This window comes from Macaca thibetana, chromosome Y, assembly GCF_024542745.1.
Source record: "Macaca thibetana thibetana isolate TM-01 chromosome Y, ASM2454274v1, whole genome shotgun sequence".
Taxonomy (NCBI): Eukaryota; Metazoa; Chordata; class Mammalia; order Primates; family Cercopithecidae; genus Macaca; species Macaca thibetana.
The window spans coordinates 4,762,639-4,906,817 of NC_065599.1; the positions used below are offsets into that span (position 1 = coordinate 4,762,639).

At 40.2% G+C, this 144,179-nt stretch overlaps 1 pseudogene across 1 annotated transcript; it reads right to left on the reverse strand.

Moving 5' to 3' along the window:
* Positions 1-117,516: 117,516 nt before the first annotated feature.
* LOC126947219 (peroxiredoxin-2-like) lies at positions 117,517-118,823 on the reverse strand (annotated as a pseudogene). Its single transcript, XR_007722967.1, has 2 exons — positions 118,820-118,823; positions 117,517-118,459 (listed from the first exon to the last, which is right to left on the reverse strand). The product of XR_007722967.1 is annotated as a peroxiredoxin-2-like (transcript).
* Positions 118,824-144,179: the final 25,356 nt, after the last annotated feature.

A 144,179-nucleotide genomic window follows, 5' to 3' on the forward strand; every position in this document is an offset into this window, starting at 1 on the left:
GGTAGTACCATTCAGGACATAGGCATGGGAAAAGACTTCATGTCTAAAACACCAAAAGCAACGGCAGCAAAAGCCAAAATTGACAAATGGGATCTCATTAAACTAAAGAGCTTCTGCACAGCAAAAGAAACTCCCATCAGAGTGAACAGGCAACCTACAGAATGGGAGAAAATTTTTGCAATCTACTCATCTGACAAAGGGCTAATATCCAGAACCTACAAAGAACTCAAAAAAATTTACAAGAAAAATACAAACAACCCCATCAAAAAGTGGGCAAAGGATATGAACAGACATTTCTCAAAAGAAGACATTCATACAGCCAACAGACACATGAAAAAATGCTCATCATCACTGGCCATCAGAGAAATGCAAATCAAAACCACAATGAGATACCATCTCACACCAGTTAGAATGGCGATCATTAAAAAGTCAGGAAACAACAGGTGTCGGAGAGGATGTGGAGAAATAGGAACACTTTTACACTGTTGGTGGGATTGTAAACTAGTTCAACCATTATGGAAAACAGTATGGCGATTCCTCAAGGATCTAGAACTAGATGTACCATATGACCCAGCCATCCCATTACTGGGTATATACCCAAAGGATTATAAATTATGCTGCTATAAAGACACATGCACACATATGTTTATTGCAGCACTATTCACAATAGCAAAGACTTGGAATCAACCCAAATGTCCATCAGTGACAGACTGGATTAAGAAAATGTGGCACATATACACCATGGAATACTATGCAGCCATCAAAAAGGATGAGTTTGTGTCCTTTGTAGGGACATGGATGCAGCTGGAAACCATCATTCTTAGTAAACTATCATAAGAACAGAAAACCAAACACCGCATGTTCTCACTCATAGGTGGGAACTGAACAATGAGATCACTTGGATTCAGGAAGGGGAACATCACACACAGGGGCCTATCATGGGGAGGGGGCAGGGGGAGGGATTGCACTGGGAGTTATACCTGATGTAAATGACGAGTTGATGGGTGCAGCACACCAACATGGCACAAGTATACATATGTAACAAACCTGCACGTTATGCACATGTACCCTACAACTTAAAGTATAATAATAATAAATAAATTTAAAAAAAAGAAAAAAAGAAATGCCACATAACTTGTGTGCTAGGTCCAGCTCTGTGTCACAGTGTTTCTTGTGGGCAGTGTCCACGCAGGAGGGGACCGTAATATCACCTGAATTATGGGCCCAAAAGTGTGTCAAAATGCCTCCTGTTGACAGGGTCCAGGAAAGAGAGTCATGTCATTTAGATACAGTGTTTAGAAATGCTACAATTACCAAAGGAAGTAAGCAGGGTACAGGCGGGAGAGGAGAGTCATTTAACCTAGATGATGTGTTCAGTAATATGTTATAATCCACTCAAAGAAATTGTTAAAATAGCACAATAAAATCAAGTCACTTGACCAAATATTTGTCAAAATCTCACTTGTGGGCTATACCTAGGGAGAATTATTAAATCTCAATGGAGCTAGACAAATGTATGAGTCACGATTTCACTTGTGGAAAGGTTTAAGAATTACAGTCACCATCCTGCACAAGTCCTGGCTCCAGGCGTATGAGTTGTTATTAGGCTTTTCTTTGGGTCTCAGGTATATGGCACAATATCACCTGTGGCCAGAGATAAGGAAAGAAACTCACATTACCTACATAAGTGCAGGTCCAGTGAGATGTCACAATCCACATGGTGGGCAAAACCCTTTCAGAAGAGTCATCACTTGCATGCTGGTTTCAGCAATATATTAAAAACAGCCTCTCTGGGAAGGACTTTGGCAAGAGAAAAGACTCACTTCATCTAGGCAATTAGACAAGACATATGTCACAATGACCATTAACTGCAGTAACAAGGTTAAAGAGTGACCCAAGCTCCCTGTGGTCAGGGCACAATGAAAAATGAAGAAATGTCACCTAGGTGCTGAGCCAAGTCATATGTTACAATATTGGCAGAATCCCGCAAAAAATCACATTTCCTGGATTCAGTACACTCTTTGTCTCAATGCTCTTTAACAGTAGGGCCAAGACAGTAGAAGGGAGTCTCATAACTGACATGATGGACTTAAACATAAAGAAGTAATTTTCTTTGTAGGCAGTTTTCTGGCAGGTAAATCACATTACCTGGGTGATGGTCCCAGTGACATATAAAATTGCCCTTTGTAGGCAGAGCCAAAGATGATGTTATATATTGATTAGGGGCTTGTTCCACATATGGCACAATTTATTCTGTGGTCTGGACCTAGACAACTGCATCAAATTACTCATGTGCTGAACAGAGTTACCTGACCCAATCATGATTTCAGAAAGGTTCAGAAAAAAATTTCAGTTCACAAAAGTCCTAGCTTTGAGTACGAGAATTAACAATTTCTATGAGTTGGGTCAAAGTACAAGGGGAACAATCTCAGCAATGGGAAGATCCATGTGTCAGAGTCCCAATCCCACTTGAAGATTGTGTTCTAATAAGACAGACACAGCACCACAGTTCTGCTTAATCATGGTTCAAATGTAATCAAACATCTGTAGATCCAATTCATGTATAAGAGTAACAATTTCAAGCTTCTTGAAATTTCAAGCTCTTGGCGTACGTGTGTGAGATTTAGCACCTCATTGGTAGGATCTGTTTATGTGTGAGAATAACAATCATGTCATTTGGGTGTGCATCCAAGAGTCACAATAGCACCTGGTTTCTATGCCTCTTATGACACCCTTTGTACAACTCAGCCTTTATATGATATGCCTGAGTGGTATACTTTTCTGTGTATTCTTGCAGGTGGGTGATATAGAACTTTATCTATGGCCATAACACTGGTTATGAGAGCTGAAATACTTCCACAGGCTGGGAGTAGTTATGAGAGTTATTATTGTGTATATGAGCTGAATCCAAGTATATGTCACAATTTCACCTTTCGACAGAGACAAGACAGAAGAGTCCCATCATCTGGGTTCTGATCCAGGAATACATTTTAATCTCCATCATAGGCAGGAGCCAGTCAGAAGAGTCATATCATGTGGATACAGTCTCAAATAATATGTCATCCTGCCCACTGTATACAAGGTTGAAAAAATAGTGGATAGTCATATTGTCTTTGGACTGACCTCAGCAATATGTTATAATTTCCTCTCTTGTCAGAGTCCAGGACAAAGAGAAGAGTCTCATCACCTAGGTTTTGCACTCAGTGGTATGTCACAATGTCTTCAGTGAACAGGATTACAAAGGAGAAGAGATTCACATTACCTAGATGGTTTATCCATCAATATATCATAGTGTTCTCTGTGGACAAGACAATGGCAGGAAAGACACACCACCTAGCTAATAGGCCTAAAGACGTGATAATATCCTGTGTCATCAGGGTCCAAGCAGAAGGGTTACATTATTATTATTCTAACCTAGGGATATTTTACAATGCAACCATGAAAAAGAATTGTCAATAATGCCCTCTTTAGGACATGGCCTTAGAAAAAAAGTACCATCACCTTTGTGCATTATGTTGTTATCCAGGTAAGTAGTGCCAAAGTAGGAGAGCAACATCACTTAGATGATAGGCCAAGAGATTTGTCACAATGCCCTTTTTAGGACATGGTACCAGCAAAAAGTATTGTCACCTCTGTACCTGGTCCAGCCATATGTCACTATCACCTACTGAGTTCAGTGCCATTCTAATGAGGAGAGTCATGTTGCCTAAGTGGTTGACACAGTGGTATGTCCCAATGATTTCTGTTGGCATGGCTCAGGTAAAAATATAACATGACCTGGGTGCTGGCTCTAGTGATATGTCATGATACTTACTGACAGCAGGGCCTAGACAAGAGCATCACATCACCTAAAGGTTGGCCTAGATAGATATCACAATAACATGTGGGCTGAAACAAGTCTGGAGAGTAAAATCACACAGGTCCTTGGCAAAGATTTGTATCACAGTCTCACTGGCAGAAACTTCCCAGGATGAGATTTACAATATCACACATGTCACAAGTCTTCCTCAAGATAGGACACAGGCAAGAGAGTTATATAATTGACAGTTTTCATAAATTGACAGTTGGTGTCATATATGTGAGATGGTGACAGTACTTACTGTCAGCTGGGTGCATATATCAGACTCACAGTTTCACCTTTCTCTTGGGTTTTGCTATGAAATTCTCTGTACAAGCAAAAGTCTTTATTAAATACCCGAGGCTGTCATAATCTTCCTTGTCTTCTTTTGTACCAGAAATTGATATAACCACTCATCGATTCTAAAGCAAGTTATTGTCCGGAGCTGCACGCCCTGGCCATAGCGAATAATAATTAACAATTAAAACGCCTGAGCTCTATTCATTTCCACCTTCTACCTCCTCCCTATCTTTTCCTTTTTTCCCCTGTACTAATACCTCATTAAAGATGGCGCTCTTCCTGCTTCTTCTTCACTCACTTTTCCCGCGCCTGGGAAAATTGTTACTTAATAGCGCAAGCGCAACATGATGTCTGACCGGAGAAACCGAAACTAACCTGGCCACGCCTTCGGCAATGAGATCATTTCCGCCTTAGCCCAACCCCTTCCCCTCCAAGTGTATAGAAGGCAGTGCATTACGGCCATTAAACGAGACTTGATCAGAGCACTGTCTTGTCTCCATTTCTCGTGTCTATTGTTCCCCAAATTCCCACCCCCTCCTCCAGGGCCTGTTCTGACTATCCCGCGGGCCAGGATACATGGCGCCCGAACAGGGACAGGCTTGGAGGCATCATACTGGATTTGATTTTACTATTATAAAAGAGTTAAAGACTGCTGCCTCTCAGTATGGGGCTACTGCTCCATATACTCTTGCTATAGTGGAATCTGTAGCTGAGAATTGGCTCACTCCTACAGACTGGAATATCTTAGTTAGTGCAGTTCTTTCTGGGGGAGACCACTTAATTTGGAAGTCAGAGTTCTTTGAAAATTGTAGAGATACAGCTAAAAGAAATCAACAGGCAGGAAACGGTTGGGATTTTGATATGTTAACTGGTTCAGGTAATTATGCAGACACTCAGGCCCAAATGCAATATGACCCTGGACTGTTCTCACAAATCCAGGCTGCTGCTACAAAGGCCTGGAGAAAACTTCCCATTAAAGGAGATCCAGGGGCCTCCCTCACAGTGGTTAAACAAGGACCCGATGAGCCATTTTCAGACTTTGTGCATAGACTTATGACCACGGCAGGTAGAATCTTTGGAAATGCAGAAACGGGTGTAGATTATGTTAAACAGTTAGCTTATGAAAATGCTAACCCCGCCTGCCAAGCGGCAATCAGACCTTATCGAAAGAAAACAGATTTAACAGGATACGTTTGCCTTTGTTCAGATATTGGGCCCTCATATCAACAAGGCCTAACAATGGCCTCCGCTTTTAGCAGCCAAACAGTAAGAGACTTCCTCATTAACAAAGGTAAAGATAAAGGGGGATGTTTTAGATGCAGTAAAAGGGGTCACTTTGCAACAGATTGCTGTGAAAACCAAAATAAGAGTCCAGAAGCAAAAATCCCAGGCCTTTGCCCAAGGTGTAAAAGAGGAAGGCACTGGGCAAACGAATGTAAATCTAAAACTGACAGTCAAGGAAATCCTTTACCCCCCAGGCAGGGAAACAGGATGAGGGGCCAGCCTCAGGCCCCGAAACAAGCATATGGGGCAGTCAGCTTTGTTCCAGCCAGCAACAGCAATCCATTTCAAAACTTAGTAGAGCAACCCCAGGAAGTGCAGGATTGGACCTCAGTTCCACCTCCCACACAATACTAACACCTGAAATGGGACTGCAAACCTTAAATACCGGAATATATGGACCCTTACCACCTAACACTTTTGGGCTACTTTTAGGAAGAAGTAGTGTCACCATGAGAGGCTTACAAGTCCTCCCTGGAGTTATCGATAATGATTATGAAGGAGAAATTAAAATTATGGCCAGAGCCATTGATAGTATTATTACTGTCCCTCAAGGAGTTAGAATAGCTCAGTTACTCCTGCTACCTTCGGTTAAAACAGATAATAATATCCAACACTCTAATAGAAATATAAAAGGTTTCAGATCATCAGATATATATTGGGTGCAACCAATTACAAATCAAAAACCCTCTCTAACCTTATGGTTAGACGGGAAGGCATTCACTGGACTAATAGACACAGGGGCTGATGTAACTATCATTAAACAAGAAGATTGGCCCTCTCATTGGCCTACTACAGAAACTTTAACTCACTTGAGAGGAATTGGACAAAGCAGTAATCCTAAACAAAGTTCTAAATACCTAACATGGACAGATAAAGAAAACAATTCAGGCCTCATTAAGCCATTTGTCATCCCTTACCTACCTGTTATACCTCCTATCAACAATGCAAATCAGGCAATAGAACATATTATACGGCCACGTTACTAAAAACACAAACTGGAGGTATCAATGACGTACAAGTATTAGGATCCACTAATAAACTTGTACAATCTCCTTGTAACGGCCAAAAAGGAAAGCCTGTTTGTTGGAGCACTACCGCCCCCATTCACATTTCTGATGGAGGTGGCCCATTAGATATTGCAAGAATTAAAACCGTCCAGAAAAAATTAGAAGAAATTCATAAAGCTTCATATCCTGAACTTCAATATCACCCTTTAGCCCTGCCTGAGCTTAGAGATAATTTTAGGCTCGATGCTCAAACTTTTGATATCCTCAATGCTACTTACAATTTACTTCAAATGTCCAATACAAGCCTGGGCCACGATTGTTGGCTTTGCCTTAAAATGGGCCCCCCTATTCCTCTAGCCATACCTAACCTTTCATTGTCCTATGTCAATTACTCAAATGAATCCTTGGTAAATAATTCCTGTCCTATTACCACCCCCCCCCTTAGTTCAACCGATGACGTTTTCTAATTCCTCTTGCCTCTTTTCACCATCATATAATAACACTAAAGAAATTGATTTAGGCTATGTTGTGTTTGGCAACTGTACCTCCATAATCAATGCCACCAACCCTTTGTGTGCTATAAATGGCTCGGTTTTCATTTGTGGAAACAACATGGCATATACGTATCTACCTACAAATTGGACAGGGCTTTGTGTTCTGGTCACTCTTCTCCCCGACATTGATATCATCCCTGGAGATGAACCTATCCCCAACCCCGCTATTGAACATTTTATTTATAGACTGAAACGAGCCATACAATTTATTCCCTTGTTGGCTGGACTAGGAATCACCACTGCTTTTATTACAGGAGCCACAGGCCTAGGAGTCTCACTAACCCAATATACCAAATTATCCAATCAATTAATTTCAGATGTACAGACCTTATCTAGTACTATACAAGATTTACAAGACCAAGTAGACTCGTTAGCTGAAGTAGTTCTCCAGAATAGAAGAGGTCTAGATTTGTTAACGGCAGAACAGGGAGGGATATGTTTGGCTTTACAGGAAAAGTGCTGTTTTTACGCCAACAAATCCGGAATCGTCAGAGATAAGATAAAAACTTTGCAAGAAGAACTAGAAAAGTGCAGAAAAGGCCTGGCCGCCAATCCACTATGGACTGGACTCGATGGACTTCTCCCCTATCTCCTGCCATTTCTTGGTCCTTTACTCACTCTTCTACTCTTCCTCACTCTTGGGCCTATAATCCTTAATAAGCTTATGGCATTTGTCAGACAACAAATCGAGGCCTTCCAGGCCAAACCTATACAGGTCCATTATCATCGCCTTGAGATGACTGAATATGGTGAGTCTTATTTACCTTAATAAGACCACCTCCCCTGTGTGCTGAACTGGACAGTCAATGACAGGTAAGAGGACACTATCTCCATCGGAGCCTAAGACAGGAGGGCCGCCCTTGCTGCTGCCTTATCCCATGACGGGCCTAGAAGGTGGGGGTGAGTTGACCCAACCTAAGACAGGTGCAGTTCCCGAGGGGTTTTCTTATCATAAAAATATAAAAAGGGGGACCTGTCCGGAGCTGCATGCCCCGGCCATAGCGAATAATAATTAACGATTAAAACGCCTGAGCTCTATTCATTTCCACCTTCTACCTCCTCCCTATCTTTTCCTTTTTTCCCCTGTACTAATACCTCATTAAAGATGGCGCTCTTCCTGCTTCTTCACTCACTTTTCCCGCACCTGGGAAAATTGTTACTTAATAGCGCAAGCGCAACATGATGTCTGACCGGAGAAACCAAAACTAACCTGGCCACGCCTTCGGCAATGAGATCATTTCCGCCTTAGCCCAACCCCTTCCCCTCCAAGTGTATAGAAGGCAGTGCATTACCGCCATTAAACGAGACTTGATCAGAGCACTGTCTTGTCTCCATTTCTCATGTCTCTTGTTCCCCAAATTCCCACCCCCTCCTCCAGGGCCTGTTCTGACTATCCCACGGGCCGGGATAAGTTATGACACTCAGAATTATTCCTATCTATGGGGTCCACATGTGAAAGTCATTATCATGCCTGTAATTTGTGCATAGGTATATGTAACAATTTACTCTGTGGATTATGAAATAGGCATGACAGCCATGTACACTAAATGCTGAGCCAGAAATGTTCTGATATTCTCCTTGTGGATATATTCCTGGCAGCAAAGTTGCGTAACCTGGGGGTTAAACAGAGGTATATGGCACAATGCCCCTTGTGAGCAGTGTTCAGACAGAAGAAGAGATTCATATCACCTAAATGCAAGGCCCAGAGATATGTCACAATGTCTCATGTTGAAGGGACCAGGCAAGAGGGTCATATTATTTGGATGGCATGCTTAGAAATGCTGTAATACCCAGTGGAAGGAGGGTCCAGGCAGGAGAGGAGAGTAACATAACTAGATGATGGGTTCAAAGCCATGTTACAGTCCTTCCTGAGGATATTGTTAATACAGGATGGTCAAATCACCAAGGCACTCAGCTGAAGAATATGTCCAAATCTCATTTGTGGGCAACATTTAGGCAGGATCATTAAGTCACTCAAGAGATGGGAAATGGAATATGTCACAATAACACTGGTGAAAAGTTTCAGGAGTAGGAGTCACCATCTTGGATATGAACTGGCTTCAGGTTTAAGAGTCATGATTCATCCTCTTATTTGTTCTGGAGTATATGGCACTATATCCATGGGCAAGGAGCAAGCAGAAATGCCACATCACCTGTGAGGGTTCTGGTCCAGTGAGATGTCATAATCTTTCTTGTGGCCAGGACCCTGGAAGAAAAGGCATATTACCTGGATGCTGGTTTTAGTGATATATCAAAATTTATTCTGTGGGCAGGGCCTAAGAAGGTAAGGAGAATCACTTAACCCAGGCAACTGGCCTAGATACATGTCACAATGCAAAACCAAGGTATGAAAGTGATCTCACCTTAATGCTGGGTTTATCAATATGTCACAATCTTCTCTGTGGTTCGGGCAAGGCAAGAGAGTAGAAACATCACCTAGGTGCTGAGACAAGGGATATGTTACAAAGCTTTCTGTTGGTAGAACTCACATCGAAGTGTCACATTACCTAGGTACAGTACCCAGTTATATGTCACAATGCACCATAATTGCAGTGCAAAGGCAGTTGAAGTGAGTCACATAACTTATATAATGGACCTAGATATAAGACACAGTGCTTTCTATAGTCAGATATCAGGCAAATAATTCACATCACCTGAGTGCTAGTTCCAGTGATATGTAAGAGTGACATTTGTAGGCAGGTCCAGGCATGTTTACTTAGGTGTTTGGTCCACATATGTCACAATTTCAACTCAATTTATCACCTAAAAAGGATAGTGAAATTACTCAGGGGCTGGGCTAATTTTATGTCCCAGTCACACACCAGGAAATATTCAGGAGTAAGTTTCACAGTCACACACAAGTCCTGGCTTTGTGTATGTAAGTAAACACCACATGTGGGTTGGCTCAAAACAGAGAAGACACAATCTCAACAATGACATAATCCATGTATAAGATGGCAATCAATCCCACTTGATGACTGTATTCCAAGAGGAGAGTTCCAGTCTCACAGGTGTGTGGAATCATGCATCCCCAAACCACCTGTGAGTCAAATCTGTGTATGTCAGGAACAATTTCATACTTTGACTGCTCTTTTGGTGAGGTTTAGTACCTTATTTGCAGGCCCTGTTCTTGTGAGACAATGACAATTGTGTCAGCTGGGTGTGAATCAAATAACCCCAATAGCATTGGGTTATTGATTCCTGTTATAACACTTTTTATACCACCCACACTTTATATAATATACTGGAGTGTCATAATACTGTGTGAAACTTATGCCACTAGAAGACTCATTGCTTTACTTATGGCCATAAGACTGGCTATGAAAATCAAAATATCTCTCCTTTTTGGGTCCAGGTATCATAGTTATATCTGTGCATGGTGGCTGAACCCAGATATATGTCAAAATTTCACCTGTGGACAGAAACATGGCAGAAGAGTTTCGTCACCTGGATAGTGAGCTCAGGATGCATTATAATCTCCTTTGCAGGCAGGGCCAAGTCAGAAGAGTCACATCACCTGGTTACAGCCTCAAGTAATATGGTACTATGTTCAATGTGGATAGGGTTAAAGAAATAGAGGAGAGTCATACCACCTAGGTGCTGGACTCAGCAATATGTAATAATCTCCTGTTTTGGCAGACTCCAGAATAAAGAGAAAAGGTGCATTGCCTAGGTTTTGCACTCAGTGTTATGTCGCAGTTCTTTTAGTGGGCAGTACATAGGCAAGAGAGAGGAGTCACATTTCCTAGATGTTACCCCCCAGTGGTGTCGCAATGTTCTTTGAGGAAAAACACATAAGCAAAATAGACAAATCACCTAGCAGACAGGCTTAGATATATGTGATAATATCCCTATTTGGCAGGAACAAGGCAAAAGAGTCACATTATTACGGTTCTGACCCAATGGTATATTACAATGCACACTTGGGAAACAATTAAAACAGTTTTACACCCGGATACTATGCCCAGTGATATGACAGAATCTCCTCATCTTTTATGGTGACACCTTTAACTGTTAGCTTCATGTGGATATAGGTCACATTGTCATGTATGTGCTGGACCATTGTATGACACCCTCTAGAACATCCATGAGTTTTATACAACATGCATGAGATTCACAAACGATTCTGCAGTCCACATGCTCATATCGACTCTGAATCTTATATATTACCTTAAACCCAGGTATGACAGTCAACATCTCTCATTTATGCTTAGCTCAGGAGTTAGACTTATTTTTATGTCTGTGAGCTGGGTTTAAAATAAGTCATAATTGCACCTTTGGCAAAATCCACAAATGAGAGTCACAATTCCATGTTTGTACTGTTTTTACTTGTTAGACTCAGTATCTCAAAAATGGGCTTTGTAAATGAGGGATGGTGACAACTTTTACTTTCACCTGCATGTGTAATTGAGAGTCACAGTCTTCACTTTTTTCTGGGCCTTGTTAGGAAACTCTCTGTACCACTCAAAGAGTTTATACAACATTAATTATTGCTGTATACTTCTGTGAGCTTTGTACAAATATGCAACACAGGATTTTACCTATTGCCTTAAGCCTTGCGATGAGAGGCAAAATATCTTCTATTGTCTAAATCACAATATAAATTTGACCATCATACCTGTAAACTGAAGCAAGGCATATTTCATAATCCCATTTGTGGCCAAAAAATTACAAAACAGAGTAACGTCACTTAGGTGATGTGGCATGCAGCATGTCACAGTGCCTTCTTAAGGCAGAATATAGAAACAGGGTCACACTAACTGTGTGCTGGACCCAGCAATATGACACAATTTTACTTGTAAAACAACTTATCCAAGGGATGAAAACCAAAACACTTACAAAATGATCAGAAGACATGTCAAAATACTGTCTGTGGCTCTGGCACCAGCAGGACCGTAGCATCATTAGGGTGCTGGGCCCATCATTATGCAGTAACTCCCACATTTTTGAGGACTCTTGCAGAAGAGTAACATCATCTGAGTGCAATAGGTCAAAATTGCCTTTTGTGGGCATGGTTCAGAAAAAGAGAAAATAGTCACACACCCTAAATCCTGTTCTCAGAAATATGTCACAATCTCAGCATTTTAAAGGCTGAGGTAGGGGAAGAGAGTCATATCACTTAGGTCATGGGCTCAAACATATGTCCCAATGTCCCCAGGAGGCAGAACTCAAGCATCAGAGGAGAGTAGTGTCTCTTAGGTGCTTCTTTAGGTATACATCTCAACCTAACACATAGGTAGAAACCAGGCAGATGAGCCACATCACCTGGGTTCTGGGTCCTAAGATATGTCACAAGTCCCCTTTAGCACAGAACCAAGGTGAAAAAGTTATATCACCTAGGTGCAGGTTTCACCTTTATGTCACAGTGATCTATGTGTGTGAGGCCAAAGCATTCAGTCCCATCAACTAGTTGATAGGCCCAAGAGATAGGTCACAAAGTCCTCTGTGAAGCATAGTTCTGGCAAAAGAGTATCATCACCTGTATGCCTGGCCTAGAAATATGTCACTTTCCAGGTTGTCAGGTTCCAAGCAGGAGAGCCGATTAACCTAGGTGATAGGCACAGAGATACGTCACAATGCCCTACTTCACGCATGGCTCTGGCAAAAAAAACCCATAGCTGTAAGCCCAGCTTTACAATATGTCTCTATCTTTCCTTTGTGCAGGGCCCATTCCAGAGATTACAGTTACATTATCTATGAGGTGTACACAAAAATATGTCACAATAATTTTGATTGGCATGGGGCAGGCAAGAATGCAACATCAATGGTACGGTACATCCAGTGATATCTACAAACCTTGCTGAGAGAAGGGCCCAGGCAGGAAAGTCACATCTCCTTGAGGTTGGCCTAGGTAGATATCACAATTCCATATATGGGCTGGAACAACTCTGGAGAGTCAAATTACACTGGTGCTTGGCAAAGATTTATATCATAATCACACTATCAGTAAATTCGAAAGATAAGATTAACAATACCACAAATGTCCCTCTTTCACGTGTAACAGTTGACTTCATCCATAAGAGATTACAACAGGCCTTACTGTCAGGTGGGTGAGCATACACGACTCACAAATTCACCTGAGTTGAACCTTGCTTGGACTCTTTTCGTATAAATCAAAGACTTTGTAAAATATGTGTGAGTGTTGTAATCTTTTGTGATATTTGTAAAAGAAGGTGATTCAGGATCACCCTAAACTGAGTTATAAGAGTCAAAATATCCTCTATTGGCTGAGTCCACATATGATGGTCATTATTATTCCTGTGAGTCATGCCTAGGTTTTTGTTACAATTTCCTCTGTGAATCAGGCCAACCAGTCACATCACATAAATGCTGGGCAAGAAATATTCCACTATTATTTTTGCAGGTAGTGTCCTGTCCGAAATATCACATAATTTGTGTGCTAAATCCAGCTGTGTTGTGCAATGTTCATTTTGGGGAGTGTACAGGCAGGAGAGGGGAGTCATATGACCTAAAAGCTAGATCCAAACAAAAGTCAAAATGCCTCCTGTTGAGAGGGTCCTAACTTAGTCATGTCATTTCAATGCAGTGTTTAGAAATGCTACAATTACTAAAGGAACCAGGTACAGGTCAAAGAGGAGAGTCGTGTGCCCTAGCCTAGATAATGGGTCCAGAAATATGTGACTTTTCGGTCTCAGGACAGTTTTAGACAGTGTAGTCAAATCATCAAGGTGCTTGATGCAGATATTTGTCAAAATCTCATTTATGGGCTGTATCTAGGCAGAATTATTAAATCGCTGAGGAACTGGACTAAAGTATATGTCACAAATGCACTTGTGGAAAGGTTTAGGAATAAGACTCAACTGTGGGCTTTGTAAATGTAGGATGGTGGCAACTTTTAATTTCACCTGGGTGTGTAATCAAGAGTCCCAATTTGTACTTTTTGCTGGCCCCTGCTATGAAAATTTCTACCACAGAAGAGTTTATAAAATGTAAGTTAGCTGTGTAAGCTTCTGTCAGCTTGGCACAAATATGCAACCCAGGACCTTATCTATTGCCCCAAGCCTAACAGTGAAAGGTAAAATATTTTCTACTAGCTGAATCCCAATATAAGTTTGATTATCATGGCTGTGAACTGAAGCAGTGCTATAATCACACATATGTGCAAAACACTACACAGAAGTGTAACACCACTTAGAGGCTGTGCCAGGCAATATGTGCTGCTAATACCAAATGTGTTTTGACATATTTGGGCGCATTATGTAGGTGTTTTGTCTCTCATAACTTGGCTGGGTTTTTTCCACATGTGAAATTTTGTCATATTTCTGAGTCCAGCACCTAGTTAATGTGACCCAATTTCCTGTACCCTGCATACAGGGTGACATATTGTCTGGCACAGCATCTAAGTGGTGTTACACTAGATGAAGGATCAAGAAATATGCTACAATATCCCCTGAGGACATTTTAAGATACATCAGTCAAATCATCAAGGTGCCTGGCCAATGTATCTGTCAAAATCTCACTTGCTATACCTAGGCAGATTTATTAAATGACTCAGGAGTTGGACAAATGTACATGCCACAATTACACTTGTGGAAAGTCTGAAAACTAAGAGTTACCATCCTGCACAAGTCCTACGCTCCAGTCATATAAGTTGTTATTAGGCTTTTGTTTCGTTTTCTGTTATATGGCAGAATATTACCTGTCGCCAGAAAAAACACAAGAAAGTCCCATCACCTATGTGGGTCCGTGTCCAGTGAGATGTCACAATTCACCTTGTGGGCAGGAACCTCATGGAAGAGTCACATCACCTGGATTTCAGTGACATATCAAAACCCCCTCTCTGGGTAAAACATAAGTCACATGATATTTTTCATAGTGCCCTGGCAACAAAAAGAACATGGCAAGAGAGGAGACTCACTTCACCAAGGCAATTGGCCTAGATACATGTCACAGTATCTGTTCTGTCCAGTAACAAAGCTGTAGAGTGGCCTCACATAGGTGTTGGGCCCAGGAAATATGCCACAATGTCCCTGTTATCTAGGCCAAGGCAAAAGTGAAGAAACATCACCTAGGTACTGAGTCAAGTGATATGTTACAACGCTTCCTGTTGGCAGAACCCAAAAAACAAGAATCATGTCACCTGAACGCAGTACCCAGTTATTTGCCACAATGCCTTGTAAGTGCAGGGCCAAGGGAGTAGAAGTGAGTAACATCACTTACTTGATGGACCTAGATACAAAACAAAATTCCTTTTGTAGGAAGGTTTCAAACAGGTAACTCATATCACCTGGGTGATGGTCTCGGTGACATATGTAAAGTTTCCCTTTGAAGGCAGAGCCACGATGGATATTGTCTATTGCTTAGGTGCTTGTTCCACATATGGCACAATTACTTCTGTGATCTGGACCTAGAAAATGTGTCAAATATTCATTTGCTGGGCAAAGTTACCTGTGCCAATCACACTTTCAAATATGTCTGGAAATAAGTTTCACATCCCACACAAGTCCTGGTTTTGTGTTATGTGAGTCAATTATTTTATAAGTTGGGTCAAAATAGAGGAGTCAAAATCTCAACAATTGGTAAGATCAATGTATAAGAGCTGTAATCCCACTTGAACATTGCAGTTCTTGAGGGGAGTCACAGCACAATAGATATGCTGAATCCTGGCTCAAGTGTTCATGAACCACCAGTGGATCAGTCCATTATTTCAAACATCAACTGTTTTTTATGTGTGAGAGTTAGTACCTCATTCCTAAGCCCTGTTAATGTGTGAGAATGAAAATTGTGTTAGCTAGGTGTGCATAGAAGAGTCACATTCTCACCTGGTTGCTGGTCTTTGTTATGACACTCTTTGCACTATTAAGGTTTTGTACGAAATACCTGAGTATTATAATTTTTTATGACTTTTATACAAGTGAAAGACACAGGACTTTACCCATGGCTGCAAGACTGGCTGTGATAGTCAAAATATCTCTACTTGCTAGGTTCAGGTATAAGGGTTATTTTGTGAATGTATGCTTAACCCAGGTATATGTCACAATTTCACCTGTAAGCAGGGACAAGTCAAGAGAGTCAATTCATCTCAACGCTGAACCAGTTAATCTCATAACTGGTAATCTCATTTGCATGTTGGGCTTAGTCAGAAGAGTCACTTCTCCCCTTAAGTAGTAGGTCACAAAACCCACTATAGGCAAGGAAGAAAAAAAAGAGGAGAGTCACTCCACCTAGGTGCTGGACTCTACAATACATAATAGCCCTCTCTTGGTAGAGTCTAGAATATGAAGGAGAGTCATATCATGTAGGTTTTTTAATCAGCAGTATGTCAAAATTTATTTGCTGTGCAAGACCCAGTCAGGAGAGGAGAGTCACATTACCTAGATGTTAAGTGAAACAATATTGCACAATGTCTTCTGGGGGAAGGACACTGGCAGAAGAGAAAAATCATCTAGCTTATAGACCAACAGATATGTGATAATATCCGCTCTTGGCAGGGTCCAGACAGAAGAGTCACATTATTACGATTCTAGCACAGTGATATGTCAAAATGCACCCAAAGAAAGGAATTTAAGCCAAACACCTAAGTGCTAGGCCTATTAATACACCAAATCCCTTTGTCTTTAAGGGTAACCCTATAAACTCTGAGCTGGGTGTGTATATCAGAGTAACAATCTCACATGTTTCCTAGTTGTTGTATGACACTCTACAATATTCAAAAACATTGTACATCATGTATGAGAGTTGCAAGCCACTCTAAGGCCTACGTGTTCTTATGGATTCATGATCTTACATATTGCCCTAAACCCAGGTATAGTAGTCAGCATCTCTTATCTAGGCTAGGTTAGAAATGAGGCCAATTTTGCTTTTGGTGTTTTAGACATGAAGTCCTTACCCATGCCTATGTCCTGAATGGTATTACCTAGGTTTTCTTCTAGAGTTTTTATGGTATTAGGTCTAACATTTAAATCTTTAATCCATCTTGAATTAATTTTTGTAAAAGGAGTAAGGAAAGCATCCAGTTTCAGCTTTCTACTTATGGCTAGCCAATTTTCTCAGCATCATTTATTAAATAGGGAATACTTTCCCCTTTCTTGTTTTGCTGAGGTTTGTCAAAGATCAGAAGGCTGTAGATGTGTGGAATTATTTCTGAGGACTCTGTTCTGTTCCATTGGTCTATATCTCTGTTTTGGTACCAGTACCATGCTGTTTTGGTTACTGTAGCCTTGTAGTATAGTTTGAAGTCAGGTAGCGTGATGCCTCCAGCTTTGTCCTTTTGACTTAGGATTGTCTTGGAGATGCGGGCTCTTTTTTGGTTCCATATGAACTTTAAAGCAGTTTTTTCCAATTCTGTGAAGAAACTCATTGGTAGTTTGATGGGCATGGCATTGAATCTATAAATAACCTTGGGCAGTATGGCCATTTTCACGATATTGATTCTTCCTATCCATGAGCATGGTAAGTTCTTCCATTTGCATCCCAAGGATGAAGCCCACTTGATCACGGTGGATAAGCTTTTTGATGTGCTGCTGGATCCGGTTTTCCAGTATTTTATTGAGGATTTTTGCATTGATGTTCATCAGGGATATTGGTCTAAAATTCTCTTTTTTTGCTGTGTCTGCCAGGCTTTGGTATCAGGATGATGTTGGCCTCATAACATGAGTTAGGGAGGATTCCCTCTTTTTCTATTGATTGGAATAGTTTCAGAAGGAATGGTACCAGCTCCTCCTTGTACCTCTGGTAGAATTCAGCTGTGAATCCATCTGGGCCTGGACTTTTTTTGGTTGGTAGGCTATTAATTATTACCTCAATTTCAGGTCTATTCAGGAATTCAGCTTCTTCCTGGTTTAGTCTTGGGAGAGTGTAAGTGTCCAGGAAATTATCCATTTCTTCTAGATTTTCTAGTTTATTTGCATAGAGGTGTTTATGGTATTCTCTGATGGTAGTTTGTATTTCTGTGGGGTCGGTGGTGATATCCCCTTTATCATTTTTTATTGCGTCTATTCAATTCTTCTCTCTTTTCTTCTTTATTAGTCTTGCTAGCAGTCTATCAATTTTGTTGATGTTTTCAAAAAACAAACTCCTGGATTCATTGACTTTTTTGGAGGGTTTTTTGTGTCTCTATCTGCTTCAGTTCTGATCTTAGTTATTTCTTGCCTTCTGTTAGCTTTTGAATGTGTTTGCTCTTGCTTCTCTAGTTCTTTTAATTGTGATGTGAGAGTGTCAATTTTCGATTTTCCAGCTTTCTCTTGTGGGCATTTGGTGCTATAAATTTCCCTCTACACACTGCTTTAAATGTGTCCCAGAGATTCTGGTATGTTGTATCTTTCTTCTCATTGGTTTCAAAGAACATCTTTATTTCTGCCTTCATTTCGTTATGTACCCAGTAGTCATTCAGGAACAGGTTATTCAGTTTCCATGTACTTGAGCAGTTTTGATTGAGTTTCTTAGTCCTGAGTTCAAGTTTGATTGCACTGTGGTCTGAGAGACAGTTTGTTATAATTTCTGTTCTTATACATTTGCTGAGGAGTGCTTTACTTCCAATTATGTGGTCAATTTTGGAATACATGTGATGTGGTGCTGAGTAGAATGTATATTCTGCTGATTTGGGGTGGAGAGTTCTGTAGATATCTATTAGGTCTGCTTGCTGCAGAGATGAGTTCAATTCCTGGATATCCTTGTTAACTTTCTGTCTTGTTGATGTGTCTAATGTTGACAGTGGGGTGTTGAAGTCTCCCATTATTATTGTATGAGAGTCTAAGTCTCTTTGTAAGTCTCTAAGGACTTGCTTTATGAATCTGGGTGCTCCTGTATTGGGTGCATATATATTTAGGATAGTTAGCTCTTCCTGTTGAATTGATCCCTTTACCATTATGTAATGGCCTTCTTTGTCTCTTTTGATCTTTGATGGTTTAAAGTCTGTTTTATCAGAGACTAGTATTGCAACTCCTTCTTTTTTGTTGTTCTCCATTTGCTTGGTAGATCTTCCTCCATCCGTTTATTTTGAGTCTATGTATGTCTCTGCATGTGAGATGGGTCTCCTGAATACAGCAAACTGATGGGTCTTGACTCTTTACCCAGTTTGCCAGTCTGTGTCTTTTAATTGGAGCATTTAGTCCATTTACATTTAAGGTTAATATTGTTATGTGTGAACTTGATCCTGCCATTATGATATTAACTGGTTATTTTGCTCGTTAGCTGATGAAGTTTCTTCCTAGCCTCGATGGCCTTTACATTTTGGCATGTTTTTGCAGTGGCTGGTACTGGTTGTTCCTTTCCATGTTTAGTGCTTCCTTCACGGTCTCTTGTAAGGCAGGCCTGGTGGTGACAAAATCTCTAAGCATTTGCTTTTCTGTAAAGATAAGCTTAGTTTATGAACTAATGAAGCTTAGTTTGGCTGGATATGAAATTCTGGGTTTAAAATTCTTTTCTTTAAGAATGTTGAATATTGGCCCCCACTCTCTTCTGGCTTGGAGAGTTTCTGCTGAGAGATCTGCTGTTAGTCTGATAGGCTTCCCTTTATGGGTAACCCAACCTTTCTCTCTGGCTGCCCTTAAGATTTTTTCCTTCATTTCAAATTTGGTGAATCTGCCAATTATGGGTCTTGGAGTTGCTCTTCTCGAGGAGTATCTTTGTGGCATTCTCTGTATTTCCTGGATTTGAATGTTGGCCTGCCCTACTAGGTTGGGGAATTTCTCCTGGATGATATTCTGAAGAGTGTTTTCCAACTTGGTTCCATTTTCCTCCTCACTTTCAGGCATCCCAATCAGACGTAGATTTGGTCTTTTTACATAATCCCATATTTCTTGCAGGCTTTGTTCATTTCTTTTTCTTCTTTTTTCTTTAGGTTTCTCTTCTCGCTGCATTTCATTCATTTGATCCTCAATCGCTGATACTCTTTCTTCCAGTTGATCGAGTCGGTTACTGAAGCTTGTGCATTTGTCACGTATTTCTCATGTCATGGTTTTCATCTCTGTCAATTCGTTTATGGCCTTCTCTGCATTAATTATTCTAGTTATCAATTCTTCCACTCTTTTTTCAAGATTTTTAGTTTCTTTGCGCTGGGTATGTAATTCCTCCTTTAGTTCTGAGAAGTTTGATGGACTGGAGTCTTCTTCTCTCATCTCTCAAAGTCATTCTCCATCCAGCTTTGATCCGTTGCTGGCGATGAGCTGCGCTCCTTTGCCGGGGGAGATGCACTCTTATTTTTTGAATTTCCAGCTTTTCTGCCCTGCTTTTTCCCCATCTTTGTGGTTTTATCTGCCTCTGGTCTTTGATGATGGTGACATACTGATGGGGTTTTGGTGTGGGTGTCCTTCTTGTTTGTTAGTTTTCCTTCTAACAGTCAGGACCCTCAACTGTAGGTCTGTTGGAGATTGCTTGAGGTTCACTCCAGACGCCGTTTGCCTGGGTATCAGCAGCAGAGGCTGCAGAAGATAGAATATTGCTGAACAGTGAGTGTACCTGTTTGATTCTTGCTTTGGAAGCTTACTCTCAGGGGTGTTCTCCACCCTGTGAGGTGTAGGGTGTCAGTCTGCCCCTAGTGTGGGATGTCTCCCAGTTATGCTACTCAGGGATCAGAGACCCACTTGAGCAGACAGTCTGTCCATTTTCAGATCTCAGCCTCCATGTTGGGAGATCCACTGCTCTCTTCAAAGCTGTCAGACAGAGTCGTTTGCGTCTGCAGTTTCAGCTGCTGCTGTTGTTGTTGTTGTTGTTGTTGTTGTTGTTTAGCTCTGCCCTGTCCCCAGAGGTGGAGTCTACAGAGACAGGCAGGCCTCCTTGAGCTACTGTGAGCTCCACCCAGTTCGAGCTTCCCAGCTGCTTTGTTTATCTACTTAAGCCTCAGCAATGGCGGGCACCCCTCCTCCAGCCTCGCCTTGCCTCGAGATCGCAGACTGCTGTGCTAGCAGTGAGGGAGGCTCCATGGGCGTGGGACCCTCCTGGCCAGGTGTGGGATATTATCTCTTGATGTGCCCGTTTGCTAAGATCCTTGGTAGTGCGCAGTATTGGGGTGGAAGTTACCCCATTTTCCAGGTGTTGTGTGTCTCAGTTCCCCTGGCTAGGAAAAGGGATTCCCTTCCCCCTTGTGCTTCCCAGGTGAGGCCATGCCTCGCCCTGCTTCAGCTCTCGCTGGTCGAGCTGCAGCACCTGACCAGCACCGACTGTCCGGCACTCCCTGGTGAGATGAACCCAGGACCTCAGTTGAAAATGCAGAAATCACCCGTCTTCTGTGTCGCTCGCGCTGGGAGTTGGAGACTGGAGCTGTTCCTATTCGGCCATCTTGCTCTGCCCACCTATGAGTTAGTGTTGTAAAGCCCTGTGAGCTTGGTACAAATGTGCAATCCAGGACTTCATCTATTGCCTGAAGCCTAGCAATGAAAGGTAAAATATCTCCTATTGACTGAATCCTAATATAATTCCAATATAAGTTTGACCATCATGCCTGTGAACTGAAGTCAAAGTCCCATTTGTGGGCAAAAAAACTGGGCCAGAGGGTGATATCATTTAGGTGCTATGCCAAGCAACACATCACAATGCATTCTCTAGGTAGGGTATAGGAATTAGAGTCACATTAACTGGGTTCTGTACTCAGCAATATGACACAATTCATTATGTGGAAAAATAACAAAACAGCAAAAAATTAGAGCCGAAATACCTATATAATGGGCTCAGGACCTGTGAAAATATCTTCTGTGGCTCTAGCACAGTCATGAGTTTTACATTTTCAGGGTGCTGGACCCAGCAGTATGTCATAATATTCTCTACATATAGGACCCATGTAAAAGAGTAACATTATCTGGGTGCTAGGCCATGTCATTACTATGACTGTGAGCTGGCTCAAAAAATGGGTCATCATCCCACCTGTGGCCATATTCATTTATGAAAGTCACAATTCCAACTTTGAGGTGTACTCTCTTGTTAGACTCAGGATCTCAACAATGGGCTTTTAAATGTAGGATGGTAAAAACTTACTTTCACCTGAGTGTATAGTCAAGAATCATAATCTTAACTGTTTTCTGGGCACTATTAAGAAACTCTCTGTACCACCCAGGAAGTTTTATTACATGAGTTAGTGTTAAAAGGTACTGTGAGCTTTGTAGAAACATGCAGTGAATAACCTGACATTTTGACCTAAACCTAGTGGTGAAAGGAAAAATATCTCTTATTGGCTGAATCCCAACATAAGCTTCATCATCATACCTTTGGACTGAAGAAAGGCATAAGTCATAATTCCATTTGTTCACAGACCTATGCAGAATGTTAACAACACTGAGGTTCTTCGTCAAGCGACATGTCACGATGCCCTCAGTAAGCAGTGGCTAGGAAAGACGGTGACATTAATGAGGGGCTGGAGCCAGCCATATAATACAACCACATGTGGAAGAAATTCAACAAAGTAATAAAAGCCAAAACACCTAGAAATTGGACCAAAGATATGTGAAAAAACCTTTGTGGTCCTGGCACAAGCAGGAGACTCATGTCATTAGGGTTCTATGCCAAGCAATATGCCACATTTCCCTCTTTATGCATGACCTAGGCAGAATAACAACATCATCTGGGTACTGGGCCCTGAAATAAGGCAAAAGTTCTGTTCATGGGCATAGTTCAGTTACAAGACAAGAGTCACATTACCTAAGTGCTGAACCCATCAATATGTCACATTCTTACCAATGTAAAGTCCTTGACAAAAATGGAGTCACATCACTTAGGTCATGGGCTCAGAAATATGTCCAAATGTCACCAGTAGGCTGGGCTCACAGAAAAACCTAGGTGCTGCTTTATCTATAAGTCACTAATATGTGGGCAGAAACCAGGTTGAAGAGCCATATCACCTGGTCCTAGGTACTGAGATATTCACAAGTCACACTTAGAAAAAGACCCAGCCATGAGAGTTACATAAATTCAGTGCAAATTCCACCCTTATGTCACAATGCTTCATGTGGGCAGAGCCAAACAGTAAGTCACATCACCTAGGAGACAGACCCAGAGATAAGTCACAAAGCCTTTTTGAAAGTGTGACCCTAGCAAAGCGTTCCATCACCTTTGTGCCTGGCCTAACAGTATGTCACTGTTCAACTGGTCAAGTTTCAAGCAGAAGAGCCATATTACCTACATGGTAGGTCCTGTGATATGTTAAATTGCCCCTTTTGGGGCATGGCTCTGGCAAAAGAGCATCATTACCTGTGTGCCTGGCCCAGGAATATGCACTATTATGCCCTGTGTGCAAGGCCCATTAAAGAGAGGAGAGTTACATCTTCTAACTGAGGTACACAGTAATAGGTCACAATGATGTCTGCAAGCATGGCACAAGCAAGAATGTAACATTACTTGTATGCTGGATCCAGTGATGGTATAATTCTGAGTGGAGGGCCCAGGCAAAAGTCACATCACTTCAAGGTTGGCCCAGCTAAACATCAAAATCCCATATGTAGGCTGGAACCAGTCTGAAGGGTGAAATCACACAGGTGCTTGGCAAAAATTTATCTAACAGTCATGATGGAATAGAATTCTAGGGATTAGATTTACAATACCACCCATGTTCTGTTTTTATGTAGGACAGTTGACTTCATCCATCTGTAATGGTGAAAGCCATTACTTCCTGCTGGATGTTCATATGAGAATCACAATTTTCTCCATGTGCTAGGCCCTGTTATGACTCTCTCTATACAACACAAAGATGCTATGAAATACGTGTGAGTGTTGAAATCTCCTGTGACCTTTTCACCAGAAGGAGTTCCTCATCTCCCAAAACCTAGTTATAAGATTCAAAATATTTCTTATTGACTGGGTTCACATATGAGAGTCCTTGGCATGTCTTTTACATGTGTCTACATATATGGCACCATCCCATGTGTGGTAGTTATACAGGCAGTCAACCACATCACCTAAATCCTAAGCCAGAAATACTCCAATATTCTTTTTTTGGGAAGGCCTTTACAGAAATGTCACAGAACTTGGGTGCTACACTCAGTTCTATGGTATAATCCCACTTGTGGAGTGTCTCTAGGCAGTAGAGGAGAGTCATATCACCTAAATGATGGGCCCAGATATATATAACAATGCCTCCTATTTAAAAAGCCTAGAGAAGAGACTCATGTCATGTGGATGCAGTGTTTAGAAATATTACAGTCTTCACTGGAAGAAGGGTTAATGCAGAAAAGGAGTCACGTAACCTAGACATTGGGTCCAGAGATATGCTATGATCCCTTCTGAGAATGCTGTTAAGACGGGAAAGTAAAATTACAAAGGTTCTTGGCAAAGGTATAGGTCAAAATGTCACCTGTGGGCCATAACAAGGCAGGATTATTAAATCACTCAAGAGCTGGGCAAAGGTGTATATCACAATAACACCTGTGAAAAGGAGCAGGGATGACAGTTATGATCCTGCACATGTCCTGGCTCTGGGGACAAGCATCACCATTAGGGTTTTTATCTGGTCTCAGGTAAATGAAACATTATCACCTGTGGATGGGAGGAAAAAGGTAAGTTCCATCACCTGAGTGGATGCTGGTCCATTGAAATGTTTCAGTCATCCTTGTGGCTAGGACCCTTGTAGAAGAGTCACATCACCTGGATGCTGGTTTCAGTGATATATAAAATCCCCGCTGTGAGCAGAACTTAGGCAAGAGAGAAGACAAACTTCACCTCGGCAATTGGCCTGAATATACATCACAATGGCCCCTACGTGTAGGATCAAGGCAGGGGAGCAACCTCACTTTGGTTCTGTGTTCAGCAATATATCATAATCTCTCCAGTGACGAGGGTGCAGGCAAGAGAAAGTAAAAGTCACCTAGCTGCTGAGCCAAGTAATATGTTACGAAGTTTCCTATTGGCAGTAACTTCATCCCCCCAAAAAGAGTCATATCAGCTGGGTGCAGAACCCAGTTATGTGTCACAATCCACCAAAAGTGCAGTGCCAAGACAGTAGAAGGAAATAGTATCACTTGAGTAATTGACTTAAATAAAAGCTACAGTGCTCTTTATAGGCAGACTTCAGGCCAAGATTTCACATCAGCCAAGTGCTGGTCTCAGTGATATGTAAAAGTGCCCTCTGTTGCATTGCCAAAAAAGATGTTATTTCTGCTTAGGTGCTTGATGCACAGAAGTCACAATTTCAACTGTGCTCTGGGCCTAAAAAGGAGAGTCAGAACACTCAGATGCTATGTGAAGTCACACTTCTCAATCACACACTCAAAAATGTTCAGAAATAAGTTTCACAGTCCCACACAAGTCCTGGCTTCAGGTATGAGAGTCAACACCCCCTATAAGTAGAGTTGAAATACAGGTGTCACAATCTCAAAAATAGGAAAGATCTATATGTAAGAGCCTCAATCCCACTTGAAGATTGTGTTCCAGTAGCAAAGTCAAAGTACCACAGATTTGCTAAATCATAGTTGAAACATCACCAAACTACCTGTGGATCAGATTCATGTATAAAAGTAACAATTTCAAGCTTCGACTGCTTATGTTTGTGAGGCTTACTACCTAAATACGCTCTGTCCATGTTCGAAAATGAAAATTATGTCAGCTGTGTGTGCACCCGAGTCAAAATAGTACCTGGTTGCAGGCACCTGTTATGAAACACTTTGTAACACTCAGGCTTTAAATGCTATGCCTGAGTAGCATAATTTTCTGTGAATTCTTACAGGTGGGAGATCTAGGACTTTACCCATGGCCATAAGACTGCCTATGAGAGTCAAATGTCTCCCACTGACTAGGTCTAGATATGAGAGTTATTATTGTGCATATGAGCTGAATCCAGGTATATATCACAATTTCCCTCTTAGAAAGAGACATGACAGAAGAGTCACATTATCTGGGTGCTGAGCAAGGGATGCTTTATAATTTCCTTTTTAGTCAGGACCCAGTCAGAACAGTCATATCACCTGGGTACAGTCTCAAACAATATCATGATGACCACTAAACACTGGGTTGAAAAATAGAGGATTGTCATACCTGTAGGTGCTGGGCTCAGCACTATGTTATTATTTCCTAATTCGCAGAGTCCAAGACAATGAGGAGAGTCAGATCACCTAGGTTTTGCACTCAGTGGTATGTCACAATTTCTTCAGTGGCAGGAGTGGAGAGTCATGTTATGTAGATACTATACCTACAAATATGGCAGAGCACTGGCATGAGAGACACATCACCTAGCTGATAGGCCCAGAGATATGTAATAATATCCCCTGTTGACTGGGTCCAAGCAGGAGTTTCACATTATTAAGATTCTCACCCAGTGATAATGCACAATGCACCTATAGGCAAGAATTTAAGACAAAAGTCTCAACACCTGGTTACTAGGCCTAGTGATATGACACAATCTCCTCATCTTTTAGGGTGATACCTTTAACTTTCAGCGAGGCTTCAATATTAGAGTCACAGTCTCATGTGTACATTGGGCCAATGTATGATGCTTTGTACCTCTAAGGGCTTTATAAAACCTTTGTGAGAATTGCAAACCTCTCAGCGACATTCATGCTCATATGGACCTAAAATTTTACATATTGCCCTAAACCTGGGTTTGATAGTCAACATCTCTTTTATATGCAGGGTTAAAGGAGAAGACCCAATATTTTCCTACCTCCAGACAAATCCACATATAAATTCACAATTCCAGCTTTGTGCTGTACTTCCTTTGTGAGGTACTCAGTACCTCAACAGTGGGCATTGTTTATATAGGAGCGTGACAACTTTTAATTTCACCTCAGTGTGTAATCAATAGTCCAAATCTGAATTTTTTGTTGGGTTCTGTTATGAAACTTTTTAGCACCAATGAGTTTATACAACTTAATTTTGTAATCTTCTTTGATCTTCGTATAAATATGCAACCTAGGACTTACCTATTGCCCTAAACCTAAGGATGAGAGGCAAAATATCTTCTACTGGCTGAATTCCAGTATAATGTATAAATGTAATCATCATGTCTGTGAACTACATCAAATTACATGTCATATTCTCATTTGTAAGAAAAAAATGAACAGAAAAATAACACCAGTTACATGCTGTGCCAAGCAATATGCCTCAGTGCCTTCTCTAGACAGGTTATAGAAAACAGGGGTCACATTAACTGGGTGCTAGAGCCAGCAGTATGACACCATTTCACATGTGAAAAAGAAAAAAAACACAGAAAAGTTATGAGAACTAAAACGCCTACATAATGGACCCAAGATATGTCAAAATACCTTCAGCAACTCTAGCATAGACAAGAGATTGACATCATAATGGTGTTGGGTACAGTAGTAGGCATAATTTCATCTTTTTACAAAAACCAGGCAGAAGAGTGACATCATCTGGGTGTTGGACCCTGCAATAGGTAAAAGTTCCTTCTTTGCGGGGTGGGGGGTGGTAGGTGTGGGCGGTAGCATGGTTTAGGAAAAAGAGGAGAGTCACATATCCTGAGTGTTAGGCTCAGCACTGTATCAAAATCACCCTATTATGAGGCCCAGGCAGAAGAAGAGAGTCACATCACTTAGGCCATGGGCTCAGAGATATGTTGCAATGTCCCAGTAGGCAGAGTTCAGGCAAATGACATATGTCACAAGGCTATCTTAGGACAGCACCCAGGTAAGATTGTTGCATCACCTAGGTGCAGGTTCTCTGCTTATGCCACAATTCTCCATGTTTGTAGGGCCCAATTCGGGAGTCACTTCACTGAAGTGATAGGCACAGAGATATGCCATAATGATCTCTATAAGCATAGCTCTGTCAAAGAGTAACATCACCTGTGTGTCCTTCCTAGAAATATGTCATTCTAGGTAGGCAGTGCCCAAGCAGAAATATGTCACTCTAGGTTGGCAGTTCCCAAACAGTGCTACATAACATAGGTGATAGGCCCAGAGATATGTCACAATGCCCTTTTTTGGGCATCTCTCTGGAAAAACAATACCCTCACCTGTGTGCCTGGTCTTGCAATAAGTAACTATCCCTCCTTTGTGCAGGGCCCATTCCATAGAGGAGATTTTCATCACCTATGGGTGGAGACAGAAATATGTCACAATAATCATGAAGGGCATGGCACATGCAAAAATGTAACATCACCTAGGTGTTAGATCAAGTGATATTTTACAATCCTTACTGAGAGAAGGGCCCAGGCAAGAAAGTCACATAACCTCAAGGTTGGCCTAGATAGATATCACAATCCCATACTGAAGGAGGCCAGTCCCTCTATACATGTGGGTATTTCTGATCAGGTGGAATGAGAGACTGAGAAAAGAAATAAGACACAGAGACAAAGTACAGAGAAAGAAGAGGGGGCCCAGGGGACAGGTGCTCAGCATATTGAGGACCTGCACTGGCACCGGTCTCTGAGTTCCCTCAGTATTTATTGATCACTATTTTCACTATCTCCGCAAGGGGAATGTGGCAGGAGAACGGGTGACAGTGGAGAGAAGATCAACAAGAAAACATGTGAGCAAAAGTATCTGAGTCACAAATAATTTAAAGGGAAGGTACTATGCCTGGATGTGCACACGGGCCAGATTTATGCTTTTCTCTACCCAAACATTTCAGTGAGTAAAGAGTAACAAAGCAGCAATGCTGCCAACATGTCTCACCTCCTGGCACAGGGCTGTTTTTCTCCTATCTCAGAATAGAACAAATGTACAATCAGGTTTTATACCTAGACATTCAGTTTCCAGGGACAGGCAGGAGACAATCGCCTTCCTCCATCTCAAATGCAAGACGACTTCCTCTTTTAATAATCCTACTTAGCACAGCTACCCTTCAGAGGTGTCAAGCTGTGGGACAGTCAGGTTTTTCCCATCCCAAGAGGCCATATTTCAGAATATCACATGGGGAGGAACCTTGGACAATACCTGGATTTCCAGGGCAGAGATCCCTGTGGCTTTCTGCAGTGCATTGTGCCCCTGGTTTATCACGACTGGAGAATGGCAATGACTTTTACCAAGCACACTGACTGTAAATATATTGTTAACAAGGCACATCCTGCACAGTTGTAGTTCCCTTAAACCTTGATTCCATACAACTCCTGTTTTTAGGAGCTCAAGGTTAGGGCAAAGTTATAGATTAACAGCATCTCAGGGCAAAGCAATTGTTCAGGGTACAGATCAAAATGGAATTTCTTGTGTCTTCCTTTTCTACATAGACACAGAGTAACAGTCTGAGCTCTCTTTATTTTACCTACACATACATGGACTGGAACAAGTCTGGAGAGTGAAATTACACAGGTGCTTGGCAAAGATCTGTATCACAATCACACTGACTCTCTTTACTGTCGGCTAGGCGTGCCTGCAAGACTCACAATTTCTCCTGTGTGTTGAGCCCTGCTTTGACTCTATCTGCATAACACAAAGATGTTGTAAAATATGTGTGAGTGTTGTAATCTTTTGTGACCTTTGCAGAAGGTGATCCAAGACATCAAAAAACATCCCTAAACTTATTTATAAGGGTCAAAATATCTGTTGGCTGAGTCCACATAGGAGAGTCACTATTATTCTGTGAGCTGTGCCTAAGTATATGTTACAATTTTCTCTGTGGTTATGAAGCAGGCAGAACAGCCATATAGCCTAAATTCTTGGCCAGAAATATTCCAATATTCTATTGGTAGGCAGGATCCTGTCAGATATGGCACATAACCTGTGTGCTAGATACAGATCTGTGGCACAATGTCCCTTATCGGCAGTGTCGAGTCATAAGAGGAGAGCCTTGTAAGCTCAATGATAGACCCCAAAATATGTCACTATGCCTCCTCTTGACAGAGCCCAGGCAAGAGAGTCATATCATTTGGATGCAGTGTTTAGAAATGCTACAGTTACCAAAGAAAGCCATGTATAGTCAGGAGACAACAGTGATGCAACCTAGATGATGGGCTGAAATATATTACAATCACTCCTGTGGATATTGTTAAGATAACATGGTCAAATCAAGAAGATGCTTAGCCCAAAGGTTTGTCAAAATGTCATTTTGGTGCTATATCTATGCAGAATTATTAAATCACTAAGGAACTGGGCAAAGGTATATGTCACAATTACACTTTTAGGTAGGTTTAAGAATAAGAGTCACCATCCTGCACATGTCCTGGCTCCAGATACATGAGTTATTATTAGGCTTTTATTATGCTTTCTGGTATATGGCACAATATTACCCATGGCCAGAGAGAAGACAAGGAAGTCTCATCGGCTACATGGATGTGGATCCAGTGAGATGTCACAATCCACCTTGTGGGCAAGACCCTAGCAGAAGTGTCAAATCACCTGGATGCTGGTATCAGTGATATATCAAAATCTCTTCACTGGGCAGGATTTTTGCACAAGAGGACACTCATTTCACCTGGGCAATTGGGCTAGCTATGTGTCACAATGCTTCTTATGTGCATTACCAAGGCTGGAGTGTGACCTCAAAGTGGGGCTGGACACAGAAATATGTCATGATCTCCCTGTGGTCAGGGACCAGGAAAGAGTGAAGGAATACCACCTACATGCTGAGCTAAGTGATATGTTAAAATGTTCCTGTTGGAAGAACCCATAAAGGAGAATGACATCACCTGGGTGCAGTATCCAGTTATGTGTTAAAATGCACTGTAAGTGCAGGGCCAAGGCAGTAGAAGGGAGTCATATCAATTTGTGGTGGATGTAGATATAAAACACAATTCTTCTTGTAGGCAGGTTTTAGGCAGATAATTCACATCACCTGGGTGATGACCCCATTGATACATTAAAGTGCCCTTTTCAGGCAAGGCTAAGGAATGTATTATATGTTCCTTAGGTGCTTGTTCAACATATGGCACTATTTCATCTGTGGTCTGGGCCTAGAAAAGAGAGTCAGACTATTCATAGATTATTCATGTGCTGGACATAGTTACCTGTTCCAATCACACTCTCAGATATGTTCAGAAATAAGTTTCACATTCCACACATTCCCTGGTTTCCTGTATGTGAGTCAACACTTTCTATGAGGTAGATGTTAGTAGAAGAGTCACAATCGCAACAATGCTCGAGATTCATGTATATGATCCCCAATTCCACTTGAAGATTGTGTTCCAGTAGGGGAAACACAACACCACAGGTGTGCTGAATCATGATTCAAATGTTACCAAACCACCTGTGAATCAGATCTATGTATGAGATTAATTATTTAAACATTTGGCTGTTTTTTATATATGAGATTGGTATATCATTCCTAGGCCTTGTTCATGTGTGAGAATGACAATCATGTCAGCTAGGTGTGTGTTCAAAAGTCCCATTCTCACTTCATTGCTGGCCTCTGTTATGACACTCTTTGTACAATTAAGGCTTTATATGATATACTTGAGTGTTATAATCCTTCGTGAACTCTATATAATTGAAAAACCCAGGACTTTACATATGAACGTGAAACTTGCCATGAGAGTCAAATATCTCTACTGGCTGCATCCAGGTGTGAGAGTTATCATTCCGCATGAGTGCTTAACCCATATATATGTCAAAACTTGACCTGTGAGCAGGGACAAAAAAGGAAAGTCACATCACCTGGGTGTTGAGCCAGTTATACAGTATAGTCTTATTTGTAGGCTGGGCATAGTCAGAAGTGTCACATTACATCACCTTGGTGCTGAGTCAGTGATACACTATAATGTGTGACAGCACACATTGTAGTGATGTGACAGCATCAAAGATTAGGTCACCAAGCGCACTATTGACAGGAAAAAAAAAAAGAGGAACATCATTCTAACTAAGTGCTGGGCTCTACAAACTATAATAATCTTCTCTCTTGGCAGAGGCTAGAATATGAAGAAAAGCCACATCACATAGGTTTTGCAATGAGCAATATGTCAAAACTTCTTTGGTGAGCCAGATCCAGGCAGGAGAGGACAGTCACATGACCTAGATATTAAGTTAAACAATATTCTCCAATATCCTCTGGGGACAGAGAACATGCAGAAGAGACAAATCCCCCAACTTATAGGCCCAGAGATATATGATAATATCCCCTGCTGGTAGGGTCCTGACAGAAGAGTCACATTATAATGATATGAACCTAGTGATATGTCACAATGCACCCATGAGTATGAATTTATGCCAAAATGTCTCAACAGCTGGGTAGTAGGCCTACTAATACACAAAATTTCCTTGCCTTTGAGGGTGACATCATTAACTGTGAGCCGGGTGTGTATACGACAGTAACAATTTCATGTGTTTCCTGGACCACTGACTGACACTTTACAGTGTTTGAAGGCTTTATACAGTATGCATGAGAGTTTCAGATCATTCTGAGGCCTACATGCTTGTATGGATTCATGATCTACATACTGTCCTAAACCCAGGTATAATATTCAACATCTCTTCTGTAGTCTGGATTCAGAGATGAGACACTTTATTATGCCTATGAGCTGGATCCAGAAATGAGTCACCATCCCACCTATGGTCAGACCCACATATGCAAGTCACAATTCCAAATTTGTACTGTATTCACTTGTTAGACTCAAGACCTTAACAATGAACTTTGGACATGTGGAATAGTGACAACATTTACTTTTACCTGGGTGTGTAATTTAGAGTCCAAATCTGAATTTTTGCTAGTGCCTATCATGAAACTATCTGTATCCCACAAGGAGTTTATATATTATGATTTAGTGTTGTAAAGCTCTTTGAGTTTGGTACAAATATGCAACCCACAACCTCAATTATTGCCCTAGTCCTAGTGATAAAAGGCAAAGTATCTCCTATTGGCTAAATCTCAGTATAATTTAGACCATCATGCCTGTGAACTGAAGTATGGTAAATGTCATAGTCCCATTTGTGGGACAAAAACTAAGCAGGGTATAACATCACTTTGGTGCTGTGCCGAGCGTCATGTCACAATGCCATCTCTAGGCAGGATATAGGAATTAAAGTCACATTAAGTGGATAGTAGACTCAGAATATGACACAATCCCATATGTAGAAAAAGAGCAGCAAAAAAAAAAAAAAAATTCAAAGTCAAGACACCTACAGAATAAGATCAGTATGTGTCAAAATACCTTCTGTAGCTGCAAGTAATCATGATAGTCATATTTTTAGTGTGCTGGGACCAGCAATATGACATAATCCTCACTGTATGCAAAATCCAGGCAAAAAAAGTAACATTATATGCATACTGGGCCCTGCAATAGGCCAAAATTTCTGTTTGCATGGTTCAAGAGAAAAGGGAGTCAAAAAATCTGACTGCTGGGCTCAGCAATATGTTACAGTCCCCTCATTGTAAAGACCAGGCTGAAGAAAAGAGTCACTTCACTTAGGCCTTGGACTCAGAGATAGATCCTTCTATCCCAGTAGGCAGGGCATAGATTGAAAAGGAGAGTAATATCACCTAGGTGCTTTCCTAGTTATATGTCACAATCCAACATATGGGCAGAAATCAGGCAGAAGAGCCACATCACCTGGGTAGAGCCTCAAGTAATATGTCACCATGCCCAATTTAGACAGGTTTGATGAAAAAAAAAAAAAAATGACAATACCTGGGTGCTGGGCTCAGCAAAATGTAGAAATTCCCTGTTTTGGCAGAGTCCAGGAAAAATACGAGAGTCATGTCACCTAGGTTTTGCTCTCAGTTGTATGTCACAGTTTCTTTGATGGACAATTTCCAGTCAGGAGAGGAGAGTCACGTTACCTAGATGTTATATCTAGTGATATATCACAATGGTCCCCTGTGGACAATGCAATGGCAGGAGGGATGTATCAGCTAGCCAATAGGCCTGGTGGTGTGTGAAAATATTCCCTGTTTTCCAGGCCTAAGTAGAACAGTCCCATTATCATGATTCTGACCCAGTTATATGTAACAATGCCCTTTTGGAAAGCAATTTAAAGAAAAGATGTCTCAACACTGGGGTACGACGCCAAGTGATAAGACACAATCTCCTCATCCTTAAGGGTGACACAATTAATGGTTAGCTGGTTGTTTATATGACAGTCACAATCTCATGTGTGTGCTGACCCTTGTGTGACATTCTCTGCCACATCTGAGAACATTATAGAAAATGCATGAGAATTGAAAACCTCTCTGAGGCCTACATGTTTATATGAACTAACGGTCTTACATATTGCCCTAAACCAAGGTATGATACTCAACATCTCTCCTGTAGGCTGGCTTCAGAGATGAGACCATTTTAAAACCTGTAACCTGGGACAAGAAATGAGTCATCACCCTAACTGTGGCAAAATTAACTTTTGAAAGTCACAATTCCAACTTGGTTCTGTATTCACTTGTTAGACTTAGGACCTTAATAATGCTATTTGTAAATGTGAGAAGGAAACACCTTTTACTTTCATTTGAATGTGTGGTGGAGATTCACAATCTTAACATTTTGCTGGGATCTGTTATAAATATCCCTGTACCACTCAGGAAGTTTTTATGATATGAATCAGTGTTGTAAATTTCTCTGAGCTTTGTATAAATATGCAATGGAGGGCCTAACCTATTGATTCAAACCTAGCAGTGTGAGACAGAATATCTTCTATTGGCTGAATCCCAACATAAGCTAGATCATTATGCTTTGCACTGAATTAAGGCATATGTCATAATCCCATTTGTGGGCAAAAAACTAGGCAGAAGGTTAACATCACTTAGGTATTGTGCCAAGCAATATGTCACAACACCCTATCTACTCAGGGCCCAGGAAAGAAAGTCACATTAACTGGAGTCTGGAGCAGCAATATGATACAATAACACGTGGAAGAAAACTAGCAAAGTTATGAGGGGCAAAATACGTACAGAATGGGAAAAGGATTTTCAAAATACCTTCTGTGTCTCTGGCACAAGCAGGAGAGTCACATCATTAGGGGACTGGGTCAAGCAAAATGCCCTAATTCCCTCTTTATGCATGACCTAGTCAGAACAGTAACGTCATCTGGGTATTGGACCCTAAAATACAGCAAAAGTCTTATTTGTGGGGATTGTTCAGCAACAAGACAAAAGTTATATTACCTAAGTGAAGGGCTCATCAACATTTCACAATATTCTTATTATCACAGTGCAGACAGAGTAAGAGAGTCATATCACATAGTTATGGGCCCACAGATATGTCACAAGTAGGCAGGACTCAGGCAGAAAAAGAGTCATATCACCTAGGTGCTTCTTTAAGTATATGTCACACTTAAATATGTGGGAGAAAACAAGACTAAATACCACATCACCTGATCCTGGGTCCTGAGATATTCACCAGCCATCCTCAGAAACAGACCAAGTCAAGAGAGTTACATCACGTAGGTGCAGTTTCCACACATATGTCACAATGCTCCATGTGGGTAAGGCCAAGCAGGAAGTCACATCACCTAGGTGATAGGCATAGAGATGTGTCACAAAGCTTTCATTAAACCATGTCCCTGGCAAAAGAGTACCATTATCTTTGTGTCTGGCCTAGCAATATGTCACTCTTCAAGTGGGCAGATCCCAAACAGTAGAGCCATATTACCTGCACGATAGGTGCCACAATATATCAAAATGCCCTCTTTTGGGCATGACCCTGGGCAAAAAATTGTATCATCACCTGTGTGCCTGGCCTATGTATATGTGACTATCCTATCCTGTGTGCGGGGCCCATTCCAGAGAGGAGAGTTATGTCTTTAAAGTGATGGACACGGTAATATGTCACAATGATGTCTGTGTCATGGTGCAGACAAAAATGTTAATATCACCTGGTTACTGCATCCATTTATGTCACAACTCTTACTGAGAGGATGGCCCAGGCTGAAGAGTCAAACAACTTCAAGGTTGGCCCAGGGATAAATCAAAATTTTATATGTAGGCTTGAACCAATCTTAAGAATGAAATCGCACAGGTGCATGACAAAGATTTATGTCACAGTCCCTATGGAATCATATCCTAGGAATTAGATTTACAGTGCCACACATGTCCTTTTTCATGTAGAAGATTTGCCTTCATCCATCTGTGATGGTGAAAGTTCTTACTGTCAGTTGGGTTTGCATATGAGACTCACAGTTTTCTCTGTGTACTAGGCCCTGTTATGGCATTCTTTATACAACACAAGGGTGTTACAAAACAGGTGTGAGTGTTGTACTCTTCTGTGACATTTTACCAGGGAGAGATAATTGACATCACTTATGTTCCTAAACATAGTTATAAAAGTCAAAATTTCTCCTATTGGTTGAGTTCACATATGACAGTCACTATTATGGTTGTTAGTTGTGCCTAGGTATATGTTAAAATGCCCTTTTTGGTTATTAAACGGGCAGGAAAACCACACCACGTAAACCTTGAGTCAAAATTGTTTCAATATTCTCTTTGCAGGCAGGACTATAAGACAGAAGCCACAAAATTTGGTCCTAGGCCCTGGTCTATGGCATAATGCCCTTGCTGGAGAGTGTCCACACAGGAGACAAGAGTAATACCACCTAAATGATGAGCCCAGAGACACGTAACAATGTCTCCTGCTAAAAGGCCCCAGGCAAAAGAGTCATATCATTTAAATGCAGTGCTTAGAAATGCTACACTTTTCACTTGAAGCCGAGTTCAGGCAGGAGAGAAAAGTCAAATAACCTAGATGATGGGTTTAGAGGTTTGTTACGATCCCTTCTAAGGACAATGTTATGACAGGAAAGTCAAATCACCAAGGTTTTTGGCCAATGTATATATCAAACTGTGATCTCTGGGCTATAAATAGGCAGGATTATTAAATCACTCAGAAGCTGGGCAAAGGTATACGTCACAACAACACCTGTAGAAAGGTTCAGGAATGAGAGTCACCATCCTGCAAATGTTCTGGCTCCAGGCACAAAAGTTGTTATAGGATTTTTGTCTTCTCTCCAGTATATGGCACAATATCACCTGTGGGCAGGGAGAAGAAATGAAAGTCACCTCATCAGAGTGGGTGCTAGTCCAGTGAAATGTCATAATCTTCCCTGTGGGCAGGACTCTGGAACAAGAGTCACATCACCGGATGCTGATTTCAGTGATATATCTAAATTCCTTCTGTGGGCAAGGCTTAGGCAGGAGAAGAGAAAAACTGCATCTAGGCAATTGGCCTGGATATGTGTCACAATTGTCCCTATGTTCAGGACCATGCAGGAGAATGATTTCACATTGGTGCTGAGTTCAGAATTTGTTACAGTCTCTCTGGTGATCAGGGCTCAGGCAAGAGAGAAAAAAACATCACCTAGCTGCTGAACTAAGTGATATGTTACAAAGCTTCCTATTGGCAGAACTCCACACAAAATTGAGCCACATCACCTGGGTGCAGTACACTATAATGTGTCACTATGCACGATAAGTGCAAGACCAAGGCAGTAGGAGGAAATGACATCATTTACATGATAGAGTTAGATGAGAGTCATAATGCTCTGTGTAGCCATGTTTAGGCCAAGATTTTACATCAGCTGGGTGCTGGTCCCAGAGATATGTACAATTGTCCTCCTCATCTTTGAGAGTGAAACCTTTAGATTTTGGCTGACCATGTATAGTAGAGTCACAATCTCATGTTTGTGCTGGGCCAATGTATGAGACTCTCTAAAGCACCCTTGGGGATAATGAAATCTGCATGAGAGTTGCAAACCTCTCTGAAGCCCATATGTTCATATGGACTCAGAATCATATATATTATCCTAAACCTAGGTTTGGTAGTCAGTATCTCTCCTATAGGCAGCATTAAGGGGGAAGACCAATTATTAAGCCTGTGGGTTGTGTCCAGAAGTGAATCACTATTCCATCTGTGACTACATCCACATATAAAAGTCACAATTCATACTTTGTGCTGCATTACCTTGTTAGACTCGAGATCTCAATAGCAGATATTGTAAATGTGGGGTGATGATGACTTTTATTTTCAACTGGTTATGTAAATGAGTCATAATCTGAACTTTTTGCTGGACCCTGTTATGAAACTTTCTACCAACAAAGAGTTTATACAATATAACTTATTGTTGAAAGCTTCTATGAGCTTGGTACAAATATGCCACCCAGGACTTTACCGATTGCACTAAGCCTAACGATGAAAAGCAAAATATATTTTATTGGGTAAATCCCAACATAAAGTTCATCATCATGTCTGTGAAGTGAACCTAGGTATATGTCATAATCCCTTTTGTGAGCAAAAGCTAGGAAAGAGGGTAATATCACTTAGGTACTGTGCCGGGCAATACGTCACAATGCCCTCTCTAGGCAGTCCATATAGGAAATTGGGTCACATTAACTGAGTGCTGCACTCAGTGATAAGACACCATCCAATGTGTGCAAAAAAACCTAGGCAAATTATGAGAGCCAAAACACCTACCTAATGGGCACAATATGCGTCAAAATATTTGACTCCAGCAATGGAAGGGAGTCAAATTAAAAACATCCTGGGCCCAGAAATGTGCAATATGCCATAATTTTCTCTTTATACAGAACCCAAGCAGAAGAGTAACATCACCTGGGTGCCGGACCCTAAAATAGGTCAAAATTCATTTTTGTGGGCATGGTTTGGGAAAAAGAGGAGGGTCACATATCCTGAATGCTTCACTCAGCAATGAGTCAACATCCTTATTGTGAAGACTCAGGAAGAAAAAGAGAGTCATATTACTTCTGTCTTAGTTTCATATATGTATCCCAATATCCCCTCTAGGCAGATCACAGTCGGATTAGAAGAGTCATATCACTTAGGTGCTTGTCTAGGAATATGTCACAGGGTACCATAAGGACAGAAACCAAGCAGAAGAACCACATAATTTGGGTGCTGGGTCCTGAGATATGTCACAAGGCTTTCTTAGGACAGCACGCAGGCAAGAGGGTTACATCACCTCGGTGCAGGTTCCCTGCTTATGCCACAATGTTCCATGTGGGTAGGGCCCTAAAAAGGGATCACTTCACCTAGGTGATAGGTCTGGAGATTGTCACAATGTCCTCTATAATGCCTTTTGCCCAGGCAAAAGAAGACCTTCACCTGTGTGCTTGGCCGAGAAATATGTCAGCCTCCAGGTTGGCAGGGCCCAAGCAAGAGAGCAGCATAACCTAGATGATAGGCCCAGAGATATGTCACAATGCCCTTTTTGGGCATGGCTGTGGCAAACGGTACCTATGCCTTTGTGCCTGGCCTTGCGATATGTCACTATTCTTTCTTTGTGAAGAGACCATTCCAGAAATGAGAGTTACATCTCATTCCAGAAATGAGAGTTACATCTCAGAGGTGGACACAGGCATATGTCACAATAACTGTGGTGGGCGTGGTGTAGGCAAGAATGTAACATCACCTAGATGCAAGATCCAGTGATATATCACCCTTGCTTAGAGAAAGGCCCAGGCAGGAGAGTCACATGACCTTGAGGTTGGTCTAGGTAGATATCAAAATCCCATGTATGTGCTGGAATAAGCCTGGCTAGTCAAACTACACAGGTGCTTGGCAAAGACTGATATCACAATCACACTGTCCAACTATTCCAAATATGAGATTTACAATACCACACATGTCCTTTTTCAAGTATGACAGTTGACTTTATCCATGTGAGATGATAACAGGCCTTACTCTCAGCTGGATGTGCATACAAGACTTATATTTTACCTGCATTCTGAGACCTACTTTGACTCCTTCTGTATAACCCAAGGACTTTGTAAAATATGTAGGAGTATCATAATCTTTTGTGACCTTTGTGCAAGAAAGTAATTCAGGACATCATGCATGTCCCTAAACCTAGTCATAAGAGTCAAAATATCCTCTATTGGCTGAATCCACATATAAGAATCATTATCACTCCTGTTAGTCATGCCTAGGTGTATGTTACAATTCCCTCTGTGGTTATGAAGCAGGCAGAACAGTAACATCACCTAAATGCTGGGCTGAAAATATTCCAATATTCTCTTTGTAGGCAAAGTCTTTTCAGAAATGTCTCAAAACTTATGTGCTAGGTCTATCTCTGTGGCATGATGTCTTTGTTGGCAGTGACCAGGTAGGAGAGGAGAGTTGTATCACCTAAAAGCTGTGCTCACAAATATGTCACAACGCCTCCTGTTGAAGGGGTCCAGAAACCAGAAAAGACAATAATCTCATTTTGATGCAGTGTTTACCAATGCTACAATTACTAAAGGAAACTGAGGACAGGACAAAGAGTAGAGTCATGTAACCTAGAGTAATGGCATGAAATGTGTCCAGAAATATGTGACACTCCCCCTGAGGACATTGTCAAGATATCACAGTCAAATCATCAAGGTGTTTGGCACAGATATTTGCCAACATCTCATTTTGGGGCTATACCTAGACAGAGTTATTAAATCACTCAGAAGCTGGACAAAAGTATATGTCACAACTAAACTTGTGGAATGGTTTAAGAATAAGACTCATCATACTGCACATGTCCTGGCTCCAGACATATGAGTTGATATTAGCCTTTTGTTATGAAATTAAGTATAAAGCACAATATCACCCATGGCCAGAGAGAAGGTAAGAAAGTCACATCACCTATGTAGGTGGGGGTCCAGTGAGATGTCATAATCCTCCTCGCAGGCAGGGCCCTGGTAGAAGAGTTACATCACTTGGATGCTCACTTCAGTGACTTTTGAGAACCCCCAGTGTGGGCAGGACTTTGGCAAAAGAGGATATTCGTTTCACCTGGGTAGTTTTCCTGGATGTATGTCACAATGACCCTCATGTGCAGTACCCAAGTGGGAGAGTTACTTCACATTGGTGCTAGGCCCAGCAATGTGTCATAGTCTCCATTTGTTCAGAGCCCAGGCAAAAGCAAAGAAATATTACCTAGTTGGAAAACAAAGTAATATGTCACATAAATCCTGTTGGCAAAACCAAAATAGAAGAATCACATCACCTGGGAGCAGTACCCAGTTATGTATCCCAATGCACTGTAATTGCAGGGCCAAAGGAATAGAAGGGAGTCGCATCACTTACATGATGCACCTAGATATAAGACACAATTCTCTTTGTAGAAAGTTTTCAGGCAGATAATTTACAACATCTGGTTGATAGTCCCAGTGATATATAAAATTGCTCTTCATAGAAGGTAAGAAAGTCACATCACCTATGTAGGTGGGGTCCAGTGAGATGTCACAATCCTCCTTGCAGGCAGGGCCCTGGTAGAAGAGTTATATCACGTGGATGCTCACTTCAGTGACTTTTGAGAGGCACTAGCCTGTCCCTTGCAGACCTCTGACCCAGTGACAAATAAATACAGTACACTGACACACAGATAAAAGAGAGCCAAATTATTCATGTGCTGTGCAAAGTTACCTGTCCCAATAACACTCTCAGGAAGATTTAAAAATAAGTTTTGCATCTCATACATGTCCTGGTTTTGTGTATGTGAGTCAACACTTTCTATGAGTTGGGTCAAAGCAGAGGAGTCACAATTCAACAATGAGCCAGATACATATATAAGTGCCTATTCTTGCTTGAAGATTGTGTTTCAGTCTGTGAATCACAGCACCAGAGTGTACTGAATCATGGTTCAAATGTTACCAAACCACCTATAAATCAGATTCCTGTAGGAGAGTAATTATTGCAACCTTTGACTGCTTTTTTATGTGCGAGATTCAGTACCACATTAGCAGGCCCTGAACATGTGTGAGAATGACAATTGTGTCAGCTAGTTTTGCATATGAGAGTCACATTCTCACCTGGTTATTGGTCTCTGTTATGACACTCTTTGTACCATTAAGCCTTTACATGTTATGCCTGAGTGTTATAATCCTTTGTGAACTTTATACAAGTGAACAACCCAGGACCAATAGCTTCAAACTGGTTATGAGAGTCAAAATATGTCTTCTGGTGAGGTTGCACTCCTTTTGCGGAGGCACTAGACTGTCCCTTGCAGACCTCTGACCCAGTGACAAATAAATACAGTACACTGACACACAGATATTTTGCCAGTCCAGCTGAGGGTCCCAGGCCACTCACAAACTCTAAGGAGAGTCCTGTAAAGAATGACAAATTTGGCACTAAGCAACTTGTAATCCAGGCATTTGTTTAGTATAGAATTAACAACAGAAGCTTTGAGTAAACACACTTGTAGATAATTAATATGGTTAAGAGAGTAGTTCTACAAATGATTCATGTCAGGTACCACAGTCTAAAGAAAATACTATTAGGGGGCAATTTTCCTGGTCAAACTCCCTACCAGAGGGCCATCTTGTTCAAAGGCTAATTAGTGGGGGTAGAATAAACAGACTTAACTGGGGAAGCCTATATTGTCCGTAATTTTACCCTATGATCTAATATGCTAAGATAAGAACTGGCCACCTTAAGCCTGTTCAATTATTACTAGCTATGTAAATTTTCAGCCTTTCAAAAAGGTTTATGACTATTCCTTATAACGTTTCATAATATTGCTTCTTAATATTTCTGCCACCATCCTGACTGAAGCACAACATACAGCCTGGGTCCAGGTGTGAGATATTATTGTGCAGGAGAGCCTAACCCAGACATTTGTCACAGTTCCACCTATGAGCAGGAAGAAACCAAGAGAGTCACATCACCTGGATTCTTAGCTACTGATACAGTATAATCACATTTGTAGGTCTGGCCTAGTCTAAAGAGTCACATCACCTGGAAACAGATTGAAATAGTATGTCATCAAGTCCACTATTGACAGTAAAAGAGAAAAAGAGAAGAGTCACTCAACCCAGGTGCTGGGCTCTGCAATATATCATAATCTCCTCTCTTGACATAGTCTAGAATATTAAGGAGAGTCACATTACCTAGGTTTTGCAATCAGCAGTATGTTACAACTTATTTGGTGAGCAGAACCTAGACAGGAGAGGTGGGTAACATGATGTAGATGTTAAGCGAAATAATATTTTGCAGTGTGCTCTGGGGGCAGAACACAGGCAGGAGAGACAAATCACCAAACTTATCGGCCAGAAATATGTGATAATATTCTTTTTTGGCAGGGCCCAAGCAGAAGATTCACATTTTTTGATTCCAATACAGTGATATGTCACAGTGCACCCATGAGAAGAAATTTAAGCCAAAATGTCTCAACACCTGGGCACTATGCCTAGTAACATGACCAATCTCCTTGTCTTTGAGGGTGACACCATTAATTGTGAGTTGGCTGTGTTTATGAGAGTCACAATGTCACGTGTTTCCTGGGCCACTGTATGACCCTCTACAATATTTGAAGTCTTTACACAGCATGCATGAGAGTTGCAAAACACTCTGAGGCCTACATGCTGCTATGGACTCAGGATATTACATATTTTCCTAAACCAAGGAATGACAGTCAACATCTCTCCCATATGCTGGCTTCAGCAATGAGACTATTATGCCTGTGAGCTGGGTCCAGAATTGAGTCATGATCCCACCTGTAGCCAGATTCCTTGTGAAAGTTACAATTCCAATTTTGTACTGTTTTCACTTATTAGACTCAAGACCTGAACAGTGGGCCTTGTAAATATAGGATAGTCACAACTTTTACTTTCACCTCAATGTGTAGTTGAGATTCAGAATATTAACATTTTGATGGGCCCTGTTATGAAACTCTCTGTACCATGCAATAAGTGTTTATGATACTAGTTAGTGCTGTAAACTTCTGTGAGTTTTGTAAAAATATCCAATGAAAGGCCTTATCTATTGAAATAAACCTAGAGATGGGAGGGAAAAATATCTCCTATGGGCTGAATCCCAATATAAGTTTGATCATCATGACTTTGAACTGGAGTAAGGTATACATCATAATCCATTTTGGGGGGCAAAAGCTAGGCAGAAGGTTAACATCATTTAGTTGTTGTGCGAAGCAATGTATCACAATGCCTTCATTAGGCAACGGCTAGTGAAGAGAGCCACATTAACTGGGAAATGGAGCTCAGTAATATGATACAATCACACATGGAAGAAATCAAGCAAAGTGATGTGAGCCAAAACATACAGACTGAGCCAAAGATATTTCAATATACTTTCTGTGTGGCTCTGGCACAGGCAGGAGAGTCACATCTTTAGGGTGCTGGACCAAACAATATGCCATAATTCCCTATTTTATGCGCGACCTCAGCAGAAGAGTAACGTCGTCTGGGGGCTGAGCCCTAAAATATGGCAAAAGGCCTGTTTGTGGGCAGTATTCGGCAACAAGTTGAGAGTCACATTACCTAAGTGGTGGCCTTAATATGTCACAATATGTCAATTGTTCTGATACATTATAAATACCTAAACAATTTAGTAAGTGAGCAGAATCCAGGCTGAAGAGCCATATCATTTGGTCCTGGGTGCTGAGATATTCACAAGCCCTCCTTAGAAAAGGATGGAGTCAAAACAGTTACATCACCTAGGTGCAGGTTCCACACTTACGTCACAATGTTCCACGTGAGCAGGACCAAGCAGGAAGTCACATCACCTAGGTGATAGGCATGTAAATACGTCACAAAGCTTTCCTTAAACATGTTCCTGGCAAAAGAGTACCATCACCTTTGTATCTGGCCTAGCAATATTTCACTCTTCCAGTGGGCAGATCCCAAGCAGAAGAGACATATCATCACTGATAGGCCCTGTGGTGTTTCAAAATGCCCTCTTTTGGTCATGGTCCTGTCAAAAGTGTATCATCACCTGTTTTCTAGGCCTAGGAATATGTCACATGCTGCCCTGTGTTCAGGGATCATTACAGAGGAAAGACTTACATCTTTTAGGTGATGGACACAGTAATATGTCACAATGATCTCTGTGTCATAGTGCAGGCAAGAATGTAACATCACTTGGGTGCTGGACCCAGTGATGGCACAATTCTTACTGAGAAGAGGGTCCAGGCAGAAGAGTAACATCACTTCAAGCTTGGCGCAGGTAAATATCAAAATCCCATATGTAGGCTTGAACAAGTCTGTAGAGTGAAATCACACCGGTGATTGGCAAACATTTATATCACAGTATTGATGGAATAAAATTCTAGAGATTAGCTTTAGAATACCACATGTGTCCTGTTTTCATGTAGGACAGTTGCCTTCAACCATCTGTGATGGTGAAAATCCTTACTGTCAGCTGGGTCTGCATATGAGACTCACAATTTATTCTGTGTTCTATGCCCTATATGACTCTTTCTATACAACACAAGGGTGTCATAAAATATGTGTAACTGGTGTAATCTTCTGTGACTTTTTACCAGAAGATTCTACATCACTCATGTCCCTAAACCTGGCTATAAGAGCTAAAATTTCATCTGTTGGCTGAGACCACATATGAGAGTCATTATCATGCCTATTACTTGTGCCTAGGTAAATGTCACCATCCCCTCTTTGGTTATAAAACAGACAGAAAAAACACATCGCCTAAATTCGAAGCAAGAAGTATTCCAACATTCTCTTCGTCAGCAGGGCACTAATAGAAAAGTCACAAAACTTTGGTGCTAGTCCCAGCTCTATGGCATAATGTCTCTTATGTAGAGTGTCTAGGCAGGTGAGGAGAGTCATATCACCTAAATGATGGGTCCAGAGGTATGTCACAAAGCCTCCTGTTAAAATGGCCCAGACAAGAGAGTCAGGTGACTTAGATGCAGTGTTTAGAAATGCTACACTCTTCACTGGAAGGAGGTTCGGGCAAATGAGAAACATCACATTACCTAGATGACGGGTCCATAGAGATGTTATAATTTTCTGAGGACACTTATGACAGGGGAGTCAAATCACCGAGGTTCTAGGTCCAGGTATATGTCAATATGTCATCTGTGTGCTATAATTTGGCAGGGTTATTAAATCACTAAGGAACTGGACAAAGGTATATGTCATAATAATACCAGTGGAAATGTCCAGGGATGAGAGTCAGGATTCTGTACATCCTGGCTCCAGGTATAAGAATTGTTATTATTCCTTTGTTCTGGTCTCAGGTATATGGCACACTATCACCTGTGGTCAAGGAGAAGAAAGGAAAGTCACATCACCTGAGTGAGTGCAGGTCCAGTGAAATATTACAATTCTCCTTGTGGGCAGTACTCCTGGAAAAGAGTCACATCACCTGGATGCTGGTTTAAGTAATATATCAAAATCCACGCTATGAGCAGGGGTTAGGCACAGAAGAGACAACCTTCACCTAAACAATTGTCCTGGAAATATGTTACAATAGCCCCTATGTGCAGGACCAAGGCAGGAGAATGTCCTCACTTTGGTGCTAGGTTCAGCAACAGTTCACAATCTCTCTGGTGGTTAGAGCTCAGGCAAGAGAGAAGAAACATCACCTGGGTACTGAACCAAGTGTCATGTTACAAAGCTTCTTATTGGCAGAGCCCCACAAAAAATGAGTCATGTCCCTGAGTGCAGTACCCAGTTGTGTGTCACAATGCACCATAAGTGCAATGCCAAAGCAGAAGAAATAAGTCACATCACTTACGTGATGGACCTAGAATAAAGCCACAATGCTGTCTGTAGGCAGGGTTCAGGCCAAGATTTTATATCAGCTGCTTGCTGGTGTAAGTGACATGTAAAAGTGCCCTTTGTCATATTGGCGAAGGTGTTATATATTGCTTGCTGCACGTGTCACAATTTCAACTGTGCTCTAGGCCTAGAAAGGAGAGTCAAAACACTCAGATGCTGGACAAAGTCACACTTCTCATTCACACACTGAAAAATGTTCAGAAATCAGTTTCACAATCTCACACAAGTCCAAACTTTGGGTATGAGAGTAAAAATCTTATGTGATTGGGTGGAAGTAAAGTAGTCAAAATATCAACAATGGGCAAGACGCATGTATAAGAGCCCCAATCCCTCTTGAAGACTGTGTTCCAGGAGGAGAGTCAAATCACTAAAGATCTGCTGAACTATGGTTCAAACATGACCAAACCATCTGTGGATGTGATTCATACATGAGTGTAACAATTTCTACCTTCGCCTGCTTATGTGAGGGAGGTTTAGTATACCATTCATAGACTCTGTTTGTGTATAAGAATGACAACTGCCTCAGCTGGGCATGCATCCAAGAGTCACAATAGCATGTGTTTGCTGGTGCCTGTTATGACACCCTTTGTACCACTCAGGCTTTATATGATATGCCTGAGTAGGCTACTTTTCTGTGAATTCTTATAGGTGAGAGATTTGGACTTTACCCATGTCTTTAAGACAGGATATGAGAGTAAAAATATTTCCCGTGGCTATGTCCGTGTATGAGAGTTATTATTGTGCATGTGCACTGATTTCAGGTATATGCCACAATTTTTCTTTTGGACAGAGACAAAACAGAAGAGTCACATCATCTGCATACTGAGCCAGGGATACATTATAATCTTCTCTGAAGGAAGGAGCCAGTCATACCACCTGAGTACAATCTCAAATAATGTGTTATCTTGACCACTATATAAAGGGTTGAAAAAATAGTGGATAGTCACAGCCCCTATGTGCTGGGATCAGCAATATGATATAATTCCCTCTCTTGGCAGAGTATAGGACAAACATGAGAGTCACATCACCTAGGTTTTCCACTCAGGGGTATGTCACAATTTCATCAGTGGGCAGGATCCAGGCAGGAGAGGTGAGTCACATTAACTTCATGCTATATCTAGATGTCATAGTGTCCCCTGCGGGCAGGACACTGGCAGGAGACACACATCACTTAGCAAATAGGCCTAGAGATATGTGATAATATTTCCTGTTTACTGGGTACAAGTAGAAGAGTCACATTATTATGATTCTTGCCCAGTGATATTTCACAATCCACCTATGATAAATAATTTAAGCCACTAATCTCAACACCTAGGGTTACTAGGCATAGTGATATGACACAATCTCCTTATTCTTTAGGGTGACAGTTTTACTGGTATGTGTGTAAGTGTCACAATCTAATATGTGTTTTGGGTCATCTTATGACACACTCTACAACATCCAAGGGCTTTATGCAACATGCATGAGATTTGCAATCCATTCAGAGGTCTACATGCTCCTGTTGACTGACAATCTTACATATTGCTTTAAACCCAGTTATCATAGTCAACATCTCTCTAATAGGCTGGGCTCAGTCAGGAGACCCATTATTAAGCCTGTGATCTATGTCCGGAAATGAATCATCATCTCAACTGTAGCAAGACAAACATAAGAAAGTCACAATTCCATTTTGTACTTTATTTACTTGTTAGACTGAGGACTTCAACCATGGTCTTTGTAAATATGGGATGATGAAAACATTATCTCTCACCTTCATGGGTAATCAAGAGTCATAATCTTAACATTTTGTTGCACTATGTTATAAAATTCTGTGTACCAGCCAAAAAGCTTACAGAATATGAGTTAGTGTTGTAAACTTCTGTGAGCTTTATGGAAATATGCAACTCATAACTTTACCTATTGACCTAAGTGTAGCAATGAGAGGCAAAGTATCTACTATTGGTGGAATCCCAATATAAATTTGATCATTATACCTTTGAAATGAAGCAAGGTAACTTTTAAAATACTATTTGTAGAAAAGAGAAAAAAAACTTGAGTAGCATAATTTACATGCTCTGTCAAGCAACATGTCACAATGCCCTCTCTAGGCAGGGTCTATAAGTGAGGGTTACACATTGCTGGACCCAGCAATATGACACAATTCCAAATGTAGGGGGAAAAAACAAAAACAAACAAACAAACAAAAAAAAAACAGACAAATGATGAGACCAAAAACTCCTACTGAATGAGCCTATAATGTGTAAAAATATTTTATGTTGCTCTGACACAGGAAGGAGAGTCACATCATCACAGTGAGGGGCCCAGCAATATGCCATAATTATCTCTTTATGTAGGACCCAGGTGGAAAAGAAAGTTTATGTGACTGCTGGGCCCTGTAATATATCAAAAATATTTTTCTTGGGCATGGTTGGGGGAAAAAAGAAGAATCATAGCTCCTACGTATTGGGCTTAGCAATATGTCAAATCACCACATTTGTAAAGCTCAGGCAAAAGAAAAGATTCACATTCACATCACTTAAGACATAGGCTCAGATATATGGCCCAACGTCTCCCCTAGGTGTATAGCACATCTAACATGTGAGGTGAAAGCTGGTAAAAGAGCCACATTACCTCGATGCTGGCTCTTGAAATATATCACAAGGCTCCCTTAAGACAGCACCCATGCAAGAGCATTATAACAAATAGGTGCAGGTTGTAGCATTATGTCACAATGCTCCTTGTGGGCAGGGCTCAAAAAGATAGTCACATCACCTAGGTAATAGGCCACAGATATGTCACCATATCCTTCTTAAGACATGGCCCTGGCAAAATGGTACCATCACATGTTTGCCTCACTTAGTGATATGTCACTATCCAGGTAAGCAAGGCCCAAGCAGGAGAGTAACATCACCTAAGTGATAGTGCCAGAGATTTGTCACAATGTCCTCTTTAGAACATGGTCCTAGTAAAAGATTACTGTCATCTACGTGCCTGACCCAGCCATATGATACTAGCCCCCACTGTGTGCAGGGTCCATTGTCATGAGGAGAGTTATATCACCTAAGTTGTTGATATGTAACGATTTCTGTGGGAATGGCTCAGGCAAAAATGTAACATGACTTGGGTGGTGGACCTAGTGATATGTCATAACTCTTACAGAGAACAGGACCCAGGCATGAAAGTCACATTACCTAGAGTTTGGCCCAGGTAGAAATCATAATAACATCCTTAGGCTGGAACCTGTCGGGAGAGTTAAATCACGGGATGCTCGGCAAAGATTTTTATCAAAACGATACTGGGAGAAAATTCCTGAAATGAGATTTATATTACCACACATATCATGTTTTCATGTGTGACAGTTGGCTTCATATATTTCTGACAGTGACAGGCTTTACTGTCTTCTGGGTGTGCTTATGAGACTCACAATTTCACCGTTCTGCTGGATTCTATTATTACACTCTGTGCAAGCAAAAGTCTTTATAAAATGTCTGAGGCTGTTATAATCTTCTTTGACCTTTTTTACCAGAAAGAGATTTATTCTCCTCCCTCCCTCCCTCCCTCCCCTCCCCTCCTTCCTCTTCTTTCTTTCTTTCCTTCCTTCCTTCCTTCCTTCCTTCCTTCCTTCCTTCCTTCCTTCCTTCCTTCCTTCCTTCCTTCCTTCCTCCTTCCCTCCCTCCCTCTTTCTCTCTCTTTCCTCTCTTTCTCTCTTTCTTTCTTTCTTTTCACAGAGTCTTGCTTTGTCAGCCAGGCTAGAGTGAAGTGGTGCGATCTCTGCTCACTGCAACCTCCACCTCCCGGGTTCAAGCAATTCTTCTTCCTCAGCCTTCTGACTAATTTGAACTCCAGTCGTGTACCACCACACCCAGCTACTTTTTGTATTTTTAGTAGAGACAGTGTTTCACCATGTTGTTCAGCATGGGCTTGATCTTTTGACATCGTGATCTGCCCAACTCACCCTCTCAAAGTGCTAGGATTACAGGAGTGAGCCACCATGACTACCCAATTCACCTGTGTTTCTAAAGTCAGTTAGGAGAGGCCAAGTTACTGTTGTTTGTGGAGTCCACATCCAGGAGTCATTATACCTGTAAGTTGTGCCTAAATATTTCATAATTTACTCTGTGGTAATGAAACAGGCATGACAGCTAAGTCACCTAAATGCTGAATCAGAAATTTTCCTATATTTTGCTTGTGGACATGTTCCTGGCAGAAAATATGTGTAAACTGGGTGATATACCCAGATGTATGGCATAATGCCCCTTGTGGGCAATGTATAGACAGAAGAAGAGTCTCGTATCACCTAAATAATAGGCCCAGAGATATGTCACAATGTGTCCATTCAACGGACCAAGCAAGAGAGTTGTATCATTTGGATACAGTGCTTAGAAAAGTTATAATCCCCAATGGAAGCAGGGTCCAGGCAGGAGAGGAGAGCCAGGTAACTAGATGATGGATCCAGAAATACGTTACAATCGTTCTTTTAGATATTAAGAGAGGAGAGTCAAATCACCAAGGTGCTCACCTGAGGTATATTTCCCAATCTCATTTGTGGGCTACACCTAGGCAGGATCATTAAATCACTCAGGAGCTAGGCAAAGGTATATGTAACAATAACACTGGTTGAAAGTTCCAGGAATGGAAGTCACCATCTTATGTGTGACTTGGGTCCAGGTTTAAGAGTCATTTTTTTTTTTTTTTTTTTTTTTTTTTTTTTTTTTTTTTTTTTTTTTTTTTTTTTTTTTTTTTTTTTTTTTTTTTTTTTTTTTTTTTTTTTTTTTTTTTTTTTTTTTTTTTTTTTTTTTTTGTTTTTTTTTGTTTTTTTTTTTTTTTTTTTTTTTTTTTTTTTTTTTTTTTGTTTTTTTTTTTTTTTTTTTTTTTTTTTTTTTTTTTTTTTTTTTTTTTTTTTTTTTTTTTTTTTTTTTTTTTTTTTTTTTTTTTTTTTTTGTTTTTTTTTTTTTTTTTTTTTTTTTTTTTTTTTTTTTTTTTTTTTTTTTTTTTTTTTTTTTTTTTTTTTTTTTTTTTTTTGATTAGTCCTTTCGTCTGGCCTCAGGTATATGGCACAATATCCCCTTTAAGCAGAGAGCAAGCAGAAGCCCATATTACCTGGATGGGTGCTGGTCCAGTGAGATGTAGTAATCTTTCTTGTAAGCAGGACCTTGGAAGGAGAGTCACATCACCTGGATGCTGGTTTTAATGACATATCAAAATCCCCCATGTGGGCAGGGCTTAGGTAGTTGAGGAGACTCTCTTCACCTAGGCAATTGGCCTAGAAATATGTCACATTGGCCTTTATGTGCAAAACCAACGTATAAAATGACCTCCTCTTGGTGCTAGATTTAGCAATGTCGCAATCTGCTCTTTGGCAGGGTGATGCAAGAGAGGATAAACATCACATAGGTGCTGAGTTAAGTGATATGTTACAAAGCTTTCTGTTGGCAGAACCCAAAATGGAGAGTCACATCACCTGGTTGCAATGCACCATAAATGCAGGGCCAAGGCAGTAGAAGGGAGTCATATCACTTATATGATGAACATAGATATAAGCCATAATGCCTTTTATAGGCAGGGATAAGGCAAAGAATTCAGATCACATGGGTGCTGGTACCAGTAATATGTAAAATTACCCTTTGTATGCACACCCAGCCACCTATGCTTAGGTGTATGGTTGTCAAATTATTCAGGGGCTCGGCTAATTTTATGGCATAATCACATGCTAGGAAATATTTAGAAATAAGTTTCACAATCCAACACAAGTCCTGGATTTTTGTATGTGAGTCAACACCTCCTGTGAGTTGGGTCAAAGCAGAGGAGTCATGTCTCAACAATGGGCAAGATTCATGTATAAGATGTCCAATGACCCCACAAATAAAAACTTGAAGATTGTGTTCCAGTAGGGGAGTCACAGCCTCACAGGTGTGGTGGATCATGCATCAGCAAACTACCCATATAGGAGAGAAGCATTTTTCACCTTTGACTGCTTTCTTTGTGAAGGTTTAATACCTTATTCATAGGCCCTGTTCTTGTAAGAGAATGACCACTGGGTCAGCTGCGTGTGCATTCAAGAGTTACAATCGTATCTCGTTCCTGTTCCCTGTTACAACACTTTTTTTTTTTTTTTTTTTTTTAACTACTAAGGCTTTATATAATATGCTGGAGTGTCAAAATCCTCTGTGAACTTTATACCTTTAGGAGACCTAGTACTTTACTTGTCCATAAGACTGGCTGTAAGAGTCAAAATATCTCTCCTTTCTGGTTCTAGGTATGATAGTTATATTTGTACACATCAGCTGAACATGGTTATATGTTATAATTTAACCTGTGAACAGACACAAGGCAAGAGAGTCTCATCACCTGGATTCTGAGCTCAGGATATATTATAATCTCCTTCGGAGGCAGGGCCAAGTCAGAAAAGTCACATCACCTGGGTGCTGCATCAAATAATATGGCATTATATCCACTGTAGATGGTTTTGAAGAAAAACAGGAGAATCACACACATAGTGCTGGGCTCAACAATATGTAATAATTACCTCTTTTGGCTGACTCCAGAATAAGGAGGAGAGTTGCATTACTTAGGTTTTGTACTCAGCCATATTCACAATTCATTCAGTGGTCAGGACCCAGGCAGGAGACAAGCATCATATTTTCAGATGCTGCTTCAATAGATGTCATAATGTTCCTTGGGGGTAAAGCACAGGCAACATAAACAAATCACCTAGCTGATAGACTCAGAGATCTGTGATAATATGCATTGTTGGCAGGACCCAGGCAGAGGAGTCACATTATTATGATTCTGAACCAAAGATATATCGCAATACAAACATTGGAAACAATGTATGCAATAGTTTTAACACCTGGGTACTGGGACCAGCGATAAGCACAATCTCCTCATCTTTGAGAGTAACACCTTTAACTGTTAGCTTCGTGTGTATATGAGTCACAATGTCACATGTGTGCTAGGCCATCATATGAATGTCCGAGGACCTTATATGGCTTGCACGAGTTGGCAGGCAAACTATTCTGAAGCCCGCATGCTTATATGAAATCACAATCTTACATATTGCCTTAAACACAGGTATGATAGCCAACATCTCTCATTTAGACTGATGTCAGGAATGAGAGCCACTTTTATGCCTGTGAGCTTGGTCTAAAAGTGAGTCACAATTGCACCTGTGGCCAGATCTATATGTAAGAGCCACAATCTTTATCTTTATATTATTTTCACTTGTTAAACTCAGTACATCAACAGTGGGCTTTATTAATGTGGGATAGTGACAACTTTTATTTTCAGCTGGGTGTTTAATTGAGAGTCACAATCTTAACTTTTTGCTGGGCCATGTTATAAAACTCAGTATCACCCAAGTAGTTTATACAAGATGAATTAGTGTTGTAAACTTCAGTGAGCTTTATGCAAATTTACAGCCCAGAATTTTACCTATTGCGCTAAGCCTAGCAATGGGAGGCACAATATCTTCTATTGTCTGAATCCTAATATAAGTGACAATCATACCTGTAATATAAAGCAACTTATATGTCATAATCCTATTTGTGGGCAAAAAAATAGGAAAAAGAGTAACATCACATAGGTGATATGGCAATCGACATGTCACAATGCCCTCTCTAGGCAAAACCTAGGAAGGAGGGTCACGTTAACTGGGTGCTGGACCCATCAATATTATAGAATTCCACATGTGAAAAAACTTAGCCAAGGGATAAGAGGCAAAACACCTACAGAATAAGCTGAAAATAAGTCAAAATAGTCTCTATGGCTCTGTCACAGGCAGGACAGTAGCATCATCAGGGTGGTCAGTCCACCACTTGCAATAATTTTCTGTTTATTCAGGACTCTGGCAGAAAAGTAACATCATCTTGGTGCAATAGGTCAAAATTTCTTCGTGGTCATGGTTCAGAGAAAAGAGTAAAGTTACATGACGTAAATGCTGGGCGCAACAATACGTCATAATCCCACCATTTTAAAGGCCCTGGCAGAAGACAGTCAGAATACTTAGGTCATGGGCTCAGAGATGTATCCCAGTGTCCCCAGTAGGCAAGGCTCATGCAGTCAAGGAGATTCACATCACCTAGGTGTGCCTGGAGGAATGTGTTACAATGTAACATATGGTGAGAAAACAGACAGGAGAGTCACATCACTTGAGTTCTGCATTCTAAGGTATTTCACAAGGCTCTCTTAGGACAGCAGACAGACAAAGGAGTTACATCACCTACATGCAGGTTCTCTGCTTATGCCACAATGCTCCATGTGGGTGGTGCCCAAGGAGGAAGTTACTTCACCTAGGTGTTAGGGCCAGAGATATGCCACAAGGTCCTCTGTGAAGCATAGCCCTGACAAAAGAGTACCATCACCTTTGTGCCTAGCTTAGAAATATGTCACACTCCAAGCTGTTAGTGACCAAGCAGGAGAGCCACATAACCCGAGATACATCAAAATCCTCTCCTTTGGGCATGGCTTTGGCAAAAGAGTAGCCTCATCTGTGTTCTTGACCTTGAATGATGTCACCATCTTTTCTTTGTGCAGTGCCCATTTCAGAGAGGAGAGTTACATCACCTATGATGTGGACACAGAAATATGTCACAATAATTTTGGTGGGCATGGTGCAGGCAAGAATGTAACGTAACATATCATAGGTGCTAGATCCAGTGATATGCCACAATTCTTACTGTTAAAAGGGTCCAGGCAGGAGAATCATATCACCTCAAAGCAGGCCTAGGTAGCTATCACAACCCCATATACAGACTGGAAGCAATCTGGAGAGTCAAATGACACAAGTTGTGGCAAAAATCCATAAAACATTCATGCTGTCATAAAATTCTAAAGATGAGATTTAGAATACTACACACATCCTGTTTTCATGTGTGACAGTTGGCATCATCCAGGTGAGATGATAACAGTTCTTATTGTTAGTCCTTACTGTTAGTGCATAGACGGCTTACAGTTTTACCTATGTGATGAGCCCTGCTTTGACTCTGTATAACCCAAAGACTTAGTAAAATATGTGTGAGTGTTGTAAATTTTTGTGATGTTTGTACAAGAAGGTGATGCAGGACATCATGCATGTCTCTAAATGAAGTTGTAAGACTCAAAATATCCCCAATTGGCTGAGAACACATATGAGAGTCATTATCATTCCTGTGACCTGTGTCTAAATATATGTTAAAATACTCTGTGGTTATGAAGCAGAAAGAATGGCCACATCACCTAAATGCTGGGCCAGAAATATTCCAATATTCTCTTTGTAGTAAGTATCCTGTCAGAAATGTCACATATCTTGTGTGTTATGTCCAGTTCTGTGGCACAGTGTCCCCTGAGGGTGGTGTCCAGGGAGAAGAGAAGAGTCATATCACCTAAATGATGGGCTCCAAAATATGTCACAATGCCTCCTGTTGGCAAAGCCAACACGGAAGGGATTAATATCATTTGGATGCAGTGTTAAGAAAACCTACAATTACCAAAAGAAGCAGGGTACAGGCAGAAGAGGAGAGTCATGTAACCTAAATAAGAGATACAGAAATATGTTACAATTCCCCTGAGGACATTTTTAAGATAGCACAGTCAAATCACCAAGGTACTTGGCTCAGGTATTTGTCAAAATCTCATCTGTGGGTTATACCTAGGCAGAATTATTAAATCACTCAGGAGCTGGGCCAAGGTATGTTATAGTTAGACTTGTGGAAAGGTTTAAGAATAAACATGAGGATTTGTTATTTTCTCAGGTACATGGCACAATATCACCTGTGACCAGAGAGAAGGCAAGAAAGTCACATCAAGTATGTGAGTGCAGGTCCAGTAAAGTGTCACAGAACACTATGTGGGCAGGACCCTGGCAGAACAGTCACATCACCTGGATGTGCTTTCAGTGACATATCAAAATCCACTATGTGGGCAAGACTTTAGCAAGAGAGGAGACTCATTTAGCCTAGGCAATTGGCCCAGATACATGTCACAATGACACTTATGTGCAGTAGCATAACTGGAGAGTGACCTCAGCTTAGTGCTGGGTGCAGCAATATGTCACAATGGTGCAGTACCCCGTTATGTGTCACATTCCACTGTAAGTGCAGGGCCAAGGCAGTAGAAGAGATTCACATCACTTACATGATGTACCTAGATTTAAGACACAATTCTCCTTGTAGGCAGTTTTCAGGCAGATAATTTACATCACCTGGGTGATTGTCCTACAGATATATAAAAGTGTCCTTTGCAGTGGGAGCTCTGGAAGCTATTATATATTGATGAGGTACTTGTTTCACATATGGCACAATTTAATCTGTGGTCTGGGACTAGAAAAGAGAGTCAGATTATTCATTTGCTGGGTGAAGTTACCTTTCCCTTTAATACTCTCAGAAAGATTTGGAAATAAGTTTCACATCCTACATAAGTCTTTCTTTTGTGTATGTGATTCAATTTTTTTCTGTGCGTTGGTTTGAAGTAGAGAAGTCACCATCTCAACAATGAGCAAGATCTATCTATGAGGCCCCAATCCTGCTTGAAGATGGTTTTCCAGTAGGGGAGTCACAGCAGTACAGGTGTGTTGAATTATCATTCATATGTTACCAAACCACCTGTGAATCAGATCCATATATGACAGTAATTATTTCCAACTTTGACTGCTTTTTATGTGTGAGATTTGATACTTCATTCCTAGGCCCTGTTCATGTGTGAGAATGTCAATCATGTCAGTGAGGTATGCATACAAGGGTCATATTATCACCTCGTTGCTGTTTTCTGTTATTACACTCTGTATCACTAAGGCTTTATATGATATCTCTGAGTGTTAAAATTCTTCATGAAATTTATACAAGTGAAAAACCCAGAACTTTAACAATGGCTATGAGACTGGCTGTGAGAGTCAGGTATCTCTATTGGATGGGTCTAGGCATGAGAGTTATTATTGTGCATGCTTTTTTCTTGTGAGCAGAAGAAAGCCAGGAGAGTCAGATCACCTTAATGCTGAACCAGTTATATTGTATAATCTTATTTGTAGGCTGGGGCTAATCAGAATAGTCACATCACATAATCTGGCTGCTGAGCCAGTGATACAGTATATACTCATTTTTTGTCTAGGCTAGTCAGAGGAGTCACATCACCTGGGTACAGCCTCAAATAGTATGTCACCAAGTCCACTATAGACAGGAAAGAAGAAAAAGAGGAGTGTTCCACCAACTAGGTGCTGAGCTCTGTGATATGTAATAATCCCTTCTCTTGGAACAGTCTAGAATATGAAGGAGAGCCACATCACCTAGGTTTTGCGGTATCAGCGGTATGTCACAAATTATATGGTGAGCAGGGCCCAGGCAAGAGAGGATAATCACATTTTCTAAATATTAAGTACAACTATATTTCACAATGTCCTCTGACAGGGCACAAATAGGAGAGACAAATCACCTAGCTTATAGGCCCAGAGATATGTGATAATATTCCCTGTTGGCAGGGCCCAGACAGAAGAGTCGCATTATTATGATTCTAACCCAGCGATATGTCACTGTGAATCTATGGGAAGAAATTAAGCCAAAAAGTCTCAACACCTGAGTACTAGGCCTAGTAATAGGCCAGAACTCCTTGTCTTTCAGAGTGACATGATTCACTGTGAGCTGGATGTGAAAATGAGAATCACAATCTCACATGTTTCCTGGATCTTCGTATGACACTCTTACAACGTTCAAATACTTTATGCAGCATTCATGAGAGTTGCAAACCACTCTGAGGCCTACATGCTTGTATGGATTCAGAATCTTACATACTGTCCTAAACGCAGATATAATAGTCAACACATCTTCTGTAGGCTGGGTTCAGGGATAAGACCCATTATTTTGCCTGTGAGATGGATCCAGAAATGATGGGCTTTGTACATGTGGGATGGTGACAACATTTGCCTTCACCTTGGTGTCTAATGGAGAGTCTCAATCTAAGCTTTTGTGGATCTTTCATAAAAGTCTCCGTACAACCCAAGAAGTGTATTCATTATGAGTTAGTGTTGTAAAGTTTTTGAGTTTGATACAAATATGAAATCCAGGACCTCATCTATTGCCCTAAACTTAGTGACAAAAGACAAATGATCTCCTCTTGGCTGAATCCAGGATACATTTGACCATCAAGGCTGTGAACTGAAGTAAGGTATATGACATAGTCCCATTTTGGGCAAACAACTAGGCAGGATGATAATGTTATTTAGGTGCTGTGACAAGCATCATGTCATAATATCCTCTTTAAGAAGGGTATAGAAATTAGAGTCATAGTAACTGGGTGTTGGACCCTGCAAGATGACAAAATCCTATACGTGGAAAAAAAACAATCTAGAAGTGTGAGCCAAAATGCCAACAGAATGGGCCCAGGATATGTCAAAATACCTTCTGCAGCTTTGGGATAGACATGAGAATCACATTATTTATTAAGGTGCTGTGCCCAGCAATATGCCATAATTGCATATGCAGAACCCAAGCAAAAGAGTAACATTATCTTCATGTTTAGCCCGCAACAGCTTAAAATTTTTGTTTGTCTGATAAACTGAGTGCTGGGGTCAGCAATATGTCACAATATTCCCATTGTAAAGGCCAGGCAGGAGAAGAGAGACACTTCACTTAGGTCACGGGCTCAGAAATATATCCTACTGTCTTCTGTGCACAGGGCTCAGGTAGAGAAGGAGAATCGTATCACCTATATGCTTCTCTAGTTCTACATCACAATTTAACATGTGGGCCGAAACCAGGAAGAGCCACATCACCTGAGTACAGCCTCAAGTAACATGTCACCATGCCCAATGTCGAGATGTTCAAAAAAAAAAAAAAAAAAAAAAAAGGAATTGCACAACGTGCTTGCTGGCCTCAATAATATGTAATAAGTTCGTCTTTTGGCAGAGTCCACAACAAAGAGGAGAGCCATGTAACCTAGAATTTACATTTAGTGTTATGTCACAATATCTTCAGTGAACAGGATCCCTGCAGGCCAGGAGAGTCACATGACCTTGATGCTATATCTAGTGATATATCACAGTGTCCCCCTGTGAGCAGGGCACTGGCAGGAGAGAAATGTTACCTAGCCAATAGGCCCAGAGATAGGTGAAAATATTTGCTGTTTGCAGGGCCAAGACAGAAGAGTCACATGATCATGGTTCTGATCCAGTGATATGCAGCAATGCCCTCATGGAAAGGAATTTAAACCAAAAACTCTCAACACTGGTATACTAGGCCAAGGGATAGGACATAATCTCCTCATCTTTAAGCATGACACCATTAACTGTTATCTAATTGTGTATATGACAGTCACAACCTCCCAAGTGTGCTTGCCATTGTATGATACCCTCTACCACATCTGAAATCCTTAAACAACGTGCATGAGAGTTGCAAAACTTTCTGAAGCCTACATGCTTATATGGTCTCATAATCTTATGTTTTGCCATAAACCGAGGTATGTCAGGCAACATGTCATCTAAAAGCTGTCATTAGAGTTGAGACCATTATTATGCCTGTGAGCTGGGTGCAGAAATGTTTCACCATCTCACCTGTAGTCAGATTCACTTATGAGAGTCAAAATTCGAACTTTGGATTTTATCAACTTGTTCAATTCAGGACCTCAAAAATAAGCTATGTAATGTAAGATATTAGTCAGGGTTGTAAAAGTCTGTGATCTTTGAACAATATGAAATGGAGGACCTTAACTATTGACCTAAACCTAAGGGTGAGAGGCCAAACATCTCCTATCAGTTTAATCCCACAATAAGCTAGATCATCATACCTTTTAATTGAAGCAAGGTGTATGTCATAATCCCATTCATGTGCAAAAAAACTAGGCAGAAGGTTAACATCAGTTACATGCTGTGCCAAGCAATATATCACAATGCCCTCACTAGACAGGGCCTAAGAAGTGAGGTCACATTGACTGGAGGCTGGAACCTATAATATGACACAAAACACATGAAAGAAACCCAGCAAACTTATTAGTGCCAAAACACCTACAGAATGAACCAAAGGTATGTCAAAATACCTTCTGTGGCCCTGGCACAGACAGCAGAGTCACACACATCCTTAGGGTGCTGGGCCAAGCAATATGCCACAGTTCCCTCTTTATTCATTACCTAGGCAGAAGAGTATTATTATCTGAGCGTTGGGTCCTTAAATAGAGCAAGAGTCTTGTTACTGGGCACTCTTTAGCAAGAAGGTGTGAGTCACATGACCTAAGTACTGGGTTTCTCAATATGTCACAATTCTCTCATTGTAAAAACTCAGAAGAAGTGAGTCAAATTACCTAGGTCATGGGCTCAAAGATATAACACAATGTCTTTAGTAGGCAGGGCTTAGTCAAAAAAAGTGAGTCATATTACGTAGGTTCTTCTTTAGGTATGGGTCACAATTTAATACATGGGAAGAAACCAGGCTGAAGTGTGACATCACTGATCCTGGGTCCTGAGATATCCACAAGTTCCCCTTAGAAAAGGATACAGAGAGATCAAGACCATCCTGGCTAATATGGTGAAACCCCGTCTCTACTAAAAATACAAAAAACTAGCCGGGCGAGGTGGTGGGCGCCTGTAGTCCCAGCTACTCGGGAGGCTGAGGCAGGAGAATGGCGTAAACCCGGGAGGCGGAGCTTGCAGTGAGCTGAGATCCGGCCACTGCACTCCAGCCTGGGCGACAAAGCGAGACTCCGTCTCAAAAAAAAAAAAAAAAAAAAAAAAAAAAAAGAAAAGAAAAGGATACAGACAAGAGAGTTACATCACCTAGAAGCAGGTTTCACCCTTATGATAAAATGCTCCATGTAGGCATCCCATGAAGGAATTCACATCACCTAGGTGATAGGACCAGAGAGATGTCACATAACCTTCCTGAAAGCATGGCCCTGGCAAAAGAGTACTATCACCTTTGTGCCTGATCTAGCAATCTGTCACCATTCAAGTGGGCAGGTTATAAGCAGAAGAGCCATATCACCTATGTAACAAACCTTGTACTATATCATAATCCTGTCTTTTATACATGGCTCTGGCAAAAAAAAAAAAAAATGTATAATTACCTGTGTGCCTAGTCTATGAATATGACTCTCTCCTGCTCTGTGTGCAGGGCCCATTCCAGAGAGGAAAGTTACATCACCTCAGTGATGGGCAACATAATATATCACAAGGATGTCTGGTGGTATGGGGCAGGCAAGAATGTAATGTCAACTAAGTACTGGGTCCAATGCTGTCACAATTCTTACTGAGAGAAGGGCACAGGCAGAAGAGTCACAAGACTTCCTTGTTGGTCGAGGTAAATATCAAAATCCCATATGTGGACTGGAACCAGTCTGAAGAGTGAAATCACAAAAGTGCAAGGAAAGGTTTTATATAACAGTCACGATAAAATTCTAGGGATGAGAGTTACAATATCACATGTGTCTTGTTTTCATGTAGAACGGTAGTTGTCATTCCTCTGTGATGGCAGAAGTCCTTATAGTCAGCTAGGTATTTATAAAAGACTCACAATTTGCTTTTATGCCAGGCCCTGTTATGACACTCTCTGTACTACTTAAAGGTGTAACAAAGAATGTATGAATGTTGTAATCTTCTGTGACTAGTTAACAGTGGGAGATGTTTCACATCACTTATATCTCTAAACCTAGTCGTAAAAGTCAAAATTTCTCTTATCGTCTGTGTCCACATATGAGAGTCATAAACAGGCAGGATGACACATCAACTAAATCCTAAGCCACGAATATTCCAATATTCTCTTTGTAGGCAAAGCCCTAACAGAGAAGTCACAGAACTTGGGTGCTATGCTCAGATATATGGCAGAATGTCCCTTGTGGAGAGTGTCCAGACAGGAGAGCAGAGTCATATCACCTAGATGACGGGTCCAGAGACATATCACAATACCTCCAGGCAAAAGAGTCATATCATTTGGTTATAGTGCTTATAAATGCTACACTCTTCGTTTTAATCACGGTTCAGTCAGAAAAGTCACAAACCCTAGATGATAGGTCCACAGATATATTATGTTTCCTTCAGAGGACATGGTTAAGACAAAAGTCAAATCACCAAGGTTATGGCCTAGTTATATGTAAAAATGTCATATCTTGGCTATAAATAGACAGGATTAGTAAATCACTCAGGAAATGGGTAAAAGCAAATGTCACAATAACACTTATGGAAAGGTTCAGGGTTGAGAGTCACAATCCTGCTCATGTCATGGTACCTGGTACAAGAGTCATTATTAGGTCTTTTATCTGCTCTTGAGTATATGGCACAATATTACCTGTGGGGAAGGAGAAGAAAGGAAAGAAAAGTCATATCATTTAAGTCGATACACATCCAGTGAAATGTCACAATTCTCCTTGTGGGTGGGACTCTTGGAGAAGTCAATCACCTAGATTCTGGTTTAAGTGATATATCTAAATCCTCCCTGTTGGTAGTAGGGTTTAGGCAGGAGAGGAGACAAACTACACATAGGTAATTGGCCTTAATATATGTCACGATGGCTCTTGCCAAAGTCATAGTCAAAATCTCTCTGGTGGTCAGGCCCAAGGCAAGATAGAAGGAACATCACCTATGGACTGAGCCAAGTGATATGTTACATAGCTTTTTATTGGCACAACTCTCTTCAAAAAAGTCTCTCATCACCTGACTGCAGTACCAAGTTATATATCACAATACTCCATAAGTGCAGGGCCATGATGGACCTAGAAAAAGCCATAATGCTCTTTGTAGGTAGGACTTAGTCCAAGATTTCACATCAGCTGGTTGCTGGTACCAGTGATATATAAAAGTGCCCCTAGTTGCATTGTCAAAAAGTTGTTATACATTGCTTAGGTCCTGGTGCACGTATGCCACAATTTCTAGGCTATGGGCCTAGAAAGGGGAGTCAAAATACTCAGATGCTGAAGAAAGTCAAACTTCACAATCACACACTCAAAAATGTTCAGAAATAAATTCTATAGTCCCACACAACTTCTGGCTTCTGATATGATAGTCAACACTTCCTATGGGTTGGGTCGAAGTAAAGGAGTCATAATCTCAACAATGGGCAAGATGCATGTGTAAGGGCCCCGATCACATTCAAGGCTGTGTTCCAGTAGGACAGCCAAAGAACCACAGGTCTGAAGAAACATAGTTTAAATGTCACCAAACCATTTGTGGATCAGATTCATATATGACAGTAACAATTTCAAGCTTTGACTGCTTATGTGTGTGAGATTTTGTAACTCATTCACAGGCTCTGTTCATGTGTGAAAATGACAACCATGTCAGCTGGATATGCATAACACCTGGTTGTTGGTGGCTGTTATGACATCCTTTGTACCATGCAAGCTTTATATGATACACCTGAGTAGGATACTTTTGTCTGAATTCCTATTCGGGGAGATCTAGGACTTTATTCATGGCCATAACATGGCTATGAGAGTCAAAATGTCTCCCTTGGCTGGGTCCACGCATGAGAGTTATTATTGTGCATATCAGCTGAATCCAGGTATATGTTAGAATTTCATCTTTGTACAGAGACAAGATAGAAAAGTCATATCATCTGTGGCCTGAGTCAGAAATAGTTTACATCTTCTGTTTAGGCAGGATCCAGTCAGAAGAATAACATAGTCTTGGTACGGTTTCAAATATGTCATCTTGATCACTGTATGCAGGGTTGAAAAAACAGTGGATAGTCCCATTCCCTAGGTGCTGGGCTCAGCAATATGTTGTAATTCCCTCTCAGTCAGAATCCAGCACAAAGAGGAGAGTCAAACCACATATGTTTTGCACTCAGTGGTATGTCACAATTTCTTCAGTAGGTGAGATCCAGGCAGGAGAGGAAAGTTACATTATCTAGATGCTATATCCAGTGAAATGTCAGTGTCCCCTGTCAGAGGACACTGTGAGAGGAGAGACACATCAACTAGCTGATAGGCCCACAGATGTGTGATAATATCGCCTGTTGGCTGGATCCATACAGAAGAGTAACGCTTTTATGATTATAACCCAGCAATATTTCACAATGCACATATGGGAAAGAGTCTAAGCCAAGAGTCTCAACACTGGGATGTTAGGCTTTGTGATATGACACAATCACTTCATCTTTTAGGTGACACCTTTAACTGTTAGTTTGGTATATATATACGAGTCACTAACTCATGTGTGTTCTAAGTCAGCTTATCAGACACTCTACAACATCTGAAGGCTTTATGCAAAATACCTTAGAGTTACAAACCACTCGGAAGCCTACATGCTCGTTTGACTCAAAACATACATATTGATATAAAACTCTGTTTTGATAATCAACAGCTCTCTTATGGGCTGGGTTCATACAGGAAATTCATTATTATGCCTCTGATATGAGTCCAGAAATGAGTCACCATCTGATCTGTTGCAAGATCTACATATGAAAGTCACAATCCCATCTGTGTACTTTATTTACTTATTAGAATCAGAACTTCAACAGTGGGCTTTGTAAATATGGGATGCTAAAATCTTTTTCTTTCACCTGCATTTATAATCAAGGGTCATAACTTTAATCTTTTGCTAGTGCTGTGTACCACCCAAGTTTATAGAATATGAGTTAGTGTTGTAAACTTCTGTTATCTTAGTATAAATATGCAACTCATAACTGTAACTATTGCCCTAAGCATAGCAATGAGAGGCAAAAATCTACTATTGGTGGAATGCCAATTATATCTGGTCATCATGCCACTGAGTTGAAGCAATGTAAATATTATAATCTCATTTGTAAAAAAAAAAACTTAGTGGAAGGGTAGCACAACTTAGGTGCTGTGGCAAGCAATATGTGACAGTACCCTCTCTAGGCAAGGTCTAGAAATAAGGGTTACATTAACTGGGCACTGGAGTGCTGGACCCAGCAATACAACACAATCCACAATGTGGAAAAACAAACCCAAACAAATGAAGGGAGCAAAAACACCTACAGAATGGGAAATATATATATATATATGGGCACTGGTTATGTCATTCTCCCTCTCTTTTTTTTTTTCTTTAAACCTGTCTACATTGTGCATGGTGACTTATTACTTGAGGCTGTTCCTAGGTGGTATGCCCTTCTGTCTGGTTTCTACCCACATGTAAGATTGTGACATAAAACTAGGGAAGTACATCAACAATATATCTCTCTTTTTGATCTGGGCTTTGCCTACTGGGGACACTAGAGTATATCTCTGAGTCTACGACCTAAGTGAAGTGACCCTCTTCTTCAGCCTGGTTTTACATTTCACTGTATATCTACCCATAAAGCTGATTATTTTCATAAATCAGTTAAAAGTCAAGTTAAAATAAAATAAAAAAAATAAAATAATTAGCCAAGCTAGGTGACTCATGCCTACAATCCAAGCACTTTGCAATGCTGAGAGTGGTAAGTCACTTGAGGTCTGTAGATTGAAACCAGCCTGGCGAATATGGTGAAACATCATCTCTACTAATAATTAAAAAAAAAAAAAGTTGCAAATACTGAGATTGCACCACTGCACTGCAGCCTGGGCAATATTTTTCCTTTTTCAATAACAAAAAGACGCACAAATGGTCAAGACATGCATAGGTGGAGATGAGTGGGTGTGGAGCCTGTTTGGGAAAGAAGGAAGACGAGTCAGTGCCCTGAATTATGTGTGGAGTATCCATTGGGACACACATAAAGAGGTAGTCATGGCCTCAGCCCAGCTATACTGAGGCTTGTACGGGGCTTCTGGAAGTAGCAGAAATGGCCAGTGACTCTGAATGCTAGATGGGCCTGTAACAATAACAGGTCTGCCCTGAGATCTCAGCAGTCCTTCTAGGAGGCACTGACTATACCCTAGATGGGAGACGCTTGGGGTAGAGTGGCTACTAGAGAGCCATGGCAAACGCGAGTCTTGACCACCATGGTTAGGTCAGTTTCAAATAGCTCATCTCTTCTATTTAACAAAACAAGAAATAAAGTAAAAAAGAAAGAAAGAAAACAAAAAAAAATTAAGAATAAATTTAAAGTAATTAAAACAGTAATAGTAAATAAACTAAAATAAAATAGAGAAAATAAAGAAAAATGTAATTAAGATAAGGAAAATAAAAAGAAGATGATAAATATAAAATTAAGAGAAATAAACAGAAATAAAATAATTAGCAATATAATAAAATAAGACAATTTTAAAAATTAGGAGAGAATATAAAAATAAAAAATAGGGAAAGAATATGAAGGCACATGAGTGAAAATAAATTTTAAAAAATAAAAAGAAATTAATAAAGTGTTACAAACAAGATACAAATTGGAGAAAATTTGAAATGATGAGAATTTAATAAGAAAAATAAAATAAAAAATAAAAATAAATTTAAATTATTAGGCAGGCATTATCTGGGACAAGTAGTCTTATTTTTCAGCCTTCAGGTTGTTTTAGATTTGAAGGCAGGGTTTCACCCGAGACCCTTGGCTGTTCCCTAACTCTGTTATTTCCCCCTCTAAAGAAGTACATCTAACTGTCATTAGAATAAGGATAAGGATGAAGACAAAAACCACTTTTAAGTGCCTCATGCTGGCTGGGGCCTTTGGTTTGAAAAAATGGCAGTCAGAACTCCCTAAGAGACCTGTCTAAGTGTCCCCAGTTATAAGGGCCATTGTCCAAAGCTATGATTGTGCGACTGGAGTTTTGTCTCACCTGAAGGTGAGAAGAATCAAACTGGGTTATTTTAAAACATGTATTAAAATGAAACAAGAGGAAGAGAGCAAGGACAGCTCACAAATTCCAAGGTCTTTTACCAATTGGCATAGGGAAAGAGAGATCAAAAGCCCAATTGGAACACAAAAAGTTTATCCTTACCCTTTTGCCAGCATGTCAGTCTTCTGGGTTCTGAGTTCATTTCTCCTGAATCCAGTCCTCAGTCAACCAGTCTAAGGTTTGGGAAATTAATTCTTCAAAGTATGAAGGATACAGCTGAGAAGAATATTCCACAGTATTGAGACCAGATTACCTATCTCTTAATATAATGCAGTTAAGAAGAATTGAAAAAATTAAACATTTTGTTTTCAAAGGAGTGCAAAGGGTTCAGGATGTATTCAAAAAAATTATAAACTGAAGATAAATGGCTACTTATCTAGAAAGAGAGAGAGGAGTAGGTGTCTCTGGTTTCTTTCTCTTCCTAGCAAACACCAAGGGTATGTTGAGAGATAGGAGAAAGAATGTTCTCTTTCCTCTTTCAATCTTTGTATCCTTGAGTCTCATAATTGTTACAGGCTGCCACTCCTGGGTGTCAGGGCTGTTTTCATCCATGTTAACAGTGAGACCTGGGGAGAGGGTCTCCTAAAAGCCTATCTGATCTTACCTACATATGCCCTATCTCCCCTGCTGTCAGTAGTTCTGTAGTTCACTCTACCTCATTTATGACAAGGATGCTGGCATAATCTTCATCCATGAAATAGGAGGGTTGGTATCATCAGCTGGAATTAGTCATGTCCACCTCACAGCTTTTTACCCTCCATTATCATCAACCTCTGAATTTCTCACATCTAGTAGTCTTTCCTAGAGCTTCAACTTGAAGCTTGAAATGGAGGTTGGGACAAAAATGTGTCTCAGTGGAGTACATGGAATCATGTCTTCATAGGTTTTTTTACATTGGCATTGATGAAAATGTGTTCAATGAGAAATTTCAGATAACACTTTCTAATGTGAAGCCCATTCATGGGTTTGTACCATTAAGTACTTATGAGTTTGGTGATTCTCCACTCTCATGGTCCCAAGATAAACTTGGAGCTGCTGGGCCTGTCAGAAAGTATCATTCTTTACTTATCACAGATAAACCTGCACAAGGACTGTGTAGATGGAGTATGAGTCTCGTTTTTCCAAGGGGCTTTTATTGGCTCTGCAAGTTGAGCTTGACTCCTTAAAGGGAAGAAAACTCTTTCAGTCAAGGCTTTGGTAAAACAACCAGTTTCTACAACTGTGTCCTGCTGCAAAAGAAAATGGATTATTATTGCTGTGATGCTAGAAGCTATATTGCCATAAGTTTAGAAGACTCACAACTATTTTTCAAATTCTGGGGAAGTCAGGCAGAGAGAAGCAAACATATCCCATATTTTGTTCACAGGAGTACACCTTACTTAAATGTTAAAGGCTGTAAAGAGCTCAAAATAAGTTTCCTTGATTCTGGTAAATAATAAAAGAAGCAGTAATATTTCAAACAAAAGCTAGAAAAATCACCTCAGTTTTCTATTAGTCTGGTCCATTCAGTTAACTCTTGTTTAATTTTATATTCATGAACATTTTAGCACTTCATGAGTGCTGTACATTTTTTCTTGTATTACAGTGTCACAAGCTCCAAAGTTATCAGAAGCCTGAAACTGAGAACATCTGTCAAAGATCTATAGCTAATTAAAAAACACTTTATGGCCATTTTCATGATATTGATTCTTCCTATCCATGAGCATGGTATGTTCTTCCATTTGTTTGTGTCCTCTTTCATTTCACTGAGCAGTGGTTTGTAGTTCTCTTTGAAGAGTTCCTTTACATCCCTTGTAAGTTGGATTCCTAGGTATTGTATTCTCTTTGAAGCTGTTGAGAACGGGAGTTCATTCATGATTTGGCTTTCTGTTTGTCTGTTACTGGTGTATAAGAATGCTTGTGATTTTTGCACATTGATTTTGTATCCTGAGACTTTGCAGAAGTTGCCTATTAGCTTAAGGAGATTTTGGGCTGAGATGATGGGGTTTTCTAAATATACAGTCACGTCATCCGCAACAGGGACAATTTGACTACTTCTTTTCCTAACTGAATACGCTTTATTTCTTTCTCTTGCCTGATTTCCCTAGCCAGAACTTCCAACACTATGTTGAATAGCAGTGGTGAGAGAGGGCATCCCTGTCTTGTGCCAGTTTTCAAAGGGAATGCTTCTAGTTTTTGCTCATTCAGTATGATATTGGCTGTAGGTTTGTCATAAATAGCTCTTATTATTTTGAGATACGTTCCATCAATACCAAATTTATTGAGCGTTTTTAGCATGAAGGGCTGTTGAATTTTGTCAAAGGCCTTTTCTGCATCTTTTGAGATAATCATGTGATTTTCTTTGGTTCTGTTTATATGCTAGATTACGTATATTGATTTGCATATGTTGAACCAGCCTTGCCTATCAGGGATGAAATCCACTTGATCATGGTAGATAAGATTTTTGATGTGTTGCTGGATTTGGCTTGCCAATATTTTTTTGAGGATTTTTGCATCGATGTTCATCAGGGATATTGGTCCACAATTCTCCATTTTTGTTTTGTCTCTGCCAGGCTTTGATATCAGGATGACGCTGGCCTCATAAAATGAGTTAAGGAGGATCCCCTCTTTTTCTATTGATTGGAATAGTTTCAGAAGAAATGGTACCAACTCCTGCTTGCACCTCTGGTAGAATTCAGCTGTGAATTCATCTGGTCCTGGCATTTTTTTGGTTGGTAGGCTATTAATAATTGCCTCAACCTCAGAGCCTGCTATTGGTCTCTTCAGGGATTCAACTTCTTGGTTTAGTCTAGGGAGAGTGTAAGTGTCCAGGAAATTATTCCATTTCTTCTAGGTTTTCTAGTTTATTTGCATAGATGGTAGTTTGTATTTCTGTTGGTAGTTTGTATTCTCTCATGGTAGTTTGTATTTCTGTGGGGTTGGTGGTGATATCCCCTTTATCATTTTTATTGCATCTTTTGATTCTTCTCTCTTTTATTCTTTATTAGTCTTGTTAGCGGTCTATCATTTTTGCTGATCTTTTCAAAAAACCAGCTCCTGAAATCATTGATTTTTTTGGAGCGATATAGACCAATGCAACAGAACAGAGCCCTCAGAAATAATACCACACATCTACAACCATCTGCTCTTTGACAAACCTGACAAAAACAAGAAATGGGGAAAGGATTCCCTATTTAATAAATGGTGCTGGGAAAATTGGCTAGCCATAAGTAGAAAGCTGAAACTGGATCCTTTCCTTACTCCTTATATGAAAATTAATTCAAGATGGATTAGAGACTTAACTGTTAGATCTAAAACCATACAAACCCTAGAAGAAAACCTAGGTAATACCATTCAGGACACAGGCATGGGCAAGGACTTCATGTCTAAAACCAAAAGCAATGGCAACAAAAGCTAAAGTTAACAAACGGGATACAATTAAACTAAAGAGCTTCTGCACAGCAAAAGAAACTACCATCAGAGTGAACAGGCAAACTGCAGAATGGCAGAAAATGTTTACAATCTACTCATCTGACAAAGGGCTAATATCCAGAACCTACAAAGAACTCAAACAAATTTACAAGAAAAAAACAAATAACCCCATCAAAAAGTAGGCAAAGGATATGAACAGACACTTCTCAAAAGAAGACATTCATACAGCCAACAGACACGTGAAAAAATGCTCATCATCACTCGCCATCAGAGAGATGCAAATCAAAATCACAATGAGATACCATCTCACACCAGTTAGAGTGGCAATCATTAAAAAGCCAGGAAACAACAGGTGCTGGAGAGGATGTTGAGAAATAGGAATACTTTTATACTGTTGGTGGAACTGTAAACTAGTTCAATCATTGTGGAAAACAGTGTGGTGATTCCTCAAAGATCTGGAACTAGAAATACCGTTTGACCCAGCCATCCCATTACTGGGTATATACCCAAAGGATTATGAATTATGCTGCTATAAAGGCACATGCACACATGTTTATTGCAGCACTATTCACAATAGCACAGACTTGGAATCAACCCAAATGTCCATCAGTGACAGACTGGATTAAGAAAATGGGACACATATACACCATGGAATACTAGCAGCCATAAAAAAGGATGAGTTCGTGTCCTTTGTAGGGACATGGATATAGCTGGAAACCATCATTCTCAGCAAACTATCGCAAGAACAGAAAACCAAACACCACATGTTCTTACTCACAAGTGGGAATTGAACAATGAGATCACTTGGACACAGGAAGGGGAATATCGCACACTGGGGTCTATTGTGGGGAGGAGGGAGGGGTGAGGGATAGCATTAGGAGATACACCTAATGTAAATGATGAGTTAATGGGTGCAGCACAACAACATGGCACATGTATACATATGTAACAAACCTGCACGTTGTGCACATGTACCCTAGAACTTAAAGTATAACAATAAAGCAAAACCACTTTTTATATATATATATATATATATATATATAAAAACAAGACAACATTTGTTTGTGTATAACAGAATGTCCAGGGTAGTTATAGTCAGAAATATGATTTACAAAAATTTCAGTTTATTCTGTCGTTTATAACATCTTAACATAATAATAACTGTGGTTGATAGCATATTTTTGAGACATTAAAATTTTAGAAATCCCATATAATTTTGGAACATTTTTAGCATTATTCACCAAAATATCATCTATAGAATATTGAACACCACTTTGGCAATTCCATGTAACTAAACATGTTACATAGTCCTGTTTACCTCTCTCATGAATACTCCTGGGCTCTCTTTAGCATCCAAAAACCACAAGTTAGGAAAGACACTTTTGTAAGTAACATTTGATTTTGAGAAGGATGTTACATGTTAGAAGTTTAAAACACTAGATATTATGAAATAAAATTCCAGATTACCATAAATTACTTATTTAACCAGAATGAAGACTTAGAAATGTAAAAAGCAAAAATCTTTCATAAATGCTTTACAAATTTTGCAAAAGAACAGATATGTGCCTTAAGAGTACCATGTTGTGCTTTTATTTTAATGCTCAATTTACAAAACAAAGATGTAATACCTTTTTGAATTTAATTATTGTTCACATAGAGAATTCCTTTGGCAATATTTATTTTTACAATACTTCAACTTGTTTGAACTTTTAGCTTTAGCTTTATCTTATGTAATTCTAAACTGTTGCTTGACCCTAGGCAGGAATTTATACTTTCATGCCTTATAGTCTTTTATTAAAAACACATTTTACCGTTCTTACACACCTCCTATGTAAATCTACTTCCAGTGGTTTCAATTAGATATTATAATAGTAATTTCTAGCAATTTTAACAGTTTTAAACAAGGTAAATTGTTTTAATTAAGTCTAAGGTGCAGCCAAGGGTTTGACTTTTTTCAACATAATTATGGGTGTGGTTAATTCCATTTGTCTTCAAGCCTTACCAGTTGTGAAGCAAAGTTAAACTGTCCTCAAAATACAAAAAGCAGTTTATACTCTTGAAACGTTTAGCAAACCTAGTATCTGACTTGCATAATTTAGCCCACCTACTCATATGTTGATGACATTTGTGTTTTACTGATAACCTTTAAAGCTGTTTTTATTTCTCAAATACATTTATTGGAACTCTTTTTTATAGACATTAGACACACAACCCTTATATAACTACACAGATAGGCAGAAGAAAACCTAGTAGCCATAAGATTTTTTGTTTGCCTATTTCCTGATTAAATTACTGCAGTCACATGCATGCATTAGAGTCACAAGACAAAATAAATAAAAAGAACTCAGTTGGCAAAAACTTTTACCGGCAAAACAAGATCCTAGGAGAGAAAAACACACAGGTCTTTTATATATGCCTATAATTCAGATATCCAATTTTAATTAAATTGAGCACACTTTAAGAAAATCCTTTTACATTTTTTATTAACTGACTCTAGCAGCCCCAAGCAGCCAGTATTTCTGGCTTTCCAACTTTACTAAAAGTAATTTACCAGGTGGACAGAAAAAATATATATAAGTCCATTTGTGAAGGAAAAGACAATCTGCAAGTGGCAAAAGTTACTTGCTGATATGAAACCAGCAGAGACTCACTTCTTAAGCCGGGATTAAGCTTGGGCCATTGTAAAACCTACCATTGTAAAATGAAACATCACCACGTGGTTACAGATCATACTCCTAGAAACATAAAACAAGTTGCAGGCCTGCAACAAAATTTCATAACAAACATAACAATGGCATACAAAGCACACCAGATTGGCCACAGCTCAAGACCAACCTCACAAATATCCTGTCACAATTAATACTCTACAAAGAATATAAGAAGTGATCTTTGGGGTCATAGCCCAGCAAAACCTTATCTAAGAAGGAAAAGTGCCTATTTTTTAAAAGTAAACTGCTGACAGGGTGAATAAAGAAAAAAAAAGTCTTAAGTGTAGGGCAGGAAAGAAAATGTTCATTCTTATTTAATAGGGTTCCTTCAACTGAGTGAAAAACTTAATTGCTCTTGGATGAGTCTGGATCTCTTGGACATTGAAGGGGAAGACACCATAAATTCCTAGTATTTTACATCCCAGAAGAGATGGGGGTTAGAAGCTGACATTTACCTGTCATCCCACATGTGCTTTGGGCTATTATGGTGGGGTGATGCAGTTTCCTCTATCCTTGGGATAAGCCCAAGGATGAAAAGGCTTGTACAAGCAAAAGAGAAAAAAAATGATTTGTGTCTTACCTTTCCTCAAACCTCACATGTAGACACTGAAATGTTGTAGAACTTTTTTCTTACTTCAGAAAAAACTATGACATAGTCACATGTCCAGGAAGGAATAGGCTAATGGACACACTGAAGCATGAGGGGTAAAGCTTACTGGGCAAAATGGAAACAGAAAAAAAAAAAAAAATACTGTCAGCAAAGTGAGAGGGAATCCTGTTAATGGGTCCTCACCTCACAAATTGATAAACACCAGCTCTACACATAACAGATAGTGTTGTACACATGAAGAACCCAGGCTCCTCACTTGCGAAAAAAATGTGAGTTTATATGGTTTCACCTTCTTTTCCCAGTGTACAGGTGGGTATTATTTAGAGAGCCACAGTCAGGAAATGGTCAGCTTAATCCAAAATCAGCATTTTAGTTTTTCAGCCTCCCAACTGTTTTAGAATTGAAGGTGGAGTTTTGCGTAGGACCACTGAGAGTCTCCTCTATCTATCATTCAAAATGTTAAAAGATCCCTTGGCCATTTTCTGTATATGTCACTCAAAATGAGAAAGGAACAGTCTCACTAACAAATAGGTTGAAGAACACTGAATATCCAAATGATAAAAAAATGTTCTGATAAGGTTCATTACCACAACAATGAACTGAAAATGAAGTAAGACTTATTATTTTACAGCTGTTGAGAATAACTTTTTCTTGAAATTCTTTTTCAAATGTCTTATTCTTGGCATGTAAAAATGCTCCTACTACTTATTGTAGGTTAATTTGGTAGTCTGCCACTTTACTAAATTTCTTTATTTTCAAGTTTTTTAATGTAGTATTTAAATTTTGCTATATAAACAGTTGTGTGATCTGCAGAGAAAACCAAACTTTCTCTCTTTTTATTTGGATGTATTTTATTTATTTCTCCTGCATAAATGATCTGGCTGGGACTTTCTGTACTCTATTGAATAAAAGTGGTAAAAGTAGATACCATTGTCTTGTTCTAGATCTTAAATAAAAAGCTTTCTTCTTTCCTGTTCAGTGTGATATCAGCTACTGATTTTTCAAATGTTGCCTTAACTGTTTTGAGGTAAATACTATCTATACCTAATTTGTTCAGTTGTTTTAATCACAAAGGTATGCTGAAATTTTCTAAATACTTTTACTCCACCTAGAATAAAAATAAAGTGCCTACCCATAAACTTAATTAAAAAGATAAACCCTCTCTACACTATAACTTATAAAACATTGATAGAAACTAAATAAAAAGTGAAAAATTTTAGAGATTTTTTGTTACTGAGTTTTAAAAAATATTGTTAAAATGGTTATGCTACTCGATGTAATCTACAGATTCAGTGCAAAGTATATAAAAATACCAATGCTTTTTCTTCACAGAAATGGAAAAAAACAGGCCTAGAATTTATAGGAAACAAAAAAACTCCCTAAATAGCCAAAGGAATTTTGTGAAAAAAATAAAGCTGAAAGCATCAAACTAACTGACTTTAAAATATGTAGCAAAGATTAAACAAGCAAAAAAGCATGATACTGGCATGGAAAATAGACACATAGACCAAAGTATGCAGTGATTCCAGTAATAAATTCATAAACCGGTTGTCAAGTAATTTTTAAATTGTTTAGAACACACATTTAAGAAAATATAATAATTTCAATGAATGGTGCTAGGAAAATTGATTAACTGAAAACAAATAGGTGCCTACCTGTTACCATATTAAAATAGGTTACATAAAAATAATAAAAGATTTAAACATAAAACTGATACCTATAAAACTATTTGAATAAAACATGGAGAAATTATTTACCAAATAGAAGAGGGAAAAATGTTTAAATAAGACCTCAAAAACACAGGCAACAAAAGCAAAAGCAGGCAAGTGAAATCACCAGAATCTAAAAAATATTTACATAGCAAAAATAAATTAGCAGAGTAAAGGGACAACTTACAGTGTAGAAGAATATATTTGCAAAATATACATATGACAAGGGAAAAAGACACAGAATATATAACAAACTTAACAGCCAAAATAACACACAATTTAATAATAGACAGGAGACTTTAAGTGACATTTCTCCAAAGAAGACACAAATGGCCAAGTACTTGCAAAAATGCTCAATGTTATTAACAGAAAACCACAAATCAAAGCCACAGTAAGATACCAAGCCACTCCAGTTAAAATGACTATAATTAGAAATGATACATGCCTGGTCCTTTCAACAGAAGCCACTGCGACATACTCAGGGTCTATGATTTAGGTTATATGGTTCTCCTCTTCAGCCTGGACACTGCCCACAAGAGTGCCATAGAGCTGGGCATAGCCCCAAAGTTACCTGACTTTTCTGTCATTAACTTGCCTACAAGGAGAATATTGGAACATTTCTGCCTCAGCGTTTAGGTTGTATAGCTGTTATGCCTTTTTCGTTACCACAGAGTAAATTTTGGCATATAACTACTCACAGCTCACAGGCATGATGATGACTCTGATAGTGGACCCTGCAAATAGGAGTAATTTTGACTCTTGTAACTTGCTTTAGAAACATGAGTAATGTCTTTAATCTCTTTCTGGTAAAAAGTTCTCAGAAAATTTTAACAGCCTCAGATATTTTATGAAGCCCCTGACTTGTACAGAGTGGCATAACGGAAGCCAGCAGAAAGGTAAAATTGTGATTGATTCTCATATGCACACTCAGCTGACAATAAGGACTTTCACATCTCATATACATATGAAGCCACCTGTCACTTATGAAAACAGAGTGGCATGTGTGTTATTGTAAATATATTTATCTGAAATATTCTGTCATTATGATTGTTATATAAAAATTTGCCAAGCATCTGTATGATTTGACTCTCGAGACTGGTTGCAGCCCATACATGGGATTGTGATCTCTACCTGGGCCAACCGCTAGTCGATATGATTCTCTGCCTGAGCCCTTGTCTCAGTAAGGATTGTAATATATCACTAGATCTAACACACAGGGGATGTTACATTCTTGCCAGGCCATGCCTACAGACATCATTGTGACATTTCCACTGTGTCTACCACTTAGGTGAAGTAACTCTTCTTTCTGGAATAGGCCCTGATCACAGGGGGCCCTGAAAACAAGGGACATATTTCAAGGCCAGGCACACACAAGATGGGGCTCTTTTGCATGGGCCATGTTTCAAAAAGGACATGGTGACATATCTCTGGGCCCATTACCTAGGTTTTGTGACTCAGTTCTTGAGCCTCACCCACATGGAGCACTGTGACATTAAAGTTAAACCTGCACAAATAAGATGTACCACTTTTACCTCATTCTTGTCCTAAAGGAGACTTGCGACTTATGTCAGGACCCGGCAGTCGGGTGATGTGTCTGTTTTGTCTGGTTTCTGCCCTTGTGTTAAATTGTGACATATACCTAAAGAAACACCTAGGTGATACAACTCTCCTCTTCTGCCTATTGGGGAAATTGTGAAATATCTCTGAGCCCATGACCTAACCGATATGACTCTCTTCCACTACCGGAGCCTTTAAAATGGTGGGATTGTGACATATTGCTGAGACCAGCATTTAGGCCATGTGACTCTATTCTTTGCTCGGAGCCATGCCTACAAAGGGAAATTTTGACCTCTAGCTCTCAGATGAAGTTACTCTTCTGCCAGATTCCTGAATAAAAAGGGAATTCTTGCATAATGGTGGGCCCAGCACCCTGATAATGCAACTCTCCTACCTATGCCAAAATCACAGAAGGTATCTTCACATGTTTTTGGCCCATTCTGTAGGTGTTTTGACTGTCATTGCTTGGCTAAATTTTTTCACATGTGAAATTTTTCTTTTTTTCTGGGTCCAGCACCAGGTTATTGTGACCCTTCTTTCTAGGTTCTGCTTAGAGAAGGCATTGTGACGTGTTGTTTGCTACATCACTATTGTGGGAAACCACTCCCAGTGTTTCAACATAGGTTCTTTCTGTTTTCCATAAGTGTTGACTGTCTGAGAAATAACGAAAGACAGTATAAAGAGAGGAATTTTACAGCTGGGCTGCTGGGGGTGACATCATATATCAGTAGGACTGTGTTGCCCGACCAGCAAGATTTTATTAAGAGTTTCAAAAAGGGAGGGGTGTAAGAATAAGGAGTAGGTACAAAGATTATATGCTTCAAAGAACAAAAAGCAGAACCACTTACAAGGGTCTAACAAAGATCACATGCTTTTGAGGGAACAGGGCAAAGGGTAAAAGCAGAACCACTGATACGGATCCAAAAAAGATCACAGGGCAAAGAGCAAAAGCAGAACCACTGATAAGGGTCTATGTTCAGTGGTGCATGTATTGTCTTGATAAACATCTTAAACAACGGAAAACACGGTTTGAGAGCAGAGTATTGCTCTGGCAACAAATTTACCAGAGCGCAGTTTTCCCAACTCTAGTAAGTCTAAGCGTTCTGCAGGAGACCAGGGCTTATCTCAGTCCTTATCTCAGTCCTTATCTCAACTGCACAAGACAGACATTCCCAGAGCAGCCATTTATAGACCTCCCCCCAGCAACACATTTCTTTCCTAGGGTATTAATATTAATATTCCTTGCTAGGAAAAGAATTTAGTGATACCTTTCCTACTTACACATCCATTTATGACTCTCTGAAAGAAGAAAAATATGACTCTTTTTGCCTGACCCCGCAGGCAGTCAGACCTTATGGTTGTAACTTCCTTTGTTCTGTAAAAATCGCTGTTATTCTATTCTTTTTCAAGTTGCACTTATTTCATATTGTTCAAATACACATGTTTTACAATCAGTTTGTATAGTTGATACAATTATCACAGTGGTCCTGAGGCAACATACATTCTCAGTTTATGCAGACAAGAGGATTCAGGAATTAAAATAAAGACAAGCATAAGAAATTATAAAAGTATAATTTCAGAACTGACAAATGTCCATACTAAGATGAAGTCTTCACAATTTATATTCCTCTGCTGTGGTCCTTCCATTTGGGATCCCTGACTTCCGTAACACATCACCTAAGTGATGTTACACTTTTGCCCATTTTTTTGTCCACAAATTGGATGATGACATATACCTTACTGCAGTTCCTGGCAGGATAGTCAAACTTATTTTGGGATTCAGTCAATTTTGCCTCTCTTCACTAGGCTTAGGGCAGTAGGTAAAATCCTGGGTTTCATATTTGTACAAAGCTCACAGAAGTTTACAACACTAATTCATATTGAAAAAACCATTTGGGTAGTACAGAAAGCTTCATAAAAAGGCCCCCAAAAAGTTAAGATTGTGACTCTCATTTACACACCCAGGTGAAAGGTAAAGTTGGTCACCATTCCACATTTTCAAAGCCCATTGTTGAGATACTAAGTCTAACAAGTAAGAACAGTACAAAGATGGAATTGCAACCCTTATATGTGGCTCTGGCTACAGTTGTGATCAAGATTCATTTTTTGGACCAGGCTCATAAGCATAAAAATGGGTCTAATTCCAAAACTTAGCCTAAATGAGATGTTGACTATCATACCTGGGTTTAAGGCAATATATAAGATAGTGAGTACATAATGGTACATGGGCCTCAGAGTAGATTTCATCTCTCATGCATGCCATATAAAGCCATCAGAAGTTGTAGAGTGTGTCATATGATGACTAGCACACACATAGCCTTGTGACTCTCATATATACATCAAGCTAACAGGTAAAGGTGTCACCCTCAAAGATGAGATTATGTCATATAAATGGGTCTAAACCCAGGTGTTAAAACTTTTACTTAAATTGTTTCCCCTGTGTGCATTGTGACATAGTGTTGGGTAAGAATCATAATAATGTAACTCTTCTGCTTGGACTGTGCCAACAAATGATATTATGATGTATCTCTAAGTCTATCAGCACAGTGATTTGTCTGTTTGTCTATTTTGCCTGTTCTTTGCTCCCAAGGAACTTTGTGACATCACTGGACATATTCTCCAGGAAATGCAACTCTCTACTACTGCTTGAGTCCTGCCCACAAATGAAATTATGAAATCCTGCTCCTAGTGCAAAACCTAGAGAATGCAGCTGTGCTCTTTATTCTAGAGTCTGCCAAAAAAACAAAGGTAATTAACACATATTGTTGAGCCTAGGACCTAGGTGGTGTGACTATTTTCTTTTTCTTCAACCCTGTCTACATGAGGACATGTTTGTATATTACTTGAGGCTCTACCTGTTTAATGTGACAGCTCTGACTTGATCATGGCTACAAAGAAAATTGTAATGTATCTTAAGCTGAAAATTCAGGTGATGAGACTATGCTGTCTTGTTTCTGCCCACAGGTGAAATTGTGTCATATACCTGGATTCAGCTTGCATACACAAATATAACTATAACTGGACTCAGAAAGGAGAGATATTTTGACTCTCATAGCCAGTCTTATGGCCACAAGAGAAGTAATATGTCTCCTAGTTGTATATATTTCACCTCACGCATGTAATATAAAGCCTGAGAGGGACAAAGTGTGGCCTAAAAGAAAACAGAAACTAGGTGAGATTGTGACTCTTAGATGCATGCCCAGCTGACCCAATTGTTATACTCTCACAAGAACAGGGCTTACAAAGACGGTAATAAATCTCAGACAAAAGAGCAGTTGAAGGGTGAAATTGTTCCTCACATACAGGAATCTGACTCATTGTTGGTTTGGTGGTGCATGATTCAGCATACCTGTGAGGCTGTGACTTCCCTATTGGAACACAATCTTCAAGTGGGATTGGGGATCTTATACACGGATCTTGCCCGTTGTTGAGACTCTGACTCCTCTGATTCGACCCAACTCACAAGATGTGTTGACTAAAATACACGAAGTCAGGACTTGTGTAGGACTTTGAAACTAATTTTTGAATATTTCTTAGTGTGTGATTAGGACATAAAAGCTAGTCTAGCTCCTGAATAACTTTACTCTCCTTTCAGGGAATGACCACAGATAAAATTGTGAGATACATGGACCATATACTTAAGCAAAGTTGCCTGGGCCTGCCCTCAAAGGGCACTTTTACGTATCACTGGGACTAGCACCAGGAGATATGAATTGTTTGACTAAAGCCTGTGAAGCCTGTGTATAAAAATCATTGTGGCTTATGTCTAGGTCCATCATATAAGTAATGTGGCTGCCTTCTGCTGCCTTGGCCCTCCACTTACAGTGCATTGTGACACATAACTCAGTACCGCACCCAGGTGATATGACTCTGAGCCTTGGGTTCTGACAATAGGAAGCTTTATAACATGTCACTTGACTCAGCACCTAGGTGATGTTGCTTGTCTTTTGCCTCACACTAAACACAGAGGAGATTCTGATATATTGCTAAATCCAGCATCAAGAGGAGATCACTTTCATGCCTTGCTCTTGCACATAGCAGCCATTGTGATATATATCTAGATCAACTGCTTAGGTGAAATGAGTCTCCTCACCTTCCTATACCCTGCCCACAGGGGGAATTTTGATGTCACTAAAACCAGCATCCAGGTGATGTGACTCTTCTTTCAGAGTCCTGCCCATAAGACAGATTGTGACATTTCACTGGACCAGTACCCACCCCAGTGATGTGACCTTCCTGTTTATGCTCACAGGTCGTATTGTGCCATATATCTGAGAAAAGATAAGAGGACTAATCATGACTCTTAAACCTGGAGTCAGTATATATGCATGATGGTGATTCCCATTCCTGGAACTTTCCACCTGTTTTTGTGACATATACCTTTGCCCAGCTTCCTGAGTGATTTAATAACTTTGCTTAGGTGTAGCCCACACATAAGATTTGTACATTTACCTAAGCTGAGCACATGGTGGTTAGACTCTCCTGTCTTAGCAATACCCTCAGGAAGGATTTAACATGTCTCTGGATCCATTATCAAGGTTACCAGGCTTTCCTCTCCTGCCTAAACCCTGGATCCAGGTGTATGAGTTGATATTAGGCTTTTATTATGGTCTTAAGTATATGACATAATATCACCTGTGGCCAAAAAGTCACATCACCTACTTGGGTATGAGTCCAGTAAGATGTCACAATCCACCTTATGGGCAGAAACCTAGCAAATTTGTTACATCACCTGGATGATGGCTTCACTGACATATCAAAACCTCCTCTGTGGGAATGCCTTTGACAGAAAAGAAGATTCACTTCATCTAGGCAATAGGCCTAGATATATGTCACAATGAAGTTTATGTGCTGTAGCAAGGCTAGAGAGTGATTTCACATAGGTGCTGAACCCAACAATATGTCGCAATCTCTCTGTGGTCAGGGCCCAAGCAAAAGCAAAAAAAAAAAAAAAAAAAAAAAAAAAAAAAAAAATCACCTTGTTGCTGACCCAAGTGATATGCTACAATCCTTCCTGTTGGTAGAACCCAAAAAGTAGAATCACATCACCCGGGTAAATTGCCCAGTAACGTATCACAATGCACTGTCAGTGCAGGGTCTAGGCACATAACTTATGTGATGGAAGGGAGTCACATAACTTATGTGATGGAACTAGATATAAGACACAATTCTTTTTGTAGGTCGTTTTCAGGTGAATTATTCACATCACCTGGGCAATGATTCCAGTGATACATAAAAGTGCCCTTTGTAGGCAGAGCCAAGGAAGGTGTTATATATTGCTTAGCTGCTTGTCCCACAGATGGCACAATTTCATCTGTGGTCTGGACCTAGAAAAGACAATCAAATAATTCATGTGCTGGGCAAAGGTACCTGTCTTAATTATACTTTCAGCAATATTTGGAAATAAGTTTCACATCCCACACAAGTCCTGGTTTTACATATGTGAGTCAACTCTTTCTATGAGTTGGGTCAAAGTATTGGAGTCACAGTCTCAACAATGGGCAAGATTTATGTATAAGAGCTCCAGTCCCACTTGAAGGTTGTGTTTCTGTAGGGAAGTTACAGCAAAACAGGTGTGCTGAATCATGGTTTAAATATTACCAAAGCACCTGTGAATCTGATCCATGTAAGAGGGTAATTATTTAAATCTTCATTTTTTTATATGTGAGATACAGTACTTTATTTCTAGGCCCTGTTCAAGTTTGAGAATGACAATCATGTCAGCTAGGTGTCCATGCAAGAATCACATTCTCACCTGGTTGCTGGTCTCTGTTATGACACTCTTTGTACCATTAAGGGTTTATGTGATAGACCTGAGGGCTATAATCCATCGTGAACCTTATACAAGTGAAAAACCCAGAACTTTACCCACAGCCATGAGATTGGCTATGAGAGTCAGAAAGTCTCTACTGGCTGGGTCTAAGTATGACAGTTATTATTGCACATGTGTGTTTATACCAGACATATGTCCCAATTTCACCTGTGAGCAGCGACAAGGCAGGAGAGTCACATCACCTGGGTGCCGAGCCAGTGATACACTATAATCTCATTTGCAGGGTGATCTTACAAGTGTCACATCACTTGCGTACAGCCTCGAAGAGTATGTTGCCAAGCCCATGATAGACAGGGAAGAAGAAAAAGGGTACAGTCACTCTACCAAGGTGCTGCACTCTTCATTATGCAATAATCCTCTCTCAACAGAGCTTAGAATATGAAGAAGAGTCACATCATTTAGGTTTTGCAATCAGCAGAATGCCATAATTTGTTTTGTCAGCAGGACCCAGGCAGGAGAGGAGAGTCACACGACATAGATGTTAAGTAAAATGATGTTTCACAATATCCTCTGGGGGCAGAGGCAGGAGAGACAAATTATCTAGCTCATGAGACAAAAGATATGTGATAATATTCCCTGTTGGCAGGGTCCATGCAGACAAGTCACATTATTATGATTCTAACCTGGCGATATGTCCTAGTGCATCCACATGTAGGAATTTATGCTAAAAAGTTTCAACCCCTTGGTAGTAGGCCTACATCTCCTGGATGAGGCAACCATTCCCAAAGATTCCTCACACAACCACCCCAACTTCTCACCCTCCATAACTATCTAACTCTCTATGCTATTAAAATTCATCATGACCACCACCCCATCGTACTCAAATACTCATTGAGCCAAAATCAACTCTCTTAATAATTCTAATAATAAAGCGCTTCAATTGTCAAAAGTTGACCTTTGTGTTTCAGGATATGCCTTAACACCAATAGCCACAGTATAACCCAAAACAACCATCATATCATCTAAGTAAATTAAAGAGAGTATTGACCCCAATAAAGAGACTAAAAATCCTAAAACCAAGGGAACACTTAATAAAAATAAATCATATTCCATTAGTCTCACATGGACTATAACCATGACTAATGATACAAAAAGCTGTATGTTGTACTTCAGCTGTAAGAACACTAATGACTAATATTTGCAAAACACATCTGCTAATAAAATTATTAACTACTCATTCATTGATCTTTTCACACCACGTATCATTTCTATATGATGAAACTTCAGTTCACTTCTTGGTGGCTGCCTAATTTTCCAATTCCTCACAGGATTATTTTTGATCCTGCACTATACTTCAGACACCTCAACTGCATTTTCTTCAGTCACCCTTATCAGCTGAGATGAAAAATACAGCTGAATGGTTCACAATTTTTAGGCAATGGCCCTTCAATATTTTTCATCTGCCTCTTCTTACATGTTGGGCGAGGCTTATACCACAAATCATCTCTATTCCTAGAAACCTGAAATACTGGCATTATCCTCTTATTCACCACTATAGCATTGGCATTCATAGACTACATGCTCCCATGAGGCCATATATCATTCTGAGATGCTACAGTAATTACAAATCTACTATCAGCCATACAATACATACTAGAACTGACCTTGTACAATGAATCTGAGGCAGATTCTCAGTTGACAAAGCCACCCACTCTCACATAAGCTTTTGCCTTCCATTTCATCTTACTTTTCATCACTACAGCTCTAGCAACATTCACCTTTTATTCTTGCATGAAAGAGGACCTAACACCCCTTTGGGGGTTCATCAGACCTGAAGAATATCACGTTCTATCCTTACTATAAAACCAAAGATATCTAGGTTTAATTTTTCTTCTCCTTCTAACAAATTTAGTACTGTTTTCACCTGAATTCCTGAGCAACCCAGATAATTAGAGTTCAGCCAAACCTCCTTAATACCCCACCCCACATTAAGCAATAGTTGTACTTTTTATTTGCACACCCAATCTTACTATCTATCCCTAACAAACTAGGAAGTAAACCTGCCCTCATATTCTCCATTCTCATTCTAGAAGTTATTCCTGTACCTCACAAGTCTAAACAACAAAGCATAATATGCCAGCCATTAAATCAATGCATATTCTGAGTCCTAGTGGCTGACCTGTTCACACTCATGTGAATTGGAAGGCAGCCTGTCAAATATCCTTTAATAACTTTTGGACAGACAGTATCTATCATTACTTCTCTACCATCCTCACCCTTATACTGCTTACTACCCTAATTGAAAATAAATTACTTAAATTAAAATTCTCTTGTAGTATAATTCAATACTCTGGTCTTCTAAACCAGAAACAGAGAATCCCCTCCCCAAGACAACTCAAGGAAAAAGCATTCCTGTGTCACCCTCAACACCCAAAGCTGAAATTCAGATTAAACTACCCTTAATTTTTTTCACAGCACACGCTTTAACTACTATATCAGTATTAATCAACTAGCACTAATACATTAATGCTTTTATGTACTTTATGCATTACTGCTAGCCCTCATGAATAATATATAGTACTATAATTATTTATTCGTACTTTAATATATATGATTACATTACAAATCTAGCCCACATACATATAAGCATGTATTAGCCTTCCCTTAATCAACTATGATACATCTACTATTATTGACTATACAATACAATTCTAATTCATATAAATATTGACCCATACTAGATATCCTTCATATTACATAGTACATACATTCCTTCATCAGACATAACACATTTCTGTCAACAAATCTCTTGTCAACACAAATATCCCCTACCAAATTCTGGTCTCTTAATCCACCAACTTCCATGAAATCATCATCTTGTTCAAGAGTACTACACTTCTCATTCTGGGCCCATAATAAAACTAAGATTGCCCACATGTTCCCCTTAAATAAGACATCTCAATGAACTAAAGGCTACCACCATATTAACCAATAACAGGAGCACTGTCATGCATTTGGTATTTTTAACTTTGGAGGATGCTGTCACTCACCATTAAGGAAGGCATGGTACCCTCCGAATCAACTGTAGATGAACTCAGATTTAGTTCCTCCAAATCAATTGTAGAAACTGAGTTTTTATTGAATATTCTGGACTGGCATAGTTGCCATAGCTGTTATTTAATACATGCTTAAAATACATAATAATTAATCAATAGACACATATGCTCATGCAGGTATGTTCACTTTCAAGAACTATTTCTTATTAAATACACAAACTCCTTCCCCCTCATCACTGACTTTACCATCAACCAATGTAAATTTATTCTTGCCAAATTCCAAAAACAAGAGACTAAAATGCAACACAATTAGATCTCAAAAATCATATTTTAACCATGAATACCCCAACAGCTACCCCTCAATTGATGTAATTTTCCTGAAAATCTTAAAAACCCCCATATCAAGACTCCATTTTATATAAGGAACACAATAACTAAACTCCCACCCTAATACTATTATAATACCTTCAGCACATCTCTCTAAAATTTCCACACCATGTATTATGCCCTAAATCAATTATATTCTATGTAACCTTCTCAACTGAATCTCTGACAATTCAACTTTAAAGACTCTGAATTCTCAGAACTATAAAGGACTATTTATATTTACTTCTTTCCTTCTAATATTCTAATTTTAGACTTAAGTATTTATAGAGTTAATATAGCTTAATTTTTCAAAGCAATGCACTGAAAATGTCTAGATAGGTCTGCACAATCCTATAAACAAATAGATTTAGTCCTGGCCTTTCTATTAGATCTTAGTAAGATTACGTAAGCATTCCTGGCCTGTTGAAAATGCCTTTTAGATCATCCTGATCAAAAGGAGTAAGTATCAAGCATGCGTAAATGCAGCTCAAAACACTTTGCTCAATCATAGTCTCGCAGGAAACAGCAGTGATAAATATTTAGTAATGGATGAATATTTAACTAAGCTACATACCCAGATATCTAGGGTTGGTCAATTTTGTGCCAGCCACCATGACCATATGATTAACCCAAGCTAATGGAACTCTGTGCATTAATTGTTTAAGGTCTGCCCTTAGTAAAGATAAATTCCATCTAAATTGTAAAACAAACAAACAAAACACCTTCAGGTGAAATAAAATACACTGTGAAGGTGGTTTTAATATCCTGAAGACACAATAGCCAAGATCCAAACTTGGATTAGATAACACACTATGCTCAGCTCCAAACTCTAATAGTTACATTAACAAAACCATTCACTAGAATAGTACAAGCAACAGCTTAAAATTTAAAGGACGTGGCGGTTATTTATATTTCTCAAAAGGAGTTTGTTTTATAATCAATAAACCCTGATATACCTCACCACCTCTTGGCCACAACTTATATACTCCCATCTTTAGCAAACCCTAGAAAGGTTATAGAGTAATCATAAATATACACACAAAAATGTTAGGTCAAGGTGTAGCTCATGAGGTGGCAAGAAATGGACGAATTTTCTATATCAAGAAAACCTCACAACAACTTTTATGAAATCTAAGGGCTCAAGGAGGATTTAGCAGTAAACCAAGAAAAGAGTTCTTGGTTGAATAAGGCCATGAAGCATGCACATACCACCCATCACCTTCTCAAATATTATTCTAGAAATTACTATTACTGAATACTCTCTATACACATATGGGAGGAGATACATCATAAAATGGTAAGCATACTGAAAAGTGAGTTTAGATAAATCAAAGTGTAGCTTAACCCAAAGCATCTGGCTTACACCCAGAAGATTTCATCACAACCTGATTACTTTGAGCCCATTATAGCCCCAAACTTCCCTAAAAATATTATCAAACCATCTTAATCATATCATTTACCTTATACAAAAGTATAGGTGATATAAATTTTTACCCTAGCACAATAGACATAGTACCAAAAGGAAAAGATGAAAAAAATGAACAAGGCATTACAAAGCAAAGACAAACCCTTATACGTTCTGAATAATACTAGAAATAACGTTACATACAGAACCATAGCCAAGTCCCCTGAAACCAGACAAGCTATTCAATAACAACTAAAAAAGTGCACCCAACTATGTGGCAAAAGAGTAGGAAGATTCATGGGTAGCGGTGACAAGCCTATTGAGCCTGGTGATAGCTGGTTATCTCAGACAGAATCTTAGTTCAACATTAAACTTATCCACAGAATTACTTAATCTCCCTGTAAGTTTAAGTCTTCTTCTACATAGGGACAGCTGTTTAGACCTTAGGAAACAACCATCCTACATAGAGTAAAAAAATATTACAACGACAGTTGACCCCAAAGCAGCAACCAATTAAGAAAACATTCAGGGACCCACACCAAGATGGCCAAATAGAAAGAGCTCCAGCCTCCAGCTCCCAGCATGAGCAACACAGAATATGGGTGATTTCTGCATTTCCAAGTGAGATACTGGGTTCATCTCACTGGGATGTGTAGGACAGTCAGTGCAGGACAGTGGGTGTAGCCCAAGGAGTGAGAGCCAAACAGGGTGAGGCATTGCCTCACCCAGGAAATGCAAGGAGGAAGGGAATTCCCTTTCCTAGCCAAGGGAAACCTGACACACAACACTTGGAAAATTGGGTCACTCCCAACCTAATTCTGTGCTTTACAAAGGGTCTTAGAAAACAGCACACCAGGAGATTATAACCCACACCTAGCTCAGAGGGTCCCATGCCCAAGGATCCTCCCTCATTGCTAGCACAGCAGTCTGAGATGTAACTGCAAGGCAACAGCGAGGGTGGGGGAGGGGTGCCCGCCATTGCAGAGACTTAAGTAGGTAAACAAAGTGGCCAGGAAACTTGAACTGGGTGGAGTCCACCGCAGTTCAAGGAGGCCTGGCTGTCACTATAGATTCCACATCTGGGGACGGGGCATAACCAAACAAAAGGCAGCAGAAACCTCTGCAGATGTAAATGTCCCTGTCTGACAGCTTTGAAGAGAGTAGTCTTTTTGCCAGCATGGAGTTTGAGATCTGAGAACAGACAGACTGTCTGATCAAGTGTGTCCCTGACCTCCGAGTAGCCTAAGTGGGAGACAACCCCCACTAGGGGTAGACTGACATCTCACATTTCACATAGCCAGGTATACCTCTGAGACAAAAGTTCCAGAGGAACGATCAGACAGCAACATTGGCTATTCAGCAATATTCACTCTTCTGCAGCCTCCACTGCTGATACCCAGGAAAAGAAGGTCTGGAGGGGACCTCCAGAAAACTCCAATAGACCTGCAACTGAGGGTCCTGACTGTTAGAAGGAAAAATAACAAAGAGAAAGGACAACCACACCAAAACCCCATCAGTACATCACCATCATCAAAGACCAAAGGTAGATAAAACCACAAACATTGGGAAGAAACAGTACAGAAAAGCTGGAGATTCTAAAAATCAGAGTGCTTCTCCCCCTCCAAAGGAACACAGCTCCTCACCAGCAACAGAACAAAGCTGGATGGAGAATGAGAACGATTTTGACAAATTTAGAGAAGACGACATCAGAAAATCAAAATTCTCTGAGCTAAAGATGGTGACTTTTATTCTTAAACCTTTCCACAAGTGTAATTTTCACATATACCTTTGCCCAGCTCCTGAGTAATTTAATAATTCTGCCTAGGTATAGCCCACAAACGAATTTTGACAAATACCTGGGCCAAGCACCTTGGTGATTTCACTGTGCTATCTTAATGATGTTCTCAAGGGAAGTGTAACATATTTATGAACAAGTCATCTAGGTTACATGACTCTCGTTTAATGCCTACATGCTGCTTTCTTTGGTAATTTAAGCATTTCTAGGTCCTGCATCCAAATGATGTTACTCTCTTTCCTGGACCCTGTCAACAGGAGGCATTGCAATGTATGTTTGGGCTCATCATTTAGATGATATGTCTCTCCTCTCCTGCCTAGACACTGCCCACAAGGGAGATTGTGCCACAGAGCTGGACCTAGCACACAAGTTATGTGACATTTCTGACAGGACCCTGCCAACAGAGAATACTGGAATATTTCTGGCCCAGCATTTAGGTGATGTGGCTCCAGTGCCTGTTTCATAACCACAGAAGGAATTGTAACATACACCTAGCTATGGCTCACAGGCATGATGACTCTCATATGTGGACTCAGCCGATAGAAGATATTTTGACTCTTATAAGTAGGTTTAGGGAAAGTATGATGTCCAGGATCCCCTTCTAGTGAAAAGGTCAAAGAAGATTACGACACGCACACATTATTTACAAAGGGCTCAGCACATGAGCAAAATCGTGAGCCTTCTACGTAAACCAAGCTAACAGGAGTCTCTTCCTCTCACATGGATGAAACCAACTGTCATACATAAAAACAGGGTATGTATGATATTCTAAATCTCATCTTTTGAGATTTCTGATGGTGTGATTCTGGTATAAATCTTTGCCAAGCACCTGTATAATTTGATACCTCAGTTTTATTCCAGCCCATATATGGGATTATGATACCTAGCTAGGCCAACTTCAAGGTGATGTGACTTACATACCTGGATCCTTCTCTCAGTACATGTTGTGACATATCACTAAATCTAGCAACCAGCTGATGTTACATTCTTGCCTGCACCATGCCCATCAAAATTATTGTGACATATTTCTGTATCCACCTCATAGGTGATATAACTCTCCTCTCTGGAATGGACCATACACAAATAAATAATAGTGACATATTGCTAGGCCAGGCACACAGGTGAGAGTACCCTTAGGCCAGAGCCATATCCAAAAGAGGGCATTGTGACATATGTCTGGGCCTATCTCCTATGTAATGTGGCTCTCAGACTCTGCTTGGGCCCTGCCAACCTGTAGAATGACATATTTTTAGGTAAGGAACACAGGTGATGGTACTCTTTTGCCAGGGCAACGCGTCATACTGGACATTATGACATATTTCTAGGTCTTTCACCTTGGTGAAGTGACTCCCTGTATGGGCCCGACTCACATGGAGCATTGTGGCATAAGCAGAGAGCCTGTACCTAGGTGATGTAACTCTTTTGGCTGGGTGCTGTCCTAAAGGAGCCTTGAGACATATCTCAGGACCCAGGACTCGAGTGATTTCCCTCTTCTAACTGGTTTCTGTCCACATGTTACATTGCAAAATATTCCTAGGGAGGCACCTAGGTGAAATGACTCTCCTCATCTGCCTGAGCTTTGCCTACTTGGAACACTGGGACATATCTCTGAGCCCATGACCTAAGTGATGAGATTCTTTTTTCCTGTCTGGGCCTTTAAAATGGGATTGGGAAATATTACTGAGCCCAGCATTTAGGTCATGTGACTGTACTCTTTTTTATAAACCATGGCCACAATGGGAAATTTTGACATATTTCACTCAGATGATGTTACTCTTCTGCCAGAGTCTTGAATTAAAAGGGAATTATTGCATACTGGTAGGCCCAGCAACCTGATAGTGCTACTGTTTTGCCTGTGCCAGAGTCACACAGAGTATTTTCACATATCCTTGTCCCTTTGTGTAGGTCTTTTGGCTCTCATCCCTTTGCTAAGATTTTCCATATGTGGAATTATGTCATATTGCTGGGTCTAGCACCCAGTTAATGTGACCTGTGTTTCTAGATTCTGCATAGAGAGGGCATTGTGACATGTTGCATGCCAGATCACCTAAGTGATGTTATTTTTTCTAATTTTTTTGTCTACAAATGGGATTATGACATATACCTTGATTCAGTTCACAGGCATGATGGCCAGATTTATATTGGGATTCATTCAATAGATGATATTTTGCCTCTCATCACTAGGCTTAAGGCAATAGGTAAAATCTTACGTTACATTCTTGTACAAATCTCATAGAAGTTTAAAACACTAACTCATATTATACAAACTTTTTGGGTGGTACAGAGTGTTTCATAATGAGGCCCAGCAAAAATTTAAGATTATGACTCCCAATAACACACCCAGGTGAAAGTAAAACTTGTCACATCACACATTTACAAAGCCCACTGTTGAGGTACTGAATGTAACAAATGAAAAGAGTACAAAGAAGGAATTCTGACTCTCATATGTGGATTTGGCCACTGGTCAAACTCATGTATAGAGCCAGCACTCAGACATAAAAATGGGTCTTATTCCTCAAGTCAGCCTAAATGTGAGATGTCAACTCTCACAGGTGGGTTTAAGGCAATATATAACAGTGAGTCCATATGAGCATGTGGGCCTCACAGTAGTGTGCAACTATCATGCTTGCCATAAAAATTCCTCAGATATTGTAAAGGGTGTCATACAATGCCCCAGAACACATGTGATATTGTGATTCTCATATAAACACCAAGTTAACTGTTACTGGTGTCACCCTCAAAGATGAGGAGATTGTGGTATATGACTGGACCTAGTACCTAGGTGTTAAACTTTTGCTTAAATTGTTTTTCATGTGTGCATTGTGACTATTGTTGTGTCAAAATCATAATAATGTGACTCATGCCCGGGACCTGCCAACAAGGGATATTATCACACATCTATGAGCCCATCAGCTAGACGATTTGTCTATTTTGCCCAAAAGTAACATTGTGACATCGGTGGACATAGCATCTAAGGAATGTGACTCCCCTCTGCTGCCTAGGTCCCACCCACCAAACTAATTGCGACATAATGCTGAGTGTAAAACCTAGTTAACAAAATTCTCCATTTTATTATGGGGTCTGCCAAAAAAGGAGATTATTACATATTGCTGATCCCAGCACCCATGTGGTGTAACTCTCCCCCTTTTTCTTCAAAACCTGTCTCCAGGGAACATGGTATCATGTTACTTGAGGCTGTACCCAGGTGATATGACACTTCTGACTTGGCCCTGACTGCAAAGAAGATTATAATGTATCGTGAGCTCAGAACCAAGGGGATGAGCTGCTCCTGCTTTGTTTCTGCCCACAGGTGAAATTGTGACATATACCTGGGTTCAACTCACATGCACTTATATAACTATCATAACTGGACCCAGGAGGGAGGAATATTTTGACTCTCAGAGTCAGTCTTATGGCAATAAGTAAAGTAATCAGTCTCATAATTGTATGAATTTCACAGAGTATTATGACACTTAGGCATATCATACAAGGCCTGAGTGATACAAAGTGTGTCATAAGAGGGAACAACAACAAGGTCCAATTGTGACTCTTGGATGCACACTCAGCTGACCCCATTTTTATTCTCTCACAAGAACAGGTACAAATAAGGTACTAAATCTCACACAGAGGTACACTCTAAAGGACAGGCACAGTGACTAATGCCTATAATTCCAGCACTTTTTGATATAAATATATGGAAGCCCCATGTGATTTCACTTTTCAGACTGGATCTAGTCTATGTATGGGATTTTGATATCTATCTGGGTCAACCTTGAAATAATGTGACTCTTCTGCCTGCATCATGTTTAGTAAGAATGGTGACATCACTGGATCCAGCACCCAGGTGATGTTACATTACTGCCTACACCATGCCCACAGACATCCTTGTGAAATATCACTGTGTCCATCACTTAGAAGACGTAACTCTCCTCTTTGGAATGGATCCTACATACAAGGCAGAACAGAGATATATTTCCAGGCCAGGCACACAGGTGATGAGACTCTTTTGCAAGGGCCATGCTCAAAAAAGGGCATTTTGACACATCATAGAACCTATCATGTATTTGATATGGCTCTTCTGCTTGGGACCTGCCCACTTGAATAGTGACATATTGCTAGGCCAGGCACAAAGATGATGGTAGTCTTTTGTAAGGGCCATGCTTTAAGGAGGGCTTTGTAACATATATCTGGGCCTATCATCTAGTAGATGTGACTTCCTACTTGGTTCTGCCCACATGGATCATTGTGACATAAGCGTGAGTGTACTTCTCTAAGGGTGACATGAGAATATCTCAGAACCCAGGACCAAGTGATTTGGCTTTTCTACCTGGGTGTGTCAATATATTAAATTGCAACATATATTTAAAGAAGCACCTAAGTGATATGACTCTCTTTTCTACCTGAGCCATGCCTACTGGTTACATTGGGCCATATTTCTGAGACCATGAACTAAGGTGAAATGACTTCTTCTTTCTGGGTCTTTACAATGGGAATATTGTGACATATTGATGAATCCAGCAATTAGGTAATATGACTCATGTCTACCTTGCTTCAGTTCATAACAAAATGATCAAACTTACGTTGGGTTTCAGTCAAGAGGAGATATTTTTCCTCTCACTACTAGGATTATGTCAATAGTTAAGGTTCTTCATTGCAAATTTGTGGAAAGTTCACAGAAGTTTACAACACTAACTCACATCATGCAAACTTTTTGAGTGGTACAGAGTTTAATAACAAGACCCAGTAAAATGTTAAGACTCTGATTCTAACAAGGCCCACTTTGAGGTCCTGAGTTTCGCAACTGAATAAAGTACAGAGCTGGAATTGTGACTTTCAGAAGTGAATTTGGCCACAGTTGTGATAGTGACCCATTTCTGGACCCAGCTCTTAGGAATAATAATGTTCTTATCCCTGAAGTCAGCCTGTAGGAGAGATGTTGACTGTCACACCTGGGTGTAGGGCAACAAGTAAGATCATGAATCCATATAAGCATGCAGTCCTCAGAGTTTTGCAACTCTTGTGTACGTTGTATAAAATTCTCAGATGTAGTAGGCAGTGTCACACAGTGGGCAGCACACATGTGAGATTGTGATGCTCATATACACAACTATCTAACCATTAATGATGTCACCCTTAAAGATGAGAAGATTGTGCTTATCCCTTGGCCTAGTACCCCCATGTTGAGTCTTTTTAGTTAAAATTCCTTTCCATAAGAGCATTATGGGTCAAAATCATGATAATGTGTGTCTTCTCCCTGGGCCCTGGAAATAGGGGATATTTTCACATGTCTCCATTGTAACATACCATTGAGTGCAAAACCTAGGTGACCTGACCCTTCTTTTTGTCTTGAATTCTGCCAAGAGAGAGAATTATTAAATATTACTGAGCCCAGCAATGAGGTAATGTAATTCTCTCTCTCTCTCTTTTTTAACCCGGCTACATTGGGCCTGGTGGTATATTACTTGAGGCTGTACCCAGATGACATAACTAGGGAAGCACCTAGGTGACATGGATCTCATCTTCTGTCTTGTACCTGCCTACAGATGATGCTGGGATATATCTCTGAGCCCATGGCATACGTGAAATGGCTCTATTCCTCTAACTGGTCTATACACTGGGGGAATTGTGACGTATTTCTGAGCCCAGAACTCAGGTTATTTGACTCTTATTTTTTTTTTCAAACCATGTCCACAAACAGAAATTTTGACCTAATGCAGAGCCCATCACCCAGATAATGACACTATTTTGCCTGGGTCCAGCATATAGAGAGAATTATGGCATATTGCTGGGCCCAGCATCCTGACAATGTGACTTTCACATCTGTGTCGGAGCCACAAAAGGTATTTTGACAGATAGTGGGCCAATTATGTAGGTGTTTTGCTTCTCATCCCTTGCTGGTTTTTTTTTTTTTTTTTCCACATGTTGGATGGATCATATTACTGAGTCTAGCATCCATTTAATGTGACTCTAATTCCTATACTTTGCCTAGAGTAGGTATTGTGACCTGTTGTTTAGCACAGCTCCTAAATGATGTTACCCTCCTACCTAGTTTTTTGACCACAAATGTAAATATGACATATACCTTACTTCAGCTCACAGGCATAATTATCAAACTTGTAGGGAAATTTAGCCAATAGATGATATGTTGCCTTTCATTGCTAGCCTTAGTGGAAGATAACATCCTGAGTTGCATATTTGTACCAAGCTCACAAAACTTTACAATGCAAACTCACAATGTATAAACTCCTTGGGTTGTACAGAGAGTTTCCTGACAGGCAGCAGCAAAATATTTTAATTGGGCATCTCGATTACACTTCCAGGTGAACACAAATGTTCTCCCCATCCCACATGTCCTAAGCACACTGTTCAAGTTCTGAGTCTAACAAGTGAATAAAGTACAAAGTTGGAATTGTTATATTCATATGTGGATCTGGCCACAGATGGGATTATGACATACTTCTGAATACAGCTCACAAGCATAATAATGAGTACTATTCCTGAATAGAGCCTACAGAAGAGATGTTGACTACTATGCCTGAGTTTAGGGCAATATCTGAGATTGTGAATCCATATGAGCCTGTAGGTCTCAGAGTGGTTTGCAACTCTCATGCATGCTGTATAAAGCCTTCAAATGCTGTGTAGTGTCATACAATGGCCCAGGAAATATGTGAGATTGTGACTCTCATATACACACCAAACTCACAGTTAGTGGTGTCACCCTCAGAGACAAGAAGATTTGTCATACTCCTAGGCCTAATACCCAGGTGTTGAGAATTTTTGGCTTAAATTCCTTCCTATGGGTACATTGTGATATATCATAATAATGATACTCATAGAGTCATAATAATGTGACTCTTCTGCCAGGACCCTGCCAACAGGGGATATTATCACTTATCTCTGATGAGTTAAGTAATGTATCTCTCCTGCCTGTGCCCTGCCCTCAGAAAGGGAAGAAGAAGTCACAATTTCCTTAGTTAGTAGGACCCAGGCAGGAGACGACAGTCACATTACCTAAGTGTTAAGTGAGATATTTTTTGACATGTCGATTATTGAAAAATCTAGGTGATGTGAGTCTCCTTCATGTTCCAGACTCAGCCAAAAGAGGGGCTTATTACATATTTCAGTGCCCAGTAAATAGGTTGAGTGACTTTTCTCTCTTTCTTCTTCCCTTTCTATAGTAGGCTTCGTGACATACTATTTGAAGCTGAACCCAGGTGATGTGACTTCCTGCTAGACCCAGATTCAGTATTAGACAATAGTGTATCACTGGCTCAGCACCCAGGTAACGTGCTTCTCCTGCCTTGGCCCTGCTCACAGGTGAGCTTGTGATATATACCTGGTTTAAGAAAATGTGCACAATAATAGCTCTCAAACCTGCACCCAGCCAGCAGATACATTTTTCTGTCACAGTCACTCACACTACCATGGGTAAAGTCCTGTGTTTTCCACTTAAAGTTCACAAATGATTATAACACTCAGATGTATTATAAGAAGCACTGATGATACAAAGAGTGTCATAACATATACCAGCAATGAGGTGAAAATGGGACTCCTGTATGCACACCTAGCTGACATGATTGTCATTCTCACAAATGAACATGGCCTAGGAATGAGGTATGAAATCTCACATGTATAAACCAGTCAAAGGTTGAAATAATTACTCTCTTACATGGATCAGATTCACAGGTGGTTTGGTAACATTTGAATCATAATTCAGCACACCTGTGGCACTGTAACTCCTCTATGGGCACACAATCTTCCCATTGTACTGGGGCTCTTGTACATGGATCTTGCTCATTATTGAGATTGTGACTCCTCTACTTCAACCCAACTCATAGAAAGGGTTGACTCACATTAACAAACCAGGATTACCATAGAATGTGAAACTTATTTTTGAATCCTCCTGAGAGTGTGTTTGGGCCAAGTAACTTTGCAGGACATAAATAATTTGACTGTCTTTCGTAGGCCCAGACCACAGATGAAATTGTGTCATATGAAGAACAAGCACCTAAGCAACATATAACACTTTCCTTGGCTCTGACTATAAAGGGCATTTTTATATATCACTGGGACAATCACCCAGGTGATGTGAATTATCAGCCTTAAACCTGCCTACAAAGAGAATTGTGTCTTATATCTAGGTCAGTCACATAAGTGATGTGACTCCCTTCTAGTTCTTTGGCCCTGCACTACAGTGCATTTTGATATGTAACTGTCCACTTCACTGGGTTATGTGATTCTCTATTTTGGATTTTGTCAACAGGAAGCATTGTAGCATATCACTTGGATTAGCACTTATTTTTATTTTATTTTATTTTATTATTTTTTGCTTTTGCCTGTGCCTTGACCACAGGGAAATTGTGATATGTTGCTGGGCTTAGCAACAATGTGAGGTCATTTTCCAGCCTTGCTATTGCACAAAAGTGTCATTGTGACATATATGTAGGCCAATTGCCATAGTGAAATGAACCTCCTTTGTTTTCAGAGTCCTGTTACACGGGGAGTTTTTACATAAGTGAAACCAGCATTCAGGTTATGTGACTCTTCTGCCACGGTCCTGCACACTAGGAAGATTGTGTCATTTCTCTCGACCTGCAAACACTACGGTGATGTGACTGTCTCTCCTTCTCTCTGTATGCAGGTGTTATTGTGCTACATGATGGAGACCATAACGTGAGCCAAATAACAATTTATATGCCTGAAGCCAGGGTATATGTAGGATTTTGACTCATTCTGAAATTTTTCCATAAGTGTAATTGTGATATATACCTTTGCATAGATCCTGAGTGATTTAATAATTCTGTCTCAGTATAACCCACAAATGAGGTTTTGTCAAATGTCTAGGCCAAGCACCTTGGTGATTTGACTGTGCTATCTTAACAATGTCCTTGGGAAGAATTGTAATGTATATCTGGGCCAATCATCTAGGTTACATGACATTCCTAACCTGTTTGTACCTTGTTTCTTTTGGTAATTGTAGCATTTCTAAAAACTTCATCCAAATGGTATGACTTTCTTGCCTGGGCTTTACCAACAGGAGTATTGTGAAATATTTTTGGGTCCATCATTTAGGTAATATGACTGTCCTCCTCTGCCTGGACACTGCTCACAAGGGACACTGTACAACAGAGCTGGAGCTAGCACACAAGTTATGTGACATTTTTTAAAAGACCCTACCTACAAAGATAATATAGAAATATTTCTGTTCCAGCATTTAGGTAATGTGGCTGTTCTACCTGCTTCATAATAACAGAGGACATTGTGACATATTCCTAGGCATGGCTGACAGGAATGATAATGATAATGAGTCTCATATGGGAATTCAGCCAATAAAGGATATTTTGATTCTTATAACTAGGATTATAGAGTCACATCTTGTGACCTTGTTCAAAGGTCACAAAAGATTTCAATGCTGACACTTATTTTACAAAGTCTTTGGGTTATAAAGACAGAGTCAAAGCAGGGCTCAGCACACAGATGAAATTTTGAGTCTTTTATGCAAACCCAGATGACAGTGAAGACTGTCATGATCTCACATGGATGAAGCCAACTGTCACACATGAAAACAGAATATATGGGTGTTGCAAATTTCGTGTGTGAAATTTTCTGACAGTGTGATTGTGATTTAATCTTTGTGAAGCACCTTTGTAATTTGACTCTTCAGACTTGTTCCAAACCATATGTGGGATTGTGATATTTACCTAGACCAACCTCGAAGTGATGTGACTCTCCTGCCTGGGCCCCTCTCTCAGTAAGGATTGTGATATACCGTTAGATCTAGAATCCAGGTGATCTTACATTCTTGCCTGCACCATGCCCAACAAAATTATTGTGAAATATTTTCGTGTCCACTTCATAGGAGCTATAACTCTCTTCTCTGGAATGGACCTTGCACAAAGGTAGGATAGTGACATAATGCAAGGCCAGGAAAAGAGGTGAGGGTATTTTTTTCTCAGAGCCACGACCAATGGAGGGCATTGTGACATATATCTTGGCCTATCACCTAGGTTATGTGGCTCTCCTGTTTTTGCTCTGCCAACCTGGAGACTGACATATTTCTAGGCCAGGAACACAGGTGATGATACTCTCTTGCCAGGGCTATGCTTCATAGTGGACATTGTAATAGATCTCTGGGCCTATCACCTAGGCAAAGTGACTCCCTCTTTGGGCCCAACACACAGGGAGCATTGTGGCATAAGCAGAGAACCTGCACCTTTGTGGTGTAATTCTATTGCCTGGGTGCTGTTCTAAGAGAGCCTTGTGACATATCTCAGGACCCAGCACCCAAGTGATGTGGCTCTTTTTCCTGATTTCTGCCCACATGTTACATTGTGATATATTCCTAGGGAAGCCCCTAGGTGATATGACTCTCCTCATCTGCCTGTGCCCTGCCTACTGGAGACATTGAGACATACCCATGAGCCCATGGCCTACGCCTTTGAAACAGTGGGATTTTGACTATTGCTGAGCCCAGCTTAGGTCATGTAGCTCTACTCTTTTTTCTGAATTATTCCCACAAAGGAAAATTTTGATCTATTTCACCCAGATGATGTTTCTCTTCTGCCAGGTCCTCAATGAAGAGGGAATTATTGCATACTGGTAGGCCCAGCACCCTGATGATGCACTGTAATGCCAAAGCCACAGAGTATTTTGACATATCTTCAGCCTATTCTGTAGGTGTTTGGCTCTCATTCCTTGGCTAAATTTTTCCACATGTGGAATTGTGCCATAATAATCAGTCCAGCACCCAGTTAATATAACCGTCCTTCCTAGGTTTTACCAAGAAAGAGCATTGTGACATGTTGTTTGCCACATCGCCTAATATTTTATTCTTTGGTTTTTTTTGTTTGTTTGTTTGTTTTTGGGGTTTTTTTGCCCACAAATGTGAAAAAAATGTGCATGTGAACTTGCTTCAGTTCACATGCATGATGGTCAAACATATTTAAATTCAGCCAATAGAAGGTATTTTGCCTCTCATCATTAGGCTAATGTAATAAGTAAAATCCTGGGTTGCATTTTTGTACAAGGCTCACAGAAATTTACAACGTGAATTCTTATTCTCCAAACTGCTTGGATGGTATAGAGAGTTTCATAACAAGACCCCACAAAAAGTTGTAATTGTCACTCTCAATTACACACCCAGTTAAAAGTAAAAGCTGTCACCATTACACTTTTACAAAGCTCAGTGTTGCAGTACTGAGTTTAACAAGGGGAAACAGTAAAAATATGATATTTTAACTCTCATATGTGGATCTGGCCACAGGTGAAATTGTGACTCATTTTTGAAGATTATCATGCATCCTGAGGTCATGGGCGTAGGGTGGCTGACTCATGTAATCCCAGCACTTTGGGAGGCTGAGGCAGGCAGATCACCAAGTCAAAAGATTGAGACTGTTCTGACTAATACAGTGAAACTCCATCTCTACTAAAAATAAAAATAAAAAAATTAGTCAAGCACGCTGGCAGGGGGCTATAATTTGAGCTACTTGGGAGGCTGAGGCAGGGGGATCAGTTACACCTGGGAGGTGGAGGTTGCAGTGAGCTGAGATTGCACCATGGTGCTACTTTACTCCAGCCTGAGTGACAGATTGAGATTCCATCTCAAAACTACATATAAGCATGTGAGTCACAGAGTAGTTTGCCACTCTCATGCACAACGTATAAAGCTCTCAATGCTGTAAAGGGTTTCATACAATGCCCCAGTACACACATGATATTGTGACTTATATACATACTAAGCTCACAGTTAAAATTGTTACCTTCAAAGATTAAGAGATTCTGTCATATCACTGGGCCAACAATCAGGGTGTTAAAACTTTCACTTAAATTGTTTTCCATCTGTGCTTTGTTACATATTTTTGGGTCAGAATTATAATAATGTGACCCTTCTGCCTGGGTCCTGCCAACAAGGGATATTATAACATATCTTTGAGCCTATTAGCTAGGTGATTTGTCTATTTTGCCTGTGTTTTGCCTCCAAGGGACATTGTGACATCTATGGAAGTAGCATCTAGAAAGTGTGACTCTCTTCTCTGGCCTAGGTCTTGCCAACTAAAGAAACTGTGACATACCACTGAGTGCAAAACCTAGGTAATGAAACTCTCTTCTTTATTATGGAGTCAGCCAAGAGAGGGGGTTATTTCATATTGCTAAACCCAGCACCTAGATGATGTGACTCTCCTGTTTTTATAGACTTTCCTGTCTATAGTGGACATAGTGCCATATTACTTGAAGCTGTACCCAAATGATGTTACTCTTCTGCCTTGGCCCTGCCTCCTAGGAAGTTTATAATGTATCCTGAGCACAGAAACCAAGTGACAATACTCTCCTGCCTTGTTTCTTCCCTCAGGTGAAATTGAGTACACTAGAGACATGTGACCCTTAGTGCTTGACTCATGCAGTCTTCAGAGCAATTTCAAAATCATAGTTTGTGGAGGTCAAAAAGGGGCTGGTACAAATGAGAAGCTGCTGGTGAAATAATTGGAGGCAGAAGAGAATGAGACGTGCTTGGAAAAGTGCACACGCTGCTTAGGTGCAGCAGAACTGTGTGGCTAGTTCTCCTTGTGCCATGGAATTAACAGTCATTACCTTTATACTGTGTTTGTTCAGTATTAAGTCTCTGATGTTGAACACAATATGAGAACTTGTTAAAGACTTTTCCACATTGTTACCACTTGTAAAGCTTCTCTCTAGTGTGAATTACCTTTTGTCTAATGAGATGTGAGAACAAGCTCAATGCTTTGCCACATTCTTCGTATTTGTAGGGTTTCTCTCTAGTGTGAATTGTCTAATGATTAGTAACATCTGAGAAGCACTTAAAAGTTTTGTCCCATTGTTCACATTCGTAAGGTTTCTTTTCCATATAAATTTTCTCGCAGTTAACAAGGATGGAGAAGTGGGTAAAGGCAGTCCAACATTCTTCACAGGTATATGGTTTCTTTCCATTATGAATTATTTTATGTTTATTAAGGGTTATTATTTTATGTTTACACAAAAGCTTTTTCATATTCAATACATTTGTAGGGTTTCTCTCCAGTATGAATTATCTTACATTTAGCAAGTTCTGAGAACCACCTATAGGCTTTGTTACATTCTTCACATGTGTAGGATTTGTCTCCAGTATGATTTCTCTTTGTTTAATAAGAGTTGAGGAGCAGATAAAAGTTTTGCCACATTCTTTACATTTGTCATGTATCTCTCCAGTATGAGCCCTCTTATGTTCAGTAACATTGGAGATCTTTTTAAAGACTTTGCCATATTATCCTCTTCTGGAGCATCTCTCTGCAGTATGATTTCACTTCTGTGTAGGAATATCTGAGAACAACTTACAATCTTTTCCACATTCTTCACATTTGTAACATTTTTCTCTGCTAGAAAAATATTTATGTTCAGTAAAGATTGAGCACAACTCAAAAACTTTGTCACATTTAATTCATTGACAGATTTTGCTGTGGGTAGTTGGCAAACACTGATGACGGTCATTACAACTGCCTTGCTGCCCCTTACAATTACCCATACTTTGGCAGTCTTTTTTTTTATTGTAAACTCTTAAGGTCACAGCTTCCATATTTTCTCAGATTCACTTTTGCTTTTTGAAATGAATCTTTTATGTCTTGCTCCAGCAAAATCTCTGCAGAAAAATGAAAAGAGCCAGCTGAAAACAAACAAACAAACAAACAAAAAACAAAATTCCTCCCTCATTAGATGTAGGTGAATACACTTTACAAATATATTATATAAGACATACTAACAAGCTGATAATAAAATACCACAGGCTCTAATTCCTTTATAGCCATATAAACTTAACAGAAATATACTGACCAAAATGTCATTGTGAGAAATCTAAGAATCAGTTAAGTATTTCCCATTCTTAATCCTATTATGACTATAAGTATATACTCCCAACTCCTGCCTTACCTCTCCAAAAATCAGTAAAATAGTGTCACCTGTTTAAATGCTTTTGGGTTTTGTGACCTTACCAATGACTAATTTCTATGTCCCACAACAGTGTTGAAAAGAAAGGTGGTGCACTTTGACACTTTTGGCAACTAAAACCAAATGTAAATGACTGTTAAAAGAGAAGAAAGATGTCATTATCATTGACAGACAATGGAAATAGCAACTGACTACAGGACCTTAATAAGAAATGTGAAAAATGTCCTGGAGCTGTGACTCATGCCTGTAATCCCAGCAGTTTAGGAAGCTGAGGCCAGCAAATCACATGACGTCAGAAATTCAAGACCAGCCAAGTCAATGTGGTGAAATCCCTTCTCTAATAAAAATATGAAAATGACCAGGTATGGTGGTAGTCGCCTGTAATCCCACCTACTCAGGAGGCTGAGGCAGAAGAATTGCTTGAAGCCAGGAAGTGAAGTTTGCAGTAAGCCAAGATTGCACCATTGCACTCTAAGTTTGGCAACAAGAGTAAAATGGCAACCCAAGATAGATAGATAGATAGATAGATAGATAGATAGATAGATAGATAGATAGATAGACAGATAGATAGACAGACAGATAGATAGATAGATAAGAAAAATTTTAAAAAAGAAAAAACATGGGGAAACTTTTTTAACTAAAAAACACACAAGCACAGAGAAAATATTCATTGAATAAGCTTGAGAGAATCCAAGAATCTCTAGCCTAAAAATGGAAACATTTTTTAAGATAAAAGTCACTTTGGAAAGATTTTGACATTTGGCTTTTTATTATACAAATTGCAACACAAGATTATAACATACAGAAAACATCAAGATAATGTGACTAAGTCAAAAATAGAAATAAATATTCAGGAATCAATTACTAAAGAATGAAGATGGAAAAATTACCTGAGACAATTAGATTTAAATTCTAGATCTATTTTTTAAAAGAAAAAATTAAATTACCCTAAACAAACAAAATTATCATCTCAGTGATGCTCAGTGAATGAAATGGCAATAAAGACAGCAAAATAAAAGAACAAAAATGAAAACAACCAAAAAATGTAAAGTACGCAAAGAAATAAAAATTTTGGCATTTAAGTACCAAAAGCTAATATGCCCTTCAACATCAGTAAAAAATATAAGAAAATCAAGCATCTTAGAAAATTTTAACTAAGTTTAGCAAAAAGAGATTTCTAACAAGACAAAACATAACCAATGTTTTGAAAGTCACAGACACGAAGAGAAGTTGGAATGCAGGAAGCAAAAAGAGATATTCTATTTATATGCATGCTTCTGTAGTCATACCAGTAAATTTATGAACATAAATCTTTCAGGCAACAAGAGAGAAGAATGACATAGTCAAAGCATGGGGGAAAAAAAGTCTAAGCAAGAATACTATATCCAGCAATAGTATCCTTAAAAAAAAATTAACTACATTATGATCTATATCAACATCTAACTATGTCATGGCTTCAAGAGACTCACTTCAGAGCTAATAAAAAAATAAACTGAAAATGCCAGGATGAAAAAAATATTCCATGCAAGTGTTAACCAAATGAGAGGAGGAGAGGTAACAATTTATTAAATTGATAACTGTTATATATGATAAAATTTACTTTTAGTCAAATTTTACAAGAGACAATGTTGTATATTCAATTATAATAAAAGGGTTCATTCACTGGGAACCTATAAACATATGACAATTTTCACAAACACATGAAGCAAACATTGACAGAGTTGATGCAAACAGAGACAACAATATAATAACGGATGCAAACATCAATATCTCACTTTAAGTAAAAAATAAACAAGACAGAATCTCAATAAGGAAACAAAATAATTGAATGCACTATACAATAATTACACTTAATAAATGTATACAGAAAATAGAACACACATTATTTTCCATAGATCATAAAACATTTTCCTACAAGGACTACCTGTGATACCACCAAAGAAGTCTTAACAATTTTTTAGTTGAAATTTTACAATTATTTACAACTCGAATGGAATGAAGCTAGAAATCAGTAAAAGAAGAAAAGCTGAACGGTTCAAAAAATATAAATATTGAAAAAACAAATTTTGTTCTTTTTTAATTTCTTTTATGATAGAGTATCACTCTGTCACTAGGCTGGAGTGCAGTGGCATAATCTCAGTTCACTGCAACGTCCAGTTTCTGGGGACAAAGGATTCTTTTGCTTCAGCCTCCCAAGTAGCTGGAACTACAAGGACCCACAACCATGCCCAGCTAATTTTTTGCGTTTTAGTAGAGATGGAGTTTTACCATTTTGCCCAGAATTGTCTCAATCTCCTGATTTCTGTACGCACCGTCCTCGGACTCCCAAAGTGCTGGGATTGCAGGCATGAGCCACCATGCTCAGCAAACAACACACTTTTGAGTAAGTTTTTTCAGGGGTTGGAAGACATAATGTTGTGAAGATGTCCATGCTGCTTAAAGTGACCCAATGTTCAACACACCTCTTTTTAATTTTAATTATGTTTTTCAAAAATAGAAAAAAAAAGTAGTAAAATCTCAAGGGACTACAAAAAGCCTGACAATCTTGAAAAAGAAGAAAAATATTGGGAGCCTTACACTTAACAATTTTTGAACACACACAAAAACCTACAGTAACCAAAGCACTTTGGTAATGGTGTAAAGGTAGAACACCAAAGTAATGAAACAGAATGTAGCACAGAAATAAACCTTTGAATGGAGAAGAAAGACATACCATCTAGGTTTTGCAATCAATCATATGTCACAATTCCTTTGGTAGCAGTACCCAGGCAGGGGAGGAGAATTACATTACCTAGATGCTAGTTTCAGCGATATTTCAAAATGTCCTGAGGGGGCAGGGCACAGGCTGGAGAGACACACCATCTAGCTAATAGTCCCAGAGATAGGTGATAATGTCTCCTGTAGACAGGGCCCAACCAGAAGAGTCACATTATTATTATTCTGACCCAGTGATATGTAACAATGCACCCATGGAAAAAAATTTGAACCACAGTCTCACAACACCTGGATAATAGGCCCAATGACATGACACAATCTCATGATTTTTGAGATTAAAACCTTTAACTTTTAGATGAGGTTGTATATTAGAGTCAAAATCTCACATGTGAGCTGGGTCAGCGTATGACACTCTCTACAATATCTGCGGACTTTATAAAACCTGCAGGAAGAGGCAGTGTGTGGTGACTCACACCTGTAATCCCAGCACTTTGGGAGGCTGAGTCAGGTAGATCATGTGGTCAGGAGTTCAACACCCACCTGGGTAAAATCCAGTCTCTACTAAAAATAACAAAAATTAGCCAGGCACGGTGGCAGGCACCTGGAATTCCAGCTACTTGGTAGGCTGAGACAAAAGAATCACATGAACTTACAGGGCGGAGTTTGCAGTGAGCTGAGAATCCGCCACTGTACTCCAGCCTGGGTGACAGAGTGTGACTCCATCTCAAGAAAAAAAAAAAAAAGGAAAAAATAAGGAAAGAAAGAAAGAAAGAAAGAGAGAGAGAGAGAGAGAGAGAGAGAGAAAGAAAGACAGAAAGAAAGACAGAAAGAAAGAAAGAAAGAAAGAAAGAAAGAAAGAAAGAAAGAAAGAAAAAGAAAGAAAGAAAGAAAGAAAGAAAGAAAGAAAGAAAGAAAGAAAGAAAGAAAGAAAGAAAGAAAGAAAGAAAGAAAGAGAAAGAGAGAGAGAGGGAGGGAGGGAGGGAGGGAGGGAAGGAAGGAAGGAAGGAAGGAAGGAAGGAAGGAAGGAAGGAAGGAAGGAAGGAAGAAAGAAAGAAAGAAAGAAAGAAAGAAAGAAAGAAAGAAAGAAAGAAAGAAAGAGAAAGAAAAGAAAGAAAGAAGAAAGGAAGGAAGGAAGGAAGGAAAGAAAGAAAGAAAGAGAGAAAGAAAGAAAGAAGAAAGAAAGAAGGAAAGAAAGAAAGAGAAAGAAAGAAAGAGAAAGAAAGAAAGAGAAAGAAAGAGAAAGAGGGAGGGAGGGAGGGAGGGAGGAAAACCTACATGAAGATTGTAAACCTCTCTGCGGCCTACGTGCTCATATGGACTCACAATCTTACATATTGTCCTAAACGCAGGTTCGATAGTCAACATCTCTCCTATAGGCAGGGTTAAGGGAGAAGACCCATTATTTTGTCTGTGGGTTGGGTCCAGAAATGAGTCATCATTCCACCTTTGGCCAACTCAACATATAAAAGTCACAACTCCAACTCTGCTGTATTTCCTTGTTACACTCAGGACTTCAAAAGTGGGCATTGTAAATGTGGGATGGTGAAAACTTGTAATTTCATCTGGGTGTATAACTGAAAGTCCTGATCTAAACTTTTTGTGGGGTCCTGTTACGAGACTCCCTACCAACAAAGAGTTTATACAATATAAGTTAGTGTTGTAAGCTTCCATCAGCTTGGAACAAACGTGCAGCCCAGTTTACCTATTGCCCTAAGCTTTGCAATGAGAGACAAATTCCTATTGGCTGAATCCAAATATAAGTTTGATCATCATGCCTGTGAACAGAAGCAAGGTATATATCATAATCCCATTTGTGGGCATAAAACTAGGTAGGAGGGTAACATCACTTAGATGCTGTGTCACAATGCCTTGTGATGCTATGTCACATGTGTCACATGTGATGCTGCGCAACAATTCCTTCTCTAGGCAGGGTATAGGAAATTGGGTCACATTAATTGGGTGTTAGACCCAGCGATAAGACACCATCCCACATGTAGAAAAAACCCAGCCAAGTTATGAGAGCCAAAACATCTATATAGCGGGCCCAAGATATGTCAAAACAAACAAACAAACAAACAAAAAACAAGCAAAAACAACAACAAAAAAAACCTTCGGTGGCTCCAGTACAGGCAGGAGAGGCACATCATAAAGGTGTTGGACCCATCAATATGCAATACGCCGTAAATTTCTCTTTTTACAGAACCCATGCAAAAGAGTAAAATCATCTAGGTTCTGGGCCATGCAAAAAGTCAAAATTAGTTATTTCATGGATCAGAAAAAAGAGGTCAGTAACCTGTCTGGAGTGCTGGGCTCAGCAATGTGCCAAAATCCTCCTATTGTGAAGACCCATGTAGACAGTGAGCATCACATCACTTAGGTCATGGGTTCAGAGCTATGTCCCAATGTCTCCAGTAGGCGAGGCTCAGGCAGATGAGAAGAGTCGCATCACCTAGGTGCTTCCCTAGAAATATGTCACAATGTAACACAGGGGCAGAAACCAAGTAGAAGAGCCACATGACTTGGGTGCTGGGTACTGAGGCATGTCACAAGACTATCTTAGGACAGCACCCAGCAAAAAGAGTTACATCATCTAGATTTAGGTTTTCTGCTTATTCCACAATGCTTTATTTTGGCAGGGCCCAAGAAGGGAGTCACTGCACCTAGGTAATAAACCCCAATATATTTCACAATGTCCTCTATGAAGCATAGCCCTGGCAAAAGAGTACCAGCAACTATGTGCCTGGTCTAGAAATATGTTATTCCACATTGGTAAGGCCCAAGCAGGAGAACCATATAACCCAGGTGATAGGCCCCGTTATAAGTCACGATGTCCTCCTTTGAACATGGCTCTGACTAAATAGCAACTGTGTGCCTGGCCTTGCAATTTGTCACTATCCTCCCTTTGTGCATGGCTCATCCCAGAGAGCACAATTTTATCACCTACGAGGGGTACACAGAAATATGACACAATAATTAGGGTGGGCATGGTGCCTGAAAGAATATAACATCACTTGGGTTGTAAATTCAGTTGTATGTCATAATCCTTACTTAGAGAAGGGCCCAGGAAGGAGAATCACATCACCATGAGGTTGGCCTAGCTAGATATCACAATCCCATATTTGGGCTGGAGTAAGTCTGGAGAGTCAAATTACAAAGGTGGTTGGCAAAGATTTACATCACAATCACAGTGATAAATAATTGCAAAGGTGAGATTTACAATACCACATATCCTTTTTTCATATGTGATATTTGGCTTTATCCATGTGAGATGTTGACAGTCTTTACTGTCAGTTGGGTGTGCATACAAGACTCACAATTTCACCTGTGTTCTGAGCCCTGCTTTGACTCTGTCTCTATAAGCCAAAGACTTTGAAAATATGTGTGAATGTTGCAATCTTTTGTGACATTTGTATAACAATGTTATTCAGCACATCATGCATGTACCTAAACTTGGTTATAAGAGTCAAAATAACCTGTATTAGCTGAATCCCATATGACAGTCATTATCATTCATGTGATCCATGCCTAGGGACATATTACAATTCTCTGTATGACTATGCAGCAGGCAGAACAGCCATATTACCTAAATGCTGGGCCATGATTATTCCAATATTCTCTTTGTAGGCAAGGTTTTGTCAGAAATGTCATAAAACTTGTGTGCTAGTTCCAGCTCTGTGGCACAGTGTCCTTTGTGGAAACTGTCAGAGCAGGAAAGTAGAGTCATTTCACCTAAATGATGTGCCCAAAAATATGTCAAAATACCTCCTGTAAACAGGACTCAAGCAGGAGTCATATTATTTGGATGCAGTATTTAGAAATGCTATAATTAACAAAGGAAGCAGAATACAGGCAGTAGAGGAGAGTCATGTAACCTAGACAATGTGTCTGGAAATATTTCACAATCCCCCCTAAGGATTGTAATAGCATAGTCAAATCAGCAAAGTCCTTGGCCCAGGTATTTGTCAAAATCTCATTTGTGGGATATACCTGGCAAATTATTAAATCATTCTGGAGCTGGGCAAAGGTATATGTCACAATTATACTTGTGGAGAGGTTTAGAAATAAGAGTCATTATCTTGCACATGTTCTGGCTCCAAGTATATGAGTTGTTATTAGGCTTTTGTTATGGTCTCAGATATATGGTACAATATCACCTGTGGAAACAGAGAAGGCAAAAAAGTCACATCACCTATATGAGTGTGGGTCCTGTGAGATGTCACAATACCCCTTGTGGGAAGGCCCTTGTGGAAAAGTCACATCACCTGGGTACTGGTTTCAATGACATATCAAAAATCCCTCTGTAGGCAGGAAACTGGAAAAAGAGGAGACTCACTTCACCTAGGCAACTGGCCTAGATATATATCATACTGTCTGTTCTGTGCAGTACCAAAGCTGGAGAGTGACCACACATTGGTGCTGGACCCAACAATATGTCACAATCCCCCTGTAATTAAGGCACAGACTAAAAGGAAAAAAAAAAAAAAAAAAAAAAAAAAAAAAAAAAAAAAAAAACAAAACAAAAAAACATAGCTTAGGTGTTGTGCCAAGTGATATGTTACAATGCTTTCTGTTGGTAGAACCCAAGAAGGAGAATTACTTCCCCAGGGTGCAGTACCCAGTTACATACCACAAGGCACTGTAAGTGTTGGGCCAAGGCAGTATAAGGTTGTCACATAACTTACATGATGGACCTTTGTATAGGACACAATTCTCTTTGGAGGCAGGTTTCATGCAAACAATTCACCTCACCTGGGTGATGGTCCCAGGGATATATAAAAATGCTATTTTGTAGGCATAGCCAAGGAAGGTATTATACATGACTTAGGTGCTTGTTCCACATTTGGCACAATTTCATCTGTGACCTGGTTTTGGAAGAGACAGTCAAATTATTCATATGTTGGGCAAATTTACCTGTCCCAATCACACTCTCAGAAACATTCATAAGTAAGTTTTTTTTTTATCCCACATGAATCCTGGTTTCTTGTATTTGAGTTAACTCTTTCTATGAGTTGTTTGAAATAGAGAAGTCACAATCCCAACCATGGGCAAGATCTATGTATAGGAGCCTAAATCCTACTTGAATATAATGTTCCAGTAGGAGAGTCACGGCATTACAAGTGTGCTGAATCATGTTTCAAATGTTACCAAACCCCCTGTAAATTAGATCCATTTATGACACTGATTATTTCAACCTTCTACTGCTTTTTATATGTGAGATTTAGTACCACACTCCTAGGCCCTGTTTATGTGGGAGAATGACAATTGTGCCACCTAGGTGTGCATACAAGAGTCACATTCTTACCTAGTTGTTGTTCTCAGTTATGACACTCTTTGTACCAATAAGGCTTTACATGATATACCAGAGTGTTATAATCCTTTATGAACTTTTTGCAAGTGAAAAACCCAGGGCCTTACCCATGGCAATGAGACTGGCTATATCTCTACTAGCTGGGTCCAGGAAAGAAAGTTATTGTTGCCCATGTGTGCTTAACCCAGCTATATGTCACAATTTCACCTGTGAACTGGGACAAGGCAGGAGAGTCACATAACCTGGGTGATGAGCCAGTGACACAATATAATCTCATTTGTAGGCTGGGCCTAGTCAGAAGGGTTAAATCACCTAGATGTTGGGCTTTGCTATATGTAATAATTCCCTGTCTTGGCACAGTGTAGGATATGAAGGAGGGTCACATCACTTGGGTTTTGTAATCAGTGGTATGTCACCACAAGACCCAGCCAGGAGAGGAGAGTCACATGACCTAGATGTTTGGTCAAAGGATATTTCACCATGTACTCTGGGGGTGGATACAGGCAGGAGAGACAAATCACCTGTCTCATAGGCTCAGAGACACGTGATAAAATCCCCTCTTTGTAGGGGCCAGGCAGAAGTAACATGATTATTATTCTGACCCTGTGGTATGACAAAATGTACCCATGGGAAATAAAAAAAAAAAAAAAAAATTTAACACCTGGGTACTAGACCTAGTAATAGGACAAATCTTTTGTCTTCGTGGGTGACACCATTAAATTGAGCTGTGCATGCATATGAGAGTCACAATATCATGTGTTTTGGGTCTATTATATGACACTCTACAACATTTGAAGTCTTTATACAGCATGCATCAGGGTTGTGAAACACTCTGAAGCCTACATGCTCACAGGGATTCATGATCTCACATATTGCCCTAATCCTAGGTATAATAGTAAATACATTTTCTGTAGGCTGGTTTTAGGTATGAGACCCATTATTATGCCTATAAGCAGGACACAGAAATAAGTCACCATCCCACCTGTGGCCAAATCCACATATGAAGGTCAAAATTCCAACTTGGTACTGTATTCTCTTGTTAGACTCAGGACATTAACAATGGGCTTTGGACATTTGGGATGGTGACAACATTTGCTTTCACCTGGGAATGTAATTGAGAGTCCCATTCTGAACTTTTTGCTGGTCCTTGTCATGAAACTCTCTTTCTACTCAAAGAACTTATACATTATGAGTTAGTGTTGTAAAGTTCTGTGAGCTTTCTACAAATGTGCAACCAAGGACCTTCCCTATTGCCTTATGCCTAGTGATGAAAGGAAAAATATCTCCTATTGGCCAAATCCATGTATAAGTTTGACCATTACACCTGCGAACTGAAATAAAGAATATGTCATAGTCCCATTTGTGGGCAAAAAACCAGGCAAGAGGGTAACATTACTTAGGTGCTGTGTCAAGCAACATGTTCCAATGCCCTCTCTAGGCAGCGTATAGGAATTAGAGTCACATGGACTCAGCAATATGTCCCAGTCTCAAATGTGGAAAAATATCCAGGTCGGGCATGGTGCCTCACACCTGTAATCCCAACACTTTCGGAGGCTGAAGCAGGCAAATCATGAAGAAAAGAGTTCTAGATCAGCCTGACCAACATAATGAAATCCTGTCTCTACTAAAAATACAAAAATTAGCCAAGCATAGTGGCACTTGCCTGTAATCCCAGCTACCCAGGAGGCTGAGGCAGGAAAATAGCTTGATCCTAGGAGGTGGAGGTTGCACTGAGCCAAGATCATGCCATTTCACTCCAGAGCTCCATCCTGGGTGACAGAGCAAGACTCCATCCACCCCCATCCCCCAACCCCTCCAAAAAAAAAATCCAAGTTATAAGAGACAGAACGCCTACATAATGGGCCCAGGAGAGGTCAGAATACCTTCTGTGGCTCTGGGACAAGCATGAGAGTCACATTATTGGAGTTCTGGGAACAGAAATATACCATAATTCTCTCTATATGCAGGATCCAGCAAAAGATTAACATCATCTGTGTGCTGGGGCCCTGCAATATGTCAAAATTTTTTGTGTGTTCACGGTAAAAAAAAAAAAAAAAAAAAAAAAAAAAAAAAAAAAAGAAGTAGGGTAAAATAGCCTGAGGTCTGGACTCAACAATATGGCACAATCTTCTGATGTAAAAACCAGGGAGAAGAAGCAGTCACTTTATTTAGATCATAGGCTCAGAGATATTTCCCTGTGCCCCCAATAGGCAGGGCCCAGACAGAAAAGGAGAGTCATATCACCTTGGTGCTTTCCTAGTTATATGTCACAATCTAACTTGTGGGCAGAAACTACACAAAAGAGACACATCACTTGCCTACAGCCTCAAATAATATGTCATCGTCCTCAATTTAGATAGTTTTGAAGAATAAAAAGAGAATCACACCCACTGGGTACTAGGCTCAGAAATATGGAATAATGCCTTGCCTTGGCAGAGTTTAGGAAAAAGAGGGGAGTCATGTCACCAAGGTTTTACACTCAGCAACATGTCATTATTTCTTCAGTCAGCAGGATCCAGGCAGGAGGGGAGAGTCACATTACATAGATGCTATGTATCATGATAGGCCAGTGGGCAGGACACTGGCAAGGAGACATATCACCTAGTCAGTAGGCCCAGAGATATCAAAAAATATTCCCTGATTACAAGGTCCTGGCAGAAGAATCACATTATCATGATTCTAAACCAGTGATATGAAACAAAGCCCTTATTGAAAGGAATTTAAACCAAAATGTCTCAACACCTGGGTACTTAGTCAATGGATATGACACAATCTTCTCATTTTTAAGGGTGAAAATATTAACTGTTAGCTAGTTGTGTATATGTCACATATATACTGGCCATTGGATGGCACTCTCTACAACATCAGGGAACTTTGTTCAACATGCATCAGAGTTGCTAAATTTTCTGAGGTCTACACGCTTACATGGACTCATGATCTTATGTATTGCCATAAACCCAGCCATGACAGTAAACAGCTTTCCTATAAGCTGGACTCAGGAATGGGACCACCATTATGCCTGTAAGCTGGGGCCAAAAATGAATCACCATCCCATAAATGGCCACATTCACTTATGAAAGTCACAATTCCAACTTTCTGCTCTATTTACTTGTTAGACTGAGGACCTCAACAATGGACTTTGTAAATGTAGAATGGCCACAAGTTTTACTTTCATGAGAGTGTGTCATCAAGAGGTAAAATATTAACTTTTTGCTGGACCTTACTATGAAACTCTCTGTACCACACAAGTTTTTCTGGTATGAGTTAGTATTGTAAATTTCAATGAGTTCTGCACAAATATGCAATGAGGGACCTTAACTACTGACCTAAACATATTTGCTAGATGCAAGATATCTCCTATTGGTTGAATCCTAATATATGCTTGATCATCTTGTCTTTGAACTGAAGCAAAATATATGTTCTAATCGCATTGGTGGGCAAGAAAACTACGCAAAAAGTTAGAATCACTTAGGTGCTGTGCTATGCAATATGTGTCACAATGCCCTCTCTGGACAGGGCCTAGAAAAGAGGGTCATGTTAACTGGGGATTGGAGCCACCAATGTGGTACAATCTCATGTGGAAGAAACCCAGAAAAGTGAAGACAGTCAAAACACCTATAGAATGGGCCAATGGTATGTCAAAATACCTTCGGCGGCTCTGGCAGAAACAGGAGAATTACATCCTCGGGGTGCTGGTCTAAGCAATATACTAAAATTATCCATTTATGCATGACCTAGGCAGAAGAGTGACATAATCTGGGTGCTGGGCCCTGAAGTACAGGAAAAGTCCTGCTTGTGGGCAGTGTTCAGTAACAAGATGAAAGTCACATTACCTAAGTGCTGGACTCATCAATATGTCACAATATTCCCATTATAAAAGCACAGACAGAGGAAGAGAGTCACATCACTTAGGGCATGGGCTCAGAGATATGGCACGGTGTCACTAGTATGCTGAGCTCAAGCAGAAAAACAGAGTCATATCACCTACATGATAGGCCCTATGATATATCAAAATGTTCTTTTTTGGGCATGGCCCTGGCAAAATAGTATCATCAACTGTGTGCCTGGTGTAGGAATGTGTCACCATCTGGCCCTGTGTGCAGGGCTCATTCCAGAGAGGAGAGTTACGTCTCCTAGGTGATGGATACAGTAATACATCATAGTGATATTTTTGGGCATGGTGCAGACAAGAATGTAAAGTCACCTGGGAACTGGATCCAGTGATGTCACCATTTTTACTGAGCATGATCCAGGCAGAAGAGTCACGTCACTTTAAGATTGGCTCAGATAGATATCAAAATCCCATATGTAGGCTGGAACCAGTGTGAAGAGTAAAATCACACAGGTACTTGACAAAGATTTATATCACAGTCAAAATGGAATAAAATTCTAGGGATTAGATTTACAATACCACACATGTCCTGTTTTCATGGAGGACATTTGCCTCCCCCCATCTGTAATAGTGAAAGTCCTTACTGCCAGCTTGGTGTGCACTGGAGACTCACAATACCTTTTGTATGGTAGTCCCTGTTATGACACTCTCTATACAACCCAAGGGTGTTATAAAATATATGTGACTTTTGTAATCTTCTGTGACCTTTTACCAAAGAAGATCCTGGAAATCACTCATGTACATGAATCTAGTTAGATGAATCAAAATTTCTCCTGTTGGCTTAGTCCACATGTAAGAGTCATTATTATGCCTGTTAGCTGTGCCTAGGTATGCGTCATCATCCCCTTTGTGGTTATCAAACAGGCACAGCAACCATGTCACCTAAATCCTAAGACAGAAATATTCCAATATTCCCTTTGAAGGCAAGACCCTCACAGAAAAGTAACAAATATTGGGTGCTAAACCCAGCTCTATGACATAATGCCTCTAGGAGAGGACAGTCATACCACCTAAACGATGGGCACAGTAATATGTCACAATACCTACTGTTGAAAACATTAGGCAACACTTGGATGCAGTGCTTAAAAATGCTACACTCTTCACTGGAAGCAGGGTTCAGGCAGGAGAGGAGAGTCATATAACTTAGACAATGGGTCTAGAAATATATTACAGTTTCTTCTGAGGATACTGTTAAGACATGAGAGTCGAATCACCAAGGTTCTTATCTCAGATATATGTCAAAATGTCATCCATGGGTGATAACTAGGCAGGATTATAAAATCACTCAGGAGCTAGGCAAAGGTATGTCACAATAACACCTGTGGAAAAGTTTAGGGATGAGAGTCACCATCCTACACGTGTCCTGGCTCCAGCTACACAAGTCATTGTTAGACTTTTCATCTAGTCTCAGGTATATGGCACAACATCACCTGTGGGCAGGGAAAAGAAAGGAAAGTCACATCACCTGAGTGGGATCTGGTCCAGTGAAATGTCACAATCCTTCTTGTGGGTTGTATTCTGCAAGAAGAATTGCATTACATAAATGTTGGTTTCAGTGACATTTCAGTGACATGCCCCGCTGTGGGCAGGGCTTAGGCAGGATAGGAGACAAACTTCACCTAGGCAATTGGCCTGGATATATATCACAATTTCCCCTGTGGGCAGGACCATGCAGGAGAGGGACAAGACTTGGTGCTGGGTTCATCAATATTTCACAATCTCTCTGGTGGTCAGGGCCCAGGCAAAAGAGAACAAACCTCTCCTAGATGCTGAGACAAGTAATGTGTCACAAAGCTTCTTATTGGCAAAACCGCTCCCCCCAAAATAGTCACATCACCTGAGTGTAGTACCCCGTGATGTGTCACAATGCACCATAAGTGCAGGGCAAGTTCCACCTCCCAGGTTCATGCCATTCTCCTGCCTCAGCCTCCTGAGTAGCTGGGACCAGAGGTGGCGGCCACAATGCCCGGCTAAGTTTTTTGTTTTTTCAGTGGACACAGGATTTCACCGTGTTACCCAGGATGGTTTCGATCTTCTGTCCTCATGATCCAAATGCCTCAGACTCCCAAAGTGATGGGATTACAAGTGTGAGTCACCATACCTGGCCACATTATTATGATCCTAGCTCAGCGATATTTTACAATGCACCCATGGGAAAGAATTTAAGCCAAAATCTGTCAACACCAGGGTACTAGGCTTAGTGATATGATACAATCTTCTCACCATTTAGTGTAACATCTTTAACAGTTAGCTTGGTGTGTATATAAGGGTCACAATCTCACATGTGTTTTGGGCCATTGTATGGTACACTCTACCACAGCCTGAGACTTTATGCAATATACATGAGAGTTGCAAATCTCTCTGAGGCCTACATGCTTTTATTGACTCACAATCTTACATATTGCCCTAAACTCGGTTATGATAACCAATATCACTTTTTTTTTTTTTTTTTTTTTTTTTTTTTTTTTTTTTTTTTTTACACCTGTCCCTAATACTTTATTGGTCACCTCTAGGCCTGTGTGCAGCTAGGTGGGCTGGGGGGAGGGCATCACTATTCAGCTCCTAGGTGGAGGCATGAGAAGGCCTTGGCCTAGCCCTCCAGGGTCCCAGACTGTAGGGTTTGGAGGGGCAGGTCTGGCCTTTCCTGGGTCAGCACAGGGCACCCAGGTGGGGGCACAGGTGGACACCCAGCACAGGCACCTAGGTAGGGGCACAAGCTTACTATCCGTTGGCTAGCCTAATTGTGTTTGGAGAAATATTCCTTGCTGTCATCCACGTTGGGCTTAATCGTGTCACTGCCAGGCTTCCAGCCAGCGGGACAAACTTCTCCATGCTCCTCTGTGTACTGGAAGGCCTGGACCAGCCGCAGAGCCTCATCCACGGAGCGTCCCACAGGCAAATTATTAACAGTGATCTGGCGAAGGACACCCTTGCCATCGATGATAATTAGGCCCCTGTAGGCAGTGCCTTCATCTGTTTTCAGCACGCCGTAATCCTCAGACAAGCGCCTGGTCACGTCAGCAAGCAGGGTGATGTTCAGGGGGCCCAAGCCTCCTTCCTTCCGGGGGGTGTTGATCCAAGCCAGGTGGGTGAACTGAGAGTCCACCGAGACGCCCAGCACTTCGCAGCCCAGCTTGCGGAAGTCCTCGGCACGGTTGCTGAACGCGATGATCTCCGTGGGGCACACAAAAGTGAAGTCCAGAAAAAGAGGACCACGTACTTCCCTTTGTAGTCCGACAGCTTCACCTCTTTGAAGGCGCCGTCAACCACGGCTGCGGCCTTGAAGTCAGGGGCTGGCTTTCCGATGCGCGCGTTAACCGGAGGCCAAAGCTGCAGTGGGCAAGGGCTAGACGCACGGACGATCACACGCGTGGACCCGCGTTCTCAGCGCCCACCAATATCACTCTTGTAGGCTGGGTTCAGACAGGAAACCTATTATTATGCCTGTAATCTGAGTCCAGAAATGATTCACTATCTCACCTACAAGATCCACATATGAAACTCACAACTCCATCTTTGTACTATATTCACTTGTTGGAATCAGGACTTCCACACTGCGCTTAGTATACGTGGTATGGTGACAACTTTTGCTCTCACCTGCATGTGTAATCAAGAGTCATGATCCTACCCGTTTGCTGGGCCCAGTTATAAAACTCTGTGTATCACCTAAGGAGTTTATAGAATATGAGTTAGTATTGAAAACTTAAGTGAGCTTTCCACAAATTCGCAACCCATAACCTTACCCATAGCGCAAAATATAGTGATGATAGGCAAAATATCACTATTAGTGGAACCTCAATTTAAGTTTGTCCATCTTGCCCATGAAATGAAGCAATGTAAGTTTCATAATCCCATTTGTAGGAAAAAAACTTGATAGGAGAGTAGCACAACTAAGACGCTGTGCAGAGCAATATGTCAAAATGCCTTTTTTAGGCAGGGTTTAGAAATGAGGGTTATGTTAACTGGGTGTTGGAACCAGCAGTATGACACAATCCTGTGTGACAAAAAAAAATCAGAAAAATAATGAGAGCAAAAACACCTACATAATAACTCCAAGGTAAGTAAAAATACTTTATGTTGTTTTGGCACAGTCAGCAAAGTTACATCACCAGCGTAGGGTGGGGAGCAGCAATATACCATAATTCTTTCTTTATGCAAGCCCCAGATGGAACACGAAAATCATCTGGGTGCTGGGCCCTACAATCTGTCCAAATTCCTTTTCCTGCGCATAGTTCGGGATAAAAAGCAGAATCATATTACCTAAGTATTGGGCTTAACAATATGTCACATCACCACACTTCAAAGGCTCAAGCAGAAGAAAAGAGTCACATCACTTAGGATCCGGGCTCAGATAATTGGCCAAATGTCCTAAGTAGGTAGGGGTCAGATAGAAGACTAGAGTCATGTCACTCAGGTGCTTTCCCAGATATATGAAACAATCTTACATGTGAGGTGAAGCCAAGCAGAATAGCCACATCACCATGATGCTGGGTCCTGAAATGTGTCACATGCCTCCCTTAGGACAGGACCCGGGCAAGAGAGTTATAATAAATAGGCGCAGGTTTTACCCTTAGGTAACAATACTCCATGTGGTCAGGGCTCAAGCCAAGAGTCACATCACCTAGACCATAGGCCCAGGGATATGTCACAAAGTCTTCCTTGAGGCATGGCCCCATGGAAAGAGTACCATCGCCTGCATGCCTAGGCTAGCAACATGTCACTATCCAGGTAAGCAGGACCCAAGCAGGAGATCAACATCACCTAGGTGATAGGCCCACAGATTTGTCACTACACCCTCTTTAGAACAAGGCCCTAGCAAAAGAGTACCTCATCCAGCCATATGTCACTATCCTCCACTCTGTGCATTCTAATGAGGAGAGTTATATCACCCAAATTGTTCACACAGTGACATGTCACAATGATTTATGTGGGCATGGCTCAGAAATAAATGTAACACTACCTGGGTGCTGGATCTAGTGACATGCCTTGATTCTTACTGAGAGCAAGGCCCAGGCAGAAGAGTCACATCACCTAGAGGCTGGCCCAGGTAGATAAGCTAACAACATATCGGGGGGAGGAGCCAGTCTGTAGAGGCAAATCACACAGGTTCTCAGCAAAGATTTACATCACAATCACACTGGCAGAAAATTCCTGAGATGAGATTACCAATTCCACACATATCCTATTTTCACAAGTGACTGTTGGCTTCATATATGTGAGACAATGACAGTCGTTACTGACTGCTAGGCGTGCATGTCTTGAGGTTGTTGTAAACTTCTGTGACTTTTTTCTTACCAGAAAGAGATGTAATCATTCCTGTTTCTAAAAAAAGTTATGACAGTCAAAATTACTCCTATTTGTGGGGTACACATAGGAGAGTCATTACCATGCCTATGAACTGTTCACAGGTTTATGTCAAGTTTACCTCGTGGTAGTGAAACAGTCAAAACAGCCAAATAACCTGATTGCTGAGCCAGAAAAATTCCAATATTTACTTTGTAGGCAGAATACTTTGTGATATGTGACAAAACTAGTGTGCTAGATCCAGCTCTGTGGCACAGTGTCGCTTGTGGGCCACGTTCAGGCAGAAAAGGAGAGTCATATGACCTAAATGTTTGGTAATATGACTCAGCTAGATTTTGCATTCAGCACTATGTCACAATTACTTCAGTGGGCAGGATCTAGGCAGGAGAGGAGAGTCACATTATGTGGAATCTATATCTAGCGATAAGTCACAATATTTCCTGTGGGCAGGGCACTCTCAGGGGAGACACATCCCCAAGCTAATAGGCTCAGACATATGTGATAATATCCCCTCTTGACAAGGCCCAGGCAAAAGATTGACATCATTATGATTCTGACCCAGCGATATGTAACAATGCCCCCGTGGAAAGGGATATGAACCCTAACATCTCAAAACCTGGGTACTAGGCCCAGTGATATGACACAATCTCCTCATCTTTGAGGGTGACAGCTAACTTTAAGCTGAGTGTGTATATTATTGTCACAGTCTCACGTGTGTGCTGGACCACTATATGACTCTCTCCATACATCTGAGGGATTTATAAAACCTTCATGTGGCATAGAAACCTCTCTGAGGTCTACATGGTTACATGGACTCGCAATCTTATATATTGTCCTGAACCCAAGATTTTTAGTCAACGTGTCTCCTATAGGCAGATTTAAGGGTGAAGACCTATTATGTCTATGGACTGGGTCCAGAAATGAGCCACCATCCCACCTTTGGCCAGATCCATACATAAAATTTACAATTCCAACTTTGTACTATATTTGCTTGTTACACTTAGAATCTCAACAGTGGGAATTTTAAGTGTGGGATAATGACAACTTTTAATTTTTCCATGCTGTGTAATTGAGAGTCCCAATCTGAACATTTTGCTGGCTCCTGTTATGAAACTCTCTACCACAAAAGTGTTTATACAATATAAGATAGTGGTGTAAACTTCTGTGAGCATGGTAAAAATATGCAACCCAGGGCTTCCATATTGCCGTAAGCCTAAGTATGAGAAGCAAAATATCCCTGTTGTCTCCATTCCAATATAAGTTTGATTATCATCCTTTGAACTGAAGGAAAATATATGTCATAACTCCATTTTTGGCCAAAAACTAGGCAGTAAGATAACATCACTTAGATGCTGTGCAAACCAATATGTCACCTTGCGTACTCTAGACAGGGTATAGAAAATTGGGTCACATAAACTGGGTGCTAGACCTAGCAGTATGACACCATCTCACATGTGTAAAAAACCCAGCCTGGTAATGACAGCCAAAACACCAACATGATGGGCCCAAGATATGTCAATATACCTACAGTGGCTCCAGCACAGGAAGGAGAATCACATCACAGGGGTGCTAGGCCCAGCAATATGCAATATGTCATAATTTCTTCTTTATGCTGATCCCAATCGGAAGAGTAACATCATCTGGTGATCCCACAATATGTCAAAATTCTCTTTTTGTTGGCATTGTCCGAAAAAAGAGGAGAGTTATGTATCTTGAGTGCTGGGCTCAGCAATGTGTCAAAATCCTCCTAATGTGAAGGCCCAGGCAGAAAAGGAGAGCCACATCACTTAGGTCATGGGCTCAGAGACATGTCCCAATGTGAGGTCCATCCAGGAAACCCCGACACTATGACAAATGAATGATGTATGCTGATGCACATACTATGCTTATCAGTCCACCTGAGAGATCAGTCCACTTACAGGTTTCAAGGAGAGTGCTGTCAGCTGTGGCCTCAATTCACTGGCTCTCCTGGAATTTATTCAGCACACATTAAATGACAAAAATCTCAAATAAACACCACCAGAAGGTAATTACCATTGCCGACCCCCAACAAGTGTAGAACACTCATTCACTCCTGAATGGTCAAATGTTAGTTTCAGAACCACATAAGTAAACAAGCTACTTAAATAGACTTCTACACGTTCCTTTGTTTAATACCCTTGCTATAACTCTAAAGGAATAAGGCTGCCTTCAGCCAAACACTTTGTAGAAACCTCAAGCCTTCCAAAAGATTCTGTGTGTATATTTTTTAACTTTATATTTAAGTTTTTCCCACCAGGCTGACTGAATCCCTGCATCCCAATGTCAACAGCAGGCGTGGTTTAGGGAGATGAGGAGAGTCGTATCACCTAGGTGCTTTCCTAGGAATGTCACAATGTAACATGTGGGCAGAAAACAGGCAAAAGAGCCACATCACTTGGGTGCTGTGTCCTGAGATATTTCACAAGACTCTGTTAACACAGCACCCAGCAAAAAGAGCTGCATCATCTAGGTGCAGGTTCTCTGCTTACACCACAATGCTCCATGTGAGTACTGCCAAAGCAGGGAGTCACTTCACCAAGGTGATAGGCCCAGATGTATGTCACAATGTCCTCTATAAAGCATAACCCTAGCAAAAGAATATCATGGTGCCTGGCCTGGAAATATGTCACTTTCTACTTTGGCAAGGCCCAAGCAAGAAAGCCACATAAACTCTGTGATAAGCCCAGAGATATGTCACAATGCCCTACTTTCGGCATGACTCTGGCCTAAAAATACTCTAATCTATGTGCCTGGCTGAGCAATATGTCACTATTCTTCCTTTGTGCAGGGCCAATGACAGAGAGAAGAGTTACATCCCCTAAGAGGTGGACACAAAATTATGTAACAGCAATTTTGGTGGGCATGGGGCAGGCAAGAATGTAACATCACCTGGATGCTAGATCCAGTGACATGTCACAATCCTTACTGAGAAAAGGGCCCAGGGAGGAGAGTCACGTCACCTCCATTTGGCCTAGGTAAACATCACAGTCTTATATATGGGCTGATACACTTCTGGTGAGTCAAATTACACAGATGCTTGGAAAAGATTTGCATCACAATCACCCTGTCAGAAAATTCCAGAGATGAGATTTACAATACCACACATGTCTTGTTTTCATGTGTGACAGTTGGCTTCATACATGTTAGATGATGATAGTTATTAGTGTCAACTAGCTGAGCATGCAAGGATCACAATTTCACTTGTGATAGAACCTGTGATATGTCAAAAATGCCCTCTTTTGGACATGGCCCTGGCAAAAGAGTATCATCATCTGTGTGCCTGTCCTAGGAATATGTCACTCTTTTGCCCTGTATGCAGGACTCACTCCAGAAAGGAGAATTACATCTTCTAACAAACTGATGAATGAAGTGACATGTCACAATGATGTCTTCAGGCATGGTGCAGGCAAAATATAATGACACCTTGATGCTGGATCCAGTGATGTTGCAATTCTTACAGAGAGCGGGGTCCAGGCAGAAAAGTCTCATCACTTCAAGTGTGGCCCAAGTAGATGTCCAAATCTCATATATATACTGGAACCCATCTGAAGAGCGAAATCACACAGGAGATTGACAAAGATTTATATCACAGTCACAATGAAATAAAATTCTGGGGATTAGATTTGCAATACCACACATGTCCTGTTTTCATGGAGGACAGTTGCCTTCATCTACCTGTGATGGTGAAAATCTTTACCATCTGTTGAGTGTGCATATAAGACTCAAAATTTTGTTTCTGTTCTACTCCTTGTTCTGACACTGTCTATACAAGCCAAGGGTCTTATAAAATATGTGTGAGCGTTGTAATCTTCTGTGAGTTTTTTTTACCAGAACTGGACATCACTCATGTACCTCAACCTAGTTAAATGGGTCAAAATTTCTCCTATTGCTGGGTTCACATATGAGAGTCAGTACTATGCTTATTACCTGTGTCTAGGTATATGTCACCATCCCCTCTGCGGTTATTAGACTGGGAGGAAAACAACATCACCTAAGTCTTCAGCCAGAAATAATACAACATTCTCTTTGTAGGCAGGATTATAAAAGAAATATAACAAAACTTGGATGCTAGTCTCATAGATTTGTAAATTTCCTGTATTCCTGTATTGGCCAAACAAAGTGTTATGCATTGATCAGGTGCTTGTGCACATATGTCACAATTTCCACTGTGCTCTGGGACTAGAAAGGAGAGTCAAGCTCTCAAATGCTGGGCAAAGTCACACTTCTCAATCACACACTTGAAAATGTTCAAAAATATTTCTCACAGTCCCACACAAGTTCTTCCTTTAGATATAAGAGTGGACATCTCCCATGAGTTAGGTCGAAGTGTAAGAGTCACAGTCTCATCAATAGGCAAGGTCATGGATAAAAGCCCCATTCCCACTTGAAGATTGTACTCCAGTAGGAGAGTCAAAGCACCACATGAGTGCTGGGTCATTGTTCAAACATCAAAATGCCACCTGTGGTTCACTTTCATTTATGAGAGTAAAAATTTCAAGCTTCAACTGCCTATCTGTGTGAGATGTAGTACCTCATTTTAGTCTCTGTTCATGTGAGAGAATGCCAATTGTGTCAGCTGGGCGTGCATCCAAGAGTCACAATAGCACCTAGTTGCTGGTGCCTGGTATGACACTCTACGTATCACTCAGGATTTGCATGATATATCTGAGTAGCATACTGTTCTGTGAATACTTATAGGTGGGAGATCTAGCATTTTATCAATGTTTTTAAGTCAGGCTATGAGAGTCAAAATATCTTCCCTGGCTAGATTTCAGTATGACAGTTGTTACTTTGTATATGAGCTTAATCAAGGAATAGGTGACAATTTCACTTTGGACAGAGATAATCAGAAAAGTCATATCTTCTAGGTCCTGAGACAGGGATACATTATAATCTCCTTGGTAGGCAGGACCTAGTCAAAGAGCCATAAAAAGGGTACACTCTCAAATAATATGTCATAATATCCAATGTATACAAGGTGGAAAAAAAAGTGGATTCTCAAACCCCAGGTGCTGCATTCAGCAATAGGTTATAATTATTTCCCTTGGCAGTGTCCTGGACAAAGAGGAGAGTCACATCACCTAGGTATTGCGCTCAGTGGTATGTCACCATTTCTTTGGGGGGCAGGATCCAGGCAGAAGAGGAGAGTCATATTACCTCCATGCTATATCTAGTGATATGGCAGTGTTCCCTGTGGGCAGGGCACTGGCAAGAGAGACATACCACCTGGCTGATAGTCTCAAGATATGTGACAATATCTCCTGCTGTTTAGGTCCATGCAGAAGAGTCATGTTGTTATAATTCTGACAGAGCCATTGGTAACAATACACCTAAGGAAAAGAATTTGAGCCAAAAACTCTCAAAACCTGCCTTTAACTTTTAGTTGAGCATGTATATTAGAGTCAGAATCTCATGTGTGTGCTGGGCCAATGTACGACACTCTCTACAACATCTGAGGAGTTTATAAAACCTCCTTGAGAGTTGCAAACCTCTCTGAGGTTTTTATGCTCATGTGGACTCACAATCCTACATATTGCCCTAAACCCAAGTTTGATAGACAATATCTCTCCTAAAGGCAGGGTTAAGGGAGAGCACTTATTATTATGTCTGTGATCTGTGTTCAGAAATGAGCAGCCATTTCATCTGTGACCTGATCCACGTGTAAAAGCCGCAAGTCCTACTTTGTGCTGTATTCCCTTGTTAGAATCAGGACTTCAACAGTAGGCATTGTAAATGTGGGATGATGATTACTTTTAATTTAAACTGGGTGTGTAACTGAGAGCCTGAATCTGAAATTTTTGCAGGCCCTTGTTATGAAACGCTCTACCACAAAGAGTTTATACAATATAAGTTAGTGTAAGATCCTGTGAGGTTGGTTTCACTATGCAACACAGGACCTTAGCTATTGTTTTAAACTTAATGATGAGAGAAAAATATCTCCTATTGGCAGAATCTGTGAACTGAAGCAAAGTCAATGTCATAATCCCATTGGGAGCAAAATTAGGCAGGAGGGTAATATCACTTAGGCACATTTCCTTCTGTAAGCAGGGTATAGGAATGGGCTGCTGGCCACATTAACTGGATGCTGGATCCAGAAATATACCATCTCACACATAGAAAAAAACCCAGCCAAGTTATGTGAGCCAAAACACCTATGCAATGGGCCCAAGATACATCAAAATATCTTTGGTGGCTCCAGCACAGGCAGGAGAGACACATCATAGGTGTTCTGGGCCCAGCAACAGGCAATATGCCATAATTTCCTCTTTATGCAGAACTCAGGCAGAAGAGCAACATCATCTAGGTTATGAGCCCTGCAATAGGTCACAGTATCTTTTTGTGAGCACAGTTCAGGAAAAAGAGGAGAGTCACATATCCTGACTGTTGGGCTCAGCAATATGTCAAAATCCTCCTATAATGAAACCCCAGGCAGAAAATGAGAGTCACAACACTTAGATCACAGGATCAATGATATTTCCCCATGTTTCCATATCCGAAGATACGTTATGATCTCTTCTGATGACACTGTTAAGACACAAGAGTCAAATCACCAAGGTTCTTGGCCAAGGTACATATCAACATGTTATCTGTGGACTATAACTAGGCAGGATCTTTGAATCACCCAGGTCCTGGGCAAAAATGTATGTCACAATCACACTTGCGGCAAGGTTCAGCGATGAGGGTCATGATCCTACACATGTCCTGGCTCCAGATAAACAGTTATTAATAGGCCTTTGATCAAGTCTCAGGTATATGGCAAAATATCACCTGTGGACAGAGAGAAGAAAGAAAACTATCACCTGAGTGGGTACTGGTCCAGTGAAATGTCACAAGCCTCCTTGTGGGAAGGACTCTGGAAGAAGGGTCCCATCACCTGGATGCTGGTTTCAGTGATATATCAAAGTCTCATCCCCACCCCTGCCCATTGGCAGAGCTTCAGAACAAGAGAAGATGAATATCATCCAGGAAATTGGGCTGGATATATGTCACAATGCCCCTTATGTGAAGGACTAAGGCAGGAGAGTGACCTCATCTTGGTGCTGGGTTCAGCAATATGTCACTGGTGTTCAGTGCCCAGGCTAGAGAGAAGAAACACCACCTAGGTGCCGAGACAAGTGATAATTTACCAAGTTTCCTATTGGCAGAACTGCTTCAAAAATAGATTCACATCACCTGGGTGCAGTACCCAGTCATGAGTCACAATTCACCATAAGTGCAAGGCCAAAGCAGTAGTAGGAAGTCACATCATTTATGTGATAGGCCTAGATAAAAGCCTCAATACTCTTTGTTGGCAGGGTTAAGTTCAAGGTTTTCCATCAGTGGGTTGCTGGTCCCAGTTTATAAATCTGCCCTTTGTTGCATTGCCAAAAGGGTATTACATATTGCTTAGGTACTTGGTGCATGTATGTCACAATTTCAACTCTGCTCTGGGCCTAGAAAGGAGAGTCAAAACACTTAGACACTTGGCAAAATCATGCTTCTCAATCACATACTCAAAAATGTTCGGAAATAAGTTTCACAGTCCTACACATATGCTGGCTTTGGGTATGAAAGTCAACACCTCAGCTCAGTGTGGTGGCTCACACCTGTATTCCCAGCACTTTGGGAAGCTGAGATGGGTGCATCACGAGTTCAGGAGACTGAGACCATCCTGGCTAACATGATGAAACCCCATCTCTACTTAAAATACAAAAAATTAGCCAGGCATGGTGGTGGGTGCCTCTAATCCCAGCTACAGGGGAGGCTGAGGCAGGAGAATGGCGTGAACACCGGAGGCAGAGTTGCTGTTACCGAGATCATGCCACTGCACTCCAGCATGGGCAACACAGTGAGACTCTGTCTCAAAAAAAAAAAAAAGTCAACACCTCCTGTGAGTTGGGTCGAATTACCAGAGTCAAGTCTCAACAATGGGTAAAATCCATGTGTAAGAGCCCCAATTCTATTTGAATACTTGAATATTGTGTTCCAGTAGGAGAGTCAAAGCACCACAGTTCTGCAGTTTCATGATGCAATCATCACCAGACCCCCTTTGGATAAGATGTGAGTATGTGAGTAACAATGCTTATGTGTGTGAGACTTTGTACCTTATTTGTAGGCTCTGTTCATGTGTGAGAATGGCAATCATTTCAGCTGGGTATGCATCCAAGAGTCATAATAGCACCTAGTTCCTGATGACTGTTATGACACACTTTGTACCACCCAGTCGTTATATGATATGCCTGTGTAGCATACTTCTCTGAGAATTCTTACAGATGGGAGATCTAGAACATTACCCATTACTGTAAGACAGGCTAGGAGAGTTGAAATATCTTCCCTGACTAGGTCTAGTTATGAGAGTTATTATTGTGTATATGTGCTGAATCCAGTATATATCACAATTTCATCTATAGACAGAGACAAGACAGAAGAGTCACATCATCTGGGTGCTGAGCCAGGGATACTTGTAATCTCTTTTGTAGGCAGGACTAGGCAGAAGAATCATAACACTCCTCGGTACAGTCTCAAATAACATGTCATAATGCCCACTGTATACAAGGTTGAAAAAATAGTGGATTGTTACACCCTCTGTGTGCTGGGCACAGCAATATGCTATAATTCCCTCTCTTGGTAGAGTCCAGGACAAAGAGAAGAGTCACAGCACCTTGGTTTTGCACTCAGTGGTATATTGCAAATTCTTTGGTGGGCAGTATCAAGTCAGAGAGCAGAGTCATGTTATATATATGCTATATCCAGTGAAATGTCACAGTGTCTCCTGTGGGCAGGGCCCTGGTAGGAGAGACACATCACCTAACTGCTAGTCCCAGAGATATGTGATAATGTCCCCTGTTATCTGACTCTGAACAGAAGAGTCCCCTTATGATGATTCTAACTCAGCTATATATACACACACATATTATATATATATATAAACCATATTTTATATATATAAAATCCATATTTTACAATCTGAAATCTCATATACACACACACATTTTATATATATATATATAATCACACATATATACACACACATTTTATATATATATAAATTCCATATTTTATAATCTGAAATCACAATTTGAAATTTTTGCTGGCCCTTGTTATGAAACTCCATATATAATCCACATTATATATATATGTATATATACACATTGTGTATATATACATGTTCTATATATGTGTGTGTGTATATATATATGTGTGTGTATACATGTTATACATATATATACATGTTATATATGTGTGTGTGTGTATATATGTGTACACATATATATATATACACACACACAGAGCAGTATTTCACATTCCACCTATGGTAAATAATTTCAGCCAGAATTCTCAACACCAGGGTACTATGTAATATGTACCAGTACATATTATGATACAATTTCCTCATCTTTAAGGTGACACCTTTAACTTTTAGCTTGGCATGCATATTACAGTCACAAGCTTACATGTGTCCTGCATCATTATATGACATACTCTACAACATCCAGAGGCTTTATGCAACATACATGAGATTTAAAAACCACTCTGAGTCCTACATACTCATATTTACTCACAATCTTACATATTACCTTAAACCCAGTTATAATTGTCAACATCTAATAGGCTGAGTTCAGACAGGACACCCATTATTATGCCTGTGAGATCCAGAAAATAGTCACCATCTCACCTGTAGCAAGATCCACGTATGAAAGTCAAAATTTCAACTTCGTACTTTATTTACTTTTGTATACTCAGGACTTCAACAGGTGGCTTTGTAAATATGGGATGCTGAAAACTTTTGCACTCACCTGCATGTGTAATCAAGAACCATGATCTTAACCTTTTGCTGAGCCCTGTTATAAAACTGTATACTGCCCAAGCAGTTTTTTGAATATGAGTTAGTGTTGTAAGCTGCTGTGAGCTTTCTACAAATATGCAACCTACAACTTTAAATATTGCCCTAAGTGTAAAGATAATAGGCAAATATCTGCTATTGGTGGAATCCCAATTTAAGTTTGGTCACCATGCCTCTGAATTGAATCAATGTAAATTTCATAATACCATTTGTAGGAAGAAAAAAATAAATAAATAAACTTGCCAGGAGGGTAGCACAACTTAGGTGCTGTGCCAAGCAATATGTCACAATGCCTTCTCCAGGTAGGGTTCTAGAAATGAGGCTTACATTAATTGGGTGCTGGACCCAGCAATATGACACAATCCCAAATATGGGGTGGAGTGGGGGACAGACACACTTCTGCTGAGTGTGCCCAAAATAAGTAAACATACTTTCTGTTTCTCTAGCACAGGCAAGAGAGTTACAGCATCAGGCTGAGGGGCACAAAAATGTGCCACAATTCTGTCTTTATGCAGGACCCAGGCAGAAGACAGAAACATCATCTGCGTGCTGGACCCTGCAATATGTCAAAATTCTTTTTCATGGACATGTTTTGGGAATAAAAGAAGAGTCATATAACCTAAGTATTGGACTTAGCAATATGTCACATCACTCCATTGTAAAGGCTCAAGCAGAAGAAAAGAATTACATCACTTGGCGAACTGGCTCAGATACATGGCCCAATGTCCCAAATAAGCAAGACTCAGGCAGAAGAGAACAGTATATCACCTAAGTGCTTCCCTAAGTATACGAAAAAATCTAACATGTGAGGAGAAGCCAGTCATAAGAGTCACATCACCTGATCCTCATTCCTAAGATATGTCACAAGGTTCTCTTAGGACAAGATTCAGACAAGAGTGTTACAACAAATAGGTGTAGGTTCTACCTTTATGTCATAATGTTCTTTGTGTGCCACAATGAAGCAGGGAGTTACATTACCTAGGTGATAGGCACAGGGATATGTCACAATGTTCTCCTGCAGGCATGACACTGGCAAAAGAGTGCCATCACTTGTATTCCTAGTGCAGCAATATGTCACTATTGAAGAAAGCAGAACCTAAGCAGGAATATTATCTCAGTGATTAGCCCAGAGATTTATCACAAAGTTTTCCTTAGTACATGGCTCTGACAAAAGAGTACTGTCACCTGTGTGCCTGGCCCAACTGTATGTCACTATCCCTCACAGTGTGCAGGGCCCATTATATGAGGACAGTTAGGGGCAGTTCCAAGATGGCCAAATAGGAACTGCTTCAGTCTATAGCTCCCAGCATGAGTGAGGCAGAAGACCAGTGATTTCTGCATTAGATGTGAGAATGGACAGACAGCCTCCTCAAGTGGGTCCCTGACCCTAAGTAGCCTAACTGGAAGCACTCCCCAGTAGCGGCAGACTAACACTTCACATAGCCGGGTACGCCTCTGAGATGAATCTTCCAGAGGAATAATCAGGCAGCAACATTAGTTGTTCGGCAATATTCTCTGTTCTGCATCCTCTGTTTCTGATACCCAGGCAAACAGGGTCTGGATTGCACTTCCAGCAAACTCCAACAGACCTGCAACTGAAGGTCCTGACTGTTAGAGGAAAATTTACAAACAGAAAGGACATCCACACCAAAACACCATCTGTACATCACCATCATCAAAGACCAAAGGAATATAAAACCACAAAGTTGGGGAAAAAACAGAGCAGAAAAACTGAAAGTTCTAAAAATCAGAGGACCTCTCCCCCTCCACAGAAATGCAGCTCCTCACGAGCAATGGAACAAAGCTGAATAGAGAATGATTTTGATGAGTTGAGACAAGAAGGCTTCAGATGACCAAATTTCTCTGAGCTAAAGGAGAAAGTTCAAACCCATGGCAAACAGGTTAAAAAGCTTGAAAAAAAAGATTATGGCAAAGAACTTAAAAGCTTGAAAAAAAGATTAGACAATGGCTAAACTAAATAACCAGTGCAAAGAAGTCCTTAAAGGACCTGATGGAGCTGAAAACAATGGCAAGAGAACTATGCGATAAAGGTACAAGCTTCAGTAGCTGATTCAATCAACTAGAAGAAAGGGCATCAGAGATGGAACATCAAATGAATGAAATGAAGTGAGAAGAGAAATTTAGAGAAGAAAGACTAAAAAGAAATGAACAAAGCTTCCGAGAAATATGGGACCGTGTGAAAACACCAAATCTAAGTCTGATTGATGTACCTCAAAGTTATGGGGAGAATGGAATCAAGTTGGAAAACACTCCTCAGGATATTATCCAGGAGGACGTCCCCAACCTAGCAAGGCAGGCCAACATTCAAATTCAGGAAAATACAGAGAATGCCACAAAGATACTCTGAAAGAATAACAACTCCAATACATATAATTGTCAGATTCACCAAAGTTGAAATGAAGGAAAAAATCTTAAGGGCAGCCAGAGAGAAAGGTTGGGTTACCCACAAAGGAAAACCCATCAAACTAACAGCGGATCTCTCAGCAGAAACTCTACAAGCCAGAAGAGAGTGGGGGCCAATATTCAACATCCTTAAAAAAAAGAATTTTAAACCCAGAATTTCATATCCAGCCAAACTAAATTTCATAAGTGGAGAAATAAAATCCTTTACAGACAAGCAAATGCTGAGAGATTTTGTCACCACCAGGCCTGCCCTATAAGAACTCCTGAAGGAAGCATTAAACATGGAAAGGAACAATCAGTACCAGCCACTGCAAAAACATGCCAAATTGTAAATACCATCAATGCTACTAAGAAACTCCATCAACTAACAAGCAAAATAACCAGCTAACATCATAATGTCAGGATCAAATTCACACATAACAATATTAACCTTAAATGTAAATGGGCTAAATGGTTCAATTAAAAGACATAGACTGGCAAATTGGATAAAGAGTCAAGACCTATAAGTGTGCTGTATTCAGGAGACCCCTCACGTGCAAAGACACAAATAGGCTCAAAATTAAGGGGATGGAAATGGAAAACAAAAAAGCAGGCATTGCAATTCCAGTCTCTGATAAAACAGACTTTAAACTATCAAAGATCAAAAGAGACAAAGAAGGCCATTACATAATGATAAAGGGATCAATTCATCAGGAAAAGCTAACTATCCTAAATATATATGAACCCAATAGAGGAGCACCCAGATTTATAAGCAAGTCCTTCGAGATATAAAAAGTGACTGAGACTCTCACACAATAATAATGGGATACTGTAACACCCCACTGTCAACATTAGACAGATCAACAAAACAGCAAGTTAACAAGGATATCCAGGAATTGAACTCAGCACTGCACCAAGGAGACCTAATAGACATCGACAGAACTCTCCACCCCAAATCAACAGAATGTACATTCTTCTCAGCACCACACTGTATTTAATCCAAAATTGACCACGTCGTTGGAAGTAAAGTACTCCTCAGCAAAAGCAAAAGAACAGAAATTTTAACCAACTGTCTCTCAGACCAAAGTGCAATCAAACTAGAACTCAGGATTAAGAAACTCACTCAAAACCGTTCAACTACATGGAAACTGAACAACCTGCTCCTGAATGACTACTGGGTAAATAAAGAAATTAAGACAGAAATAAAGATGTTCTTTGAAACCAATGAGAATGAAGACACAACATACCGGAATCTCTGGGACACATTTAAAGCAGAGTGTAGACAGAAATTTATAGCACTGAATACCCACAAAAGAAATCAGGAAACATCTAAAATTGACACCCTAACATCACAATGAAAAGAACTAGAGAAGCAAGAGCAAACACTTTAAAAAGCTAGTAGAAGGCAAGACATAACTAAAATCAGAGCATAACTCAAGGAGATAGAGACACAAAAAAGTCTTTCAAAAAATCAATGAATCCAGGAGCTGGTTTTTTGAAAAGGTCAACAAAATTGATAGACCACTAACAAGACTAATAAGGAAGAAAAGAGAGAAGAATCAAATGGATGCAATAAAAAATGATAAAGGGGATATCACCACTGATCCCACAGAAATACAAACTACCATCAGATAATACTATAAACACCAATACACAAATAAACTAGAAAATATAGAAGAAATGGATAAATTCCTCAACACATAAAACCTCCCAAGTCTAATCCAGGAAGAACATAAATCTCTGAATAGACCAATAACAGGCTCTGAAATTGAGGCAATAATTAATAGCCTACCAACCTGAAAAAAGTCCACGACCAGATGGATTCACAGCTGAATTCTACCAGAGGTACAAGGAGGAGCTGGTACCATTCCTTCTGAAATGATTCCAATCAATAGAAAAGAGGGAATACTCCCTAACTCATTTTATGAGGCCAACATCATCCTGATACCAAAGCCTGGCAGAGACACAACAACAAAAAGAGAATTTTAGATGAATATCCCTGATGAACATTGAGGCAAAAATCCTCAATAAAATGCTGGCAAACTGAATCCAGCAGCACATCAAAAAGCTTATCCACCATGATCAAGTGGGCTTCATCCCTGGGATGCAAGGCTGGTTCAACATACACAAATCAATAAATGTAATCCAGCATATAAACAGAACCAACAACAAAAACCACAAGATTATCTCAGTAGATGCAGAGAAGGCCTTTCACAAAATTCACCAGCCCTTCATGATAAAAACTCTCAATAAATTAGATATTGATGGGACATATCTAAAAATAATAAGAGCTATTTATGACAAACCACAGTCAATCTGATACTGAATGGGCAAAAACTGGAAGCATTCCCTTTGAAAACTGGCACAAAATAGGTTGCCCTCTCTCATCACTCCTATTCAACATAGTGTTAGAATTTCTTGCCAGGACAATCAGGCAGGAGAAACAAAGGGTATTCAATTAGGAAAACCGGAAGTCAAATTGTCCCTGTTTTCAGATGACATGATTGTATACTTAGAAAACTCCATCATTTCAGCCCAAAATCTCCTTAAGCTGATAAGCAACTTCAGCAAAATTGCTTATCAGGATACAGGACTTTGTATCAGGATACAAAATCAGCGTGCAAAAATCACCAGCATTCTTATACACCAGTAACAGACAGAGAGCCAAATCATGAGTGAATACCCATTCACAGTTGCTACAAAGAGAATAAAATATCTAGAAATCCAACTTACAAGGGAGGTGAAGGACCTTTTCAAGAAGAACTACAAACTACTGCTCAATGAAATAAAAGAGGATACAAACAAATGTAAGAGCATTCCATGCTTATGGATAGGAAGCATCAATATCAGAAAATGGCCATGCTGCTCAAGGTAATTTATAGATTCAATGCCATCCCCATCAAGCTACCAATGACTTTCTTCACAGAATTGGAAAAATCTACTTTAAAGTTCATGTGGAACCAAAAAAGAGCCCACATTGCCAAGTCAATCCTAAGTCAAAACAACAAAGCTGGAAGCGTCATGCTATGACTTCAAACTATAATACAGGCAACAGTAACCAAAGCAGCATGGTGCTGGTACCAAAACAGAGATATAGACCAATGGAACAGAACAGAGCCCTCAGAAACAATACCACACATCTACAACTATCTAATCTTTAATAAACCTGACAAAAACAGGAAATGGGGAAAGGATTCCCTATTTAACAATGGTGCTGTGAAAACTGGCTGGCCACATGTAGAAAGCTGAAACTGGATCCCTTCCTTACACCTTACACAAAAATTAATTCAAAGCAGATTAGAGACTTAAATGTTAGACCTAAAACCATAAAAACTGTAGAAGAAAACCTAGGCAATATCATTCAGGACATAGGCATGGGTAAGGACTTCATGTCTAAAACACCAAAAACAAGGGCAACAAAAGCCAAAATTGACAAATGGTATCTAATTAAACTAAAGAGCTTCCGCACAGCAAAAGAAATTACCATCAGAGTGAACAGGCAACCTACAGAATGGAAGAAAAATTTTGCAATCTACTCATCTGACAAAGGGCTAATATTCAGAACCTACAAATAACTCAAACAAATTTACAAGAAAAAACAAACAAACCCATCACCAAGTGAGCAAAGGATATGAACAGATACTTCTCAAAAGAAGACATTTATGCAACCAACAGACACATGAAAAAATGCTCATCATCACTGGCCATCAGAGAAATGCAAATCAAAACCGCAGTGAGATACCATCTCACACCAGTTAGAATGGTGATCATTAAAATGTCAGGAAACAACAGGTGCTGGAGAGGATGTGGAGAAATAGGAACACTTTTACACTGTTGTTGGGAATGTCAACTGGTTCAACCATTGTGGAAGACAGTGTGGCAATTCCTCAGGGATCTAGAACTAGAAATACCATTACCATTTGACCCAGCCATCCCATTACTGGGAATGTACACAAAGGATTATAAATCATGCTGCTGTATAGACACATGCACACATATATTTACTGTGGTACTACTCACAATAGCAAAGGTTTGGAACCAACCTAAGTGTCCATTAATAACAGACTGGATTAAGAAAATGTGGCACGTATACACTATGGAATACTAGGCAGCCATAAAAAAGGATGAGTTCATGTCCTTTGTAGGGACATGGATGAAGATGGAAACCATCATTCTTAGCAAACTATCACAAGAACAAAAATCCAAACACCACATGTTCTCACCCATAGTTGGGAATTGAACAATAAGATCACTTGGACACCGGAAGGGGAACATCACACACTGGAGCCTATTTTGGGGTGGGAGGAAGGGGGAGGGATAGCATTGGGAGATATACCTAATGTAAATGACAAGTTAATGGGTGCAGCACACCAACATGGCACATGTACACGTATGTAACAAACCTGCACGTTGTGAACATGTATGCTAGAATTTAGAGTATAATAAAAAATAATAATAATAATGAGGAGAGTTACATCACCTAAGTGGCTGACACAGTGATATGTCACAATAATTTCTGTGGGCATGGCTAAGGTGAAAATGTAACATGACCTAAATGCTGAATCTGGTAATATGTCAATTCTTATTGAGAACTGGGCCCAAGCAGGAGAGTCACATCGTGTAGAGGTAGGCTCTGGTAGATACCACAATAACATTTTTGGGCTAGAACCATTATGTAAAATTAAATCACCCTGGTGCTTAGCAAAGATTTATATAACAATAACACTAGAAGAAAATTCCTGGGATGAGATTTATAATATCACACGTGTCCTGTTTTCATGAGTGACAGTTAGCTTCATATACATGCAATGGTGATAGTTGTTACTATAAGCTGGGTGTGAATTTGAGTCTCACAATTTCACCTTTCTGCTAGATTCTCTTATGACACTAACCTACTGGAAGGAAGAAACCTTAGACACATCTGAACGTGGATATGGGTTCTGTATGACACTAACTCACTGGAAGGAAAATCTCTAGACACACCATCTTTAAGAGCTGTAACACTCACTGCGAAGATCTGCAGCTTCACTCCTGAAGTCAGTGAGAGCAACTTCAGCAAAATTGCTTATCAGGATACAGGACTTTGTATCAGGATACAAAATCAGCGTGCAAAAATCACCAGCATTCTTATACACCAGTAACAGACAGAGAGCCAAATCATGAGTGAATACCCATTCACAGTTGCTACAAAGAGAATAAAATATCTAGAAATCCAACTTACAAGGGAGGTGAAGGACCTTTTCAAGAAGAACTACAAACTACTGCTCAATGAAATAAAAGAGGATACAAACAAATGTAAGAGCATTCCATGCTTATGGATAGGAAGCATCAATATCAGAAAATGGCCATGCTGCTCAAGGTAATTTATAGATTCAATGCCATCCCCATCAAGCTACCAATGACTTTCTTCACAGAATTGGAAAAATCTACTTTAAAGTTCATGTGGAACCAAAAAAGAGCCCACATTGCCAAGTCAATCCTAAGTCAAAACAACAAAGCTGGAAGCGTCATGCTATGACTTCAAACTATAATACAGGCAACAGTAACCAAAGCAGCATGGTGCTGGTACCAAAACAGAGATATAGACCAATGGAACAGAACAGAGCCCTCAGAAACAATACCACACATCTACAACTATCTAATCTTTAATAAACCTGACAAAAACAGGAAATGGGGAAAGGATTCCCTATTTAACAATGGTGCTGTGAAAACTGGCTGGCCACATGTAGAAAGCTGAAACTGGATCCCTTCCTTACACCTTACACAAAAAATTAATTCAAAGCAGATTAGAGACTTAAATGTTAGACCTAAAACCATAAAAACTGTAGAAGAAAACCTAGGCAATATCATTCAGGACATAGGCATGGGTAAGGACTTCATGTCTAAAACACCAAAAACAAGGGCAACAAAAGCCAAAATTGACAAATGGTATCTAATTAAACTAAAGAGCTTCCGCACAGCAAAAGAAATTACCATCAGAGTGAACAGGCAACCTACAGAATGGAAGAAAAATTTTGCAATCTACTCATCTGACAAAGGGCTAATATTCAGAACCTACAAATAACTCAAACAAATTTACAAGAAAAAACAAACAAACCCATCACCAAGTGAGCAAAGGATATGAACAGATACTTCTCAAAAGAAGACATTTATGCAACCAACAGACACATGAAAAAATGCTCATCATCACTGGCCATCAGAGAAATGCAAATCAAAACCGCAGTGAGATACCATCTCACACCAGTTAGAATGGTGATCATTAAAATGTCAGGAAACAACAGGTGCTGGAGAGGATGTGGAGAAATAGGAACACTTTTACACTGTTGTTGGGAATGTCAACTGGTTCAACCATTGTGGAAGACAGTGTGGCAATTCCTCAGGGATCTAGAACTAGAAATACCATTACCATTTGACCCAGCCATCCCATTACTGGGAATGTACACAAAGGATTATAAATCATGCTGCTGTATAGACACATGCACACATATATTTACTGTGGTACTACTCACAATAGCAAAGGTTTGGAACCAACCTAAGTGTCCATTAATAACAGACTGGATTAAGAAAATGTGGCACGTATACACTATGGAATACTAGGCAGCCATAAAAAAGGATGAGTTCATGTCCTTTGTAGGGACATGGATGAAGATGGAAACCATCATTCTTAGCAAACTATCACAAGAACAAAAATCCAAACACCACATGTTCTCACCCATAGTTGGGAATTGAACAATAAGATCACTTGGACACCGGAAGGGGAACATCACACACTGGAGCCTATTTTGGGGTGGGAGGAAGGGGGAGGGATAGCATTGGGAGATATACCTAATGTAAATGACAAGTTAATGGGTGCAGCACACCAACATGGCACATGTACACGTATGTAACAAACCTGCACGTTGTGAACATGTATGCTAGAATTTAGAGTATAATAAAAAATAATAATAATAATGAGGAGAGTTACATCACCTAAGTGGCTGACACAGTGATATGTCACAATAATTTCTGTGGGCATGGCTAAGGTGAAAATGTAACATGACCTAAATGCTGAATCTGGTAATATGTCAATTCTTATTGAGAACTGGGCCCAAGCAGGAGAGTCACATCGTGTAGAGGTAGGCTCTGGTAGATACCACAATAACATTTTTGGGCTAGAACCATTATGTAAAATTAAATCACCCTGGTGCTTAGCAAAGATTTATATAACAATAACACTAGAAGAAAATTCCTGGGATGAGATTTATAATATCACACGTGTCCTGTTTTCATGAGTGACAGTTAGCTTCATATACATGCAATGGTGATAGTTGTTACTATAAGCTGGGTGTGAATTTGAGTCTCACAATTTCACCTTTCTGCTAGATTCTCTTATGACACTAACCTACTGGAAGGAAGAAACCTTAGACACATCTGAACGTGGATATGGGTTCTGTATGACACTAACTCACTGGAAGGAAAATCTCTAGACACACCATCTTTAAGAGCTGTAACACTCACTGCGAAGATCTGCAGCTTCACTCCTGAAGTCAGTGAGAGCAACTTCAGCAAAATTGCTTATCAGGATACAGGACTTTGTATCAGGATACAAAATCAGCGTGCAAAAATCACCAGCATTCTTATACACCAGTAACAGACAGAGAGCCAAATCATGAGTGAATACCCATTCACAGTTGCTACAAAGAGAATAAAATATCTAGAAATCCAACTTACAAGGGAGGTGAAGGACCTTTTCAAGAAGAACTACAAACTACTGCTCAATGAAATAAAAGAGGATACAAACAAATGTAAGAGCATTCCATGGATAGAAATTCTTCCAGTGGAAGAAATTCTGCACACATTTGAACATCTGAAAGAACAAACTTTGGACACATGATCTTTAAGAACTGTAACACTCATCGCGAGGGTCCACGGCTTCATTCTTGAAGTCAGTGAGACCAACAACCTACTGGAAGGAACCAATTCCAGACACATTTTGGCAACCATGAAGGGACTATCACCAAGTGGTGAGTACCATCGTACCCCTTTTGCTTGCTATTCTGTCCTATTTTTCCTTAGAGTTCTGAGGCTAAGCACCGGGCACCTGTCAGCCAGTTAAAAGCCACTAGCAAGCTGACAGACTAAAGACATGGGTCTCATGCTTTCTGGGAAAGGACTTTCTAACAATCCCTGACTCTTCTGAGTTGGAAGCATTTGTTTGCCTAGAACCAGCTTCCACTTTTCCTGGGCTGAGCCGAGGGTTGACAGAGAGGAAAGCCATTCAGCTCTGGGGTCCTGACAGCAAGTTGGTTTACCCTGCAACCATGAGTGGAACTCTCAAAGTCGTTGCCTAAACAAGACTCACCCCTCTATCCTATCTGTCCTGACCCTTGCCTCCTGGGTCCTAACGCCTGTCAGACGAACTTCCTTTCATCTCTCTTCTTCAAGGCTAGTCCCACTTGTAAAAACCACTCCCTGTCTCTGGTGCTTTTCTAGTTTCTCATTTAAGAATTATTTCTAGCATAAATTTCAGGACTCCGTTACCTTCTTTAGGCATCCAGGCTCAACGATCAGAAAGAGATAATTTTTGCCCAAAGCCCTATCAGGGTGGGGGACTATCTGAAATTTTAGGATCCCTCCTCAGACTAGCAGGCCTAACAAAACTATTCCTGAAGTCAGGATATGGTCAATTTCAGAAATGGTATCTTTCCTGTTAGTGTAAGGACAAAAGGCATTACTCTTCCAACCCCAGAGATCCCTTCCCTCCCTCAGGGTATGGCCCTCCAGTTCATTTTCAGGGCATAACATCTTTATTGGATAGGGGTAAGATTCCAACACGAACAGGAGAATACTTAGGACTCTAATGAATTTTCAAGAATGGTTTAGTCAGGGCCACTAAATCTGATCTTCCTCAGTCCTTCCTGTGGTCTGGAAGGAAATCTAGTGTTTCTGCTGCTGTGTCAGTGAGCACAATTATTTTGATCAGCAGGGTCCAGGGACCATTGCAGGTTCTTGGGCAGGGGGAGAAACAAAGAAACCAAAACCATGGGTTGTTTTGTTTTTCAGATGGGAAACACTCAGACATCAACAGCCTCACCCTTGAAATGCATCCTAAGCCTTTAGGACCAATTAACCTCCAACCCTGAAAAAGAGGTGGTTCATTTTTTTCTGCTCTATGGCCTGGCACCAATATTATCTCTTTGATGGGGGAAAAATGTCCACCTGAGGGAAGTATAAATTACAATACTGTCATGCAGCTTTACCTTTTCTGTAAGAGGGAAGGCAAATGGAGTGAAATACTTCATGTCCGAGTTTTCTTTTCATTGAAGGAGAAACAACAACCATGCAAAGCTTGCAATTTACATCAAAAGAAGCACCTCTCAGTTTACCCCCATATCCTAGCCTCTCTATAGCTCCCATTCCTATTAATGATAAGCCTCTCTAATCTCCCCTACCCAAAGGGAAACAAACAAAGAAATCTCCAAAGGACCGCAAAGCCCCTTGGGCTATCACTTATGTACCCTTCAAGCTGCAGGGGGAGGGGAATTTGGCACAACCTGGCTACATGTCCCCTTCTCCCTCTCTGATTTAAAGCTGATCAAGGTAGATCTGGTGAAGTTTTCAGATGATCCTGATATGCATTTAGATGTCCTATAGGGTGTAGGGCAAACCTTCCATCTATCCTGGAGAGATGTGATGTTATTGTTAAATCAAACCCTGGCCTTTAATGAAAAGAATGCAGTTTTAGCTGCAGTCTGAGAGTTTGGAGATGCATGGAATCTTAGTCAAGTAAATGATAGAATGACATCCAAAGAATGGGGCAAATCCCCTACCACCAAGCAAGGCATCCCCAGTATGGATCCCCACTAGGATCATGGGGACTGGAGTCATAAACATCTGTTGACCTGTATTCTTGAAGGACTAAGAAGAATAGGAAAAAAACCTATAAATTATTCAATCATGTCTACCATAACTCAGGGAAAGGAAGAAAATCCTTCTGCCTTCCTCAAGCAGCTACAGGAGGCCTTAAGAAAATATACTTCCCTGTCACCTAACTCTCTAGAGGGTCAATTGATCCTAAAAGATAAGTTTATTCCCAAATCAGCTGCAGATAACAGAAGAAAGCTCCAAAAGCAAGCCCTGGGCCCTGAATAAAATCTGGAGGCATTATTAAACCTGGCAACCTTGGTTTTCTATAATAGAGACCAAGAGGAACATCTTCAAAAGGAAAAGCAAGATCAGAGAAAAGTCGCAGCCTTAGTAATGGCCTTCAGTCAAACAAACCTTGGTAGTTCATAGAGGACAGAAAATGGAGCAGGCCTATCACCCGGTGGGGCATGTTACCAGTGTGATTTGCAAAGACACCTTAAAAAAAGATTGTCCAATGAGAAACAAGTCACCCCCTAGTCCACTATGCTGAGGCAATCACTGGAAGGCACACTGCCCCAGAAGGCAAAGGTTCTCTGGGCCAGAAGCCCCCAAGCAGATGATCCAAGAACAGGATTGAGAATGCCTGGGGTAAGCACCAGCTCATGTCATCACCCTAACTGAGTACCAGGTACATTTAACCATTGAGGGCCAGGAAATTGAATTGCTCCTGGACACTGGTGCAGCCTTCTCAGTGTTAATCGCCTGTCCTGGTTGACTGTCCTCCAGTTTCATTACCATCCAAGGAATCCTGGGACAGTCTGTAACCAGGTATTTCTCCCATCTCCTCAGTTGTAATTGGGAGACTTTGTTCTTTTCACATGCATTTCTCATTATGCCTGAAAGTCCCATACCCTTATTAGGGAGGGATATATTAGCCAAAAATGGAGCTATTATCTACATGAATATGGTGAACAAGTTACCTATTTGTTGTCCCCTATTTGAGGAGGGAGTCAACCCTGAAGTCTGGGCATTGGAAGGGCAAAAAATGCCTGCCCAGTCCAAATCAGGCTAAAAGATCATACCACTTTTCCTTATCAAAGGCAATTCCCCTTAAGGCCTGAAGCTCTTAAAGGATTACAGGATATTATTTAATATTTCAAAGCTCAAGCGTTGGTAAGGAAATGCAGCAGTCCCTGCAAAACCCCAATTCTAGGAGTACAAAAACTGAATGATCAGTACAAACTAGAGCAAGATCTTAGACTCCTCAATGAGCCAGCAATTCCTCTATAACCACTTGTACCTAACCCCTATGTCAAATATGAGAGGAAGTAGAATGGTTCACTGTTCTGTACCTCAAGGATGCCTTCTTCTGTATTCCCCTGCAGTCTGACTGCCAGTTCCTCTTTGCCTTTGAGGATCCCACAGACAAAACATCACAAATTCCATGGACAGTCTTTCCCCAAAGGTTTACAGATAGCCCTCATCTGTTTGGTCAGGCACTGTCCCAAAATCTAGTCCACTTCTCAAGTTCAGGCACTCTGGCCCTTCAATATGTGGATGATTTTATTTTGGCTACCAGTTCAGAAGCCTCATGCCAGCAAGCTACTCTATATCCCTTGAACTTTCAAGCTAATTAAGGGTATAAGGCGTCTAGTTTGAAGGCCCAGCTTTGCCCATGGCAGGTCAAATATCTAAACCTAATCTTA